The sequence below is a fragment of the Erythrolamprus reginae genome, chromosome 2 (assembly GCF_031021105.1).
Source record: "Erythrolamprus reginae isolate rEryReg1 chromosome 2, rEryReg1.hap1, whole genome shotgun sequence".
Classification (NCBI taxonomy): Eukaryota; Metazoa; Chordata; class Lepidosauria; order Squamata; family Dipsadidae; genus Erythrolamprus; species Erythrolamprus reginae.
This window is the reverse complement of record NC_091951.1, coordinates 212,512,718-212,624,096: the sequence shown is the minus strand read 5'-3', so window position 1 is coordinate 212,624,096 and position 111,379 is coordinate 212,512,718. Positions and strand designations below refer to the sequence as shown.

General features: G+C 41.2%; 1 protein-coding gene across 4 annotated transcripts; it reads right to left on the bottom strand.

Moving 5' to 3' along the window:
• Positions 1-490: 490 nt before the first annotated feature.
• MCOLN1 (mucolipin TRP cation channel 1) lies at positions 491-110,697 on the bottom strand. Of its 4 annotated transcripts, XM_070741747.1 has the most exons (15): positions 110,582-110,697; positions 78,636-78,686; positions 76,418-76,635; positions 75,947-76,114; positions 75,698-75,854; positions 74,001-74,115; positions 57,609-57,705; positions 57,388-57,487; positions 16,022-16,128; positions 6,220-6,369; positions 6,005-6,106; positions 5,616-5,738; positions 5,013-5,219; positions 2,401-2,531; positions 491-2,169 (listed from the first exon to the last, which is right to left on the bottom strand). In XM_070741747.1, exons 2-15 carry the CDS (start codon positions 78,640-78,642, stop codon positions 2,133-2,135), a joined length of 1,719 nt encoding a protein of 572 aa, XP_070597848.1. In that variant the 5' UTR covers positions 78,643-78,686; positions 110,582-110,697; the 3' UTR covers positions 491-2,132. The 4 variants fall into 4 exon arrangements, with proteins under 4 accessions (XP_070597848.1, XP_070597847.1, XP_070597851.1 ...); XM_070741746.1 differs by lacking the exon at positions 78,636-78,686 and having other exon boundaries at positions 110,582-110,682; XM_070741750.1 differs by lacking the exon at positions 5,013-5,219 and having other exon boundaries at positions 110,582-110,676.
• Between the last annotated feature and the right edge of the window lie 682 nt (positions 110,698-111,379).

Below are 111,379 nucleotides of genomic sequence, written 5' to 3'. Positions count from 1 at the left end.
CAACTATATGCAATATATATAGAACCTCCCCAAATGCATCCTAGGGAAAGTATGTTGTGCATAGAAACAAAACCTATGCAAAATTCTAGATAAAAACAAACCATTTCTCACATACATTATCCAAGTGTGTGACACATACTTCTTATTGTGAATCAAACAATAGAAGCTGTAAGCATCTAATACTTGCATTTTTAACTTCAAAGAATAGTTACCAAACTTTCAACCTCAAAGAATTGAGTTACCAAATTAAAAAGGCTAGTAAGGATTCTTCTACAGAAACCCTGCCCAAATACATTCATTCACCATTTTCAAGATAGACTCAGAATAGAGTTCAGGATAAGATAAAGAATAGATGAACATTGTAAAACCAACTGGTCTTTTGCCATTGTTAGGTTTTTTCCTATTAAATATAAAGATTACAGTACTGCAGTATTGATGATACCCATAGTATTCAGGATGAAAAACCAAAACAAATGGCTTTCCTTCTTCATGTTTTTCTCATAATTATTTATTAAAATAATACTGGTAGCTATAAATAATTGATTTTTAAAGTCAGAATTGTTCTTCATAAATTATAATAACAGGAGAAAATTGAATTCATATTGTATTCTTCATTACAGTTGTATTAAATTACTGCTTTAAAACAACTGGCTCTTATTTAGCATTATTTGGGTCATTTGATTTTTTAAAACTCACTTGTTATTTAACAGACAAGAACATACAGTGGTGTGAGGATGTAATTAACCTCTCCCTGTAATAAAAGTCCAATAGGACAATTTCTAAATTTCTGTTTCTGAAGTAAAAAATTCCCCAGTGCTTTTCATCTTTTGGATCATGAGCTATTTATAAAGTTGAAGATGAAATGGTAAAATGAAATGGTACATCTGTAAGATTATCTGCTCAAAGCAACTTTATCAGGCGAGACAAGTCTTCAGTGTCACCAGAGGAAGGTACAGTACTAGACCAGAGAAAATTCCAAGGGATGATGTGCACTGGAGTACTTAAGTCATTACGGTGAGAAGAGTTTTCAGTTCAAATTCTGATACCTATAAGGAGCAGGATCAGTCTCTCATTCAAATAATGTCATGGATATTGCCTCTTCATTGCCAAATTGCAAAATATCTGCGTTTTGGCATTTTGTACAAAAATGACCAAATGGTTGACAGAGGTTTTCCATGCCAGGCTGTCAATCTTGAGCTACCACCATCCTCTTATGAATAATACAAGATGTTCTACTACAAAGTACTAGAAACCAAGTATTCCATTTCTAGCCAAACTTTATATTCCTGTTCAAGTACAATATTCTCAATTTGATAAGTGAGCATGATCTATTTTTCATACAAAGAAATTGCAACCTAGAGGAACTGATTGACTAGAATGTCACAGTAAACAAGCAATGCTCACTACAGATGACATACCTGGAAATGTTAGAGAGACCAGCAGAATACTGCTAAGATGGAAATACATGTGTCTTGAACAGGAAAAGATATGAGAAGTCTTGCTCGTATATTTAAGCAGCTGTATTTGCCCCTTCCAGCCCCACTCATTAATTTCAGTTAATTCTATAGCATTCTGAACCTGTCAGGTACCAATCAGATGAGTATTTTATGTTAAAGAGGCATTTACTCCTTTGGATGTTGCTTGAAGAATAATTCCATTGGGTAGGTCCTTTCTGAGGCCACCAAAATACTAAGCTGAAGGAACTCAGAGGTAACACAAGGGTTTTGTCTTGATTATTACTGCCATGTCCTTTTGCTATTCCCTTTTCTTCTTCTAAAATATATTTTTTAAAGTTGTTCCTTTCTCGTGGTAATACTTTGCAAACCTTCTAGTTTTATCCAATTTAAGAAAGGTGGGATCTACTGTAGGGATTTCAATGAAGTCTAATGCAGCCCTACTAAGGTAATTTTAAAAGCTCCTCCTTCCCAGGAACCTTGTTAGCCAGAGGACTATTGAAAATACTCTGTAGGGAACAGACATAGGGCTCACACTGCAAGCTGCTACCTCTCATATCCCAAACCCTGCTATTAAAGACCACTGTTCGCTTATTTGTAGTCCACTTCCAGGCACTTTGTCTTCCAGACAGTCCATCAGGAAGCAGCAAAACAGTTCCCTTTGTTCCCATGAGGCTCTCAGTTCACCACCAACACATTCTCCTGCATCGGGCTTCTGTGAATGAAACAAGACAGCTATTAAACTCTATTCTCCTTCCAGTAAAGAACACAACATTCATCCAGATCCCCAGCATTGTTTGTACTTCAGGGTTCTAAGGTGAATTACTACATGGCTTGAAAGAATGTTGTATTTGTTGGGAAAAGCACAGTGCATTGCAACCCAAATTACCCAGCCCTCAATTGATAGGAACAAAGGCAGACACAGTACCTATCTTACAGACCCTACCGTTCACAGCAGCAGAAAATAGAACACGAAGAGCTGTTCTCCTTGCGAAACATGCCAGATTCGGGGCTGTCTTTGCATTCAGCTATATAGGCATGGAGCGGAGTGACAGATGCTTCCCCCTCACACTGATGCTGAAAAGAGAAACAAGTTATTGTCACTGGGGGGCTAAGCTGTGGCCTTGTGAGTTAGTACAGATAAGAAACAAAATAATGGATACGAGCTCTATATGGTAAGGTCTGAAAGCACTGTACCCTTTAAGCTGCGCATCTGCGCGGGCGTGCACCCCCAAACAACTTCCCGTGTAGCCCTTTCTAAGGCTGCGCAATGGGAGGCACCGCTCGCCCCCACCCACCGCGGAGGTGCCAGTGCCAGTGCCGAGCCTCCCTGCCCTCCCTGCAGCTCTTCCTCTTGTCTCTCAAAATCATCCACACATACCATGATAGGCTGTCTTCCTAGGCATCACCTTATTAATGCAGTTAGGACATTTCTATAGGTATTCATACCATCCCTCTCATTGAGGTAGTAAAGTTAGAAAAGGAATAAAATGTATTTGGCTTACTTATTTGTGATAAAAGAAGCCTACAAGATGCCTTTGGAGAATTCAGAGCAAAGCTGTTTAATTCCATCTTGTATATAGGACTAGCAAAGTGTGCAATGTCTCAGAAGTTATAGACTCTAAGATTGTCAGCTGGAAAGCTGATGGCCCAGGTTTGAGACCCAAGCATCACACATGGGGTAAGCTCCCATTACTTGCCAGAGCCTACCCAGTAATTTTATTTTACATACTTTTTTTTATTTTTTTTCTCCAGAATAAAATAAAAAACAATACATAATTTTCAACACAAAATCAAACTTATTATCAAATATATACAAATTTTTTCTTTTACTTTTAGTCAAAAGAACTCTACAAACATATAATATCTTACTATCATAAATAACATAAACCTCTTAAAACATAGCTTTTCTCCATCCAATATTAAAACATTACAATAACCTATACATTAATTGCTGTTCATGAAATTCACATTATATTTTGATCTTACAAATCTATTGAGCTAATTGTTCCAAAAAACCAATTGTCTAATACCTAGTAGCTGAATAAGTTATATGTAAAATAAATCTTCATATTACAACAAAAAATCTAGAAAGCCATAATCCTACATGTCTAATAAACTGATTGTTCTAATAACCAATTATATATTATGTAATAATAAAAATAGATTATATATAAAATAAATTTGCATATTGCAACTAAAAAACTAAGTAATTTTTAAAAATAATTTGAATATGTTTAAGCTAATTTATTCCAGAAATAATGTTATATGTTATATCAATACATAGTACTACCACCATTGCTCATCTTCTCCATCTGGGTTATAATATTTAAAACTCAATCCTCTTATCTCAATTTTACCAACAATGCCTTATTATTAAAGCATCAAAACTTCAATGACTCTCTATCCATTCATAAAATTTTCCCCAAATTCTATAGTAATCAGAGTCTTGTTTATCTTTGAGTTTCAGAGTCAATCTATTCAACTCTGCACATTCCATAATTTTCCTCAAAACTTACCTTTCAGTTGGAATTCTATTCAATTTCCAATTTTGTGCATGAGCAATCCTCACAGCTGTTACTATATGTATAATTAAATATATTTCTTCTTTATTAAAACCTTCCGGTAAAATACCCAAAAAGTATATTTCTGGTTTTAATTCAATAGTCTTTCTCAGAATTTTCTGTATCCAGTGTTGAATCTGTGTCCAATATTTTCGAGCTTCTGAGCAAGTCTACCACATATGATTGAAGGAGCTACATTCCCACCATTTCATCAACAAACCTTTAAGAATTTTAGTTAACCTCTCTGGTGACATATGCGATCTATAAAACATCTTATATATATATTATTTAAATGCAGTTGACATTGTCATTTTATAATTCCACTCCCATAATTGCTGCTAACTATCTATATCAATTGTAGCCTATATTTTTCATCCATTTTATTTATTTTATTTATTTATTTATTGGATTTGTATGCCGCCCCTCCCCTTATCATCGTGTCCTTCACCTGTTCAAAGTCTAATGCAATAGATAAGAAATACTTATAATTTTTTTTAATCAAAGTGTCCTCTTGGCCAAAAATGATCTGGTCTAACTCAGTTTTTTAAGATCTTTATCTACCTTTGAAGGTTGAAGGTATATAAACCAGTCTATTTTTATACCTTGCTTTTCTATCTCTTGAAACGACTGTAACTTCAATTACTGTGTCAATATACCAGTCTAGTCTGTTGGGGTGTATAAAAACTTATATTGTTGAAATCCAAAATGGAACTTTTGAATAACATTTCTCTTTCAACTTTTCTAAGAGAAAGAGCCTGCCTAGCAATATAACAGCATGAAAATGTGAGTAGATAAATAGGTACCACTTTGGTAGGAAAATATTCTGTGCACCATGGTGTATAGTCATGCTGGCCATGACTATGGAAATGAGAACACTGGCTCACTTGGCTAGGAAATGGAGATGAGCACCATTCCCTAGAGCTGGACATGACTGGATAGAGAAAATCTTTACCTTTTCTTTTATATAGGATTGACAACTTCTAACAAAACTAACCTTGATGGTCTCATAGGACCCAGTGATAAGAGCAATGAAGAGGCTGAGCACCATATAGATGAAAAGGCTGATGAAGGTGTACAGGTACAATTGGCTGAAAAGCCATACTAAGTAGCTGCTCTGCTGCATGCTGGCAAATGTCACAAACATGTCATCCCCATTGATGAGAGAGAACAGACATTCAGACACCATTGAGAGAGAGCGGAACTAAAACCAAAAGAATAGACAAAGATCTATAAGGGACACCCAAAATCTGGACACCACAATCCAGCAAAAGCAAAACAAGCACATAAAAGCGATGCCTGCAATTGTGATATGTTACAGGCAGAATAACATCTGCCCGCAAAAATTTCCTTCTCTTTTTACTCCTGTGAAGCTGCCAAAACTGCTTTGGGAAATGCACTGGGGTAGAAGGGGGAGGAACACATTAAAGATCCATCTGTAGCTCAAAGGCTTCAGAAACGTTGATCCTTTTATAGCTTCTGTCTTCAAAATAAAAACTTCTAAGGAACATACATGTCATTGTTTGATTTGCATCACAAAAGCACTTTAATCAATGGTTCACATCTGTCTCTTCTGTTGGTACTTGGTATTTCCTCCTACCTTGACGTGATAGGGACCTAGGACTATCCATCCACAGAAGCAGTAGCCCAGGTAGATCACTGCCACACAGCAACAGAAGCGGATGACATTGGGAAAAGCAACTCTCATGGTAACAATAAGAATCTAGAAGACATGAAAAAAAAGCAGTCTAAGATTAGGTTTTGGAACTTTTAATCAAGTCAGATGTGACAAAAACTGAGGCTGTAACAGCCCTAGAAACATGGCTGAGGCAGGATTTGATCCTAGGAGCAGATTTTATACTTTGAGGAGCCCAACATTATTTTTTTAAGGAACTCTGGGATTTGCTTCTTATGTTCTTTGCTGGCTCTTTCTTTGCCACTACTAATCTGGGGGATGCATTGGAAAAAAGAAAAATATGTTCCACTTACATTGTATTTTTGAAAGAAACTCAGGTATCGCATGACCCCAACCCAGACCAAGAGTGTGGAGGTACCCAGAAGGATGCCACAGACATCATAGTCAGCAAAGTTCTGCAAGCAAAGAACAGTTTATGCAGAGATACTCTACCAGTAGTAATCAGAGCAGGCTATTCACAGCTCCAAATCTGAAATGTTCTAAGCACTGAAGGCCATAACCTGCTTACCTTGGACTCTATTCCAATTTTCATTATTGTGCCAGACACTGTAAGGATATCGCTCACCACTAGCAAAATGTACCAGCCATTAAGAAACTCCATGCGATCAGAGAGACAGATATTTTGGCTATAGCGTTGCTTAAAGAACCGGCTGAACTCCTGTATGAAGGAAAGAACCATTATGAACAGGTAGCCTATCCTCAAACAAAAAATCTGACTGCCTGTAATCCTGCCTTTCTGCACTGCTCTATCTCCTTCTCCTATATCAAGGCAAGAGGGCAAGGTGAATACAATTAAGTTTGAAAGATGATTAGCTTAGTTTCAAAGACTTGGGACTTGTCAAATTATTCATCTCCCTTAAGCAAGGACCAGAAGAAAGACTAATTCATTATTTGAACAATTTTCTTTCAAATTTTCTTATGCTAATCACTCAGTAACCTATAAAGCCCTACATGGCATAGGACCAGATTATCTCCGAGACCGCCTTCTGCTGCACGAATCCCAGCGACCGGTGAGGTCCCACAGAGTTGGTCTCCTTAGGGTCCCGTTGACCAAACAATGTTGGCTGGCGGGACCTAGTGGAAGTGCCTTCTCTGTGGGGGGCCCGGCCCTCTGGAATCAGTTCCCCCCAGAGATTTGTACTGCCCCCACCCTCCTTGCCTTCCAAAAAAGTCTTCGGAGAGGGGCGGCATACAAATCCAAATAATAAATAATAAATAAATAAATAAATAAACTCAACTTTGCTGCCAGGCCTGGGGTTCCTTAGACCTTCCCCCCTGACCGCTGAATGCTTAGTTTGACTGCTGAATGAATGATATTGATAGTTTTTAATTAGAATTTTAAGATTGTTTTTAAGGTATAATTGGATTGTTATTATTGTTTCCTGTTTTTTCTGTACATGCTGTGAGCCGCCCCGAGTCCTCGGAGAGGGGCGGCATATAAATCCACTTCAGATCACAGAGAAGGAGAGGAAGGTAGTGCTGTTTACTTTTTGCATTTGCATTTTTTGAATTCAAGGAAAAGGGGCATTTATAACTGGCTGTTACAGACAATTTTATTAGCAGTTTGTTTTCAAACACAGACCAATCAGATTAGGCTGGGGCAGGATTAGACTGGGAAGTATAAAAGGCAGGAAAAAGCCATTTTAATTTGCACTTCAGATCACAGAGAAGGAGAGGAAGGTAGTGCTGTTTACTTTTTGCATTTGCATTTTTTGAATTCAAGGAGAAGGGGCATTTATAACTGGCTGTTACAGACAATTTTATTAGCAGTTTGTTTTCAAACACAGACCAATCAGATTAGGCTGGGGCAGGATTAGACTGGGAAGTATAAAAGGCAGGAAAAAGCCATTTTAATTTGCACTTCAGATCACAAAGAAGGAGAGGAAGGTAGTGCTGTTTACTTTTTGCATTTGCATTTTTTGAATTCAAGGAGAAGGGGCATTTATAACTGGCTGTTACAGACAATTTTATTAGCAGTTTGTTTTCAAACACAGACCAATCAGATTAGGCTGGGGCAGGATTAGACTGGGAAGTATAAAAGGCAGGAAAAAGCCATTTTAATTTGCACTTCAGATCACAAAGAAGGAGAGGAAGGTAGTGCTGTTTACTTTTTGCATTTGCATTTTTTGAATTCAAGGAGAAGGGGCATTTATAACTGGCTGTTACAGACAATTTTATTAGCAGTTTGTTTTCAAACTACCCCCCTGACTGATTTGTTTAACCAATCGTTGTTAACAGGAGAAGTTCCTGAGGATTGGAGAATGGCCAGTGTTGTGCCTATTCACAAGAAGGGCAGTAGAGAAGAAGCTGGTAACTACAGGCCAGTTAGCTTGACATCAGTTGTAGTTAAAATGATGGAGACTCTACTCAAAAAGAGGATAAATCAGCACCTAAAAAACAATAACTTATTGGACCCAAATCAGCATGGCTTTACTGAAGGCAAATCATGTCAGACTAATCTCATTGATTTCTTTGACTATGTCACAAAGGTGTTGGGTGAAGGTGGTGCCGTGGATATTGCCTACCTGGACTTCAGCAAAGCCTTTGATACGGTTCCACATAAAGAGCTGATAGATAAATTAGTGAAGATTGGACTTAATCCCTGGATAGTTCAATGGATTTGCAGCTGGTTGAAGCGTAGACATCAGAGAGTTATTGTTAATGGCGAGTATTCTGAGCAGAGTCAGGTTACAAGCGGTGTGCCACAAGGGTCTGTTCTGGGTCCTATCCTTTTTAATATATTTGTGAGTGACATAGAGAAAGGTTTGGTAGGGAAGGTTTGCCTATTTGCCGATGACTCTAAAGTGTGCAATAGGGTTGATATTCCTGGAGGCGTCTGTAATATGGTAAATGATTTAGCTTTACTAGATAAATGGTCTAAGCAATGGAAACTGCAGTTTAATGTTTCCAAATGTAAAATAATGCACTTGGGGAAAAGGAATCCTCAATCTGAGTATTGTATTGGCAGTTCTGTGTTGGCAAATACTTCAAAAGAAAAGGATTTAGGGGTAGTGATTTCTGACAGTCTCAAAATGGGTGAACAGTGCAGTCAGGCGGTAGGGAAAGCAAGTAGGATGCTTGGCTGCATAGCTAGAGGTATAACAAGCAGGAAGAGGGAGATTATGATCCCACTATATAGAATGCTGGTGAGACCACATTTGGAATACTGTGTTCAGTTCTGGAGACCTCACCTACAAAAAGATATTGACAAAATTGAACGGGTCCAAAGACGGGCTACAAGAATGGTGGAAGGTCTTAAGCATAAAACATATCAGGAAAGACTTAATGAACTCAATCTGTATAGTCTGGAGGACAGAAGGAAAAGGGGGGACATGATCGAAACATTTAAATATATTAAAGGGTTAAATAAGGTCCAGGAGGGAAGTGTTTTTAATAGGAAAGTGAACACAAGAACAAGGGGACACAATCTGAAGTTAGTTGGGGGAAAGACCAAAAGCAACATGAGAAAATATTATTTTACTGAAAGAGTAGTAGATCCTTGGAACAAACTTCCAGCAGACGTGGTAGATAAATCCACAGTAACTGAATTTAAACATGCCTGGGATAAACATATATCCATCCTAAGATAAAATACAGAAAATAGTATAAGGGCAGACTAGATGGACCATGAGGTCTTTTTCTGCCGTCAGACTTCTATGTTTCTATGTTTCTATGTAAATCTAAATCCAAATCTAACACCTAGGGGAAAAAATAGTCAACCAAAAATATTCCTGGAAAAAATTAAAGATGACAGTGAAAACTCAATGTTGAAGAAAGGAGTGCACAAAACAAGATGTTTCAGTTTCACTTGAAGTATTCCAGTACTGATTTGGACTTATAAGAAATGTCTGAGCCTGAAATAGTTCAAATTCAAATACAATATTTTTCGGACTATGACATGCACCAGGGTATAAGATGCACCAAGATTTTGAAGAGGAAAACAAGAAAAAAATAGGATTTGTCCTCCTTGCATCTGTTTATTGCCATCCCCAGTTCCCAGGAGCACTCTGCAAGCCTCCCAAACCCTCTGCACATCCCGTTTTTGCCAAATACGGGCCCATTTTTGCCTTCCTGAACCCTCCATGCGTCCTGTTTTTGCCCTCCCCAGCTCCCAGGAGCACTCTGCAGGCCTCCTAAGCCCTCTGCATGTCCACTGTTGTAAATTTGGTTATCCATATGATTGAATCAATTTTACCATCTTTTTGTGGCAATTGTTAAGTGATTATTAATGAATCAATTGTTTGCTATGGGCCAGTTTTGCTGAAAACTGGAAGTAAATGCTGTTTTAAAGGGATGCTGCAAAGATCCATAAATGAGGACTGGTTGCGAGAGCCCAATTAGCAGTCATGAGACTGTGGAGATAGCCATCATAACTTTGAATCCAGGGATAGTAAGTGATCAGTCATAAATCAAGGACTAATATGGGCAAACCTTTTATCTTCTACTTTGAAAATCTTTTCCCTCTTTTGCAAATAACTTCTCCTTCCTAAATTACGTTCATTTCTGGCTGGATCTGGTCACTTTGTAAATGTTAATGTAATTCTCAAATTCTATTTCTGCATTTCAAAAATTAAGGGCGGGAGCAGAGGAAGAAGAGGAAATGCTGAAGTGATGTACCTCTTGAAAAAGCACACCAGGGACAAACGAGATCAGAAAGAACCACAACCAGGACACTAGACTCTAGTTATATGTTGAGTATTTATAGGAAACATTTCAAAATATACAAGCAATTTCATTGTGTATTATTGTGTATTGGAATAAATAAATAAATAACTACATAAATAACTACATAAATAACTACATTAATAAATAAATAAATTAATTAATTAATTAAAAATTATATATATATACTTTAGGAAAAGTGTCAGCTCCTCCTCCCATCTTTATGGAAATTTTGAATTTTTGCATCTGTTCAGCACAAAAAGGGTCCTGCTCAAGGGTGGGTTCCAATTTTTTTTTTACTACCACTCTGTAGGCATACTTATTTTGTGGACATGGCTTGATGGTCGTGTGACAGTCGGTGTGGATTCATAGTCATGTAATTGGGTAGAAGTGGTTTGGCAGTCATGTGACCGGGTAGGAGTGGCTTTGCGGTCATATGACTGGGTGGGTGGGTGTTGCTAGGTGATCATGTGACTGGGTGGGTGTCACTCACATAAAGAGTTAGGGTTAGGGTGCCTGGCCTCCTTGTTTCAAATGCCTGAATGAGATACAATTTCACTGTCTTTTAACTACTACTGAACATCCAAAATATACTATTTAATCCTATGTATATATGCCATATATGTACATACATATTACACACAGGCACACAGAAAGATACATTATCTATGATATATATTGTATGTGTATGTACAGAGAGAGAGAGAGAGAGATCGAGAGATCGCTCTTCTAAAACTATACACATTCAATCTCACTTACTGCATTTAGAAAAACTCATCCAGTCACTTTCTGCCACACATTTAACCATAACGTCTGTACATTAGAACAATCCGCATTCCTTCAGATGTTCTTCCCTAGCTTTCATATGATTGCTAGAGCCAGGAAATGTCATGGATTGAGTAAAATGTGGTGAAACTCACTTAACAATGCTCTTGCTTAGCGATCAAAATTTTGGGCTCAATTGTGGTCATGTCAAGGATTATCTCTGCCTTCCTCTGCATAGCAGCCTTGCCCTAGTAATTTTGTCTGGCAATTTTCCTCTCAGTTAGAGGCAGCAAAATAATCCAGACAATGTAAAATTTTCTGCTGCAACACGGGATTGGACTAGGTTATCACCAAGATATCATACAGCTGTAAATTGCTGTGGTGTTTCAAAGTGTCTTCTGAAGCCATGTCTAGTGACAGGGTTTATCTATTTATTTATTCGATTTTTATGCCACCCTTCTCCTTAGACTCAGGGCGGCTTGCAACATATTAGCAGTAGCACTTTTTAACAGAGCCAGCCTATTGCCCCCACAATCCGGGTCCTCATTTTACCCACCTCGGAAGGATGGAAGGCTGAGTTAACCTTGAGCCAGTGGTGAGATTTGAACCACTAACCTGCAGATCTAGTCAGCTTCAGTGACCTGCAGTATAGCACTCTACCTGCTGTGCCACCTTCCTCTTCTTCCTTTCTCTGTCTCTCTCTCTGTCTCTGTCTCTCTCTTTCTCTCCTCTCCCTTCCTTCCTTTTTTCTTTCTTTCTCTTTCTTTCTTGTCTCTCTCTTTCCCTCCCTCTTTCTTTCTCTCTTTTTCTTCTCTCCCTGTCTCTCTCTCACACACACATACTTCCTCTTCCTTCCTTCCTTTCTCTCTCTCTCTCACACACATACACACCTCTCTTCCCCACTTCCCTCCCTCTGTGTGTGTGTGTTTCCATTCATTCCACAAAGGACTGTTCTTGAGCAAAAAACAGTAAGACAACTCCACCAGCATTCTCTGCCCCATCCCAAGCCATCCCCTGCATTTTCCTGCAGCAAATTAGAGTCTGGAGCAGGTCTCTCCAAAATCTCTCTAGCTCTCTGGTCAGGTGAGGTGGGGAGGGAAGGGAAGGGGAAAGAGGTGTTTTGACCAGATCTGGAATGGAGTCCCGTTCTCTCTCTCTCTCTCTCCACCGCCCTCTCCTTGCAGAAAAGGAAAAGTTTGAAAATGAGCTAAAAGAAAGTGAAAAGTATCTCCTTCTCTAGTCAAGGCAAGGCTGGAGGTTGCTTTAGCTATGCTGGAGAATTCTGGAAGTTAAAATCCACAAGCCTTAAAGTTGCCAAGTTTGAAGACCTCTGCTTTAGTATGATCTGCCACTGAGACAGGAGTCCTGATCGCTTTAATACTGGAGAGATTGCTGGAAGAAAGAACGTTGAGCTTCTGTGCACCAACTGTGTCTCTTTTCATTCTGCCTTGGGCAGCCAGAGACGTGGGCAGGGGTGTTAGTCGGTGATAGAAACAAAGAGGGAAGAGCTTGAAATTTGTGCTAGCTACAGTAGAAATCTGTGCTAACTACCATGCTCAGAAGCATGGAGCAATTTTGCATATTGTTACAAATCTTTCTCCGTTCTTTCCTCTTTCTTTCTCTTCTCTCTCTCACCTTCCTTCCCTCTTTCTTTCTTTCTCAGTCTCTTTTTCTGTCCTTTTTTTCTTCTCTCACACACACTCTCTCACTTCCCCCCTCTCTCACACACACACACAAATGGCAGAGACCGGCACTCAGGCCATGCAGAGCTGTTGTTCCAGGGGAGCAGCTTCTCCTGTCCTTCCCAGAGAGCGCTTCTGCTGATGGGCTGCTCCCCTACAAAGCCTTTCAGTGAGGCTCAGTGTTTGGCTTTTGAGGCTGGCCTGGCTTCCTTCGCCACCTCGGGGCTGCTTCCCCCCTCCCCTATGTTACTGTCCTAAGAGGCTGATCGGAGCATGCTGTCCTCCGTCCCAGGCACTGGAAACAGAGCCCTTGCCATCTCTCCAAGCCAGAAGAAGCAGTTAAGGGCAGAGACCACTACCTCCCCAGCACAAGCAAGAAAATAAAGCTCCTTTCCTCAAGCAGTATGGGGTGGAGTTTAAAGCTAACCCAGAAGAGGAGGTGGCCTGATGCTTGCTGCTGTCGCTGGTTGGGGAGAAGCAGCTTGGTGGAGCATCCGGGCTCTGTCTCTCCTTCCTTAGAACAGCGTTTCCCAACCGGTGTGCCGCGGCACACTAGTGTGCCGCGAGACATCGTCAGGTGTGCCGCGGCGAGAGGCGGCGGAGGAGAGTGGGCGGATCGGGCGGGCAATGGGGCAGGGCGGAGAAGCCAGGGGCGAGTTTGGCCGGAGGCACCTACTGCCGCACCTCCCTGCCCCTGCCTCCCCACGGTGCCTCTGGCCAAACGCGCCCCTGGCTTCTCCGCCCTGCCCCATTGCCCGCCGGATCCGCCCACTCTCCTCCGCCGCCGCCTCCTGCCTTGGGGCGAGCAATCCGGGAGTCCGGGACTGTGTGGCTTTGCGCCATGAAGAGAAAACGGCCGACTTTTCCCTGCTGCCGTTTTCTCTTCATGGCGCAAAGCCACACAGTCCCAGACTCCCGGATCGCTCGCTTCTCCGGTCAGCAAAGCCATCTGCCCAGGAAAGCGCCGCGCTGGCCGGAGAAGCGAGCGATCCGGGAGTCCGGGACTGTGTGGCTTTGCGCCATGAAGAGAAAACGGCAGCAGGGAAAAGTCGGCCGTTTTCTCTTCATGGCGCAAAGCCACACAGTCCCGGACTCCCGGATCGCTCGCTTCTCCGGCCAGCGCGGCACTTTCCTGGGCAGATGGCTTTGCTGACCGGAGAAGCGAGCGATCCGGGAGTCCGGGACTGTGTGGCTTTGCGCCATGAAGAGAAAACGGCCGGCTTTTCCCTGCTGCCGTTTTCTCTTCATAGCGCAAAGCCACACAGTCCCGGACTCCCGGATCGCTCGCTTCTCCGGTCAGCAAAACCATCTGGCCAGGAAAGCGCCGCGCTGGCCGGAGAAGCAAGCGATCCGGGAGTCCGGGACTGTGTGGCTTTCGGCCGGGCTAACGGGAGGCGGTGTGAGGCCGGGCGCTGGGGACGTCTGGGAGGGCGAGGAGGCTGATGGCTGCTGCGCACTCCACTCTCTCTCCGGCTCTCTCTCGCTCTTTCTTTTTCTCTCTGTTGCTGGCGTGGTGAACGAGAGAGAAAGAGAGAGAGAGAAAAAGGAGGGGAGAGAGAATGAGAGAAAGAAAGCAAGAGAAAGAGAGGGAAAGAAAGCAAGAGAGAGAGAGAAAGAAAGGGGGGAAGGAGGGAGAGGGAAAGACATAGAGGGAGGGAAGGAGGGAGAGAGAAAGAGAGCAAAAAAGAGAGGAAGAAAGAAAGAGGGATGGAGAGAAAGAAGGGAAGGAAGGAAGAGAGAGAAAGAGGGAGGGAGAAATAGAGTGAAATGGAGGAAGAGAATTTTTTTTTGTCCAAACTTTTCTTTAGCCCCCCCGCCCCCCCCCCTTCAGTGTTCCCCAGAATTTTGAAAACATGAATAATGTGCCGCGGCTCAAAAAAGGTTGGGAAACACTGCCTTAGAAGGATCTGGTGAGAGGAGTGGGTTTCCTTGGTGGGCTTCTTTGCCAGGCTTGAGGAAGGGAGGAGGCGGAGATGTTGCCTGAGAGTGGAGAGCCACCTTGAGAGCATCCTTCTCCAGGCAAGGGTGAAGAAGAGCTGCCGCCCTTCTATTCCTGTGGCTCCTCTCTCTTTTCTCTCCCCTTCACCTCACTCATGATCAGTTTCCGGTCACAATTCAAAGTGTTGGTTATGACCTATAAAGCCCTTCATGGCACCGGACCAGAATATCTGCGAAACCGCCTTCTGCCGCACGAATCCCAGCGGCCAGTTAGGTCCTACAGAGTTGGCCTTCTCTGGGTCCCGTCGACTAAACAATGTCAGCTGGCGGGACCCAGGGGAAGAGCCTTCTCTGTGGCAGCCCCGACCCTCGGGAACCAGCTCCCCCCAGAGATTAGGATTGCCCCCACCCTCCTTGTCTTTCATAAACTTCTTAAAACCCATCTCTGCCATCAGGCATGGGGGAACTGAGACATCTCTCCTTGCCTATGTAGTTTTATGTATGGTATGTTTGTGTGTATGTTTTTAAATAATTGGGTTTTTAGGCTTTTAATGTTAAATTGTTATTTTAGACTTTTAATATTAGATTTGTTATTGTATATTGTTTTATCACTATTGTGATCCGTCCCGAGTCTGTGGAGAGGGGCGGCACACAAATCTTATTATTATTATTATTATTATTATTATTATTATTATTATTATTAATAATAATAATAATAATACACTTGTTTACCAGTCCCAGAGAGCTCCTTGCCTCAGTGGTTCCTTTTCTTACCTCTGGGTACATATGCTGACTTTGTCCTTAAAGGATGCTCTATGCCTTTTGATCTTTCTCGTGCGTGGAGAAAAGCGACTGTGTGAAGGGACCAAGCTTGCTGCTGAACTTTGAAGCTTAGAGGCTTCTTTTCCACCCAGCCGCTGTCTCAGGGTGCCCAAAACCTGGCTTCTGCACATGTGCAGAAGGAAAGAAAATGGAAAAAATTGCCCCCCATTTATTTTTTAACTAACTAACTAACTAACTAACTAACTAACTAACTAACTAACTAACTAACAAAGAAAGAAAGAAAGAAAGAAAGAAAGAAAGAAAGAAAGAAAGATGGCAGTGCCCATGGACTGACACTGATCAATCTGCTTTGATGACGTCATCAGCAGGTCGCTACCAGTTTTTGGCTCAAACCGAGAGGAACCCACCCCTGATTCTGCTTAAAAAAATACAAAGGAATCCATTAAGAAAAGGGATACCCCTTTTTTTAGCAATGCTCACATGCTGTAGTCGAAGCCCCCTGATAATTGAGCGGGAACACAATATGAAAGATAGGACACAGATAAGTATCACCACCACATCAAAGAACATCCGGAAACGGTTGTCTCCTGCAAAAAAAAACACATGGCAAAGTTAGGTATCTGCAATGAAACAAGAAGCTACAGAGAACATAAAGTTAACCCTTCTTCTTACAGAAATGCCATCTATATAGACTTGACAGAAGTGGGCAGGAAAGAGCAAACATATAGCATCAGTGATACCAAAACGGCAGGTGGAACAAACCACACAAGATTTTAAGGTTTTTTAAATTTTAAACCAAAAGATGCAATTGGTTAACCAAAAGAGAGCCTGGATAAAAGTGGAAATGTGCATGAAAGAGAAAACAGTCTTTCCCAACTGATTAGACTAGCAAAATTGACTAAAGCCATTAAGAAATATTTTGTTCTCCAAAAATGGATACTACTGGGTTGCAGCCATAAAAAGGTCTGATTCAGTATAATGCCCACTGGCAGAGGGATGTGTTCCTTCAAGCCATGAAGCAATAAGACTTTATCTAAAAAAAATCTCTACCTCAACTTAGGAAATCTACTCAATTATATCATAGACTCAGATTTCCATTTCAATCAGGCTTTCATACAAGATATGGAACTGAAACAGCTGTGGATAACTTAGTGTGTGAGTTTACACCATCAATTAAATGTAGAGAGGACAGCTTCTTAGCAGCTTTCAAATTTTATCAATTATAGTACTCTTCCAGATTGCCAGAAGGATCTAATCCAAAAGGGAACTGGTTGATTGTGGTTCTGCATGCTAGACTATTAAGGCTAGACTACTGTTCAAGACTTAATCATTGTCTGTCCCAGAGGATTCCATTTTATCCCCATTTTATTCTACTCAACATCTGCCTGAAGCTGCATGGAGAGGTCATCTGGGATGACATTAGTATGCTGATCACAAAAAACAAGATCAGAGACTGAGATTCAACCATTTTGTTGATTGATTTCCCCCCTGAAAGCACATGTTCAGTTTGCAAATGCTTTTTGATCTCAGCAATCATTAATAATCATGACAAGGTCAGCCTTTGATTCTACACCATATCAAAATGTTATGGCAACAATTATCTATGTTAACAATCCAGAAAATAGAAACAAAATTGATCTACGAAAAGCAAAAATATTTTGAGTTTGCAAATAAACCAGGTAGATGCTTGGCCTATAAATTAAGAAAATAAATACTTTCCACCAAGTCTGCAACCTACAGGCTCGGTTCCGTTCCCTTTGCCATATATTTCATTAAATGGTGAGTCCTGCCTTCCTGTTGGGTCCTGATGTAAATGTGAAAAACAGCCCCCCCCCAAAAAACCCCCCACAGTTCTGAATAGAATAGAATAGAATGTAATGGAATGGAATGTAATTGAATGGAATGTAATTGAATGGAATGGAATGGAATGCAATAGAATTTTAGTGGAATTGCCGAACTTCCGGGTTCGGGGTTTGGGAGGCCGCTGGGAAGCCTCGCCGCCCAGCTGTCGTCTTTTAAAACAGCCAGGGGGCTTCTCGGCGGCCTCCCAAACGCCGAACCCGGAAGTTCAGGTTTGGCGTTCTGGTTCAGGAGGACACTGGGAAGCCCCCCGGCTGTTTTAAAAGGTGACAGCCGGGTGGCGGGGCTTCCCAGTGGCCTCCCGAACCCGAACTTTTGCCGAACTTCCGGGTTCGGGGTTCAGGAGGCCGCCGGGAAGCCCCACCTCCTGGCTGTCACCTTTTAAAACAGCCGGGGGGCTTCTCGGCGGCCTCCCGAACGCCGAACCCGGAAGTTCGGGTTTGGCGTTCGGGTTCAGGAGGACGCTGGGAAGCCCCCCGGCTGTTTCAAAAGGTGACAGCCAGGCGGTGGCGGATTTTTGCGGGGGGGGGTGTTCGTTGCACGGATTAATTGATTTTACATTGTTTCCTATGGGAAACAATATTTCGTCTTACGAACCTCTCCCTGGAACTAATTACGTTCGTTAGACGAGGTATTACTCTATTTGTTTAGTAGAGTGATGGTGTTCGGGGAAAATGTTCTTGTGTCTAGTTGTCTTGGTGTGCAGAGGGTAGGAGTTGAAACAGTTTATGTCCAGGATGCGAGGGGTCAGTAAATATTTTCCCTGCCCTCTTTTTGACTCATGCAGTATACAGGTCCTCAATGGAAAACAGGTTGGCAGCAATTGTTTTTTCTGCAGTTCTGATTATCCTGTGAAGTCTGTGTCGGTCCTGTTGGGTTGCAGCACCAAACCAGACAGTTATAGAGGTGCAGATGACAGACTCAATGATTCTTCTGTAGAACTGTATCAACAGCTCCTTGGGCAGTTTAAGCTTCCTGAGCTGGTGCAGAAAGAACATTTTTTGTTGTGCTTTTTTGATGATGTTTTTTGATGTTAGGTGACCATTTTAGGTCTTGAAATATGATAGAACCTAGAAATTTGAAGGTCTCTACTGATGATACTGTGTTGTCTAGTATTGTGAGAGAGGGAAAGGTGGAAAGGTTTCTCCTAAAATCTACCACCATTTCTACATTTTTGAGTGTGTTCAGTTCTAGATGGTTCTGGTCACACCACAAGGATAGTTGTTCAACTTCCCTTCTGTATGCGGATTTAGCTGATTTAGTTTGGTTAAGAGAATGTCCGGTATGATGGTATTGAATGCTGAACTGAAGTCTACAAAGAGGACCCTAGCGTAGGTCATTGGAGATTCAAGATGTTGAAGGATGTAGTGTAGAGCCATATTAACAGCATCATCTGTTGATCTATTTGCTCAGTATGCAAATTGCAGAGGATCTAACAGTGGATCCGTGATGGTTTTCAAGTAGAACATCACTAGCCTTTCAAAAGTTTTCATAACTACAGATGTTAGAGTAACTGGTCTGCAGTCATTCAGTTCCTTGATGGAGGGCTTCTTCAGCAGTGGAATGATAGTCAAGCATTTGAAGCAGGAAGGAACATAGCACAACTCTAGTGATTTGTTGAAGATTTGGGTGAAGATGGGGGCCAATTGGTCAGCACAGACTTTTAAGCAAGAAGGAGTTATCTTGTCTGGGCCTGGTGCTTTTCCAGGCTTCTGTCTGTGAAATAGATTTTTCACTTCCTTTTCTGTGATCACTAGGGGTTGTAAACCCAATGGGATGGATTCAATTGTAGAAGATTTGGCTGTTGTTGGTGTGTCTGGGATGGAGGTTGTGCAGTAGAACACATTCAGGTCATCTGCCAATTGCTGATCTCCTTCAGCTTGCGAAGGTAGTTCGCTGTAACCGGTGATGTTTTTGAGAGTTTTCCACATGTTTGCTGGTTCATTTGTTGAGAATTGATTCTTTAGCTTTTCTGAGTAGTTCCTTTTTGCAGCTCTGATCTCTCTTGTTAATATATTTGTGGCCTGATTGTACAGCATTCTATCACCTTTTCTGTAGGCTTCCTCTTTGGAATGATGTAACTGCTTGAGTTTGGCTGTGAACCAAAGTTTATTGTTACTGTATATTTGCAAGTTCCTGGTTGGTACACATAGGTCTTCACAGAAGCTGACATATGATGTTACAGTATCTATGAGTTCATCTAGGTCTGCAGAGGTGTCTTTAATTAAGTATTTTTAATCTACCTCACAAACATCAGCACGAAATGACATCCATCAACAGGAAATTCCTTCCAAGGTGGGTAAAATGAGGACCCGGATTGTGGGGGCAATATGCTGGTTCTGTTAAAAAATGCTATTGCTAACATGTTGTAGGCCACCCTGAGTCTAAGGAGAAGGGCAGCATAAAAATCGAATAAATACATAAATAAATTCAAAGGACTATCAGTCCAGTAATTGTTCCACTGTTTTAAACTGTTCCTTAGCACCACCCACCCAGCCACTTATGCACTCAGCCCACCCTCTATTCTTCCCTAAGCTGAATTAGTAGACATTCAGCAGGGAGGCCAGCAGAGTTCCATTGTCAGGCACATTCAGTGAACATGTGCACAAGCATCCATTTTAGTTTCACCTGCCCATCAGCTGTTCAGTGTTGATGCCAGCAGTGGTGACAGGTCTGGTGTGGGCTCTGTGGTTTGGTGAGTTTAGTGTCACGATGGCTGTGTCGTTTTTAGGTCCCCGTGTAAAAAGCAGTCCTGGCTTCTCAGTTCCCCGCTGAAATGGCAGCCCCGGGCTGCCAGGCACGCCAAGGCTGCCAGCTGCTTTAATATTTTTAAATCTGGGAGGAGAGTTCATGGTCAACATCCCAGCACTAAGGGTGTCTCATGCACCCACAGGAACTCCAAATTCCAGCTGTTTGGAGATCTGGAACCAGATTGGAACCAGGTCAGATATGCCCTGAAGTGGCATTGAAGAAGAAAGGCACCAGTGGGTAGTCGGGGTGCAATGGAGAGATCGTGGATTGCCTAGGTGATAAGATCTAAGCATTTGTGCTGGAGATAGGCAAAGAAGTGCTGAAGCTGGGTGGGTGCTTGACCGATTTAATGACAAAAGAAATTTAAATTCAAAAGGAGACAAAAGAGACTTTAAAATGAAGTAAGCAACTATCTAGTAATAATTGGCAATACCATAAAGAGAATTAAAGGAACCAAGTTTAAAAGCCCAAATTAGAGGATGTCTCAATACCCTATTAAAATAGTATATTATTGAACAAATAGACACATATAGAAAACCTGAAAGGGGTTAAAGTATTGGGTGGTAATTTGAAGCAAGATTTATAAAATATTAGAGAAACCAAACAAAATCCTAAAAAAATGGCAAGTAGTCATCCCTTTTGCGGGTCCGACTTTCACGGAACGGCTATACCACAGGTTTTAAAAAAGTATTAATGGAAAAAATAGTCCGCCTTATTTTTGAACACCACGGGTTTTCCTGCGGCCGCCCGATGTACTGTGCGTTTTAACTCTCCTCCTCTCCCCACACCCCAGCCGTCCTGCTTCTTTAACCTCCCGATCCCTCCCCTTTAATTCTCAGAGCATTGGTACACTCCACTTGAAGCCGAGCCTTGCGGGCAAACAAGACCACCCTAACTTGCCCGAGGGGGAGGAGCTGAGGGCATTGTTGGGTCAGGGGGCCGCGCACTAATCGAGGGGATGGCTTGTGGTGGGCTCATCATAACCCTCCAGTAGCCTCCGCCCGCAACTCAGGGTCAAGCCCCAAAAGGCGCGGCTGCCTCTTTTTCCACCGCCATCACTTACTGCTGCCTACTGCCGCCTCTTCTTCCTCCACCCACCTAAGCCGTCTCCCTTAGTGGTAGCGTCCGACCTTCCAGCTGACCGGCCTAGAATCCCGGCTTCAAGGCTTGGCCTGGATCCCTCTTGCCTTGAGCTTCCCCTTCCCCTGCCCTGACCCTGAGCACCAGTGCTGCCGCTGCCACCATGGGAGACACCGGCAGCGAGTGCAGCAAAGCTGCCAGGTTGTCGTCCCGTTGCCCCTGCAGGTTCTGGGGATAAGTAAAACCCGTAATGGAGAAGGGAGGGGGAGTAAGGAAGGAAGAAAGCAAGGAAGCATCTCCACTTCGTGGAAATTTGACTTTCACGGGTGGTCTTGGAACGTACCCCTTGCGAAAGTCAAGGGAACACTGTACTACAACAACAATGACGTTAAGGGTGGGAAGAATCAATACCTACTATCGTGGCTGGGGTAGCTTCTCAATGTTTGATTGACAAAATGCTGACTACTGAGAAGTCAGTTGGCACATCAATAATCCAAAATATGAACGCCATCTTTACCATTATGCAGGAGACAATGCTTAAACCAAAAAAAGCAATCTCCCCAAACCATGCCAATTTAAAGATAGATATCTTAAAATTAGATAATAAAATGTTCTGTGCATGGCCCTCGGATTGAAACCCCCGACTCAAATGAATAAATAAAACTTTTTATTGAGATAAGCACACATAATGCAGATTTTAGGACTTCTGGGGTGGTGCCAAGCCAAAGCGATGTGCAGACTAGAAGCTCCTGGTCTACATTAGATTTTTCGCTGAAAAACTGTATAATCGGGGACAGTTCTCCCTGGAGAGGAGAGCTAGAGTAAGGGGAAGTCTCGAGCAGTGGGTGGGGTGCAAACCCCCATTGTGGGTGACGAAATCCCCTTATTTGGGCAAAAAAAAGAACCAAGGTTTATCCTCGGCCCGAAGGTTTGGCGTACTGAGTTGACAACTGAGAAGCAAAAAAAGGAGTGGCGACATCAGCGGACTTTACTAATTTATATAATCTACTTACCCGTAAGAATTTCAGAGGCAAAAGGAGTTTAAAAAAAAAGAGAGAGAGAGTCTCCCATTTCTTAATTAGCGACGATCAAAGATAGCGGAGCAGTCCAAAAGCGCTAAAGAAGGTGAAAGGAAGTTGTTGATGGTGGGCAGAAGTGAATGGTGGATGGTGGATGGTTTGTGAGAAGACAGATTAGAACTACATTGGTGCAGTATCTTAGGACGGTGGCCAACGTCGTACGTGTGTTAGTGGGAAAAACCGGAGATAGATCAGAGATCGGTTCGGAGGTCTGTCTTTACTGTTTTAATGGTTTTACATATTAAGGGGAAAAAGTTAAGGTCTGTTACAATTTAATATCTGTTTTAACTCTAACCAAATTAAGGGAGACTTAGGGAGGGGAGTATGGGGTTTTATTTCCAACTTTAAAAGGGTGTTTGGGGGGGGCACTAGCTTCGGTGGAACCATGCCCCTTACGGTGCCTAGCCAAAGCAGTGGATTTTCCCCCGCTCTTCTCTCTTTGTGAGAGAAATTCGGGGGGAGGCACCTGGGTGGGGGGAACTGAAAAAATTAACAGAACTCTGGGTTGCAAGAGGGAAAAAGGTTAAATGGAAATATTATGGGTGATCGAACACTTACAGCATTGAATATAAATGGTTTAGCATCACCTGTGAAAAGGTATAGATTATTGAAATTAGCGAAAGAAAACTATGTGGACTTCTTATTTCTTACTGAAACTCATAAGGGAAGGAAAAAAACGGATAAATTGATTGAGAGTAAAGAATGGAAATATATTTTTGAGTGTAGAGGAGAAACAAACAATAAAGGAGTGGCCATATTAATAAATCAAAGAAATGTTTTTCAGGTGATACAAACAAAAGGGGATAAAGAAGGAAGATTATTATTTGTAAAAGGAAAAATGAATCAAAAGATGATAACATTAGCGGTAATATACGCTCCAAATGTAAATGCTAAACAATTTATTATGAATGCAAAACGTAAACTGGATTTATTTTCAGAGGGGATGGTGATATTTGCTGGGGATTTCAATGTAGAAATAACAGCTAAGCAATTAAATTTGAATAAGTTAAATATGATAAATGTACACGCTGATAATTCAAACAGAGGAACATATTATTCAGCAAGACACAGTAAGTTTAGTTGTATAGATTATATATTCATGAACAAAACAGGAAAAATTCAAGTTAAAAAGGCAGAAATTAAAAGTAATTGGATATCTGATCACGCAGCCATAATGGCAGTTATAAAAATAGACCCTACTGGTAGACAAAGAATTTGGAGATATAATACAATTGTCTCAGTAAGTGAAGAAAATAAGGAAAAAATTCAGAGGGATATTCAGGAATTTTATGAAATAAATCAAAATGACGGAATGAGACAATCAGTTATCTGGAACACGAAGAAGGCAGTTATTAGGGGTAATCTAATTAGTATGGAGTCTTATATCAGAAAAAGTTGGGGGATGGAAAGGGAAAAAAGAATAAGGGAAATAGAATCAATAAGAGAAAACTTGAGAATAACCAGAAATAAAGAATGGAATGACTTGTTAAAACTTAAACAAAGACAATTAAAGGACATAGAGGAAGAAAATTGGAATAATATGAGAATAGCAGTGAAACAGAGAATTGAAATATGGGGGGGGGGGTCAGCATTACAAATGGCAAACTACCTTAAAAAAAGAAAAGAAAAATTAATAATAAATGGCCTGAAGGATAAGGATGGAGTAATGAGATATGGTAACAGAGAATTAGAAAATGTAATAAGAGAATTTTATGCAAAACTATATGAAAAAGAACATGTTATGTTACAAGAAATAGAGGTTAAAGAAAGGCTGAATGAGGAAGAAAGACAAATGTTAAATGCAAATATAACAAGGGATGAAATAATTAAAGTGGTAAAAGGGCTAAAACCCGGTAAAGCACCAGGCCCCGATGGATTTACAGGTGAATATTATAAAACGTATATAGAAATTCTGTTACCGCATGTGGAGAAACTGTATAATATCCTCATAACACTAGATGTTCCACAAACATGGAAGGTGTCTGAAATTGTAACAATTCCTAAACCAGGTTGAGACTTAAAAGAACCAGGTTCCTACCGCCCAATTAGTCTGCTAAATCAAGATTATAAAATTTTTATGAAAATTTTAGCAAATAGGTTGGAAAATATATTGCCAAGGATAATTGGGAAAGACCAGTATGGTTTTATAAAAGGAAGAAGAATATATGAGCCAATTAGAAATATAGTGAATGTGCTGCACCATGCTACCAAAACTAAAAAGAAAATGGGATTACTAAAGTTAGATGTTTAGAAAGCTTTTGACAAAATAAATCATGAGTATTTGTTCCAATTATGCAATAGTTTGAATATGGGGAAAGGGTTTTGTCAAATAATAAAAGAAATATATAAGGACAATACAGCCTACGTCAGAGTGAACGGAAATAGAACAGAGAAGATAGAAATAAATAATGGGACTAAGCAGGGATGTCCCCTATCCCCGATGCTTTTTGCAATGGCAATTGAAACGTTAGCTAATAAAATTAGAAAAGATATTCAATGGAATGGATATCAAATAGGAAGTATGGAATTAAAATTAAATTTATTTACAGACGATGCCATAATAGTTACAGAAACACCAATAGATATGATTAAAATAATGAGGAGTTTAAAAACCAATCAAGGTTAAGAGTGAATATGGAAAAATCAGAAATCATTTGTTTAAATACAGGGCCTAAAGAACAAATTGAAATACGGAAGGTATCGGGTTTAAAACTGGGTAGCAAGAAAATGAAATATTTAGGAGTATGGTTATTAAAGAATCCGGAAAAAATGGTGGAATTTAATTATAATTTAATATGGAAAAAAATTCAGAAACCAATTAAGAACTGGAAAAATAAAAATTTGAGAAGATTGGCTAAAGTAAGAGCTTTAAAGATGATGATTATCCCAAAAATGTTATATATTTTACAGGTAATGCATGGAACCTTCCCAATAAGAAAGATAAGAGAATGGGACACCAAATTAAATGTGTGGATAGAAGGTAACAAAAGACCAAGAATTTTTAAAAAATGGCTGATAGCAACGGAGGACGAAGGAGGCTGGGGAAATCCAAGCTTGGAGTATTATAGGGACGCATATCATATTGATAGGCTAATGGAATTACAATTATCAGAGGAAAAACCATGGGTAGAATTAGAGAAAGAAATTAATGATATTAAGAATCAGGAATTATTATTTAGGAAATGGAATAAGGTAGAAATAAATAGACTATTAGACCCTACTAAAGCGACAATAGAGAGTTGGATGAAATGGCAAGATAAATTGAAAATGACAAACTCTAAAGTAGCAACACTGCATGTGATAAATACAAAGAAAGAAAGTAACCTCACAAAGATAATATGGGAACTAAGGACGAAAAGTATACAGAGAATAGAACAGTTATATGAAAGGGACAGAAGAATTAATAGAAATGAAATAGAGATGTGCCTGGGACAACAAAACTGGTTACAAATCAACGCGATAAGCACATATTTAAGTAAAAGGGAAAATAAAGAAATATTCATGAGACAAGAAATAAATTTAGAAAAGATACTTAGGGAAAAGTGTAAGAATATAAAAGCACAAACAGGTAACATATATAGAGAATTATTACAAGCAAAAGAACAAGTAGTAAAAGGACTGACAAGATATTGGCAGGACGAATTAGAAATTGGTGAATGGGATATGGAAGGTATAATTGAAAATATTAAAAGAATTAAAAACACAAGAATAAGAGAGATGAGAAGAAAAATATTACATAAATGGTATTATACACCAGTACAATTAGCACCGTTTCAAACAACGAAGAAAGGAAATTGTTGGCATGGGTGTAAGGAAAAAGGAGTATTTATGCATATGTTTTGGGAATGTAATAAAGTTCAAAAATTTTGGAAACAAATACAAATGGAAGTGAATAAAATTATGAATGGTAATTGGAAAATAACTAAGGAAGCAGCCTTATTGATAAAAAATAGTGAGGTAAAAGAATATGAAGAAATCAAAATTGCAGCGATAGAAAGTGCCCAGGCTGCTATAGTGCTTGGGTGGAAAGATGACAATAAATGGACGATAAAAAATTGCTGCAAATACATGGCGGATCACATTCACTATGAAATTATGGAAATTAGACTACATAATTATAATGAAGAGAAATTAGCAGCAACAATGAGGCGGTGGGAGAAGGTTAAAAATTATATTTTAACAACATCAGTAAGCGATGCAAATGTAAGAAATAAAATTCAATCACTCTATAAAGAATGAACAATGTAACCTAGAGACAAAGCAAATGAAGGATACAAAATTGAATCTTCCCTGGTGAAGGGATTTTTTTCTGTTTGGTGATGATACACTTTATGCTTTTTGTTTTGTTTTTTGTAAAATTTTCAAAAAAATCAAAAAAATTATATTATATATATATAAAAAAGTAGGAATGTGTTTTCTAAGAATGCTAGAAAGGGACTGAAGCACGATGGCACAGTTAGGAAAAATAGCAAATCTCCAAGAGCTATTTAGGTAGCTATAGCACTTTAACTATAAATGAAAGTGAAGAACATCATCTAAAATCCAGATGATAGCCTTTGGAAAGGAGATAGCACAGGATGAATAATATATACCAGAAATAACTGGATAAATAATTAGAAAAATTTGAATAATTTGACTAATAATTTGGCATTTGATATTGTATTATATTTTAAACTGAGGTATGTAAACTACTCAAGACTCACTTATACCGCCAGGCATGGGGGAGTTGAGACACCTTTCCCCCATGGTCTTTTATACTTTGTTTTATGTTTGGTATGAATGTGTTGTTTGGTTTTTTAAATAATGATAGTGTTTTATGTTTTTTAATATTGGATTTGTTCTACTATAATATTGTTTTTATTATTGTTGTGAGCCACCCCGAGTCTTCGGAGAGGGGCGGCATACAAATCTAATAAATTATTATTATTATTATTATTATTATTATTATTATTATTATTATTATTATTATTATTATTGTTAAATTGGAATCTCTGTAAGGTGTGAAAAATAATTTAAAAAATTATACCCAGGAAAGGTTATATATTTCATCTCTTACAGATCTTTTTGTAAAGCCAACATGAATTTCCCTTGGGAGTCTATTTCTTCAGGCAAAGCCCGTACTAACTCTGTACGTCTCATCTATGACTTCTGATACTTCCTGCACTGTTCTCTCTGTTATGGTTGCTAATAAATCAAAAATAATCTGGGGTAGATTTTCATCTCTTGACTGCTCAACATTTTGAAATCTTAAGAAGAAAGCTGCCTTGTTAAGTTCCAGGTTTATAATTGCCTCTTCTAGGGTTTTACATATTCAGTTCTACTTTCTGTAAATTGCAGCCTTCTCTCTATTCTTTCATTGTATTTTTTGCTTATTATCTCCAATCGTGTCTTGAATAGCTTTCATCCTAGCATCTAGCTGACCTACCCTTTCATCAATTTTTAAAAATTTCTTCCTTAGTTGCTGACAAAGTTTCATAATTTCGGTCTATCAACACTTGCATACTGATCATCATTTCTTGTATTGCTGTCAAAGTTGAAAGAGTCTGTGCATCCTGCTGTCCTGCTGTCTTATTAATGGGAGTTTGAGGGGTTAATGGAGGTGCAGATGTTTTCTTCTATTGCTTACTTATCACTGAAGGAATGTTTGTTGACATTTTCAAAAGATTTCTAAAGTTTTCTAAAATTACCATACACAAAAGCACATTTAACAGGTTTCAATCTAAGCACTTTTACAGCTTCTATTAATCGTACTTTAAATCTTAAGGCAAAAGTTATGAAAGGAAAGAAAGAAAAGGAAAAGAAAAGGAGAAAGGAGAGAAATCTTAGAGTCACAGAGAGAGAAATCAAAGAAACTTTACCCAGACAAATTATAAAGGACTCTGGTCAATTAATAACTTACTTATAATAATATTTAGGGTAGATTTAATCAAATTTTATACTAATTTGTAGTAAGACTAGCCTGTTAGTTGATAAAAATACCCAAGTAGTTAATAGTAATTAGTATAATTATTGGTTTTCACATTTAACGAAATGAATAATAATTTAGCAAATTAAACAATGTATCACTTAATCAATCAATCAATCTTGAGTTGAAATTTGAAGTTTAAAGTCCAAAGTCCAAAACAAAATATTCTTTAAACACTTTCTGGGTTCCAAGTTCCAAATTCTTCCAGTTTCTTCTGTTGAATAAAACAAACCATACATTTGCAGTTCACAGTTTATAGATAAAATTCTCAATTGACAGTATACAATATAAGCCAGTTTAAATCAGGACTATTATTTCTATATTCTTCTTACCAGGCTATTTCAGTCAATGGGAAAAGGTTCAAAAAAGGGAGTTCAAAAAAGTTCAAAAATAATTCAAAATTGGGTTCATTTATATAGTCTTGTCAACAGTCAAGAATAAAATACCAATGAAAGAGGAGAATAAGAAAAAAAAGGTAAAGACAAAAATAGAAAGTGTGTGTGGGGGGTAGTCTTCAGGTTTGGCACAGGAAATATCATTAACTCTAAGCGTGCTGTCTTTCTTCAACTTTCCTTTAACTACATTCACATGCAATCTAGAACATTCTAAAAAGAAACTTTGTTACCCTTCCTGCCCTCTTTTAAATTTACTTTCCACACTTTTGTAACTTTGTAAAGGGTCACAATGGGGCCAGTGTGTTTGATTTCTTGCTGGATTGAGCTGTCTTTTAAAAAAAATATACTTTATTAATTTATTAAAAATGGGAAGGGGGGATGGGAATACAAAAAGAGAAGTAGGGTTGGGATGGGATAAACAATATTTTTATACAGTAGCTTATATATATTGTTGTATATACATTCCAAATATTTGTCTATAGGTAATTATTTTGTATTCAATATTCTTATTTGGATAATCTTATATCTATAGAATATAGTAATTCAGGGGTGACATAGAAAGGAAAGGTAGTTTGGAGGTGGGATAGAAAAGAAAAGAAAGAGAAAAAGAGAAAAAAAAAAGAAAAGAAAGAGAAGGGGGGGCAGTACCTGCAAACTAGCAGGAATATGCATTGTGACGACTTAGTTTGATTATGTTTGTTATTTTTATGAGTGAGAGGTATTTGTAGGTTATGATATTGGTAAGTTGTTAGCAGTTATCGAGTGGATTGAATTCAGACAGGGATTGTACTGATTTTGGTCCGAATTTCTATTGTGTATATCTTTATTTTAATTTATGTTAAGAGATTTTGATTGGTTTTTGTTTTATTGTTTTTAAAGTTAGATAACCATCTGAACCATTTCTCCCAGGCCTTGCAAAACTCTGAATCGTTTTTGTTTTGTATTTCCATTGGTATTTTTGATAGTTCAGCACATTCCATGATTTTACTAATAATGATTAAGTTTGTCGAGGTGTCTTCTTTTTTCCAATGTTGTGCGTATGTTAGTCTAGCGGCCGTTAGTATTTGAATAATAAGGTATCTGTCTTCTTTGTTTAATTTCTGTCTAAAAATGCCTAGAAGGAACAATGTGACAGCCGGGCGGTGGGACTTCTCAGCGGCCTCCCAAACCCGAACTTTTGCCAAACTTACGGGTTTGGGGTTCGGGTGGCCGCCGAGAAGCCCCGCCGCCCAGCTGTCACCTTTTAAAAAAGCCAGGGGGGCTTCTTGGCAGCCTCCCGAACGCCGAACCCGGAAGTTTGGGTTTGGCGTTCGGGTTCAGGAGGATTCTGAGAAGCCCCCCGGCTGTTTTAAAAGGTGACAGCCGGGCGGCGGGGCTTCTCAGCGGCCTCTCGAACCCGAACTTTTGCCGAACTTCCGTGTTTGGCATTCGAGAGGCCGCCGAGAAGCCCCGCCGCATGGCTGTCACCTTTTGAAACAGTCAGGGGGCTTCTTGACGGCCTCCCGAACGCCGAACCCGGAAGTTCGGGTTTGGCGTTCGGGAGGCCGCCGAGAAGCCCCCCGGCTGTTTCAAAAGGTGACAGCCAGGCGGCGGGGCTTTTTTGTGGGTTTTTTGTTGTTGCACAGATTAATTGAGTTTACATTGTTTCCTATGGGAAACAATGTTTCGTCTTACGAACTTTTCATCTTACGAACCTCCCCCGGGAACCAATTAGGTTCGTAAGACGAGGTATTACTGTATATTACTACAAGATTGTATGTTTCTAAGTCCTTTACTATGTTAATTTAAGTTATTTAAGTGCAAAAAAAGATGCTAAGTAAATACAATTTTTATTTTAAATACGAGTAAACTATTATTATAATTGATTTTATAATTAATTTAACAAACAGTTAGTGAGGTCATTTTCTTATCTTTTTCAACGAAGTCTCTTCAGTATGTTTAATATGAAGTATAAAATGTTCCATGGGTATTCCACAGAGATGCTCCACAGGTATTCAAGTAAATTTGAAGTTGAGGGGTAGTTTGAAAATGAAATAATTTATTAATTCAGTTTATTCCAATTTATCGATCTGTATAGTGTCCCTCAGTCAATTAATTAGTCCATCAGTCCATCAGTTGATTAGTCCATCAGTCTATCAGTCCATCAATTAATCAGTTTATTTTATTTATTATTTATTAGTTAGATTTGTATGCCGCCCCTCTCCATAGACTCGGGGTGGCTCACAGCCAAGTGAGAAAACAATTTAAACAAATCTAAATTTCTATTTAAATTTTTTTTAAAAACCCCATTTTCTAAACAAACATACAAACAGACATACCATTCATAAATTGTAATGCCCGGGGGAAATGTCTCAGTTCCCCCATGCCTGACGACAAAGGTGGGTCTTAAGGAGCTTACGAAAGGCAGGGAGGGTAGGGGCAGTTCTAATCTCTGGGGAGAGTTGGTTCCAGAGGGCCGGGGCTGCCACAGAGAAGGCTCTTCCTCTGGGGCCCGCCAACCGACATTGTTTGGTTGACGGGACCCGGAGAAGACCCACTCTGTGGGACCTAATCGGTCGCTGGGATTCGTGCGGCAGCAGGCGGTCTCGGAGATATTCTGGTCCAATGCCATGAAGGGCTTTAAAGATCATAACCAACACTTTGAATTGTGACCGGAAATTGATCGGCAACCAATGCAGACGGCAGAGTGATGGTGAAACATGGGCATACCTAGGTAAGCCCATGACTGCTCTCGCAGCTGCATTCTGCACGATCTGAAGTTTCCGAACACTTTTCAAAGGTAGCCCCATGTAGAGAGCATTACAGTAGTCGAACCTCGAGGTGATGAGGGCATGAGTGACTGTGAGCAGTGAGTCCCGGTCCAAATAGGGCCGCAACTGGTGCACCAGGCGAACCTGGGCAAACGCCCCCCTCGCCACAGCTGAAAGATGGTTCTCTAATGTGAGCTGTGGATCGAGGACGCCCAAGTTGCGGACCCTCTCCGAGGGGGTCAGAGATTCCCCCCCCCCCAGGGTAATGGAAGGACAGATGGGATTGTCCTTGGGAGGCAAAACCCACAGCCACTCCGTCTTATCCGGGTTGAGTTTGAGTCTGTTGACACCCATCCAGGCCCCAACAGCCTCCAGGCACCGGCACATCACTTCCACTGCTTCGTTGACTGGACATGGGGTGGAGATGTAAAGCTGAGTATCATCAGCGTACTGATGATACCTCACCCCATGCCCTTGAATGATCTCACCCAGCGGTTTCATGTAGATATTGAATAGCAGGGGGGAGAAGACCGACCCCTGAGGCACCCCACAAGGGAGAGACCTCGAGGTCGACCTCTGACCCCCCACTAACACCGACTGCGACTGACCGGAGAGGTAGGAGGAGAACCATTGGAGAACAGTGCCTCCCACCCCCAACCCCTCCAGCCGGTGCAGAAGGATACCATGGTCGATGGTATCGAAAGCCGCTGAGAGGTCAAGAAGCACCAGGACAGAGGATAAACCCCTGTCCCGGGCCCGCCAGAGATCATCCATCAACGCGACCAAAGCAGTTTCCGTGCTGTAACCGGGCCTGAAACCCGACTGCTGGGGACCTAGATAATCGGCTTCTTCCAAAGACCGTTGGAGCTGGAGTGCCACCACCTTCTCGACAACCTTCCCCATGAAGGGAAGGTTGGAGACTGGACGGTAGTTATTGAGTACGGTTGGGTCCAGGGAGGGCTTCTTGAGGAGGGGGCGCACGAGCGCCTCTTTATAGGATGATGGAAAAAATCCCCTCCCCAAGGAAGCGTTGACAATCTCCTGGACCCAGCTCCATGTCACCTCCCTGCTGGCCGAGACCAGCCAGGAGGGACACGGGTCCAGTAAGCAGGTGGCGGAACTCACAGCTCCAATGGCCTTGTCCACTTCATCAGGTGTCACCAGATCAAACTCTTCCCAGACAGGTGGACAAGTACGTGCCCCAGTCACCTCGACTGACTTGTTGTCAGCCGACTCTGTGTTCCAATTGGAGTCGAGATCAGCCCGGATCTGAGCGATTTTATCAGCGAAAAACGTGTTAAAATCCTCGGCACTACTCTGTAAGGGCTCCCCAACTCCCCCCTGGTTAAGAAGAGAGCGGGTCACCCTAAAGAGAGCGGCCGGATGGGATTCCGCTGATGCAATCAAGGCGGCATGATACGCGCATCTTGCCGCCTTGAGCGCCACTTTGTAAGTCTTAATAAAAGCTCTTACAAGTGTTCGATCGGATTCAGACTTACTCTTCCTCCATCGCTTCTCTAGATGCCTCTTCTGGCGTTTCAACTCCCGGATCTCCTCGTTGAACCATGGAGCTCTACGGGGTCTAGCGCCTCGGAGAGGTCACAAAGGTGCAATCCGATCAAGAGCCTTCGCTGCAGCCTTGTTCCAGGCTTCTGCAAGAGACTCTGCCGAATTGTGGATGAGTGCATCTGGAATAACCCCAAGCGCCGTCTGAAAGCCCTCTGGGTCCATCAGGCGCCTGGGGCGGAACATCTTAATTGGTTCCGCCTCCCTGCGGGGAAGGACTGGAGCCAGGAAGTCAAGCCGAAGTAGAAAATGGTCTGACCATGACAAAGGCAATACTTCTAAGCCCCTTAGTCTCAGACCATTGCTCAATTGCTCAGAGAGGAATACCATGTTGGGTGCGTGCCCTCCCTCGTGAGTCGGACCCTGTATTACTTGAGTCAGGTCCATGGCTGTCATGGTGGCCATGAACTCCTGTGCCAATCCAGAGGTTTCACCGAGTGACGGCAGATTGAAGTCCCCCAAGACAATAAGTCTGGGAAACTCCACCGCCAACCCGGCTACCTCCTCGAGCAGCACAGGCAGTTAGTCTCTAGTCTAAAGTTGTTATAGTTAATACAGTCCAAATAGGCTCGAAGTAAAGGAAGAGAGTAAATATCCAGTTATAATAGTTATATCCAGTTATAATAGGGAATCCAAATATCTTGATAGCTGTTCTTTTGGGAACAAAATAATTAGAAGTAAAGTTTGGGTTGAAGTGTGGAGGGTAGAAAAGAGAAAAGTCAGTGGGGAAATCAATAGGGAGAGAGTCAAAAGAACGTGGAGACAAAAAAGGAGAGGAAGTATATTCCGGTTGTTAGTCTTCAGTACCTCTGACTCAGATCACTTTCAGTTCACTTTTCTTTTGTAGTGGCTTAGCAAATTTGATCCAACAGTTTTCTCTATCCTTCTTCACTTTCAAAAATCCTTCCACTCTTTCAGATAGACCAGCAAGATCTTAACACTTAACAGAAGGTGCGGAATCCCAATAGGGAATACCATAGGCGGAGCATTGACGTCACGAAGACGTCCGACCCGAACTATCAGGTTCGGGTTTGGGAGAACGCCAAGAAGTCCCCCGGCTGTTTTAAAAGGTGACAGCCAGGCAGCACCACCCAGCGGAGTGCCATTTTGCAATCTGCGGTGGGTTCGTAAGCCGAAAAATGTTCGTAAGAAGAGGCAAAAAATTTCCGAACCCCGGGTTCATATCACGAGGGGTTCGTATCATGTGTTCAATTTTTTGAATTCAAGGAGGTGGGGGAGATATTACTGTCTGTAAGGGACAATTTTATTGGCAGTTTGTGTTCAAGCTGTAAGGGACAATTTTATTGGCAGTTTGTGTTCAAGCTGTAAGGGACAATTTTATTGGCAGTTTGTGTTCAAGCACAGACCACTCAGATTAGGCTGGAGTGGGGCTAGACTGGGAAGTATAAAAAGGAGGGTAAAGCCATTTTAAATTGCACTTTCAGATCAGAGATACAGGACAGAAAGGTAGTGGCCAGCGAGCCTGACGGCGCGCGAATCATATAACTATAAACCAAAATCAGCAAAGTTTGGTAGCAATAGGGGGTGTTGATTTTCTTGCTAAGTACTTGTATTTCAATATATTGTTAAGATGACTGGCTTGGTGCAGTGTAACACTTGTTTGGCTGTTGTGTTCCGTAGTTTCTTGTGGAACTTGGGGTGCTGCCCTCTTTGCATAAGGACATCTAGTTTATATGGCGAGATCTCTAGATTGCAGTCCTTAGTTTGTAGCTTGCAGGCAGAAGTGGAAAGATTGTTCCAGCCACGTGCTGTAATGCAGCCATGTGTGCAGCCTCCACTTCCACAGCGCCGCCTGAGGACGAGGGCTGTGTGGACAACTGTCGGTTCCGGAAGATTACGTGCAGTGGAGTAAAAACATAGCAATTTTGGTCTCTCTGTATCAAATTCCTATAATGTTCTTGCAGATTTAAATAGTAAGGATGTTGTAGGTATTAGCAAGGCCCCTCAGGCGGAGGATGAGGGGATGTTCAAAGGAGAAGTTGTTGTAAATGAGGTGCATAGTGTCACCAATCCATCAAGTGCAGTTAGTAGAAATAAAAAGAGGACACATTTTCTTGTGGGTGACTCGACTCCGAGAGGTGTTGATTTGGGACTGAGTAAGGATGTGGTGAAGCTGATGAGGTGTCTACCAGGGGCCACTGCCAGCAGGGACAGGAGGCGGATTACAAACATTGTCAAGGCTGTGAGTAAAGGTAATAATGTTGATGTGGTGGTGCATCTTGGCACAAATGATTTGTGCCAGAGAAATGTTAATGTAGTAAAAAGAGATTTTCAATGTCTAAGTGTGGAGCTGGGTAAAATAACTGACTTTCTCAGAGGTGTTACCGGTTTGTGGCCAGGAGGATAAAACAACTTGTATCAGAGAGTTTAATGTGTGGTTAAGGCAGTGGTGTAAAGCTGAAGGTTTTGGCTATGTAAGTCATGATGTCAGTAGGTGGTCTAATAGGGAGTTGTTTAAGAGGGATGGTTTGCATCCATCATACAGAGGTACCCAGGTGCTCGGTGAGGAATTCAGAACTTTTTGGGACAGACATGTAAACTAGGTAAAGGGGACAGAGATGTAACTGATGTGGATGATTTCTGTCCCCGACCAATGAGGATAAATCAGTTTCTGGAAGCTTATGAAAAGGGAGCTGTAAATAGAATAGATGTAGTTGTTGATGATAAGGGGCAAATTAATAATGAAAATAATGTTCTTCGGATAATGTGCACAAATGCTCAAAGCTTGAGCAACAAGCTCTGTGAGTTAATGGCCATAATATCTAGAGATAATTTGGATCTGGTTGCCATAACTGAGACATGGTTTAAGGATATACACTGTATAGGAAGGATAGAATAGAGAGAAGGGGAGGTGGAGTAGCCATTTATGTTAAAGAAAGTCTAAAAACAACACTAATTCAAAATATGTGTAAAGATCTGGAGACTCTCTGGATTTGCATGCAAAATAAAGACAGTTCTGTCATTAGAATTGGGGTGATCTATAGGCCTCCAGGGCAATCTGAGGATTATGACAACAAGATGGTGGATGAAATTACCCAAATGGCAGTAAAGGGAGATATTGTGGTTATGGGTGATTTCAACATGCCTGATGGTGACTGGAATATCCCCAGTGCCCTTACATGCAAAAGTAAGAATATAGTAGAGGCCTTTACAGGAGTAGCTCTGTCATTGCTACCCCCCTGACTGATTTGTTTAACCAATCCCTGTTAACAGGAGATGTTCCTGAGGATTGGAGAACGGCCAGTGTTGTGCCTATCCATAAGAAGGGCAGTAGAGAAGAAGCTGGTAACTACAGACCAGTTAGCTTGACATCAGTTATAGTTAAAATGAAGGAGACTCTACTCAAAAAGAGGATAAATCAGCACCTAAAAAACAATAACTTATTGGACCCAAATCAGCATGGCTTTACTGAAGGCAAATCATGTCAGACTAATCTCATTGATTTCTTTGACTATGTCACAAAGGTGTTGAATCAAGGTGGTGCCATGGATATTGCCTATCTGGACTTCAGCAAAGCCTTTGATACGGTTCCACATAAAGAGCTGATAGATAAATGAGTGAAGATTGGACTTAATCCCTGGATAGTTCAGTGGATTTCAAGCTGGCTGAAGCATAGATATCAGAGAGTTATTCTGAGCAGAGAGAGGTTACAAGTGGTGTGCCAAAAGGGTCTGTTCTGGGTCCTATTCTTTTTAATATGTTTGTGAGTGACATAGGGGAAGGTTTGGTAGGGAAGGTTTGCTTATTTGCCGATGACTCTAAAGTGTGCAATAGGGTTGATATTCCTGGAGGAGTCTGTAATATGGTAAATGATTTAGCTTTACTAGATAAATGGTCAAAGCAATGGAAACTGCAGTTTAATGTTTCCAAATGTAAAATAATGCACTTGGGGAAAAGGAATCCTCAGTGAGTATTGCATTGGTAGTTCTGTGTTAGCAAATACTTCAGAAGAGAAGGATTTAGGGGTAGTGATTTCTGACAGTCTCAAAATGGGTGAGCAGTGTGGTCGGGCAGTAGGAAAAGCAAGTAGGATGCTTGGCTGCATAGCTAGAGGTATAACAAGCAGGAAGAGGGAGATTGTGATCCCCTTATATAGAGCGCTGGTGAGACCACATTTGGAATACTGTGTCCAGTTCTGGAGACCTCACCTACAAAAAGATATTGACAAAATTGAACGGGTCCAAAGATGGGCTACAAGAATGGTGGAAGGTCTTAAGCATAAAACATTTGGAATACTGTGTCCAGTTTTGGAGACCTCACCTACAAAAATGGTAGGTATCAGGAAAGACTTAATGAATTCAATCTGTATAGTCTGGAGGACAGAAGGAAAAGGGGGGACATGATTGAAACATTTAAATATGGTAAAGGGTTAAATAAGGTTCAGGAGGGAAGTGTTTTTAATAGAAAAGTGAACACAAGAACAAGGGGACACAATCTGAAGTTAGTTGGGGGAAAGATCAAAAGCAATGTGAGAAAATATTATTTCAGTGAAAGAGTAGTAGATCCTTGGAACAAACTTCCAGCAGACGTGGTTGGTAAATCTACAGTAACTGAATTTAAACATGCCTGGGATAAACATATATCCATTGTAAGATAAAATACAGGAAATAGTATAAAGGCAGACTAGATGGACTATGAGGTCTTTTTCTGCCGTCAATCTTCTATGTTTCTATGTTTCTATGAGATACCACTGTATATGGTAAAATTAGAATAAAAAAGAAAGTTCAAGAGACAATTAGGACGAGGACGCAAGATTTGACAACAGGAAAAAGCAATGTATAAGTTACATAAATTTAATAATGATGTATACCGTATTTTTCACAGTATAAGACACATCTTTTTCCACCCTAAAAGAGGGTGGAAATGTCAGTGAGTCTTATACACCAAATGCAGCCATTTTTGCCATCCCAAAGCCCTGCCCTCTGCTTGCAGAGAGCTCTATATCAGAATCACAATTCAAAGTGTTGGTAATAACCTATAAAGCCCTACATGGCATCGGACTAGAATACCTACGAGACCACCTTCTGCCGTACGAATCCCAGCAGCCGATTAGGTGCCACAGAGTTGGCCTTCTCCGGGTCCCATCGACTAAACAATGTCATTTGGCGAGGCACAGGGCAAGAGCCTTCTCTCTGGCAGCCCCGGCCTTCTGGAATCAACTCCCTCCAGAGATTCAAACAGCCCCCACCCTCCTCGCCTTCTGTAAAATTTTGAAGACTTACCTCTGTCGACAGGCGTGGGTATGATTACCTCCCCCCTTCATTGTTTTTTCTGACCTCTGTAGTATGATTAATTGGGTTGAGTGTGTACGAGTGTGTAGTTGTGATTTTATGATATTGATTATGTTATATCAAATGTTTTTTAATTGACTTTTTAAATTTTAATATTAGATTTGTAATGTATTGTACTATTGCTATGTTGTGAGCCGCCCCGAGTCTTTGGAGAGGGGCGGCATACAAATCTAATAAATTACTATTATTATTATTATTATTATTATTATTATTATTATTATTATTATTCTTGCTGTGCCAGGGAATGGCAAAAAAACCCTATATAGAATGATTGGAAGAGGAATTCTGGGAATTGAAGTCCACAAGTCTTAAAGCTGTCAAGTTTGAAGTTGTAAAAAGTGTACATGGTTGAAAAAGTATATATATTTGTAAAAGGCATTCTGCTATACTGGCATTTTTTTAAATAAATAATGTATATTATTACACCATTTGGTTCAGAATACTTATTTCCTTGTTTTCCACCTCTAAAATCTAGGTGGGTCTTATACTCCGAAAAATATGGTATATGGGTGTAGATGTTTAAAATGGAAAAACAATTTAAAAAATTAAAAAATAATTAATTGTTAATCACTGGAATTTACAGTGATAAGGAAAAAGTAAGAGCAGAGCACTGGTATCAGAAGAAGCAAATAAAAAATAGGGTGGGAGGTGTAGTACGGAGAAGAGATTAGGAGGAATTGAGAGTAGATTTATAGAAATAGACATAAAATGAAGGAAAGGAATTTTGAAAAAAAATAAGTTATTGCGATAAAAAAAAGAAAAAATTAAGAGAAGGGATTGGAAGGAGAAAACCTATAAAAAATGGAATTTTTGACAGACAGAAAGAGAATGCATGAAAAGGGGAAGATCAATAGAAAGGAATATTAAACACAATTGAATATTGTGATATACAGATTGGGAAACAAGCAGCTCTGGTTTTTGTGGAGTTAATTGGAGATATTTTATCCTGCAATTTCAAAAAATGAATTTTGGCAATCAATTAGTAGGTCTAATTAATACAATATACACCCAACAAAAAGCAAAAGTGATAATTAACAAAGATATGACCGAGGAAATAGAAATTAGAAAGGGCGTAAGGCAAGGATGCCCATTGGCACCATTAATTTTTATAACAGCATTAGAAGCATTATTGATTAAAATAAGAAATAACTCGAATATAAAAGGATTAAAAACTAAAAATGAACAATTCAAACTTCAAGCCTACGCGGACGACATGGTATTTATATTAGAGGACCCATTAATATCGGGCAAATATTTACTAAAAGAAATAGAAGACTTTGGAGCAGTAGCAGGATTAAAAATAAATAAAAATAAGACTAAAATGATAGCTAAAAATATGACTTTAAAACAAAAACTAGAACTAGAAAATGAATTAGGTCTTAAAACAGCTCCAAAAGTACGGTACCTAGGAATAATTCTCTCGGCCAAGTATAGTACTATATTCAAAGATAATTATGAAATTTTTTGCAAACAACGAAAACAAATCTAGATAAATGGGCTAAACTCCAGCTTTCATTTTTGGGTAAAATTGCAGTGATAAAAATGAATGTGCTTCCTAAGATCCTTTTTCTTTATCAAACAATACCAATAAAACTACCTAGGAAATTTTTTGATTCTTTAAAGAAACTGACTCACCAATTCATCTGGAGCAAAAAGAAAGCCAGATTAAAATATAAACATCTACAAGATCATAGGATTAGAGGAGGGATGGGAGTTCCGGATTGGAAACTATATTACAGAGCCGCATCACTGAATTGGATAAGAGAATGGATTACCCTCAGGGATAAAAGAATATTAGCTTTAGAAGGCTTCAACCTAGAATTCAGATGGCATTCATATTTATTTGGGAAAAAGAGCAAATCATTTACATATTTTAAGCAACATTTCATCAGAAAGAGCCTTATAGAAACGTGGCGAACAGTGCAGAAATCCCAATACCTGCAGATTCCAAGATGGATCTCGCCAAACGAGGCCATAACATACCCCAAAATAATGATTCTTAAAAATAAGATAACGTATGATCAATTACTAGATGAAAATAATATACTAATTTCTAAATCGGACCTGTAGGATAAAGGGATTAAAATCAACTGGATTCAATATTACCAAATTAGATCTAAATATAAAGAGGATAGAGAAAGACAAGGATTCCAAAAAACTGGTACATTTGACAAAATTCTATTGGGCCTTGATGAGAAACAAATCACTAAAATATACAAATATTTACTCTACCAAGAATTAGCGGAGGAGGAAGTAAAAGGAAGTATGATAGCCTGAGGGCAAAACTTCGGATATACGATAAATTTACCAGAATGGGAAAACATATGGGTAGTCAATTATAAAACAACGCTTTCAATCCCATACAAAGAGAATATTTATTTATTATTTATTTATTACTTAGATTTGTATGCCGCCCCTCTCCGAAGACTCGGGGCGGCTCACAACATGTGGAAACAAATCATAAATAATCTGACAAATTTAAAATATTTAAAGATTTTAAAAAGACCCCATATACTAACAGACGTACACACAAGCATACCATATATAAATTAAACATGCCCAGGGGGAGATGTTTCAGTTCCCCCATGCCTGACGGCAAAGGTGGGTTTTAAGGAGTTTACGGAAGGCAGGAAGAGTAGGGGCAGTTCTAATCTCCGGGGGGAGTTGGTTCCAGAGGGCCGGTGCCGCCACAGAGAAGGCTCTTCCCCTGGGGCCCGCCAACCGACATTGTTTAGTTGACGGGACCCGGAGAAGGCCCACTCTGTGGGACCTAATCGGTCGCTGGGATTCGTGCGGCAGAAGGCGGTCTCGGAGATATTCTGGTCCAATGCCATGAAGGGCTTTAAAGGTCATAACCAACACTTTGAATTGTGACTGGAAACTGATCGGCAGCCAATGCAGACTGCGGAGTGATGGTGAAACATGGGCATACCTAGGTAAGCCCATGACTGCTCTTGCAGCTGCATTCTGCACGATCTGAAGTTTCCGAACACTTTTCAGAGGTAGCCCCATGTAGAGAGCATTACAGTAGTCGAACCTCGAGGTGATGAGTGCATGAGTGACTGTGAGCAATGAGTCCCGGTCCAAATAGGGCCGCAACTGGTGCACCAGGCGAACCTGGGCAAATGCCCCCCTCGCCACAGCTGAGAGATGGTTTTCTAATGTGAGCTGTGGATCGAGGAGGACGCCCAAGTTGCGGACCCTCTCTGAGGGGGGCAATGATTCCCCCCCCAGGGTGATGGACGGACAGATGGGATTGTCCTTGGGAGGCAGAACCCACAGCCACTACGTCTTATCCGGGTTGAGTTTGAGTCTGTTGACACCCATCCAGGCCCCAACAGCCTCCAGGCACCGGCACATCACTTCCACCGCTTCGTTGACTGGGCATGGGGTGGAGATGTAAAGCTGGGTATCATCGGCATATTGATGATACCTCACCCCATGTCCTTGGATGATCTCACCCAGCGGTTTCATGTAGATGTTGAATAGCAGGGGGGAGAGGACCGACCCGAGGTACCCCACAAGGGAGCGACCTCGGAGCCGACCTCTGACCCCCCACTAACACCGACTGCGACCGGACAGAGAGGTAGGAGGAGAACCACTGAAGAACAGTGCCTCCCACTCCCAACCCCTCCAGCCGGCGCAGAAGGATACCATGGTCGATGGTATCGAAAGCCGCTGAGAGGTCAAGAAGCACCAGGACAGAGGATAAACCCCTGTCCCGGGCCCGCCAGAGAGCATCCATCAACGCGACCAAAGCGGTTTCCGTGCTGTAACCGGGCCTGAAGCCTGACTGCTGGGGACCTAGATAATCGGCTTCTTCCAAGGACCGCTGGAGCTGGAGTGCCACCACCTTCTCAACAACCTTCCCCATAAAGGGAAGGTTGGAGACTGGTCAATAGTTGTTAAGTACAGCTGGGTCCAGGGAGGGCTTCTTGAGGAGGGGGCGCACGAGCGCTTCTTTATAGAGAGTTGGAAAGACTCCCCTCCCCAAGGAAGCGTTGGTAATCTCCTGGGCCCAGCTCCGTGTCACCTCCCTGCTGGCCAAAACCAACCAGGAGGGACACGGATCCAGTAAGCAGGTGGTGGAACTCACAGCTCCAATGGCCTTGTCCACTTCATCAGGTGTCACCAGATCAAACTCCTCCCAGACAGGTGGACAAGTACGTGCCCCAGTCACCTCGATTGACTCGTTGTCAGTCGACTTTGTATTACAATTGGAGTCGAGATCAGCCCGGATCTGAGCGACTTTATCAGCGAAAAACGTGTTAACATCCTACAAGATGTTCTACAGATGGCATCTTCCTCCAGCCCGTCTGTCCAAAATGTACCCTAAACTCTCCCCCATATGTTGGAAGTGCCGGGAAAAACCAGGCACTTACTATCACATGTGGTGGACATGTCCATCAGTTAAACAATTCTGGGGGAAAATTAGAAATATGATCGAAGGAATTATAAGCAAGGAAGTATCTATAAGACCAGAACTGTTTTTACTGGGAATATTTAGGCAACATTTTACGAAGTATGATAGACATGTAATACTGCACATTACAACAGCGGCCAGAATCACATACGCTCAATGTTGGAAAGAGGAACTTTCGCCAACAATATACAATGTGATATCCAAAATATACCAGGTAGTTGAAATGACAAAATTAACCTATGAACTGCAAGGCAAGAATATGGAAGACTTCTACAAAAGCTGGGATAGATGGTATATCTGGGTTGCCAAAAATAAATTAAATTGAAATAAAAACAAAATTAAATAAAGTAAAATGAAGAGAAATTAGGAACCCCAATCTCAAATTTAGAAGCAATAAACTTAAATATTACCAACAAATTTGAATTAATCATAGCACTATTATACCATTGAAACAAGAAGGATATATGACTGATAAAACGATATGAAGATCACAAAATGTACCCATGTAATAAATGTATAATAATATATCAAAAGGAAGATTTTCCTTTGCAAATCAGACATAAGCTGCATATAAAATACACTACTCCTTGAGTAGTTCTAATTGTAAATAATGATATCAAATATGTAATATATAAAGCAGAATGCTTTATTTCTCTTTTTTACTTTCTTATTTTCTTTCTTTCTCTCTATCATATATCTTTTCTTCTTCAATCTTTTTGTGTATATACCTTTGTTTTTTGTTGTGTAATTTTAATGTAAATACTCAATAAAATTTTTTTCCAAAAAAAAGGAAACATTTCTTAGAATTATTATTTTACATTTAATTGCATCAACACTATTAGTTGTATATAAGTGCATATAATTAATTAGCATATGTTGTGGTTAGCTCTGGCCCAGCTCCTGCCCCAAGGAATGTGGCGGTGGATGGGGGGAGACATCCATATGCTGCAGGCCTGTTTTGCTCCCAGTAGAATCTGCCGACGAAGTCTCCTCTGACCAAGGAAGCGCGAGTGACAGGAAAGAGGGGAGTTTGGCAGACAGCCCAGGAGGAGATCAGTCATCTGTATCATCCCTGGATTCTGAACAAGAATTAATGACACATCCATGCATGCGTAGAGTGATGCATAGGAGACAACAACTGAAGGATTATTACAAGAGAAAATGAGGCCAACTGTGGTTGGGTGGGGGCTGCTGTAATTAGTGCTAGAGATAAAAGTCCGAGTCTACGGACAGGGGCAGCATACAAATCTAATAAATGAATGAATGAATGAATGAATGAATGAATGAATGAATGAATGAATGAATAAATAAATAAATAAATAAATGTGCAGCCTGGTGTTTTAGCCTCATGGCAGTTTATCCGATTCATTGTTTCATCAAGATCATGGTTTTTGCTGTTCAGGATTGTGTGTGTGAACTCTCTGCACTTTAGAATTGGACTCAATTTTCCAGTTATTGGGTGAGCAATTGGACTGCATTTAACCTGTGCCTTGTGTGTACCAGAAAATCCCTTTGACATTTAAAAAGGGAGCTGTTTCTGTTTTTCTGTTTATAAAAACTTTTGTGTTTTCCTTTTATCGTGTGATGTGTGTCTTCCTGGACTAATTACCCTCTAATTACGGGCGGTTGAGAGACGCCGGCAGAACAGAATAATTATCTTGTTAAAAGGTTTTTCTATAAGTTAAATTTTATATGATTGGTACATGATGGTTTGAATTAAATTTTGATGATGAAAGGGAAAAAAGAATAAAGAAAAGAAGGGAAATAAATTATACTATAGTAGGTCAATTGTTGGAAAGTTATAAAATTTGAATAATTACTATTTTCTTTATAAGACTTGCTTTTATAAAAGATTTGTATAACTTAAAAAATTGATTTAATGTTGAAAAGGATTTAGATCCCTGATTCCCAACATAGGGCCCCCGCCCCACAGGGGGGCAATTTGATTTTTAATAGGGGCAATTGGAACCTTGTTTAAACCAAGTTAATGGCTTTTTTAGGCTTCCTCCACATGAGTAGAAGTTCATTTTTTGAATAGTAAGACTTATATCTCACGTGTGTGTGCAATGTTCACTCTAATTTTTTTTCGGTGTGGGCAGAAAAATATAGTATCTGAGCGGCAGTCTCTTCGAGACTGGGCGGCATAGAAGTCAAAAAAATAATAATAAAATAAAAATAAAATAAAATAAAAAAATAAAATAAAATAAATAAATATATGTTAAATTTATGGTTTTATTTTCTTTCTCTTTTTCTCTCTTCCTTACTCCAATTATTTTTCTTTCTTTCCTTTCTTTCTCTTTTTTCCTTCCTCTCTCTTTTTTCTATCTCTCTTCCTCTCTTGCTCCCTCCCTCTTCCCCCCGTCTTTTTATCTTTCCCTCCCTCCTTCTCTCTCACTCTTTCCCTCTCTTTCTCTTCCTCCTTTCCTTTATATTTCTCTCTCTTTCCCTTTCTTTCTTTGTGTTAAATCAGAGGCTGGAGGCTCGGGAAGGTTAACAGCTCTTTATTTGCATTCAGGAACAGTTGAAGTGACTAGCTCGCTGGTAGAAAGTGACTTGAGAACAAGTGGCAAAACCCGCACCTTATATACATTGTTACTAGCACAGGGATTGGTGACAATGTTTCAAGACTTCGCGCTGGAGCTTCCTATTGACTGAGCCCGGAGGCTCCTCATTGGTCGCGCCCAGGCTTCCCATTGGTTGTGCTAGCAGGCTGCTTATTGGGCGCCCTGCTCCAATCAGCTCTCACCTTTATTATACAGCTTGCAAACATAACACCATTTTAAAGTACAAACATAACACCCCTCCCCCCATAGGTTGAACAAAATGTCAATCATTTAAGTATGTGACGTAGTCCTGTAATCTGGTTGGTGGTTTGCTGACTCGCCCAGACCTGCGCAGTTCAGTTTGCAGGGAGTTGTCCTCCTGGTCGGCTGGCTCCTGTGCCGCTCCGTCCTGGTAAAGGTTGCCTTGGCGTATGGATGTTGAGGCGGCGGTATCGACGCCAGCCGCCAGGGCTCCAGGACAGCCGCCACTGGATGCCTGAAGAGGACACGGTGAGTCGTCTGGTTGGTCTGTGCGTTTGATCTACAGGAAAAATGTTATTGCTACTTTGTGTTAACTCACGTGGATATCGTTTTCTGATTTGGTCTATGTGTCTCCGCCAGATTTTTCTGTTGGCTAGTTGGATTATGTAAGATTTGGGGCCGGTTTTAGATTTAACTGTCCCCTCTCTCCAGCGGAGGTTTGAGTCAAAGTCTTTTGCATAGACTGGGTCGCCTGTTTTAAAAGTCCGTTCTGGTTCTTTTGTAGGCTTGTTTTTCCTTTCGGCATCCTCTGGGTAAATTCTGTCCAGCTGGGAACGGAGTTTCCACCCCATAAGAAGTTCTGCTGGACTTTTGTTTGTGCTGGCCGACGGGGTGATGTGCTGGTGTAACAGGAATTCGTCCAGATGTTGTTGCCAGTCTCCTGGTGTTGCCCGGTGCAAAGCTTCTTTTGTAAACCTCACCATGCGTTCCGTTCGGCCATTAGCGGCCAGAAAGTGAGGTGATGTCAATGCATGTCGGATGCCTCTTTTGGCCAGAAAGACCTCCATTTGTCTGGAGGTTAGTTGTGGACCGTTGTCCGAGACAAGCACGTCTGGTAGTCCATGTATTGTAAAAAGTCTCTGCAGCGCCTTTATTGTAGCTGCTGTTGTAGTTGAGGTCATTAAAACAACCTCCAGCCATTTAGAGTATGCATCGACCACAATGAGGAATGATTGTCCTGCTAGAGGTCCTGCAAAGTCTATATGTATGCAGGACCACGGTCCTTTTGCAGTCTCCCACTCCGTTGGTTTCGTCTTTGGTGGGTCTGGGCGAGTTTGTTGACACGGGTGGCATGTGGCTACCCAAGTTTCTATGTCCTGGTCTAAACCTGGCCACCAAAGGTGGCTCCTGGCCAGGCTTTTCATCTTTAGCATGCCTGGGTGACTCTGGTGTAACAATTTTAGTGCTTTTTTTTGTAGTTGTTTTAGGAATTACCACCCTGTCACCCCACAAAATGCAATCCCTTAATACATTCAATTCGTTTTGTCTATTTTTAAATATCTGGCATGTTTCTTTTGGGATTTCTCCAGGCCACCCTTTAAGTACCCATTGTCTGACTCGGGATAGTACGGGGTCTATTTCCGTCTCTCTGGCTATTTCCTTTGCCGTTATTAATGGGTTTTCTTGCAATTCAATCAGCAACATGTTGGATGCCGGGGCTGGGTCATTTACTAGTTCTGCCTGAGGGCACCTACTTAATGCATCTGCGTGTCCGATTTCCTTTCCCCCTCTATGCTTAAGTACATAATTATAAGCGGCTAGGAAGATTGTCCAACGGGTCATTCTCAGGGACAGAAATGTAGGGGTTTGTTTATCGCCTGCTAAAATGCCTAACAAGGGCTTGTGGTCCGTAATCAGTGTAAAAGAGCGGCCAAATAAATACCCATGGAAACGTTTAACACCTGCAACTAAGGCTAATGCTTCCTTATCTAATTGTGAGTAGTTTCTTTCCGCCGGTGACAGGGTTTTAGAATAAAATGCAATTGGGGCATCTGTCCCGTCTGGGAATGTGTGGCTGAGGACCGCTCCTATACCGAAGGGGGAGGCATCGCAGGTCAAGGTTACAGGCATGGTTATGTTATATTGAACGAGGACACTGTAGGAAGTTAATAATTTTTTAATACTTTGAAAGGCGTTGTGTTCGATGTGTCCCCACGTCCAGGCTGTGCCCTGCTTAAGAAGCCGGTGGAGAGGTTCTGCTACCATGACCTTCTGTTTAAGAAATATGGAGTAAAAATTTAGTAAACAAAGAAATGCCTGGAGTTCTGTTTTGTTTGTCAGTACTGGGGCATTCTTAATGGCCTGAACCTTCTCTTCTGTGGGGTGAATGCCGTGCTTATCTATAGTAAACCCTAGGAATTCAACGCTGGGAACTGCCCACGAGCATTTGTCCGCTTTTATGCGGAGGCCCGCTTCCTGAAATTTATTTAACACTGCTCGGATTCTTTCCCACAATTGGGGCCCCGATTGAGCCGAAATAAGCACGTCGTCGAAGTATGGCACCACCCCGGGAATTTTGTTCAATAAGTGCTCCATTAAGCTTTGAAAAATGCCGGGGGCAATTGCGACCCCGAATTGTAAGCGGGTACATTAGAATGCCCCCCCGGTGCGTTACTATTGTCTGTGCCTCTGCTGTTTCTTCTGACATGGTTAACTGTTGATATGCCTGAGCCAAATCGATTTTAGCAAAAATGGATCCGTTCCCTAACGTGTGCAACAAATGTTGCACTACCGGTATTGGATAGGCATTATGTTGCAGCGCTCTGTTAATTGTAGCTTTGTAGTCAGCGCATATTCTAACTGACCCGTCTGGCTTCAGAGGGAGGACAATTGGGGTTTCCCATTTGGCATGGTCTACTGGAATTAAAATCCCTTGGGCTATTAGTTTATCTTTCCCTGGGCTGACGAAGAGTTATAATTAATAGTTAGTGGAGAGTTACCTTTGCGGAATCCTGGGTGGAAACCGGTTGTTTGTTTGAAGTTTCTACAGTTGTAGGATGTGTTGGCGTTTGTGGCTTGCTGCGGCTGGCATTGCCAGGGTTGGGAAAAGTCCCCGAGGAGAGATGTTCTGCAGACGTCCGCGATGTGGCCTTTCCTTTGGCAGCGTCGGCAGATGGCGTCTCTGAAGGGGCATCTTGAGCATGCATGAGAACCGTTGCAGCCAAAACATGGTGTAAAAGATCGTCGGGAAGACCTCCCCTCCCCTCACCGCAATCTGGGACGGTGTGGCTTTGCACGCCTTCAACAAATTAGTGCATGGGGGGGTCTTGAAATGCCCGCACAGTTTAAAGGAAACATTGGGTGTGTGATGAGGATTTTAGAGATGATTAGGTGGGGCATGGGCAAGAAAAGTTGGGAAATACAGCTTTAAATAATTATTGAAATTTTGGAATGTTATAAGAGCTGTATAATTATCATTGTTAAAGGTCCTTATATAAGACTATATAATTTATAAATTGGATTTTTTTGTTGTAGAGATTTTAGATAATTAGGGGTTCTTTTTTCTTCTTTATTGAATATTGGAAAGTTGGTAATGTTATTAACCAATAGATGGAAGTGTAGTGATGAGATTAGAATTTGTTTAAATATGGAAAATGAGTTTAAAATTGAGTAATATAGTTGAAAGAGAGATATGATATGGGAAAAGAGGTTGAAAATTTAGGGCATTTAGAAATGACAGAATACAAAAAGGACGAGTAAAGATATAAATTGAGGTAAGAGAGGAGCACAGCCTAAAATTACGAGAGATAAGCTATAGAGATTGATTTGGAAGAAAATTGAAAATTAAAGGTGGTAGACCCAGGTGACAAAAATGGGAGGAAAGGAGGCATCACTAGAATAACAGTAGATATACCGAGAAGAATGTGTGTGTGTGCGTGTTTGTGTGTGTGTGTGTGTTCTGTCAAATCACCCAGGTATATCCAAATATGGGAGGAGCTTAATGCTTCCTTTTGCCTTAGATACTGTAGCCTAGAGGTTAATTCTCTGCCTTAAAAGGCAAAGGCTGCAAGTTCAAATCCCAGAGGGTATGGCTAGCTAATGAGGCCACAACAAGGCTGAAATAGATCTATACTAGTCTCCCTTCCTTTTCAAATTCAGCAAAAATACGTTACACATATAATATAGTTTTTCGGCTATTAAAAAAAATAATTAACTGCCTTGGAAATGGCCTTGGGTTGAGCCGAGAGGCAAAAGGAAGCATTAAGCTCCTCCAATATTTGGATATACCAGGGTGATTCGACAGAAAAAACATATAACACTTCCCTGGTACAAAGCTGAGGGGATTAAATACTATACTATACTAATCTCCCTTCATTTTCAAATTCAGCAAAAACATGTTACACACACACACACACACACACATGGATAAGGGAAAAGATATAATTTTAAGAATAGCATCGATGTTTGTATGAAGTTTGGGTTGATTGATCTGAATTGATCATCTGTTATCTATAAAATGAATTAGAGGTACTCAGGGAAGGATAAGAGGGAGGAAGAGGAAGTAGAAAGGGAGAGAGGGAAGTAGGAAAGAGGGAGAGAGGGAGAAAGAAGGTAGAGAGAAGAGAGGGAGATAGAGGAAGGGGAGTAGTATGAAATATAAAAGGAAAACAGATGAGAGATAAAAATGCATTTTGGATAGAAATGTATAAATATGTATGTTTTGATACTATGTATGTCTATGTAAAGATGGTGAAAAAAAATCTTATATGCATATATGTATAATGTATATGTATACATAGTGTGTGTGTGTGTAAGTTTTGGTGTGTTCGGGTCTTTTCCCATGTAAGATCTAGAGTGTCTTTGCAACATTTCGACGAGATTACACTCGTCATCTTCAGGCTGGTGTTTTGGGCTTTGCGCTGCTTCAAATAAAGCGCAGATGGAGCTGCCATTTTTCTATAAATAGTGGTGGGGTGGTGCAAGAGGGTTGGATGGCTGTGTTGTAACATTTGATTGGTTGATGGAGTCAATTTTAGTTCATTGATTGACTTGATGGAGTTGTGGTTGTGATTCATTTGTTGACTATGGCTAGTTTCCAGATGTCTGGTAGGCAGGAAGTATCATCCCATTTGTTCATGTTAAGGGGGTATTTCTCTATTTTGATGGCTTTCATAATTATTTTGTATAAGTGTTCAGTTTTGGAGATTAATTTAGTTCTTTCAAAATCAATTTCAATTTCATGTCCTGTTGTTTTAATGTGCTGGAAAAGGGAGGAATATTTTTCTTCTTTTCTGACTGCATTTTTGTGTTCTGAGATGCAAGCATTTATTCTCCTATTAGTTTGTCCAATGAATGTGTTTGTCACCCAAGCAAGTGAGATGGGCACAGTACTATAGGTGGTTCAACTTTAAACTGTAGCACATCCCTGCGGGGAAAAACCTATTGGTGACATGTTGTCCAGGAAACCGCAGTATGATAGCCAAAAAAGAGTTCCACTCCATGAGTCCCACCTCATCACAAGAAGCAGCAGGAACTCCCCCCACTCAAAAGGGGAACTGGTATCCCCTGTCCTCACTAGAGGCCAGGCCCGACGGTCAAGAGGCTGAGGCTAGGGAGAATGGACTGAGAAATTTAAAGCAGCTCTGCCTAAAGATCCCCAGTTTAATGATAACAAGGACATCCTAACCATGAGAGAAGGGTTGGCATAGAAGAGGTCCAAGTTATATGTGTCTGCCAGCCTCAGATTGCAAGTGTTCAAGCAGATCCACGACACCAAACTGGGAGGACGCTTTGGGTTTCTGAAAATGCTTCACTTGACCTGGAGATAATTTTGGTGGTCAAAAATGAAATCAGAGGTGGAGGACTACATGAGGAGCTGTGCTACCTGCACCACCAAGAAACACCCGCCAGGAAAGCCACCCGGACTCCTACAGCAGGTGGCTGATCCTAGTAAACCCTGGGAAGAGATCACGATAGATGTCATAGTGGAACTCCTGACAGCAAGGGCAAAACTGTGATCTGGACGGTCATTGACTTGTTCTCCAACAAGACCATTTTGTTGCTTGCTCTGGACTGCCATCTGCGAGGTACTTAGCAAAGTTGTTCATCAAGCACATCTACTGCTTGCATGGGGTGCCCAAGAGGATCATATCCAATAGAGGTGCAGAGTTTATCTGCCAGGTTTTGGAGAGAGTTCATACGCGTGATGGTATCCACTCAAGGACTTAGCTCAGCTTTCAATCTGAGTACCAACAATGCAGCGGAATGAGCCAACGCGATAGTGGAGCAGTACCTCTGTTGTTATGTTGCTTACCAACAAGATGACTGGGTGGAGCTGCTGCCATTTGCATAAGTAGTGTATAACAACTCTGTTCATAGCAGCACCGGGTTAACCCCTTTTCAAGTCACTAGTGACCAAGAGTTCATTCCCATGCTGGAACTACCCACAGAAGCACCCATTTCCATGTTCCTGGCTGAATGGATGAAAACCTTAAAGAAAGGATGGGAAAACACCAAAAGACTGATGCTGCCAAAGCCTACAAGAAGCAAGGTGACAAGCATCGATTGCTCCAACCCACTTTTTGAGTGGGAGATAAAGTTTTCCTATCCACAAAATATCTCCAATTGAGATTGCCCAGCAAAAAGCTAGGGCCAAAATTCTTAGGGCTCTTCCCTATAGTCAAAATAATAAACCCGGTCACTATACAGCTTGCATTGCCCAGAATATTGGTGAAAATCCACCCAGTATTCCATTGCAGCTTACTAAAACCAGTGACAAGACCTGAATTAAGGCCACAAACCCTACCACCACCTCCCCTCCCCTTGTAATATAAGGAGATTATAACATTATGATGTGAAAAAATTATTAGGCCCCCAAGTATTTAAAGGCCAGTTACAATATCTCATTCATTGGAAGGGGTACCCTTTGTCTGAATCCACATAAGTAAAAAATTGGAAAGTAAAAGCGGACAAATTAGTTAAACAATTCCATGACAAATACCCAGATAAGCCCAAGGGTCCCTCTGGGGGAGGGAAGGGTGGGTAAACCAGTCAACCCCTTGTGATCTCTCTCTTTCCACCACAGGATACATTTTTTCCACCGCAGGATACATTTTTTTTCTTCAGGGGAGGCCGCATGCAAGCTGGTGCAGACTGCTTGCCACACTATCTGTAGAAGTCCTGATATCTATGAGAACTTGGGAGGGGTGATTTCATGAGGGAGTAGATGCAGCCACAAAGCATTCTTTTGAGAAGTTCAAGGCCATCACATGTCCACCACCTGGGCAGAAGCAGGAGGAGTTGCCACACTGGCACAACCTGAGTGGGCAACGTGACAAGTTGTGGGTGGGGGGCAAGGCATGTGAACTTTCAACTGGGTGGGAAGCTCAGATTTGGATTCCCCAGTGTAGGTGCCAGGGTGGCTCTGGAAATAAATTAGAACTTTGAGGAATGCCTTGACTTGAACTCTGATTTAAATATGGATGTTACCTGGAACTTTGACAGTGAGTGAGTGTGTGTGTGTATTACAAAAGCTTTTGACCTAGTTAGCAGGGATGGCCTTTATAAAATCCTTCCCAACATCAGCTCCTCAACATCATCAGGTCATCTCATAAGGAAATGAAGAGCACAGTTGTTTTTGATGGCTTAACATCAGTGTCAGGCTGAAGCCAGAATGCTTGGAAGTTTTGGCCTGCCACATTATGCTATATTCTTTTGGAATGCTTCTGCTGTGGAAAGAGGGGAGGAACAGTTGCATAAGGAGTTAGAGGTAGACAAAATAATTTTGTTTTAGTTTCAAGGTCATCTTTTGGCAGCACCGGATCGGAAGGAGATGGACATGTATGGAACTGGTGGCAGAAGATTAGTGGTCCATGTGATGAACTTGTGGGTGTGGGACAGGGGAATGAACTGTAACCTGGAAGTAGAAATCCTGGGGAAATCAGATCCGGGTTTCCCCAGAGGCATACCAATATGGCTCTAAGAATAAATTGGTACTTTGAGGAAGTATTTGTCTTGAACTCTGATTTAAATTTAAATGTTTGTTGGAATGCTGACAATCACATTCCTTTGACATTCGAGGTGGAATAAAACAGGGCTGTGTCCTTGCGCCAACTCTATTAGGGATCTTTTTTGCTATCATGTTGAAGCATGCTTTTGGAACTGTAACAGAAGGAGTCTACCCCCGGACCAGATCAGAAGGAGTCTACCCCCGGACCAGATCAGACGGAAAACTCTTTAACCTCTCTAGATTGAGAGAAAAGTCTAAAGTCCAGCTAAAATACTTACGGGATTTCCTCTTTGCTGCCGATGCTGCTGTTACTGCTCATTCTGCTGAAAACCTTCAATGATTCATTGACTGTTTTAGCAAGGCCTGCCAAGGTAATCCAAGATTTTGGATTAACAATCAGCCTGAAAAAAACGCAAGTCATTGGTCAGGAGGTGGATTCACCTCCCCATATTACAATCTTTGCACAAGAATTGGAGGTTGTCCATGACTTTGTGTATCTTGCCTCAATCATTGCTGACATTCTCTCTCTAGATGCTGAGCTGAATAAACGTATTGGTAAAACAGCCACCACATTCTTTAGATTCACAAAGAGAGTATGGCTTAATAAGAAGCTGACAGTACATACAAAAATCCAGGTTTATAGAGCCTGTGTCCTGAGCACACTCTTTTATTGCAGTGAGTCTTGGACCCTTTACGCACGGCAAAAGAGAAATTTGAAAGTTCCATATGCTTTCCTTAAGCTGTTCCGAGGTTTTGGAGAAAGGCGGCATACAAATTTAATAAATAATAATAATAATACGCACTGTCTCCGTAGTATCCTTGGCATCACCTGGCATGACAAAGTTCCAAATAGCAGAGTCTTGAAATGTGCTGGAATTTCTAGCATGTATACACTATTGAAAAAGCGATGTCTTCACTGGATTGGTCATGTTGTGAAAATGGATGATAGGCGGATTCCGAAAGATCTCCTGTATGGTGAATTAATGCAGGGAAAGCACCCCAGAGGGAGACCACATCTGCAATATAAGGATATCTGTAAGAGGGATTTGATTATGTTCATCCATTGTGTTCAAAGAGGACCTTGACATCTAATGGGTTGTGGGCTGTACGCAATGTATCTGCAGGTGACTGGTTAGAACTATATGGGCACAAAATGTTCTGCCACATGTTGGGCAGACATGTGTGGGCACCACTGTCGCAACTTTTGCAGATCTGGCTTTGCGGGGTGCTCGCTTCTCTTCTGTTATGTCTGCCAGCCTTGGTGGATCAGCATGCACCATGTTGGTCGATCTTGTGCCAGGGTTTCCTAGGAGGTGGTGTTGATATCAAGGGAGTTGAAGGAGGCTTTCAACGTATCTTTATATTGCTTCCTTTGTCCCCCATGCATTCGCTTTCCTTTAGACAGCTCACCATAGAGGAGCTGTTTAGGGATGCGATGGTCTGGCATTCTAAACAACATGGCCTGTCCAGTGTATCTGGGCTTTGATCAGCAGGGTGGGAATTGATGGCAGGCCTGCTCTGGAGACGACCTCAGTGTCAGGCACCTTATCTTGCCACTGGATCCTCAGAATTCTATGGAGGCAGGTCATGTGGAAGTGGTTCAATTGCCTAGCATGTCTCCTGTATACAGGTCCAAGTCTCATTGGCATACAGCAGGATAGTTAGCACTAATGCTCAGTAGACTTTGAGTTTTGTAGCAAGGCTTATTCCATGTCGGTTCCACATGTTGGTCATTAGTCTGCCAAATGCAGAGTTTGCCTTGGTGATTCTGCAATATAAGGAAATATGTAGGAGGTATTTAGAGGCCTTGGGAATGGACATTAACAGCTGGGAAACCTTGACTTCTAATCATTCAGCTTGAAGGCTAAAGACGAAGCATGGCCTTCTCCATTTCGATGAGACACTTGTACGGCAGGCCGAGGCAAAGTGGTAATCCCAGAACCAGTGAAATCGGCCCTCAATGTGGGAAGGATTGCCATATTTGGATTGGCCTTTTTAGCCACATTAGGAACTGTTTCTAGGAACTCTTTCCAGACCACAATACCATAGTCTTTCGACATTGAAGGTTTCCACTGATGATGATGTGTTTGTGTTTGTGTGTGTGTGTGTATGTGTGTGTACATTACACATATATATTATAGTTTATCAGCTATAAGTTTAACTGCCTTGGATATGGCCCCTTAGAGAGGCAGAGAGGCAAAAAGGAAGCTGTATGCTCTTCCCATATTTGGGTATATCATGGCGATTCGACAGAAAAAAGAAAAACAAAAAGAAAAAGATATAACTCTTCCCTGATACAAAGCTAAGAGGAGCAAAGCCTGTGGTCTAGAGCAGTGATTCTCAACCTTTTATGAGCCGCGACACATTTTTTACATTTAGAAAATCCTGGGGCACACCACCAACCAAAATGACACAGAATGACACTCTAAGACACTCTCATCTCCTTTTCCATCCCTGTCCTCCCCACCTTGTGTGTGTGTGTGTATACACTCCTAAACAATTTCCAAAAACAAGTGAGGGCTGGGGATTTTCTCTCTCTTATTATTTCCAAAGACAGGTGAGGGCTGGGTTTTTTTCTCTCTTATTCTTTCGGTGCTTTTTATCATGTGCTTTAAATCAAGAGTCACTTCTCTCTCTCTCTTTTGTTTCTCCCTCTTTCCTCTCATTCTCTGTCTCAGTCATTTTCTCATTTCTCTTTTTTTCTCCCCTTTTTTCTCTCATTTCTCTCTCTCTCTCCCTTCCTCTCCTTTTCCCTCTCTCTTGCTTTCTTTCGCTTTCTCTCTCTCTGTTTCTCTCTCTCTCTTGCTTTCTTTCTCTCTCCCCCTCTCTTTTTTCTCTTTCTCTTGCTCTCTCTCTCTCTTGCTATCTCTCTCTTCCGCTCTAATTGACTTATACAGCCATTAGAAACATCAAAGGGCCTGTTTCCTCTATCATCCAACAATACTGACAAAATCCCCACTTTTTTGGACCCTTATTTGAAACCTGGCCTCACTCTTCCATTTCCTAACAAACATTCCTGTTTTTTAATATTTTTGAACACAGTCTTATAACATCTTGTGTTATTTTTAAAAAAATGCTACTTATCGAAAAAAGAATCACTTTTACTGAACTTGTATCAAGGGTGCAGTTCAGAAATCACAGGCTGCCCGCAAACAGTTGAGGAGATATTTTCAATTCTTATATGAAGAGACACCAAAAGTAAAACAATATATTCTTAAAGAAGAGAATCTGCTCTTTCTAATGGTGCTAACTGGAAGAGGATTGAAGCTATCCCACAGGATCAAACAGGGCTAACTGGAAGAGGATTTTCTTCTTCTCAGATAGCCAAAAAAAACTACAGATAGTCAAAATTTGGCAAAAACCTATTAAGTATCAACTTTGAACTCTTATATTTTTTCAACAACTTGAAGGAAAGTGCTGCAAATTGGCAGTCCTCATTGCAGCTGTCTACTGAGTACACCTGTCAAAAATCAACCTGAAAGGCCAAGTAGTTTTTCAGGATTTTTTTGCAAAGTTTGAGCCTGAACCATGGAAAAAGTAAGAGGACTAGGTACATGGGGTTTTGCCAGTTTATAAATATAAAGCCTTACAATGTGTGCAGGTTCTTCAAATATCTCCAACATACTATTGAATCCGCCGCGTTTACAGCTTCTAGAAGTATGTCCAAAATGTCATTTTTGCCGACTCAGCATTTTGCAAACTTTATTTGAGGTCTCCTAGAACTCCCAATTTTTAGTCTTTTGAACTAAAATTTTGCACAGCATAGTTTTATAACATAAAGAAACTATGTGCTAAATGTCATCTAAATCTGAGATGGTAAGGTGGGGCTGATCTTTAAAATTGGTCCACTTCACACGGGATGACTCTGTAATATGAGCCACAATTCAATGAATAAGTGACAGTCCTAATCATTGGCATCAATGGGGGGATATAATGTACTGAGCAAGTAACCACAAATATGTTTAATAATTTCCTTTTTGAAAGAAAAGCATCAACAGGGATGTCCAGAAATGAAGCACTTCTAAATTATATAGTTTTATATTCATTACCCAAGTATGCTGTTGAGTACAATGCCCCTTATGAAATATGCTTATACTTGTGCCAAGTTCCTCCCCCTGTAACTCACTGATACCTTTGCCAGAGATACTTGGATTTTTGCATTCTTGAATGTCGACTTTGTTATCCAAACTAATCTTCACTCTGCCACTGTGTGCTTTATTGTCAAATATAATCTGGGGGAAAATGAAGAGAAGAAAAGAATAAAAACAACATCTTCAACTCTACTACTGTAAGTGAATGGGGAATTTGTGAACATGAATTGAGCAGCAAAGATAGGAGCACTAGGCTACTCACTGTTATAGAAAAAGTGTAGCAGTCTGGAATTTCATTGTTGATTATTGTTTGGATGTTGATGGCTTTTAGCTTGAAGTCAATTGTGACATTAATGAGCCTGCCAGAAACAATATGTGGAGAGTTAACTATATCACAATCTCCCACAATATTTCACAAGTACACAAATATAACAGAATGAGAAAAATTACTAGATCTCAACAATTGAAATTGTACAAAATATGAGACAATACTTGCGTCTAAATATGACAGACAGACAGACAAATATCTACAGTGGTGAAATAGAAAGCACATCTTTGAGTTCTATATTTTTACGTATCAGGACATAATCTGATATTCTTGTTTTGGTTTTCTTATTGTAAAGTAAATAATGTTATGGTGCAATATGTCATTTGTTGTTGTTCGTCTGAGGTTGTAGTTACCTTTTAACAACTGCAAAGGACCAGATTATTTTTACTACGTCCTAATACATAAAACTATTGAACTCAAAGAGGGTTGTTCTATCCCAGGTTTTTCAGATTGAAACAAATGGCTAAACCCCACAATTTAAGCTTTGAATTACACTCTTTATTTGAAAAAGCAACATTTACAAGCAGAATTCAGTCTTTAAAAGTTCATGAAATAGATTTCTCTGCTGCGAAGTTATCAGATAAGCTTCCGGGGAAGGTGCCAGCTTCAGGGCTAATGGCATTCCAGCAAGATAAAGCAGGAAATGAGTCATAGGTAGTGTTGGGCGAACCGAACTTGCATAGTTCGGGTTCGTACCGAATTTTACGGGTTTGGCATGCCGAACCCAAACCCAAACTTTTTAAAAAGTCTGTGTTCAGGTTTGGCGTTCAAATGAACTCCGCGATGCCCCAATCAACAGCCTTGTTGTAAGCAGGAAATGCAGGAACTGGCTGTGATTGGCCATGTGTCCTGCTGACCAGTGATTGGCCAGCTGGACGCATGGCTGAGATTGGTCCGGAGGGACACCTGACCTGCCTGTATAAAAGGCAGGACCATGCGGTCCATCGTCATTAAAAGAGCTATTAGTTAGTTAGGGACAGTGCTGTTGCTGCTGCTGACAGGGAGAGATAGGTTGGGGAGAGTTTTAAGACCACTTAGGCTGCATCTGGTGGCTGCTCCCACTGAAAGGGAGATTTCTCAACTGTGCAATTGTCTTCAAAAGGTCAGTTCAGCTAGGCATCCAAGGTAAAGAAAGAACAATACTTCTGTGGGCAGGGGGCAGTTCTTCTGTGCCCAAGTTGCAGTTCTCAAGTTTGCCAATTTGTTCCTGTGGGCACATACAGCTGACCATCCAGCCAAGGCAAAAAAAACCCCAATACTTGTGTGGGCAGGGGGCAGTTCTTCTGTGCCCAAGGGGCAGTTCTCAAGTGTGCCAATTTGTTCCTGTGGGCATAGCCACCTAGTCATCCACCCAAGGCAAAGAAAGAAAAAGACTTTTTTTTTTGCAGTTTCCCTGAATCTTGGGGTTTCTGCATTTCTCAAGTGTGCCATTTTATTCCTGTGGGCATAGCAGCCTAATCATCCATCCAAAGCAAAGAAAGAAAAAGACTTTTTGAGGTCCTGTTTCGCTGCATCTGTTGGCTGCCACTGAAAGGGGAACCCAATTTGCATAGTTCTGGTTCGGAATTTTATTTGAAAAAAAAATCGTGGGGAAAGTTCACGTCGCTGTGATAGATCTAGGCAGTCCAGAGTTTAAAAGGGGCTGGTCAGTCTTGCATTGCTGCTACTGACCTCTGGGTCAACGATAGACTTGTCCTACGTGGAGATTTGGTTGAAAAAGTTATTGTAGAAGTGATAAATCAAGGCTTTCCAGTAATTTAAACGGGGTGGTCAGTCTTGTATTGCTGCTACTGACCTATGGCACTTGTAATTTTGGGCCACTTTCTTTCTCTGCATTTCCTTTTTCTATCTAATAAAAAGCCACTAGTGCTCTCTGTCAATTTAATTTTGGGTCAAATTCTGGGAGTTGAAGTCCATTCATCTTAAATATGTAATGGTTGAGAAACATGAGACTACATTAATGAATCTACTTGTTAAACCTAATGTGATTTCAAAGCAGTAGCACCTTGTTTTGAGCTCTGGGATATTGGTAGATTTCTCAATGATAGACTTGTCCTACGTGCAGATTGGGTGGAAAAAGTTAATGTAGAAGTGATAAATCAGAGCTTTCCAGTAATTAAATTGAGGCGGTCAGTCTTGCATTGCTGCTACTGACCTCTGGGCCAACGATAGACTTGTCCTATGTGCAGATTGGGTTTGAAAAGTTCATGTATAAGTAACAAATCAAGCCATTCCAGTAATTAAAATGGGGTGGTGGTGGTGGTGTCAGTCTTATATTGCTGCTACTGACCTCTGGCACTTGTAATTTTGGGTCAACCACAGGGCCACTTTCTTTCTCTGCATTTCCTTTTTCTATCCAATAAAAAGCCACTAGTGATCTCTATCAATTTAATTTTGGGTCAAAGATGAGGCTACTTCCTTTCTCTGCATTTCCTTTTTCTATCTAATGAAAAGCCATTAGTGCTCTCTGTCAATTTAATTTTGGGTCAAAGACGGGGCTACTTACTTTCTCTGCATCTCCTTGGCCGTGGTGCTGGTGGTGGTGGTGGTGGAGCTGGTGCTGCAGGGGCAGGGAGAGGGTGTATAACATCTGCACCTCAAATCCCTATCTGTGGTGCAAGCAGGTGCCTGGGCTTGAGGCCTATATTGGCAGGCCCCAAAACTGCTTCCAGAGTGGTGAGGCAAGAAGTTGGAGATAATATGGCACGCAGCGCTACCAGTTCCAAGGTATTGCCTTCTACACATTCCACCTCAGCTGCGAGTTCAGAGCCCTCATCATCATCCCCCTTCAAAGCAGCAAGGCCATCTCAGCCAGAAGCAGTGGGATCTTTAATGCTCTTTTTTGACACTTCTAACTGGGATGCCATGGGCCATCCACCTGCCCCATCCCCAGTTGCTGACCTTGGGCTTCCGGATGCCTAACAGCTTCTGCTGGAGAATGAGGAGGTGTCCAGGGCATCATCGGGGAAGACCACAATGGAGGATGATGAGATCCAGATCCCCGCTTCTGCAGCTTACTGCAATGTTGAGGCTGAGAGGGAGGCTAGCGGGGAGGAGTGGGTGGAAGAAGATGCCAGGGGTGATGACGAGGTGCTAGATCCCACGTGGACTGAAGGCCGGCAGAGTTCAGAGGAGGAAGAGGCTGTGGTGGTCCCACAGTCCCAGGCAGCCAGCAGAAGAGGGAGAAGAGTGCAAACCCTCAGCATTCAGTCTGTTGGTACTACTGCCCACCGTGGCCAGGGACTGAGCGCACTACATGTGCCACAAAGAATCTCACCTGCATGGCACATTTTACTGTTTACAGATGACAAGACAAAGGTCATTTGCACACTCTGCCATCAGTCCCTGAAGCGAGGGAGGGGTGTTAATAATCTCAGCACCACCTGCATGACCAGGCACCTGAATACAAAACATGAGCTTCGTTGGCAGCAATACCTTCAAAGTATTCAAACGCCTGGGTCTTCCTCTTCTGCCCAGGCTGCCTCGGCCCCTGCCACCGCCTCCACAACAGCAAGGCCACCTGTCTCTCCCCAAAGGGACAATGTAGGATCACCACCAACACCACCTCCACCAAGAACAGCAGCAGCACCAGCACCAGCAGCAGTACCAGCACCCCCACCATCACCAAGCCTTTCTATACCGTCCCAGGGAAGCTTTCAGCTGTCCATCCCTCAAACTTTGGAGAGAAACCGGACGTTCGGCTCATCTCACCCACGAGCCCAGGCCCTGAATGCCAGCATTTCAAAGCTGCTGGCATTTGAAATGCTTCCCTACCGCCTGGTGGAGATGGAAAGTTTCAAAAATTTTATGGAAGTGGCTGTCCTACCATACGTCATTCCCAGCCACTACTACTTTTCACGCCAGGTCATCCCTGCCCTGCACCAACATGTATTGGAGAAAGTTAGGTGTGCACTGCAGAATGCTGTCAGTTCCCGCCTCCACATCACCACCGATACATGGAGTAGTAAACATGCCAGGGCCGGTACATCTCCCTCACTGCCCACTGGGTGAATGTAGTAGCGGCTAGGAATGATGCTGGAAGCAATTTAGCGCATATCCTTCCACCACCCAGGATTGCTGGACATCAGTCGGTGTCTCCTGTTGCTTCTTACTATTACTCAGCTTCCTCCTCTTCACCCTCCACATCCAGTAAGCGCAGCGCAGCAACCTCCCACTTGAGCATGGCCATGGGGAAATGGCAGCAGGCGGTGCTAAAACTCATCTGCTTGGGCGAGAGACCACACACTACCCAGGAGCTGAGTGGTTGCTGCCGCTGCACCTGAAGCCTGGGAAGATGGTGTGTGACAATGGGCGGAACCTTGTGGCAGCTTGGGCCGAGCGGGGTTGACACACATCCCTTGCCTGCCACATGTGCTCAGCTTGGTGGTGCAGAGGTTCCTGGCCCATTATCCATGCTGCTGAATAAAGTGCGTGCGGTGTGCGTGCACTTTCACTGTTCCCACCCTGCTGCTCCTCACCTATCTTCCCTGCAGAGAAACTTTGGCCTTCCCACCCACCGCCTCATCTGCGATTTGCCAACCAGGTAGAATTCCATGCTGCATATGCTTGAAAGGGTGTGTGAGCAGCAGCAGGCAATAGTGGAGTTCCAGCTTCAAAACATCCGGGTGAGTAGAATTGCAGACCAACAGCACTTTATCACCAATGACTGGGCCTCCATGAGGGACATTTGTGCCATGCTGCAGTGCTTCCAGTATGCCACTGATATGGTCAGCACTGATAATGCCATCATCAGTGCTACCATCCCCATCCTTTGCCTACTGGAAAAACCCCTTCAGGCCGTGACGGAGGATGTGGCACAGGAGGAAGCAGAGGAGGAGGAGGAAGGCCCATTTTCCCAGGCAGCAGGAGGGCGCATCCATGGCTCGCAGGGTGGGTGGCTGGGCCAACAGCAGCCAGGTACTCCGCTGTCCAGCCAGCGTAGAGTTTTGGGGGAGGAGGAGGAGGAGGAGGACTTGCAGCAGGGCGGCCCCCAGTGCAGATCACGGGCATCAATGGAGTATAGCTGGACGGAGGAGCAGGAGGAAGAGGAGGAGGAGGAGAGACATGTCACTGACAACCTGTGAGCCCAATCATGGGTACTGGTGGTGAGTGTAACTCTGGCCCTGGGCTCAGGTTGCTGCTGCTGAATGCCAGGTCGGTAGTAAATAAAGCTCTCCTCATCCGGGATTTGATCCTGGATGAGGAGGCCGACCTGGCATGTATTACTGAAACCTGGCTGGGCCCAGAGGGAGGTGTTCCTCTCTCTGAAATTTGCCCAGCTGTGTTTCAGATATGGCATCAACCTCGACCCCAGGGAAGGGGGGGAGAAGTGGCTATTGTAGCCAGGGAGAGCCTTTGCCTGCGTAGACTCATTGCTCCGGAAATTGCGGGTTGCGAGTCTCTCTTGATGAAGTTGGACTTAGGGATTCAGGTGGGCTTATTTCTCACGTACCTGCCTCCCAGCTGCGTGTCAAAAGCCCTGCCTGTGCTACTCGAGGAGGTAGCCGGGTTGGCGGTGGAGTTTCCCAGACTCATCGTCCTGGGGGACTTCAACCTGCCGTCACTCGGCGAAACCTCTGGGTTGGCACAGAAGTTCATGGCCACCATGACAGCCGTGGACCTGACTCAAGTAGTACAGGGTCCGACTCACGAGGGAGGGCACGCACATGACATGGTATTCCTTTCCGAGCAATTGAGTAATGGTCTGAGACTAAGGGGCTTAGAAGTATTGCCTTTGTCATGGTCAGACCATTTTCTACTATGGCTTGACTTCCTGGCTCCAATCCTCCCCCGCAGGGAGGCGGAACCAATGAAGATGTTCCGCCCCAGACGCCTGATGGACCCAGAGGGCTTTCAGACGGCGCTTGGGGTTATTCCAGAGGCACTCGTCCACAGTTCGGCGGAGTCTCTCGCAGAGGCCTGGAACAGGGCTGCGGCGGAGGCTCTTGACCGGATTGCGCCTTTGCGACCTCTCCGTGGCGTTATACCCCGTAGAGCCCCATGGTTCAACGAGGAGCTCCGGGACTTGAAACGCCAAAAGAGACGTCTAGAGAAGCGATGGAGGAAGAGTAGGTCTGAATCCGATTGAACACTTGTAAGAGCTTTTATTAAGACTTACAAAGTGGCGCTCAAGGCGGCAAGATGCGCGTATCATGCCGCCTTGATTGCATCAGCGGAATCCCACCCGGCCGCTCTGTTTAGGGTGACCCGCTCCCTTCTTAACCAGGGGGGAGTTGGGGAGCCCTTGCAGAGTAGTGCCGAGGATTTTAACACATTTTTCGCTGATAAAGTCGCTCAGATCCGGGCCGACCTCGACTCCAATTGTAAAACAGAGTCGATTGACAATGAGTCAGTCGAGGTGACTGGGGCACGTATTTGTCCACCTGTCTGGGAAGAGTTTGATCTGGTGACACCTGATGAAGTGGACAAGGCCATTGGAGCTGTGAGTTCCGCCACCTGTTTACTGGACCGTGTCCCTCCTGGTTGGTTTCGGCCAGCAGGGAGGTGACACGGAGCTGGGCCCAGGAGATTACCAACGCTTCCTTGGGGAGGGGAGTTTTTCCATCACTCTATAAAGAAGCGCTCGTGCGCCCCCTCCTCAAGAAGCCCTCTCTGGACCCAGCCGTGCTTAATAACTATCGTCCAGTCTCCAACCTTCCCTTTATGGGGAAGGTTGTTGAGAAGGTGGTGGCACTCCAGCTCCAGCGATCCTTGGAAGAAGCCGATTATCTAGGTCCCCAGCAGTTGGGTTTCAGGCCCGGTTACAACACGGAAACCGCTTCGGTCGCGTTGATGATCTCTGGCGGGCCCGGGACAGGGGTTTATCCTCTGTCCTGGTGCTCCTTGACCTCTCAGCGGCTTTCGATACCATCGACCATGGTATCCTTCTGCACCGGCTGGAGGGGTTGGGGGTGGGAGGCACTGTTCTCCAGTGGTTCTCCTCCTACCTCTCTGGCTGGTCGCAGTCGGTGTTAGTGGGGGTTCAGAGGTTGACTCCTAGGTTTCTCCCTTGTGGGGTGCCTCAGGGGTCGGTCCTCTCCCCCCTGCTATTCAACATCTACATGAAACCGCTGGGCGAGATCATCCAAGGACATGGGGTGAGGTATCATCAATATGCGGATGATACCCAGCTTTACATCTCCACCCCATGCCCAGTCAACGAAGCGGTGGAAGTGATGTGCCGGTGCCTGGAGGCTGTTGGGGCCTGGATGGGTGTCAACAGACTCAAGCTCAACCCGGATAAGACGGAGTGGCTGTGGGTTTTGCCTCCCAAGGACAATCCCATCTGTCCGTCCATCACCCTGGGGGGGGGGGGAATTATTGACCTCCTCAGAGAGGGTCCGCAACTTGGGCGTCCTCCTCGATCCACAGCTCACATTAGAAAAACATCTCTCAGCTGTGGCGAGGGGGGCGTTTGCCCAGGTTCGCCTGGTGCACCAGTTGCGGCCCTATCTGGACCGGGACTCATTGCTCACAGTCACTCATGCCCTCATCACTTCGAGGTTCGACTACTGTAATGCTCTCTACATGGGGCTACCTTTGAAAAGTGTTTGGAAACTTCAGATCGTGCAGAATGCAGCTGCGAGAGCAGTCATGGGCTTACCTAGGTATGCCCATGTTTCACCATCACTCCGCAGCCTGCATTGGCTGCCGATCAGTTTCCGGTCACAATTCAAAGTGTTGGTTATGACCTTTAAAGCCCTTCATGGCATTGGACCAGAATATCTCCGAGACCGCCTCCTGCCGCACGAATCCCAGCGACCGATTAGGTCCCACAGAGTGGGCCTTCTCCGGGTCCCGTCAACTAAACAATGTTGGTTGGCGGGCCCCAGGGGAAGAGCCTTCTCTGTGGCGGCACCGGCCCTCTGGAACCAACTCCCCCCGGAGATTAGAACTGCCCCTACTCTTCCTGCCTTCCGTAAACTCCTTAAAACCCACCTTTGTCGTCAGGCATGGGGGAACTGAAACATCTCCCCCTGGGCATGTTTAATTTATATATGGTATGCTTGTCTGTATGTCTGTTAGTATATGGGGTCTTTTTAAAATCTTTAAATATTTTAAATTTGTCAGATTATTTATGATTTGTTCCACGTGTTGTGAGCCGCCCCGAGTCTTCGGAGAGGGGCGGCATACAAATCTAAGTAATAAATAAATAAATAAATAAAACCCTCTCCTTGATTCAGGGCAGCCTGGCTCACATGAGCCACTACATGCTCCAGAGCCTGCGCAATGACCCCAGGGTAGCCCGCATCATCACCTCTGCCAGTTACTGGGTGGCCACCCTGCTGGATCCCCGTTATAAGGACAACATCACCTCCTTGATCCTAGCACTCAAGCGGGAGCGCAAAATGAGAGAGTACAAGTGTGCGCTCGTGGACGCACTATGACAGAGTTCTCACAGGAATTGGAGGACTCAGTGGTGGCATGCGGAGTAGGAGTAGGACGCAGTCGCCAACGCAGCAGGGACACTGGCAGCACCTCACAGGGGAGGGTGAACATGGCCACAATGTTGGAAAACCTATTCCATTGTCCCACACAAACCCCACCATCGGATGTGATGGCCCATAATACCAGAAGGCAGAACGTGACACGCATAGTGGATGACTACCTGTCCACGCGTCTCATGGTACTTAGTGATGACTCCACCCCCGTCAATTTTTGGGTAGGTAAATTGGACATGTGGCCAGAGCTTGCCCTCTATGCCCTGGAAGTGCTGGCCTGCCCTGTGGCAAGTGTCCTGTCCAAGCATGTGTTCAGCAACGCAGGAGGGGTCATCACTGACAAAAGGATCCGCCTATCCACAGACAACGTGGACATATTTACATTCCTTAAAATGAACTAGGCGTGGATCCCACGCGACTTGGCTGTGCCACCACCTGAGTGAGTGGTTAGAGTGTTTGCTACCACCACCACCACCACCTTGCCTCCCCCGAGGTTTAAAATTCATGTATGTATGTATGTATGTATGTATGTATGTATGTATGTATGTATATATATATATATATATACATTCAGGTTCATTTTTATGAAAATATTTGTGTGTGTTCAGTGTTCAAATCCTGTCAATGGTATAACTGTACAGCTGGCGACGAAAACAATTATTTTTGGCACATATGGTTTCTGAGAGCCTAAATGCATGTTTCTTCTAAGGGGTGTCACTTTGGGAAAAGCTGAGATATCCAGGTTTAGTTTTATGGAGATATTTGTGTGTGTTCTGTTTTCGAATTCTGTCAATGGTATAACTGCGCAGCTGGCCACGAAAACACTTATTTTTGGCACATATGGTTTCTGAGAGACTAAATGCATGTTTCTTCCAAGTGGTGTCACCTTGGGAAAAGCTGAGATATCCAGGTTTATTTTTATGGAGATATTTGTGTGTGTTCCGTGTTCGAATCCTGTCAATGGTATAACTGCGCAGCTGGCCACGAAAGAACCGTTGTACCTACCTGAACGGTCTTCTCAGTGCTCTGGAAGGAGAGTCCATTATGGGTTGTTAACCAATCCTATTGGTAGAGACTGAGTTAATTTAAATAATTAATTAACTGGCACCGCCCCCTTAGCAGCCCCCATGAGCCAGTTTTAAAAACGAAGACAATGTAAAAATCAGAAAATTTTATTAACTTCATAACCAAATATAAACTTTAACAGTCCCAGCACTCCGGCGACCTGGCCAAACACCATGCCGGGTGGGTATGGACTCTCCTTCCAGAGCACTGAGAAGACCGTTCAGGTAGGTACAACGGTTCTTCTCCATTGACTCTGGAAGGAGAGTCCATCATGGGATATACCACAGATCAAATCCCCTGGGAGGGAAAAGGCTGGGCCAAGGTCGTTGGAGTGACACACACTCGTTGCAAGACACGCCTGCCAAATGAAGCCTCTGCCGAAGCCAATGAGTCCAATCTGTAATGGCGTATAAAGGTAGACGATGAGGCCCAAGTAGCGGCACGACAGATATCCTCTAAGGAAGCTTGCGTTGACCAAGCCGTCGAAGTAGCCGCACTTCTGGTGGAATGGGCCACGACTCCAGTGGGAGGAGATTGAGATCTCGATGTATAAGCCTCCGCAATGCAATCTTTAATCCATCGACTAAGGGATTGCGAAGAAACTCCAAGACCCATCGTGGCCTGAGCAAACGAAATAAAGAGTCTTTCAGTTTTTCGAAAAGATGCCGTCCTCCTGATATAGAGCTTCAAAGCCCTTCGGACATCAATCTTGTGCCAACGAAGTTCAGAAGGATGTTGACCATGTGTGCAGAAGTCCGGTAAAACCAGTTCTTGCCTTCTGTGAAAATCTGTATTCACCTTCGGGATAAACGAAGGGTCCAACCACAGCACCACTCTGTCCGGATGGAACACACATAACTCCGGCCTGACAGACAGCGTTGACAACTCAGAGACTCTGCGGGCAGATGTAATCGCCACCAAAAACAATGTCTTTATTGATAAGAGTCTATATGAAATCGACCTCATGGGCTCAAAGGGAGGTCCCGTGAGGGCACGTAATACTAGGGTGAGATCCCATGTCGGGAATCTCTTCACCGGAGGAGCGTGCTTGTTAATAGCTCCTTTGATGAAATCTCTCACCCATGGATGTTGAGCCAAAGATCTAAAGTCTGACACTCGGACTATAGTTGACAGGGCCGCCACCTGCCTTTTTAAGGTGTTGGGGGCTAAACCCCGCCCAATGCCAGATTGGAGAAATTCAAGGATTGCAATTAGCGAGGCTTGCTTTGGATCACAATGACGGGCCGAACAAAATCTGCAGAAGGCTGCCCATGTTGCCTGGTATATCCGCACTGTCGATGGTCGACGAGCTGCCTGCATAGTCGCAATGACCGTGTCCGGTAGATGATGTTGCGTTAGTCGCTCCCGCTCACACGCCAAGCGGCTAATTGGAACCATTGAGGCTCCGGGTGACAAATGGAGCCCTGAGTGAGAGAGACCAGGCGATCCGGAATCCTCCAAGGAGGGGAGACTGAGAGAGCTACCAGGTCCGCGAACCACGGCCGGCGGGGCCAATATGGCGCCACTATGATGACCTCGGCCCTCTCCCGGATTATTTTGTCCAGCACCCGTTGTAGTAGACACGTTGGGGGGAATGCATACAGCAGACCCTTGGGCCATGGAGACAAGAGGGCGTTGACTTTTTCTGCCCTCGGCGTTGGAAACCGGGAATAAAACCTCAATAACTGTGTGTTGTCCTGAGATGCAAACAGGTCCACCAGAGGAGTCCCGAAACGTTGACTTAGCAGATGAAATACTCCGGGATCCAGTCTCCACTCTCCGGGGTCCAGGGTAGACCTGCTCAGCCAGTCCGCCTGAACATTACTGGTCCCGGCTATATGCTCCGCCGACAGTGAGGCTAGACGGGTTTCCGCCCAGTTGAACAGGGCCGCCGATTCGCCCATCAAGCGAAGAGACTTCGTTCCCCCTTGATGATTCAAGTGGGCCCTGGTAGCGACATTGTCGGTTAAGACCAACACATGTTTGCCCAGAACCCAAGGGAGGAAGGCCTGAAGAGCCAGAAAGACATCCCTGTGCTCCAAATAGTTGATGTTGATTGGGCTCAGATCTTCCGGAGACCAAAGGCCCTGGGCCATGTGTAGCCCCATGTGGGCCCCCCAACCGGACAGACTGGCATCCGTTGTGAGGATTAGGCGGTCCCGGTTGCAGAAGAGAGACCCGTTGCCCAAGGCAGGGGAAATAGATCACCTCAAAGAGACCTTGACCGAAGAAGGGAGTCGGACTAATCTTTGTGAGTGACTCAGTTTGGCCTTCTGCCATGGCAAAAGGAACCATTGAAGGACCCTGAGATGATGACGGGCCCAAGGCAGAATTCCGATAGTTGAAACAAGTGTGCCCAGGAGCTTGGACAGGAATGCGAGAGACACACGTTGCTGGTGTCGAAGATGCAAGATCAACTGTTGGATGTTTGCCATCCTTTCCGGAGATAAAGTCACAGTGCCTGTCGAGGTGTCTATCACGGAACCCAGGTGTAACAGCCTGGCTGTTGGAAGAAGATGACTTTTTTCCTCGTTGATCGTGAACCCATGGGATTCCAACGTCTGTCTGGTGACCGCCAAATCTGCCCGCGCCCTCTGAGAGGATCTGGACAGGATAATGAGATCGTCCAGGTAGGCTAGCACCCGAATTCCCTGGGATCTGACATGTGCCGTCAATACGTCGAGCAGCTTTGTAAAAGTGCGAGGGGCCGAAGACAGGCCGAACGGCATTGCCCTGTACTGGTAGTGTGAGCCTTCCAGGGTGAACCGGAGAAATCTCCGATGAGACTGCAGGATTGGCACATGCAAGTAGGCCTCTTTTAAGTCTATAGATGTTAATAGATCCTGCTTTCGGATTGCAGCCAAGATGGTTTGGAGCGAATGCATTCGGAATCGCCGATATTTGATGTAAGTATTGAGGTGCTTTAAATTGAGGATCATGCGCACCCCTCCCAATGTTTTTGGTACAAGGAAGACCCTTGAATAAAAGCCGGTACCTATTTCGTGCTTGGGCACTTCCTCTATTGCCCGTATCTCCAAGAGGTGGGAAACCTCCTGCTGAAGCTGTGACCTCTTCAGGGGGTCCCGCTGAACTGGGCAGTGAACATAATGGTATGGTGGGGGCTGGAGGAACTCCAAGCGCAAGCCCTGGGAGACAGTTGCTAACGCCCACCTGTCGGAAGATGTAGTCCGCCATGCGGCCTCGAAAAAGCGAAGTTTTCCTCCCAGGGGCTGTTGAAAGGAGTCACTTAGGGCGCTTGAAGCCCCTTTGGTTGCCACGAAAGGGACGCCTCGACTGTTGATACCCTCTCTGGCGATCCTGGAAGGGCGCTCTATCTCCTCGGAACGAGTTGGAGGTATACTGGGCCTGAGAATAGGGTCTGGTATTTTGACCCGCTGGAGCAGAAGAGTCCCACCGAAAGGACGGCCTGTGTTGGTAGGGAGTAAAGCGACGCTCCTGGCGCCTGTAGGCCCTGGGGAGGGACTTCCTCTTATCCTTGTCTTCCACAAGGACAGGATCTAACGCTTCCCCAAACAGCTTTTCCCCTTGAAAGGGGGCCGAGGCTAGGTTCCATTTGGACTTTAGGTCCGCTGGCCAGCTTCGCAGCCAGAGCAGGCGCCTTGATGACAGAGTGGCCGCCATACTCCTGGCCGAAAATTTGGCCGCATGCAGAGTGGCGTCTGCTGAAAACTCTGCTGCTGCCAACAGCTTCCCAAGATCCTGTCGCAAGCGACCCTCATCTGGTCCAAGCCTGGCCTGCATCTCTTGCAGCCATACGATAGATGATCTCGTGAAAAAGGAAGCAGCCGCCGCTGCTCGAAATCCCCAGCTCGCCATCTGGTGGGTTTTTCGGATCAACACCTCCGCCTTTCTGTCCTCAGGCTTTAAGCTATCGCCTGTCTCAGATGGAACTAAGGACTTGGAGATCAGCTGCATGACAGGCTGATCTATAGGAGGGAACTCCAGTAATTTTTCTACCTCCTCATCAAACGTATAGAATCTGCGCTCCACTGCAGAGGGTCCCTGAGCGGCAGCAGGATGTTGCCAGGGTCTTTTTATACTCTGTTGGATAATATCAGAGGATGGAATGTGCTCTGACTCAGGCTGGGGCTCTTTAAAAAGGACTGTAGCCGGTTTGGTCCCATCAGTGGTGTCTGTTGATTTTCCAGGACCTGGCAAGTCTACAGTCTGTTTGGCCTTATGAAGCAATACCCTGAAAGTTGAGGCTTTAAAAAGGCCAGCCGCCACAGGCTGCTCTGGTGGTGTCTCGTCATCAGACAGCTCATAATCTTTTTCAGTTTCCTCTAAAGGGTTTGCTTCCTCAGCCCAAGACCCCAATCCTGAGGGGGGCGGTGCGCACCACAGATTTTTTGATTGCACCTGGCGAGGCTGCTGTGTAACTTGTTGCACCCCCGCCGCCATCCCCTGAGTGTAGGCATTATTAATTAAATCCTGAACCGAAGGGGACATCTGAGGCCAAGTCTCTGGTTGAGGCCTAATCCCTGCAGAAGGCCAAGTCTCAGGTGGACCACGAAGCCCCGCTGCTGTTGGCGTGAAGGTGGCTGAGGGTCCCTGGCCGCTCCGTAGAGACTGACTTGCTGACCCTGGCCTAGGCTGGATAGGACCAGGAGAAGGGAGCACCTGAGGCATAGTTGGCATCTGTCTGTCTGGAGACCAATCGTGGTCTGACAGCACCTCTGCTGGTCTTATAGCAGGATTAATAGTAGAAGTGTCCCTGGCCAGGGGCAAATACTGCGCAGACAGAGGAGAGATGGTCAAGGGGGTGTGAAGGGCCGCCTCTAGCCTCTTTTCCAAGGCCTGAATCCGCTTTTCAGCCTCCTTAAGTGAGGAAGAGGAGTGCTGGGCTTTGGCCTTATCTTTGGACCTAGCTTTGGCCTTGGGAGCCGTGCTGGGAGAGGGCAGCTTCACTGGAAGTGATTGATCTTCCATTGTACTCACGGATTAGAAATTGCTGACAGCTTTCTTCACCAAAACCGAGCACAAAATGGCGATCCGACACCCCTGGGCCTTGCGCGTGCGCAGAACAGCCCAGCTCCTGTTGTTCGCGCCCAGCAACGGAGCGGAGAGCAACTTTTTCCCGCCTTGGCCACAAAATGGCGGGCGCGAGAGCCGCTTCAGAAGGCACTTGCACTTTTAGTGCTGCTGGCTCCTCGCCTCACCCTTATGGGGAGGGGGCAACCCCCCCCCAGGGATACCAGCCTCTTCTCAGCTAGCCCCGCACTTCTAACAGCTTCTTTTTACTCTTCGCCGAATCGGCGATCCTGGAAGCGGCGGCGGCGGCGGTGGCTTCGGCGGCGGCTTTTTTTCGAGCCGCCGAACAGCTGAGAGGCGCTGGCACCCAGCCAGCTTTCCAAAAGCGCAGTTTCTGGGGAATCGGAACTTCCCCCAAGCCTCCCAGTGGGGGGGGCGGACCCCCCCACGTTCGGCTCGCAGCCGGGTCTGGCCTCGGAGGCCAGGGACCCCAGGCTGTGTCGCTCCTCGCTTGGGGTGGTACCCGCTGAGGGAAGGGGCCCCCGAGGAGAAAAACGGTGGGGGAGTGCCCACGGAGGGCAGAGACCCCTTACAGGAACCTTTGATGTCACCTGTAGAAACAGAAGAAAAAACATTAAAACGGTAAAAAATAATTTTTTTAATAATTAATTAAATAATCTAATCAAATTTAATCAATTTTAATTAAACCATATATGTCAAACAACATGAGGTAACTCAGAAGAAAAAACTCAAACGTCTCTACACTTAGACTGAGTTTTTAAAACTGGCTCATGGGGGCTACTAAGGGGGCGGTGCCAGTTAATTAATTATTTAAATTAACTCAGTCTCTACCAATAGGATTGGTTAACAACCCATGATGGACTCACCTTCCAGAGTCAATGGAGAAACACTTATTTTTGGCACATATGGTTTCTGAGAGCCTAAATGCATGTTCCTTCCAAGGGATGTCACCTTGGAAAAAGCTGAAATACCAGGCAAATCGGGTTCGAGTTTGGGTTCGGCGAACTTACCCATACTCCGCCGCCAAATTCGGCCGAACCCGCCGAACCCGAACTTTGTTGGGTTCGCCCAACACTAGTCATAGGGTATACAAATCCGTTCACCACATTTCGAGGCAAGCAGCTTCTAGCAGAGGACTTTTGCAGAGCAAAATTCAGGTATTTAGGGGAGCATTTTCTGGAAGCCCAGATCTAACACAATGTCCATGAAATCAACGTTGAAACTCCACATAGAATTACCCAAGATTCTTCCCTTTAATACCTGCTGGGAGTGGTCAGAAAACCCCCTAGAGTTACCATACAAGTGTTGTTGTCTGCTTTGTAACTTTCTGAATCTAGCATCTAAGAGTGACTCATCCACTCTAAGGTCCCCTTTGTCCTCTGACTCGGACCAATCCCCCATCTGCCACCTCTGGTGGTTCCTCAGGTTCATCCAGGTCTATTTCTCCATCAAACTCATTCTCTGCATCAGTTGGCAACCCCACTGTCCCAGGGTATCCAGAGGGGCCTGGTTCACTCTCCTCAGAATCTATCATTACCAGAGGTGGGCGAGGAGCACTCACAATAAGGGTGTATTTTCTTTTTCACATGACTGCAAATATAAAGTTATAGGAATCAAATTATTTTGGTTCAAAGCAGTAATGAATTTAAAAAGGAATACCTGCACCATATGCACAGAAAGATTGAGATGGAATCTTCAGATTTGCAAAGTTCAGTGCAATATTCCCCCAAAAGAACAGCATGTAAACATAAGAGGCTTGTCAATCCTAATGTGCTGCTACAAATATCAATAAAATATAACTATTTACTTGTAAAACTTAAGAGTAAAGTTTTTGTAGCTGCGGTCCAATGCAAAATCTGGACGATCCCTTCCAAGTTCAGATGGAGGAGGGATCTTCTCTGGGGGATCCACACCAAGGCATTCTGTATAAAAAGGAGACATTGTCTTGTGATTTAGATCCTTCCACATTTGGATGAAAATGGGGGGGGGGAGCGAGTAGTGTCAGTTGCATTTCTGTGCATCAAATTGGATTTGTGCCATGAAACTGCTATTTATTCTTCATTTAATAATAAAAAGCAAACTACATAGAAAACATATCTATAAAAATGGCAAGACAAAAGATAACTTTTTTAAAAAAATTATTATTATTTGGATTTGTATGCCGCCCCTCTCCGAAAACTCGGGGCGGCTCACAACAAGTGAAACAAATCATGAATAATCCAATTAATTAAAATATTTAAAGATTTAAAAAACCCCATATACTAACAGACACACACACACAAGCATACCATGTATAAATTAAACATGCCCAGGGGGAGATGTTTCAATTCCCCCATACCTGATGGCAAAGGTGGGTTTTAAGGAGTTTACGGAAGGCAGGAAGAGTAGGGGCAGTTCTAATCTCCGGGGGGAGTTGGTTCCAGAGAGCCGGTGCCGCCACAGAGAAGGCTCTTCCCCTGGGGCCCGCCAACCGACATTGTTTAGTTGACGGGACCCAGAGAAGGCCCACTCTGTGGGACCTAATCGTTCGCTGGGATTCGTGCGGCAGGAGGCGGTCTCGGAGATATTCTGGTCCAATGCCATGAACTTCCCTTATTTTCTACCAGAAACCAACATGAGTAAAGATGTTGAGAAACCTGAGACATAGGTAGAACCCAGAAAAGTAAAGGCTGTTTGAGAAGCTTCCTGATTCTACAGAGAACTTGCATATTATAGCATAATAAAATATTGTTTTAAGGGCCCATAAACAAGAAGGAAAACCATTTATTTTACATTATTCATCTAATTTGCACCTCATTTGCACCACAGAATTGGCCTTCTCCGGGTCCTGTCAACAAAACAATTCCGTCTGGCAGGCCCCAGGGGAAGAGCCTTCTCTGTGGTGGCCCCGGCCCTCTGGAATCAACTCCCCCCGGAGATTAGAACTGCCCCCACCCTCCTTGCCTTTGTAAGCTATTAAAGACCCACCTATGTCATCAGGTATGGGGAAGCTGAGCCCCTGGGTTATATTATTTATGTATGGTATGAGTGTGTTGTATGGTTTTTAAATTCTTTTAATGTATTAGATTTGTTACATTGTTGTTATTGTTGTGACCCGCCCCGAGTCTTCAGAGAGGGGCGGCATACAAATCTAATAAATAGCAATAACAACAACAACAACAACAATAATAATAATCTTTTTATTTAGTTTAGCATTTATTTTGTCTAACAAAATTATAAAAATATAAAAGATTAGCAATATGAAAATTAACACTGAAATCAATTTTCAATGAAACATTAAATGAAAAGGAGAGGAGCCAAACATCTTTTCTAAAAGTATGTTCCACAGTCTAGATGCAATGCAAGAAAAGATCCTCTCTTGCTTATTAGATAGAAAATGTCTAATAGAAAGAACATCTTCAGAATGATTTCACCTGAAGATCGCAAGAGCTGGAAAAGTTAGCAAGGCCATTTCCATATCCAAGATTGAAGAGTGGATACAAGAGATAAGGTTCATTTGCTTACCTGTGATGACCTTGGGATCAATGTTGAAAGTATCATTGGCTGGGTCAATTCTTCCCTTGCGGTAATATTGCTGGCAGAGCATGAGAGCTGATTGGTTAGAATTAGCTGGATGAACATAGGCATAGCGTCCAATTGTCTCACTTGGAATGGCCAAATACTGTAGGGGAAAATTACCATCACCAAAATTAGGCATATTAATTCTAGATCATCCATATGCCCTGTCCCCCTTCTACTGCATTTGAACCTTACATTTTCCACTGCATGAAAGATATGGTCATAGACATCTGCTTGTGTGTAAACTGCATGGATATCATCTGACCCATCTGCATAGTTCTTTAGGAAGAGATGCTTAAATGTAATAGTGTTCTCCTCTTTGAATGTTACCACCATCTGATTGCTGAGCCCAAAGAGAATGAGCTGTAGAAGAGAAGGCGAACCAAGCTGAAGCATTTTAAAAAAAAGCAATTTTTAAAAAAATCACAAAACCTTAAAAATTGCCAAAAATGTGATCCCTCTGGTAAGTTAGTTCATAGCATCATCAGCCATGTCATCTGCACCCTTAGAAGGCAAGGTCCCGTCTTTGGCTGCAGGAAAGATGCCTTTTCCTCTTAAGGAAAAGTAAAACTATTCAGGTTAAACTGTGATAGATTTATTTTATAAAAAAAGATTAGACCCAAAGCCATTTGGGACTTTGCTCCACCTTTGCATTTTCCTACACACCTGAATGGTGACTATTAAGATCTTGATCACTTGAAGCACCAATTTAAATGGTTTCCGACCTTTGGCACGAAACTTGTCACAGGGGCTCATAAAGTAATATTTGAGACACCTTCGGAATTCTTCCTCTTCTGGGTGAAAGGCAGTATATCCTAAGATTGGCCTCAAATCACTACCATGAGATCCATAATTATTCACTGGGGTCAGCAGCTTTTCTGTCTCTGCAAAAAAGAGAACATAGCTTCATAGAATCATAGGGCTAGAAGGGGTCTTCTAATCCAGCGCATTAATCACTCATCATATGATTTCGCCTCCTGACCCTTTATCATCTTTGTTGCTCTCCTATGCACACTTACAGAGTCTCAACATTATTTTTGTATAATTGTAATAAAAATGTATTCCAAGTGTGGCCTCACCAGTGTGGAATAATATGATACTATCATTTCTTCTGATCTTAATGCTATCCTTCTGTTGATGCAACCCAGGCTCAATTGGCTTTTTTGGCAGCTACAGCACATTGCTACTTTATACTTAAGCAGTGATCCACTAGGACACCTAGATCCCTCTCAAAATTATTACTGTAGAGCCAGGTAGAACTTATTCTGCATGTATGTATGTATGGTTTTTGCTGCCTAAGTTCAGGGCTTTATTTTTCTCGCCATTGAATTTTTAGATAGGTCACAATGTTCAAATCTATTGTCAAGGTTATGACAGATTAAATCATGAGTCTTGAGCCTTCCAGATTTTGAGTTTATATTCCAAAATGCTGGCTGTTCCCTCCAGCTTGATGTCATTGGTAAGTTTGACGAGTTCCCCTTCTATCCCCTCATCTAAACTATTTATGAAGATACTGAAGACTATTGGTATAAAACAGAACCTTGGAGTATTTCATTGCACATTTCCCTCCATGTATATGTAATTCCATTGAGGATTACATATTGAGTATGGTTTGTCAGCCAGTTACAAATCCATAAAGTGATAGAACTGACTTTACTGCATTTTTCTGTCTTATCAAGAAGTAGGCTGTATTCTACTTTATCAAATGCCTTACTGAAATCCAATTACACTATGTCTACCACAGAAGCAGAAGCAAGGAGGAGAGGCGTGTGCCCTCCTCCTCCTTCTCCTATTGATCCCATTCCCCACGGAACAAACAAGAGGCCAAAAAAGGTGAAAAGGCTTCTTGATCAGCAGGAGGGAGCGCAGCTGCCGGGGATGAAGGCACATGTGAGTGGGCGGGGAGAAGAAGGAGGAGGCAGAATGAACACTGGCAGCCAGGAGTATGGCGCTGTCCCCTAGACCCAATTCTGCAGGGCGAATTGGGTCTTCCCCTTCCTAACTGCCTGGCTGAGAGCAGAAAAGAGAGCTGAGTTCTGTGACCTCCCCTTCCTAACTGCATCTATTTCTCCCCCTCTTCCCTCAGTTTCAGGGGCACCCTCCTCCTCCTCTGCCCGGCGCTACTCATCCCACCCCACGGGGCATCCTTCTAGTGCCTCACATGGGCCAGGAACACTCCGAGCTCTGGTCCCGTGCCGAACGCAGCTGCTGGTGGGGTTTCCCCTCAGCCTGGCTTCCACACAGGCTGGGTGGGAGGGACTGCACAGCTATTTGGGGAAGAAGCCATTAAAGTGCCTCCTAAGCCAAGGGAGGGGGAAGAGACCAACCCAGGCAGTTAGGGGAGAAAAAGGATGAGGAGGCAGAATGAACGCCGGCAGCCAGGACCACAGCACTGTCCCCCAGAAACAATTCTGCAGCAGGACCTCCCCTTCCTAACTGTCTGGGCGGGTCTCTTCCTCCCCCCCCCGGCCTAAAGAGGCACTTTAATGGCTTCTTCCCCAAATGGCTGTGCAGTCCCTCACACCCGGCCTATGTGGAAGCCAGGCTGAGGGGTCAGCAAACAAAGGGGAATCCTGGTGGCAGGGCAATAAGAGAGCATATGCGCAGTAAGAGAGCGCACCCACCCGAGCTCGGGTTCATAAGGTGAAAATGGTTCAGAAGTAGAGGCAAAAAAATCTTAAACACGGGGTTCATATCTCCAAAAGTTTGTCCATAGAGGCGTTCGGAAGTAGAGTTATCACTGCAGTAACCAGGTTAAAAGTGTTAAACATCCAAACGTGACTATTATCTCTGCTATCCAAATAATTCCATCATAGTCTGGATAAGTCTGGATTAGTCTGGATAAGAGTTTTGAAACATGCCCTATAACTTCTTTCCTCCTTACCCATCATGAAGTTCTTGTTTCCTGCGAGGCATGCAATTTTTCAGTAGTGACCTAAAAACAAACATAATACAAGACCAATACTTATTTTGAGAGACCATGGTAAATTATATATGTCATTGCCCAAACCATCAGCTCTAAAATGCTTAGGCAAACAAAGTCTATCACAAAACTATTTATTTTACTGCTGATATCACATGTAGGAAGCCCAATTCAGCAATTGTCTAGCTCCTTTGATCTAGGGAGAATCAATATAATGAATCAGCAGCAAAGAGAAGATAAACCATTTCCAATGAGTTGTATTTTTTTTCAAATGCAAAAAGAACATTCCACACAGAATGGCAAATTTCTCTGTATCTTGAACAAATGAACAACAGTACTGCATGCCTATAACAGCAGATATACCCATGTTAACCCATGAAAAGTTCTGCAAGACAAAAAGAACTTAAGCCCAAACAAAAATGTAGAAAATATTTTAGAATATAGCTTTGGCAAACTACATCTTTATTACCAAGGAAAATATATATGGCTATAGTATCTATATATTCTCCAGGAATTAAGCTCAACTCAAGGAAGCCTTTATTTACCTTTAAGCTCTTAAGGCAATATACACAATCCTTCTCCATCCTGCTTATCTTTACAACCCTGGGAGAAATATTAGACTGAACCTGTAGCCATTTAGGGATTTAGTCCATCACCATTCAATAACTTTTATGTCCAAGTGGAGTTTTAAGCATTCATCTTGCTTGTCTTCAAACTATACTTTACTCAGTCTCAAACAATGATATATCTCTTTCTCCCAACCTGCATTTCTAGCAGAGAGGTCAAAAGATCTGCTATTTTTGTTCTGTAGACTACCTATTGTTAGAGGGTTGAATAATTTTAATTATCTATGGATTGTTGTCTACTCCATCACTATTCTGAAGCGGGGGGGGGGGAATCTTCATGGGTTGAATCTTCTGTATGCTTTCAGTTTTGATGTAATTGCTTGTTTGGGCTGTTTTTTTATTTTTTTCACCAACTTCAGCTGGAATGAGCTCTGTTCTTTAAGGCTGCTCAATTTTCGTGATCTGGGGACCCTTCGAGGCATGAGAATCTAAAGGACAAAGTGGAAAAAGAGGGGCATCCCAGGCAATAGCGGGGTGAATGTGTTCGCCTGCTTGGGTGGAGGGCTCTCTCTCTATACAGCCAAAAACAAATGCCTGAGTTAACATGGCAGACCTGAAGCCGCGGGGATCCGCAAAATAAGGAAGCTTTCATTGATCATGATGGATCACATCCAAGGCTAAAATAGACTCATGGAAGGGAGAAAAACTAGCAATTGAATCATCCGACTGCAACAATGGAAGAAGTGCTCCAAAAACTGTAAAGTAGCGGTGAATGGGAGATGAGATCATGTGCTAAAAATAAACTGAGAATGGGAGGTGAGAGGAAGCCGAGATCGGAGAGGAACTTGGCGGCTTAGCCGAAAGAAACTGGTATATGTTGTACATACTCCTGGTCAGTTGGAGGATGATGAAGAGCTTGAGGACTCTGATACAGATAGTGTTTATGAATTAGTGGTAGGCCCTGGGTTACAGGTATTAGAACAGGTGGGAGGCCAGCCACACGATGTTGCTATGAGTCCAGAATCTAGCGAGGAAGAGACAGACATTCGCTGGGTTAATCCTCAATTCAGAAGGGTCCAAAAACGCAAGGAACAGGTGTTAGGAAAATGATATTAAGGGAAGGAATGGGATAAATACTGGAGAGATGTATTTGGCACGTCAGGGGGCCAGTGGGGAAGAAGGGCGGAGTTTCAATGTTGTAGTTCTACAATGAAAATTGTTTCAGTTTGGCTCCGGAGTGAGTAAGTTTGTTCTGTGTTATTTTGCAGTCATTCCTGCTTATTTTGAATCATGCTGTAAGTACATAAATCTTGGGAGACGGAGGAGGCTTGGGAATGCATGGGGAATGTAATTAAGAGAGATAACGGGAGAAAGGAATGTGCCAGTCTGTATTGCATTTTGAATATGGAAGTGAAGAGAATAAAAATGGAGTTTCTTTGTTTATGAAATACTGCATTCAGTAAGCGTTATTTTTTAATAACTAAAGTTCTACCAGAAACCAGAACAGTATACGCAGGAGATTTAGTTGTTGCAGAGATCCAAAAACTTGTCTACATTGAAAAAGATTGAAAAAGACTTTGCCACTTGAGAGATCAAAATGGATTACAAAAAAATGGTTATTCGAATAAACGGGGCGAGGAGTGATCTGACAGGAAGACAGCAACTGACACTGGCAGACCGATCAGAGTGAACTGTTAATAACAACAAAAGAAAGTTCAAGAGATTGCTCTCAATCAGTGTGAAAGTGCCGGGGAGATTACAACATTTCTAAATACATCAGACGTCATCTATATTTTTATATATTCAATATTTAACACTACCTTTAAGAGACAGTCAAGAGGAAACTTTCCCTAGACTTAGGATACAAAACAAACACTCATCCCCTCCTCTTTGCTGTCTTCACCGTCTTTTTCTTCTGACTTTGGACAACTTGATTTCTCAGAACTGTTCTTGATTTGTGTCAAATTGTAAACATTTAGTTGACTATTTAAAGATTTAAAACATCTGATATTAATTCTGTTCAATCTTATTGGTAAAGCTTTTATTTTCTTAAGGTAAAGTAATCCATGTTAACATACTATTTATATTTATATTCCTAATATTTTTATAGTTTTTAATAGTTTTTATAGTTTTTTATATATAGTGCGCTTTACTTAAATAAATATCTACTTAGTGAAGCCTATAGCCTATAGCTTATAGCTTATAGTTTATTTTTAATATTGTATAGATTATAAGATACTATTTATCTATTACTTAGTATTTACATTTGATATCTAATTGAATTTAACTGAAATTTAAATTACTGTTATCACTGTTATAAAGAATTGATTAACTTTCATTCAATTCCACTTGATTTGATTTAGAAATAGACTTAAAGGCTATAGAACTATAATATTTATAAGAGTTTTATATACAATAGTAGCTATTTAGGAATCCACATTATTTATTGAAATATCAAGTATCTACTTATTTATTTACTTATTAATTCTTATAAAGAAATACAATCACTGCGTAATATTATAATTTATTCTGTAAGAAGGAAGAATTGTATTTAAACAATAGAGAGAGACCTGAATGGTGATTTGGAAATATCAACCACTACAACAACAATAATGATAAAGGGAGGTAAAAAGCAACCCTTTACAGCGGCAGCTGGGGCTGCTTCTCCAGCAACCCAGCGCCCTATTGATGAAATATTTACCTATGAGAAATCAGGAAATACAATTTTACTGCAAAATATGAATGCAACATTAAATATGGTTCAGGAAACTGTTGCAGTTGCAGTATAGCATAAAATGTTAGAATAGGGAATATATCATATTATATATATCTGGACCTCTAGCATAAAAATGCTCTGCTTACCCTGATTCTATTATAGCCAGTATAGGATGGTACTAACTTGCTTAAGTCTGCACTTCCGGTGAATTTGCAACAGGAAGACAACTAACCATAAAAGGGTTCAATAAACATCTCACTGATAAACAAGTTTACATCACTCCAGACAGGACGCTATATGATCAAAGGGGGAAATTTACATTGCCTGAAGGAGACTGTGATAAAGGAGATTGGTTTTGATAAGGCAGAAGGCTTCAGAGAAATTAGGCGTGAGAAACATTTGCTCAAAGGAAAAGTTTCAAGGAAATTGGTTTGTGATATCTGGGGGAAAGGAAGGACTCAAAGATATGTCATGTTTTAAGTTATGTTATTGGATGTTTGTGTATCACTTGACATGTATGTGTAATTATCCCCATCTGTTTATGCTCCCAAATAAAAAGAGGTACACAACTCCATACTGTGTCACTTCACCCAGAGAGAAAATGTGTCCAAGTCTTCTTTCTAGGATTTGCGTTCATGAGTGACCCCCCTGGGCTGGGTTGCTCTTAGCCCCTATGAAGACATTGTCTTGATCAGGGACTTTGCAGCACCTCAGGAAACTCTGGTAAAGTTGCAGGAAGTTTTAGTGCAAAACCATGCCGAATTGAAATTTCACATTTCAAGGTTAAACAGTAATATGGAAATGATGCAGGGAGATATTAAAAAACAAGAAGAGCAAATCAAAGTAATAGAGAACTAGTCAGAACGAAATGAAAAAAAGATAGAAAAAACAGACCAAAAAGATCCACAAAGAATTAGAACACCAACTGGTAAATCAGGAAATGGACAAATCATCCTATTTTTTGAGATTTCAGAATAGCAAAGAGATTAAAGAAGAGGCTATAGAAGACAGAATGGCAGAATTGATAGAAGAGATACTTCAAAAGGACAAAAATGAAATTAAAAGAGAAATTGATGAAGTTTACTGTTACAGACCAATTATTCCAAATGCCACCACCTGCCTAGGGAAATCCATGTGAGGTTCGCAAAGAGAAAACTAAGTGACAGTGTTTATATGGCCACGAGAGGACAGACCTGGACTTATAAAGGAAAAGAAATCAATATCTTAAAACAAATACCCAGAAGAGTGAGGAAACAGAGAAGTGACTACAAATTCTTAGCCTCTACCCTAAATAAAAAACACATGATAATAACGTGGGAGGGCAGGAAAATTAAGGATGATAATATCAAGAGACCACAAGAAATAAATGAACAACTTCTGGGAATAGAGGAAATAACAGAAACAGAAAGGGGAGATAGATTGGAGGGAGTAAGCCAGGAAGAAAGATAGGAAGAAGGGGAAGGAGAAGAGAAGGAAAAATCTAAGGAAACAGAAGACCAAATTCAGAAAGAGGAAGGGGTGAGGACAGAAACTCTGTTAGAGTTTCCGTCCTCACCCCTTCCTCTTTCTGAATTCCCTTGTTTTCTACTTATTGGCCTTTGCTACTGTTAGTAGCAAAGGCCAATAAGTAGAAAACAAGGGAAGGAATAAATGCATAAGGAAATTAAACTAATTTCATTAAATATTAGACTAAATAGTCCTGAAAAAAGAAGTAGAACATTCACAAAATTAATTAAAGAAAAAGCAGACATCATATGTTTACAAGAGACACACATAAAGCAAACAGAAAGAAAATACTTAGAAAATCCAAAATTGGGGATTCTTTTTTTTTAATATATAAATGAAGTTTATTGAGTTTAAATAGTTAAAAAAGGTGGGGGGAAAAGGGAAAGGGGGAAAAGAGGCATTACATAGTAATAAAACAGGTCATAAGCTATATGGAAAGTATTCATATCGCTATGTTATGACCACAATTACAGTACGTAACAAAAGATATAAAGTACATGTACATAATATGAAATAGAGTAGTAAATCTATAGAATAGAAAAAGAAATAGACGAAAAGAGGGAAATGGAGGAAGAAAAAGAAAAAAATAAGAAAAAGAAGGAAGAGGAAGAGATATTAATGGAGGGAGATTGGGGATAGGGAGATGGATGGGAGGAGTCTGCCGAGTAGCAGACATTTTCAGGATATGCGACATTGGGGTATGATAAGATACCGGATGTATATGTTAAAAAGTAAAGTGATCGAGTGTAAAGTTGAGTCCATGGGTCAAATTTATCGTGTGAGGTTGTAGATCAATTGATGTTTCAAAATGATTAAAGAAGAAATAAAAAAAATATGTTGCAAGAGTGTCTTCAAAATCAAGTTAATTGTACTCAGTGTTTGGTCGTGTTCGTGTCTGTGATTTCATTTAGAACGGTAGAAGAGGGGGAAATTTATTGTTTTTTGGCAATAATTGATAGGATTTTTTGCTGCTATCCATTGGTACCATTTCTCCCATATCTTGTAGAAATCTGATTCTTTTTTATTTTAAATTTCCATAGTTATTTTAGTCACCTCCGCACATCCCATAGTTTTAGAGATAGTTGTTAAAATAGAAGGGTTTTTTTCCTGCTTCCATGTCTGGGCATATGTAATTCTAGCTGCCGTTAAAATCTGTAAGGTAAGATATCTTTCCTCTCGTGTAAATTTCTGTCTGAATATGCCTAAAAGAAACAGTTCTGGTTTGAATATTACATTATTCGTTATGACTTGGTCTAGGAGATTTTTTATTTCTTTCCAGAATTTTTTGGCACAGGTACAAGTCCACCATAGATGATAGTAGTTTACAGGTTTAGCTTTACATTTCCAACATACTGGAGATAAGTTGGAATACATTCTAGACAGTCTAGCTGGGGGTAGGTGCCATCGGTAGAACATTTTGATTTGATTCTCTTTATAAGATGTTGCTAGAGTCATCTTGTAATTTACTGTCCAAATTTTTCCCATTCTATTAGATTAATCGTATAGCCGAAATTCTGGGCCCAGGCAATCATGCATCCTTTGACTTGTTCCTTGATATTGTCTTGCAATAATAAATAATTATAAAGTTTGGAAATCATTTTTGAACTTGGGCCAAAAAGAATTAAGTCTATTGGATTAATTTTTTGAAAGCCAAATTTATTTTTTTGTTCATTATAATTAGAATTAATTTGTATATATGTTAGCCAATCCAAATTTATCCCTATATCTTGAAGGTGTTGTTTTGTCAGCAGATTATCATTTTCATCTAATTGTTGGTATGTTCATATTTTTGAAGGAGACAAAAGATTGGGGTAGGTAATTAATTCGTTTGGAGATATCCATTTTGGTAGAGTGGCAATGGTTTCTTTTTATGTGTTGCCATGTTGTTATTAGAGTTTTTCTTAAATAGTGATGTTTAAAGTAATTAGGTATTTTATAAGTGTCCATCACTAAAAAGAATGCCATCCTGATTGTAAGTCAAAACCCTCAAGGGTTAGTAATCTTGTATTCTTCAGCGTTACCCAGTCTCTTAACATGGATAATATTGCAGCTTGATGATATATTTGGAAATTGGTTCTATGGCCTTGGAGATTTTTTTATTTTATCTTAGCCTTCTTTTTGGACCAAATAAATTTCCGGATTTTCATATGTAAATTATTAAAGAAAGTTTTGTTCAGATTTATTGGGGCGATTTGAAAGAGGTACAAGAATCTTGGTAAAATATTAGATTTTATTGTGTATATTTTCCCCATCAGGGAAAGTTTCAGATTGGACCATTTTAGTAGGTCTTTTTGGATATCTTTAAGTAGTTTATCGAAGTTATCTTTTTTTATGGTACTGTAATTTGAGGTCATCCATAAGCCCAAATATTTATTTTTTTGACTATTTTTAAGTTAACCAATTCTTCCAATAGGATATTTTGTTTTTGAGTCATGTTTTTGCTTAAAATTTTAGTTTTTTCCTTGTTAATTTTTAGGCCTGTTACTTCTCCAAATTTGTGAATTTCTTGTAGTAAAATCGGTGCAGTTTCTATGGGATCCTGTACAATAAAAACGATGTCATCTGCAAATGCTTGTAGTTTAAATATTTTTAACACCCTGAATTTGCTTGTTATTTCTTATGTTATTCAGTAGTGTTTCAATAGCCAAAATAAAAATCAGAGGGGCTAACGAGCATCCTTGATGTACACCTTTTGTTATTCGTATTTTCTCAGTACTATCATTGTTAAACAGAATTTTAGCAGATTGTTGGGAGTAGATAACTTTGATTAAATTAAGAAAATTATCCCCGAATTTCATATGATCAATTTGACTTATAAAGTATTGCCATTGCAAACTATCAAAGGCTTTCCTTAAAATCCATAAATATTAGGGCTACTGGTTTATCGCTGTGTTTGTCATAATATTCAAGAGTGTTTAATATTATTCTTGTATTAGTGGCTATATTTCTTGAAGGTAAGAATGCATTTTGATCTGGGTGGATTATGGTATTTTTTTAGGCGGTCTGCAATTATTGAAGTAAAATTTTTATAGTCGGTATTGAATAGTGATATGAGTCTGTAGTTTTCAAGATATTCTCTGTTTTGATTATTTTTGGGGATTAATGTTATATAAGCGTCCAACCAAGTGTTAGGAAGTTTACCATGTAGTAGGACATCATTGTACATTATAATTGCATTATAGGTTCCAGTATGTCTTGGTGGTGTTTATAAAATTCAACGGGAATTCCATCCGGGCCTGGAGTTTTATTGTTTTTTTGCTTTGCAATTGCAGATTTTAATTCTGTTATAGTAATTGTATTATTTAACATGTATCTTTCTTCCTCGTTTATTAATGTTTTTTTCATTTTGATCTAAGTATTTTATTCATTCATTCATTCATTCATTCATTCATTCATTCATTTATGGTATTTGTATGCCGCCCCTCTCCGGAGACTCGGGGTGGCTAACAGCAACAATAAAACAGTGTACAATAGTAATTTGGTATTAGAAATGATTAAAAATCCATTAATATAAAAACCAAACATACATACATACATACATACCATGCATAGAATTGTAAAGGCCTAGGGGGAAAGAGGATCTCAAATCCCCCATGCCTGGCGGCAGAGGTGGGTTTTAAGTTGTTTACGAAAGGCAAGGAGGGTGGGGGCAGTTCTAATCTCTGGGGGGAGTTGGTTCCAGAGGGCCAGGGCCGCCACAGAGAAGGCTCTTCCCCTGGGTCCCGCCAGGCGCATTGCTTAGTTGACGGGACCTGGAGAAGATCCACTCTGTGGGACCTAACTGGTCGCTGAGATTTGTGCAGCAGAAGGCGGTCCCTGAGGTAATCTGGTCCGGTGCCATGAAGGGCTTTATAGGTCATAACCAACATTTTGAATTGTGACAGGAAACTGATCGGCAACCAATGCAGACTGCGGAGTGTTGGTGTAACATGGGCATATTTGGGAAAGCCCATGATTGCTCTTGCAGCTGCATTCTGCACGATCTGAAGTTTCCGAACATTTTTCAAAGGTAGCCCCATGTAGAGAGCGTTACAGTAGTCAAGCCTCGAGGTGATGAGGGCATGAGTGACCGTGAGCAGTGACTCCCGGTCCAAGTAGGGTCGCAACTGGTGCACACCACAGCTGAAAAATGTTTCTCTAATGTGAGCTGTGGATCGAGGAGGACGCCCAAGTTGCGAACCTTCTCTGAGGGGGCCAGTGATTCTCCCCCCCAGGGTAATGGACGGACAGATGGAGTTGTCCTTGGGAGGTAAGATCCACAGCCATTCCATCTTGTCTGGATTGAGTTTGAGCTTGTTGACACTCATCCAGGCCCTAACATTCTCCAGGCACTGGCACATAACTTCCACTGCTTCGTTGGCTGGACGTGGGGTGGAGATGTATAACTGGGTATCATCGGCGTATTGATGATACCTCACCCCATGCCCTTGGATGATCTCACCTAGCGGTTTCATGTAGATATTAAATAGCAGGGGGGGAGAGGACCGACCCCTGAGGCACCCCACAAGGGAGAGATCTAGAGGTCGACCTCTGACCCCCTACTAACACCGACTGCAACCAGCCACAGAGGTATGAGGAGAACCACTGAAGAACAGTGCCTCCCACTCCCAAACCCTCTAGCCGGTGGGAAGGATACCATGGTTGATGGTATCGAAAGCCGCCGAGAGGTCAAGAAGCACCAGGACAGTAGACAAGCCCCTGTCCTGGGCCCGCCAGAGATCATCCATCAACGTGACCAAAGCAGTTTCCGTGCTGGGCCTGAATCCAGACTGCTGAGGACCTAGATAACTGGCTTCTTCCAATTTTAGTGTAAGTTCCTCATTCATTGTTTCTGTATTGTATAATTCCTGATTATTTGTTTCTTGCTGTTGGTATTTGATTTTAAATGTCCAAAATTGTCATATAACACCTCAATGTTTTTATCTAATTTTTGATGAGCCAATTTAAAGGCCAGCCATTGACCTGGTTTATTAATGGATTCAAAGTGTGATTATTTTGCCATTTTCAATTTGTGTGAGAGTTGTTTTTGGATTATTAAATTTATTTCATGGTTAATGGCTTTTATTTCGGCAAAGATCGAAGTATTGTTGGGGTTGATTTGTAAAGTTTTTTCTGCATGTTGTAAGGATGTATTTAATTTATGTAATTTCTCTTATTTTTCTTTTCTATTTTTGGCAGAGTAGGATATGTAAATTCCTCGGATGTAGGCTTTAGTAGTAGCCAAACAATTGAGTTCAAAGAAGATAGGTAAATCATGTTGTATTATATCCTGAAATTGTTGTTCAGTGATAATTGTCTGGTACATGGACCATCTTTGGAATTGTTTGTTATTTGGATCTCTAAATGTTAATGACAAAGGATTGTGGTCTCCCCAGGTGCCAGTTTGTATTTGGATATCTGTAATTTCATTTATTATTTCTGAACTAGACCAAGCCATATCAGTACGTGACCAGGATTTGTGGGGGGGGGGGGAGTATACTGTTTGGAGTTGGGGTGGTAAAATCTCCAGATATCTTTTAAAGCAAATGCATGTACTAATTGGTCAAATGTGGTTGGAAGTAGTTTTCTTGAACTGTATTTGGAGCTGCCTTTGTAATCATTTGTTTTGTCTGTAATAGCATTGAAATCTCAAATTATAATAAAATTTGTTAGATCCAATTTTAGTATTTTTTCATGTAGAATCTTAAACAATGTAAGTTGCTTAACAGAAGGGGCATATATTGCTATAATTGTTACCTATTTATATCCTAAAGTTACTTGGACTATCAATATCTGACCATTTGAGTTGGCAATAAATAAGCTTTGTTTTTGACATATATAGCTATGCCTCTTTTTTTAACCATTGCTGATGCAGTGAAGAGTTCTCCAAGATTGGGAGAATGTAATAAATTAACCTCATCATTTGAAACATGAGTCTCTTGCAAACATATTATGTTGTAGTTGTAGTTGGTTAGTTTATGAAAAAAAAATTATTCTCTTGTTATTTGAATTTAAGCCATTGATGTTGGATGAAAATATTGTAATCCCATTATGTCGAGAGTTGGGGTATGAGTTCTCTTGCCTTCTCCTTTCGCGTCTCGGTTTTTGCTCGTGTAATTTCAGTGTCTTTGTCTAATAGGTTGTCCTCCGAACTAAGTTCTTCGGTGCAAACCTTGTCTCTACTGTCATCTTCTCTTGTCCTTGTGTCTTCAACTGGCTTAAGAATTTGGTTGTAGAAATCTTTTGCTTCATCTGGTGAAGTAATTTTTTATCAATTAATGTGACCAGGATACCCTTGGGGGTCAACCATCTGAAGGGAATTCTGTTCTTGTTTAGTTTATTGGTTATCATTTGGTAAGGTTTTCTTTCATCTCTCACTCATCTTGGAATTTGATATAGCACAGTAATTTCTCTACCTTTGTAGGATACAGTGTTTTCCATTCGACATGTTATATACCTCGTCTCTAATGGTTCTTCTGATAAATCGAATATGGACTTCTCTTGGAAGTCTATGACATCTTGCGTAGGATGTTGAGATTCTGTATATTTCATCAGTGTATTGAAGCATTTCTTGTGGGGTCTTGCCGGTTATATTTGCAAGTATCTCTGCCATTATATGTGGTAAGTCTTGGTGTTCAGATTCAGTAATGTTTTGGAAACGCAATAACAACACTGATTTTTCTAGCTTGAGATTAATTATTGCTTCCTCTAAGTTTTTGTTAATATATTCAGTCCTCGCTTCAACAAATTGTAGGCGTGTATCCATCCTTTCATTTATCTCTTCTATGGTTTTTAATTTTTGGACGTTATTTGTTAGGATACTGTGGACATCCTCCATTCATTCATCCAGTTTTTCCATCCACTCGTCCAGATGTCCTATGTGGTCTTCTATTTTTTTAATGTCTTCTCTCATTGTTCTCATGGTTCCTGTTAAAACATCGTAATTCCAGTCAATCGATTCCTGCATTTTAGTCATCATGTCAAAAAAGTGAAATTAGTGTAATTGTCATTGTTGGTTGGGAAGGTTGTGACGATGGTGTTTTTTCAGTAGAGGCCATTTCTGTTGTACGTTGCAGGGCTGGTGTTGATGGTTGTGTAGTAATCTTCTTCCAAGATTTCGTAATTGTAGGTTGACTTCAAGAGGACATTTTAAATAGGCTCCAAATAGAATCTAATTTACTCATACACTTTTAATTAGTGTATGTTAGGATGGTACAATTGTAGGGTCTAGTTAATGTTAAATATTCTGTAGGTTAAGAACAGTTTAAAAAAGGTATAATGAGATGAGTTATAGTAAATAGCGGGATGATAGTATCAAAGAGGAAAAGATATTACGATTTGCAATATATAATATATAGTTCAAATAAGCAGTTAATATATATACAATCAATCTTTCTAAATGTTGAAATGTAAAAAATTCATACAATTATGACAATAACACTATATATAGCCAGTTAATCAAAAGGTTCAGTTTTAAATATTAAATTAAAGTTATAAATATATGTAAGTAAACACAAATTTATTAAATATAAAGTTAATTTATCAAATGGTAAATCAAGTATCTATAGATTTGTAAATTACTATTTAAGTATAATAAAATGGAGAAAAATTTGTTAATAGCAAAACAAAAGAATAGAAAAGTCAGGAGAGTATGTAAACTGGAATTAATTCTAAAGGTTGATTCAAGTAGGAAAAAGGAAAAGAGCGTAAAAGCAATTTCACAGTTTTGCAATTCAAAATCAAAGATACAAATAGGGATATATAAATACATCAGCAGTTGAATAAAAACTATGTAAAGCGGAAATACTTATGAAATGATTGAGTTTGGTATAAATTTGAAAGGTAATATAGTAATTTAGTAAATATCTAAATATCTAAGCATAAGAAAAATAATAAAGGCAAGGTATCATTAGATTCCCCTTTTTATACTTATAAAGTTCACTCAGTTCGAATAGGTCCAGTAGATGTAGTAAGTCCAATAATTCAAATAGTGTAAGTCCATTTTGTCTGTAAAGGATGTGCAATGCCTTAATAGTCGTATCTTGAACAGTCAAATATATAAAGAGTTGAAGGAAATTAATTAATCAGTTATTCAATCAGTTAGTTCAATTTAAATGTTGTTGGTGATATTATTGGGTATATATTGGGTACTTCAAGTCCAAGGGATGATTGAACTGATATAGTCAATAGGGTCTGAGTGTCCAAGCAAATAAATCTACGAGGTAATTCAGTCAACAACACGGGAGGGGAGAGATCTGCAAATCCACAGGTTCCAACGTTAAAGAACGTATTATAAGGGACAAAGGTTGAAAGGTTGAAAGTCAAGGGATCAGAAAATGGGAGTCCAGGGATGAGAGAAAACAAGAGAAAACAAAACAAACAGAAGAGGGGAGTTCCAGTTTTTATCAGTTCAGCGGTGCCTAATTCATTCCATTTAGTCAAATCCAAGTTGTAATCAAAGTGACGACAGCAATCTCAAACTCCTTTCTCATACCTTCAACACGTTCTAAAATCTTTCACCCTTTGTAGTCAGTGTCCAGTATTAGTCCTTCTTTCTGTTGTTATAAGTTCTAAGGCCAGAATTCAGCAAGAACTGAGCTATAAGCCTATTCCGGCTAATTATGGCATAGTCACTGCCGCCATATTTATCCGAAAAAAAGATTGCAGTCACCGTCTCCTAGTAAGTTCCAATTCAAGGAGGAAATGCCAAGCTCAGACTACAAAGGGAATACTTTCCATTGCTTTCAATACCAAATACCCAAATCACTCACAATCTTTCAAATTCTCAATCCCAAAGCGCTCCATCGCTACAAATCCTGATTCATTTGAACAAATCCTGATTCATTTGTCAAAATTGGGGATTCTATATACTTCACTAGGGAATAAAAAGAAAAAAGGAGTAGCAACTTATATTAGAAAGGGAATAGAAGCAAAAGAGGTATATACAGACCCAAAAGGAAGATGTTTAATTAGAGATTAAAATAAGCGAGAGGAAAGTACACTTGATTAACATTTATGCCCCCAATACAAAACAAAAAGAATTTTATAAGAAAATGCATGAAAAATTACTGACACTGGAATACAAAAATATTTGTATACAGTGTTCCCTCGATTTTCGCGGGTTCGAACTTCACGAAACATCTATACCTCGGTTTTTCAAAAATATTAATTAAAAAATACTTTGCGGTTTTTCCCCCTATACCATGGTTTTTCCCGCCCGATGACGTCATATGTCATTGCCAAACTTTCGTCTGCCTTTAAAAAACATTTTTAAAAATAAACTTTAATAAATAAACATGGTGAGTAATAATCTAAATGGTTGCTAAGGGAATGGGAAATTGTAATTTAGGGGTTTAAAGTGTTAAGGGAAGGCTTGGGATACTGTTCATAGCCAAAAATGGTGTATTTACTTCCGCATCTCTACTTCGCGGAAATTCAACTTTCGCGGGCGGTCTCAGAACGCATCCCCCGCGGAAATCGAGGGAACACTGTAATAGGGGATTATAATGGGGTTGCAGATAAAAACAAAGACTATATCTCAGGCAAAAGTAAAGATATTAAAAGAAGCCCATTGCTTCTTTTTAAAGATATGGTGGAGGAATTAAAATTGATAGACCTATGGAGGACTTTGCACCCAAAAGAGAAACAGTACACATTGTATTTAACACTTCATAAATCATGCTCTCATCACCTCAAGATTTGACTACTGTAATGCTCTCTACATGGGACTACCATTGAAAAGTGTTCAGAAACTTCAGATCATGCAGAATGCAGCTGCGAGAGCAATCATGGGCTTCCCAAGGTATGCTCATGTTAAACCAACACTCCGCAGTCTGCATCGGTTGCCGATCAATTTCCGGTCACAATTCAAAGTGTTGGTTATGACCTATAAAGCCCTTCATAGCATCGGACCAGAATATCTCCAGGACCGCCTTCTGCCGCACGAATCCCAGCGACCGATTAGGTCCCACAGAGTTGGCCTTCTCCGGGTCCCGTCGACTAAACAATGTTGTTTGGCGGGTCCCAGGGGAAGAGCCTTCTCTGTGGCAGCCCCGACCCTCTGGAACCAGCTCCTGCCTGAGATTAGAACTGCCCCCATCTTCCTTGCCTTTCGTAAACTCCTTAAAACCCACCTCTGCCGTCAGGCATGGGGGAATTGAGACATCTCCCCCAGGCCTATACAATTTATGTATGGTATGTTTGTGTGTATGCCTGCTTTAATAACGGTTTTTTAAAATGTTTTTAAATTATTAGATTTGTCTTGAATTGTTTTATTGTTGTTGTGAGCCACCCCGAGTCTATGGAGAGGGGTGGCATACAAATCTAATAAATAAATAAAATAAATAAATATTCAAGAATCGATATGATTTGGACTAATAACGAAATGTCACAGAGTACATAATTAGTAGAGATAGCCACTAATACTTGAATGGATCACAACCCTTTGGTTGTGATCTGGAAAGGAATAAAAACTAAAAACAGAAGGTGGAAATTAAATCCATATACACTACAAGAAGAAGAATATATAGAAAGAACTACAAAACAAATTAAACCATTTATAGAAGAAAATTAGAAGCAACCCACGACACTGCAAAATTTATGGGATACTCTTAAAGCCTTTATTAGAGACCTACCATTGCTTATACAATTGGGGAAAATTTAAAAAAGGCAGAGATACAATGAACTATTAGAATTAGAAAACCAGCTTTAAAAATTTCCAGGGTAGGGGAAAATATAAGAATCTTTAATCAAATGTAAACATGAGTTTGATTTATTGGACCAACAAGAATATTGCCAGAATATCAAATTGACTAAACAGACATTCTTTGAGAATGCAAACTGTTCTGCTGGCGTGTCCAAACCGCCTGTAATTACAGGGTAATTGGTCCAAAAAGACACACACCACACGATAGAAGGAAAACCAATAGTCTTTATCAACAGAAAAGCAGAAAAAACTCCCTTTTTAAATGTTAAAGGGATTTTCTGGTACACACAAGGCACAGGTTAAATGCAATCCAATTTCTCACCCAGTAACTGAGAAATTGAGTCCAATTCCAAAGTCCAGAAAGTCCACACACAATCTTGAACTGGGAAACAGCGAAAACCACGATCTTTAGGAAACTATGAATCAGATAAACATCCATGAGGCTAAATCAGCATGCTGCTCTTTTTATCTGTAGCACTAATTACAACAGCCCCACCCAACCACAGGTGGCCTCACTTATCTCCTGTAATAATCCTTCAGTTGTTCTCTCCTATGCATCATTATATGCATGCATGGATCTGTCATAAGTTCTTGTTCAGAATCCAGGGATGATAAGGATGATTGATATCCTCCTGGGCTGTCTGCCAAACTCCCCTCTTCCCTGCTACTCACGCTTCCTTCATCAGAGGAGCCTTCGTCGGGAGATTCTATCGGGAGCAAAACAGGCCTGTGGCATGTGGATGTTTCCCCTACATCCACCTCCACATTCCTTGGGGCAGGAGCTGGGCCAGAGCCAACCACAACACAAACAAACCGGGTAGGTGGTTGACATATGAAATCAAAAAAGAAAAGGAGAATAAAGTGATGCACCAATTAATAGTCTTGGAACGCCTCCCCCGCGAAAAATGAGGGATCATTGTACATGATAAAATTAATTCAAAAAATGAGATTCGGCAAGAAATTTGAACAATTAGTGGAAAATATATATACTTCCCAGGAAGCTAGGGCAATTGTCAACAGTGAAATGACTAAACTATTCCAAATAAATAAAGGCGTCAGACAGGGGTGTCCAATGTCACCTCTGCTCTTCGTCCTAACACTTGAAATCTTGTTATGGAGAGGGGCGGCATACAAATCCAATCAATCGATCGATCAATCAATCAATCAATAAAAAAATTCGTAAAGATAGTAATATTAAGGTGTTAGTACAGGGTACATGGTTGTTAGGGATTCCCATTGTAAACTGCATATTGTAAATTGTACCAAACTTGTAGTTAAAGAGTTAATGTGCACTCAAAGAGTTAACTTGTACTTGAAGAGTTAATATTCAAGGCTGTTTCGTCACTTCCTCATTGAAGCTATAAAAGCTCATTATTTTTCTCAGTCACTTCCTTTACTTTTGCCTGAGAGAAAGGTTAAAAAAAGAGTTTAAAGTACACGCCTTTGCAGATGATTTAGTGGGGGATTTTTTAGAAGATCTACTAGAAACAGGACAACCATTGATTAGAAAAATAGAAGAATATGGGGAGTCTGCAGGGCTGAAAATCAACAAAAAAATAAATAAATTTCTAACTAAGGATATGACAAAAAAACAAAAAGAAGAATTGGAAATTAAATTGGGATTTAAAAACACAAAGAGAGTTATATACTTAGGGATAAATTTAACTAACAGATGTTCATCAATAAAAGAAGATAACTATTGGTAAATCAAATAAAAATAGATCTGGAAAAATGGGGCAAATTACAACTGTCATTGATAGGAAGAATATTAATTATTAAGATGAGCATACTCCCCAAATTTATTTTCTTATTTCAAACTGTTCCCATAAAATTAGACTCTAAATTTTTTCTGAGTTAAACAAAATGTCATCCAAATTTATATGGCAAGGGAAGAAACCGAGGATTAAAATATCTGATTTACAGGACATTAAGAGCAGAGGCGGCCTTGGATTACCGGATTGGAAGACATATTACAAGGCGGCCTCTTTCAGGTAGATAAAATAATGGATTAATCTGAACAATAAATGTATTTTACAATTAGAGGGACAAGATTTGGAGAAAGGCTAGTATGCCTACCTCTGGGACATTGGCGATAAAATACAGAAATATTTTAACAGACATTTAATTAGAGACTCTTGATTAAAAACATGGAAAGAAATTAGATGAAAACATTATTTGAACATTCCAAATTGGCTGTCAACTATGGAGGCTTTGGTCTATCCAAATACAATTGAAACAACTAAAACAATTAAGTAAACAGCGATTTTAGAACCATCTGGCAAACTAAAAAGCAGAGAAGAATTGGCAACACCAAATATAAATATAGACTGGTGGATCTATTTCCAAATTCAAGCGAGATATAAAAAGGATATAGAAGAGACAGGTATTGACAGCCAAACCCAACCGCTAGACAAATTATTAATAGGCCCAGAGGAGAAAATAATATCAAACATTTATAAATATTTGATGGAGTATGAAAATCCTGAGGAGATAATCAAGGGTTTGATGATCGCTTGGGCGAAAAACTTTGGCCACAATATATACCTGGCAGAATGGGAACAAATTTGGAAGAGAAATGTTAAATTGACTAAATCTACAGCTTATAAAGAAAACCAATATAAAATGCTATATTGATGGCATTTACCATCAAAATGATAGGCTAAGATATATCAAAATAATAATTCGGCATGTTGGAAATGTAAAGAAAAGCAGGGCACCATCTTCCACTTATGGTGGCTGTGTCCTGAAGCGAAAAAATACTGGAGGAAATTAAGAAATTGGCTACAACAAATAACAGATACAGCAATTGAATTCATGCCAGAATTTTTTAATTAGGTATTAGAGGATCATATGTTAAAAGTGTAAGATACTTAATACTACACATTGTAACGGCTGCAAGAATTGTGTACGTGCAAAAATGGAAGAACTCACAGATACCCGACGATAAGGAAGTAATAAAAAAATATATGAATGCGCAGAAATGGACAGATTAATTATGGAATTAAATGATCAAAAAGACTCTGATTATTATTCAATCTGGACAAAGTGGTACATATGAATACAAAAAAGGAATGTGAATTTATAATAAGAGATTGAATAGTATATCATGTGCACAAATCATCCGGATTTTAGATATTGTTCTTCACCTTTATTTGCATTCAAAGTGCTATAGCTATCTAAATTTCTCTTGGCAATTTGCTGTTTTTCATAACTATGCCATCGTGCTTCCGTCCATTTCTTGCATTCTTATTTAACTCATTCCTGATTTTATTTAAAAACCCTCTTTTTATTGTAGCTGCCCTTAACAAAAGAAATATCCAAATTTACTTCTCTTTAAGTCCCAGGAAGGAAAGGAAAAAAAGAAAAAAAAAACACTTCCATATCATGTCTCAGTCTAATTTAACAATGTCAATATACATAGGAGAAAGGGTTGCTATTAGAAATTTAAAATACATTTCTTACTCACTTCATTTCTTTCATTATACCAATATATCATTTCTATTTTAACAAATCAAAATCAATATATAATAATAATAATAATAATAATAATAATAATAATAATAATTTATTGGATTTGTATGCCGCCCCTCTCCGTAGACTCGGGGCGGCTAACACCAATGATAAAAACAGCATGTAACAATCCAATAATAAAATAACTAAAAACCCTTATTATAAAACCAAACATACATACAAACATACCATGCATAACTTGTAATGGCCTAGGGGGAAGGAATATCTCAACTCCCCCATGCCTGGCGATTTAAGTGAGTCTTGAGTAGTTTACAAAAGACAGGGAGGGTGGGGGCAGTTCTAATCTCTGGGGGGAGTTGGTTCCAGAGGGCCAGGGCCGCCACAGAGAAGGCTCTTCCCCGGGGGCCTGCAAAACAACATTGTTTAGTCGACGGGACCTGGAGAAGGCCAACTCTGTGGGACCTTATCAGTCGCTGGGATTCGTGCGGTAGCAGCGGTTCCGGAGGTAATCTAGTCCAATGCTATGTAGGGCTTTAAAGGTCATGATCAACACTTTGAATTGTGACCGGAAACTGATCGGCAGCCAATGCAAGCCGATGCAAGTGTTGAAGAAACGTGGGCTAATCTTGGAAGCCCCACGATGGCTATCGCGGCTGTGTTCTGCACGATCTGAAGTTTCTGAACACTTTTCAAAGGTAGCCCCATGTGGAGAGCGTTGCAGTAATCGAACCTCGAGGTGATGAGCGCATGAGTGACACCCTCCTCGCCACAGATGAAAGATGATGTTCCAATGTCACCTGTGGATCGAGGAGGATGCCCAAGTTGCGAACCCTCTTTGAGTGGGTCAGGAGTTCACCCCCTAGGTTAATGGACGGACAGATGGAATTTTCCTTGGTAGGCAAGACCCATAGCCACTCCGTCTTGTCTGGGTTGAGTTTGAGTTTGTTGACACCCATCCAGGCCCCACCGGCACATCACTTCCACTGCTTCGTTGACTGGACATGGGGTGGAGATGTATAACTGGGTATCATCAGCGTATTGATGATACCTCACCCCATGCCCTTGGATGATTTCATCCAGCGGTTTCATGTAGATAACATATAGTTCCATTATTTTTCATGAAAAGTATCTTCCATTAGAAAACCCTATTTCTTCCCTAATCTACATGTTTTCCCACTGCCGTTCTTAGTGTAATTATCTTCCCTAATCTATAAATTCCACTGCCCATCCCAGTGTAATTATCTTCCCTAATCTATGTGTTACTGCCATATCAGTGCAATAATCTTCCCTATTCTAATTACTTTCACTGCTAATTGCAATGTAATAATCTTCCCTAATCTATATATTTTCCCTAATTCTATATATCTTCCAGTATCGAATTTAGTGTGATAATCTTCCCTAATCTATTCAATTTAACTTTCCCTTACTCCATCTGTCTTTCACTATAATGCCCAACATAATCAATACTAATTATTATCCCATATTAGTCCTCCTCCTGATATTATATCCCTCTTCCCTTTTCGTTCCCCCCTCCTCCTATTTTATTAATCACTATAAATCAGATAATCAATTTATAATTCAATCAATCAGAAGAAAAAGAAAGGAAAAATATAGAGAATAATAATCATCCAGAAATAATCATAACCATTTTCAATTATTTCATCCATAATAACCACAATAATCCATCATTTCCTTTTATAATTTATAACTTTGTGAGAAAAAACCAATCCTTTTTTTTTATAGTGCTGTTAACTTTTATTATCTTCTGGATTTTCTTAAAAATGTTTAATTTCAAATTATATTGGCCAATGTGTTTTCAGACAAATCAAGCAGTCCAATCAATTGATTTTTAATCATCAATACCAAATTACTATTGTACACTGTTTTATTGTCGCTGTTAGCCGCCCCGAGTCTCTGGAGAGGGGCGGCATACAAATCCAATAAATAAATAAATAAATAAATAAATAAATAAATAAATAAATAAATAAATAAATAAATAAATAAATAAATAAATAAATAAATCAGTTCAAATCAGTTCAGTCAATTCCATCTTGAATATTTTCTTCCTTCCATGCCATAGCTGATCCTCCTTCTCGTAGCCAGTCAGTGTGAAATCCAAACAGATGTGTAGAAATCAAACAGAGTATACAGTAATACTTCATCTTACGAACTTAATTGGTTCAGGGAGGAGGTTCGTAAGGTGGAACAATGTTTCCCATAGGAATCAATGGAAAAGCCAATAATGCGTGCAAGACCATTAGGAAAATCCAAAACATTAAGGCTTTTTTAAAAAATAGTGGGGTGGGGGCAGACTAAGCTGAGGCAAACGGAGTGGGGGGAGGGACAGCAAGAGGTGGCAAGAGGTGGCAGTCCCAACGAAGCAAGGCGAAAAGAGCCTCTCTTGAGCTCCATGGGTCTTTCTCTCCTGTTTTTGCCCACCCCGTTCTGCTCGTTTCCCCCACACCTTTGTCCTCTCTTGAGCTCCATGGGTCCCTCCCATTTTTGCCCACCCTGTCCTGCTCATTTTCCCCATTCCTTTCTCCTCTTGAGCTCCATGGGTCCCTCCCATTTTTGCCCACCCCATTCTGCTCATTTCTCCCACACGTTTCTCCTCTCTTGAGCTCCATGAGTCTTTTCCCCATGCATTTTGGAAGGGGGAGTTTGTCGCTGGGATTCAAAGCAGCTGGCAAAAATGAAGGGAATCGAGGAGCCTCAGGGAAATCCTGGTGGCTGATTGGGTTCGTAAGGTGAAAATAGTTCGGAATAAGAGGCAAGAAAATCTTAAACACTGGGTTCGTATCATGAAAAGTTCGTATGAAGAGGGGTTCGTAAGAGGTATCACTGTATTTATAAACTGCAATATCAAAGTCCTTAAACAAATAACAAGCTGAAATATTTCCTCCGGCCACATGATGGCGCTAGAGGACAAATTTTCCAGCTCTTTCCTAGCTCTTTCCAGTTTTTAGTATCCTCTTCCGGTATTTAACGTTCCTCTTTGTTTATAAATAAAAAGAAGAATATAGCTTCCACAACAAGAATTTAAGGTTCCCGATTCAAAAGGGCAAGTTTAAAAAAAACAATTAGATAACTTAAAAATCCGATTTTGGGCAATTTGATACTTTCTGAAGCTTTCGCTGAACGCTGCTTTCTTCAATATCTGGCTGTTTTAGTTCCGTCCACAATCCAATCAAAAAACAAAAGTCCAAAATCCCTTTCAGGCACTCTCAACTTACCACCATCGGCTGTAGATCCCTTCTTTTCTTTGTAAGTAACTCCTCCAGCTCTTTCCGGATATTACCATTTGGCTTCCATCCCGGCGTCGCATTGTCTCCACAGCTTTATCGGCTTAGGCATGGCTGCCTGGCCGGCTTCATGACAGCCAGTGCAAGACCAAGCCAGTTCGCCTGGTGGGGCATGCCAGTCCCTACCAGGCTTCTGGCAGCATCCCCTGCATCACCTTCCCTGCAGGAAGGATCCAGTCTGGTCCAAAAGGACCAGAACCCCCGGGCAGTGGGAATTTGGGGCCATTCCAAGAGAGAGGAAAGGCTCCCGCTGCTGCGGCCATCAGACCCCGCCCCTCTTCCCATGCCAAATATCTTCTAATTCCAGTACAATAAAATGCAATATTTTGTTAGTAATTCTTATATAATCCCACAGAATTCATAATTCTACATATAACCTTTATCCCTCTTTATAAAATTGACAAAAACAACAGGCGCTGATAAAGGCGAGGTTGAGGGCCTGATGAACCCTTTGACAAGATTTTTGTCTATGCAGTCTTTGAGGGCCACTAATTCGAGTTCAGACATAGAATATAAGCAATCCAGTCCTTTACCCATGTCATTGCCGCAGCTTGGTAATAGAGCTCCCAATGTCCTCCTCTTTCTCTCGTATCTTGTAAATTTTTTTAACTGATTCCTGGTCTTTTCCCTTGCCATATAAATTTTGTTGTCATTTTATTTAGCTCATTGAAATAAAGTCTTTTCAAGTTTAATTGGAATAGTGGAAAATAAGAACAATAATCTTGGTAAAATATTCATCTTAATTAGAACGATTCTGCCCAATAGAGATGTCTGAAGATTGAAGGTCTTTCTCTATCTGCTTTTTAAGCTTTACATAATTATTTTCTTTGAGTGATGAACATCTAGCTGTTAAATGGATTCCCAAATACTTTACTTCTTTCACCATTTGAACATCCATACATCTTTTAAGCTGTAATTTCTGCTTTTCGGTCATATTCTTTGTGATTAATTTTGTTTTGTCTTTATTGATCTTTAGTCCTGCTACCTCTCCATATCTTTCAATTTGTGATAAGAGTTTTGGGCCTGAAGTTATTGGATTTTCAAGTACAAAAACTAAATCATCAGCAAAAGCCTATAACTTATATTCTTGGTCTCTAATCTTTAATCCTGGGATCTGAGAGTCAGATCTAATATTTCTGTTTAAAACTTCCAGTAACAAAATAAATAACGATGGAGACAAGGGACATCCTTACCTTGTACCTTTAAAAATTTCAATCTTTTGTGTCATTTCTCCATTAATCAGTATCTTAGCTGATTGTTTTTTATATATTGCCTCGATGACATGAAGAAATCTTGCACCAAAGTTCATATATTGTAGTTGTCTGTTCATGAATTGCCAATTTACATTATCAAATGCTTTTTGCACATCTAAAAACATCAGTGCCATTTGTTTTTCAGGATGTTGTTCATAATATTCAATAATATTTAAAATTATACGCATGTTATCTTTTATTTGTCTTTTAGGAAGAAATCCATTCTGATCTGTATGTATAAATTCATTTAAGAATCTTTTGAGCCTGTTTGCTATTATAGATGCAAATATTTTGTAATCCACATTTAAAAGTGATATGGGTCTGTAGTTTTTCGCGTTCAAAGTATCAGCTCCCTCTTTCGGTCTCAGTGAGATATAAGCCTCTGTCCAACAGTCTGCTATTTTAGCATCCCCCATAACTTCATTGAATATGTCCAACATTAGAAGCCCAAAGACTTCCTCAAAGGTTTTATAAACTTCTGCTGGTAGCCCATCTGGACCCGGGGCTTTTTCGTTCTTTTGTTTCTTTATAGCTTCCGATAATTCCATCATAGTTATTCTAGCGTCAAGATTTTCCCTGAATGTTTCTGGTATTTTAGGTAGATTTGCTTCTTCCAAATATTAACAATTTTTTTTGTCATCTATAAATTCTTGTTTATATAAGTCTCTATAATAGTTCCAGACAATTTGTTTTTTCTCCTCCTCTCTATAGCGCAATTCACCTTTCTCGTCTTGCAATTGTTTTATCCATCTTTGTTCTTTATCTTTCCTTATTTTATAAGCCAACCATCTTCCAGACTTATTTGCCTGTTCAAAGAAATTTTGTTTTGCTAATTTCATCCTTCTGGCTACTTCTTCATCCTCTATTAAATTTAATTTGTGTTTAGTTAAACGCAACATCCCTTGAGTTTTTAGATCCTGAGGGTTTATCTGTAACTGATGTTCCAATTTTCTATGTTTTACTTCAAGCTCTTTCTTATATAAAAATTTTGCTCTATTCCTCTAAAATAAGCTTTGGATGTATCCCAAAGTATTTGCAAGGAAGTATGTTCTCTTTTGTTTTCTTGGAAGAAGAAGGCCATTTCTCTTTTAATAAATAGTTTGAACTCTTTCTCTTGTAATATTTCTCATCTTATTGTCCACCTAGGTTTTTTACTTTTGCCCTTCCATTTCATCACAATAGGATTATGATCTGCCCAAACACAAGGTTCAATATCAACTTTTTGCACAGAATTAAGCAGATCAAATGTAGTCCATACCATATCAATTCTTGTCCATGAAGCATGTCTCGCAGAGTAAAAAGTGTATTGTTTTTCTTGCAGGTGTCTATTTCTCCAGACATCCACCATATTCCGTTCATCTACCACCTCAAAAAAAAGTTTTTGGCAAAGTTCTCTTTTTAAGTTTGTTGCTCTTATTTGTTTTGTAGTCCAGATCTGGTTGTACTATTGCATTGAAGTCACCCAATACACAAATATTCTCATAGTTTAATTCATTAATTTTCTTGTGTAACTTTAAGTAAAAGGCTTCTTGATTATCATTTGGGGCATATATTGCTACCAGCAGTATTTTTTTGTTATTAAGTTTTAAATCAACCATCAGTATTCTGCTTTCTTCATCCAAGTAAATATGACTGGAGTCAATTTTCTTCTGTATATACAAAGCAACTCCTCTTTTAGCCTGATCTATTAATGAAGTATAGAGTTCTCCAAATGACTTATTTTCTAAAAATTTCTTACGTTGATTTTTAATATGAACTTCCTGAAGACAAATTATATCCAAATTTAGTTTTTTAAGTTTGTTAAAAATTCTATTTCTCTTATTTGATGAATTAAGTCCATTAACATTTATTGAAATCCATTTAAGCTCTTCATCCATTTTAAATTTGTATTTGTTTTCCTATATTAAGGCTTTTGCCTCTCCTTTGCTGCTCTCGTCATCACCCTTTCTCTTTGTTCCTTGCTATCAATCAGAAAAAGTTGTTCTATACTTGTTGTTTCTTGATCTTGAGGTAAGATATCTATTCCTCCCCCTCCCACATCTAGTAAGTATTTTTCACTTAAGACTTTTAGTCCCTCTTCTATGTGTTGTGATTAGCTCTGACCCAGCTCCTGCCCCAAGGACTGTGGATGTGGGGGAGACATCCACATGTTGCAGGCCTATTTTGCACCCGGTGGAATCTGCTGATGAAGGCTCCTCTGACCAAGAAGACATGAGTGACAGGGAGGAGGAGAGTGTGGCAGACAGCTCAGAAGGAGATCAATTATCTAGCTCCTCCTTGGATTCAGAACAAGAGTTAATGATACAGCCACGCATGCGGAAAGCGATGCATAGACAGCAAAAACTGAGAGATTATTATCAAAGAAAATGAGGCCACCTGTGGTTGGGTGGGGCTGTGGTAATTAGTGAGGCTACTATAAATAGCAGCCTGTGGGTTTGGCCATTGTGGAGAATTATCTGATCGTTGTGTTTCGTGCCTGCTTTGCTGACTTTGACCTTTTGTGTGCTGATTTTTCCCCGCTTTGAAACTAAAACAGAGCAAAGTGTGTTTCACTTTGTGAAAGAAGGACTGTGAATTGCTTCACAGCTGCAAGCTAAGTATCACAGAACTGATAAGGGACTTGTACAAATTACCAGTTTGTTTGGAGACAAGTGCTCTTTGCTATTCAAAAAGAGGGCTTAGTTTAAGTGAATTTTCATTATAAAGAACATTGTTTTGAATTTTCAAACGTGTGTGTGTCTGAAATTTGTACCTGTGAATTTTTGGGAGGAGTCTACCAGAGAGTCTGACAGAACACTATGGGAGCTGATTCTTTTGCCCTCACAACTACTTGCATCTCCTTCGCTCCTTTCTCGGTCTGTTCAAACTTCTGATGGAAAAACAATTCAGCTTTTTTAACTGAATCCAGTCTATATCTTTGACCTTGCCATACCAGGAATATGCCCTCTTGGATCAGCCATCTTGATTCCTCTTTTGTGAAGCTTTCTTGTTAAAAATTGGTATTCTCTTCGTAGATCTCTTATCTTCCTTGGGACCTGCTTTAAGACTATAATTCCCTTCTCTCTGTACTTCATAGTTGCAGTTCTCAGCTTTTGAAGTATTTGTGTTCTACACCGCTTTTTAGTAAATCTAGTGTGAACTTCTCTTGGTAAATTATGTCTGGCCACATACCTAATGCTCATTCTGAAAGCTTCATCAATATTCATCATTATTTTTTCTTTGTCTTCTTCCATTGTTTCTGCCAAGATATCACCTAAAATCTCTTGAAGATTCTCACCTTTATCTTCCAGAATGTTCTGAAAACGCAGATAAAATTCTGCGTGGTCTGCCTCAAAAGTTAGTGAAATTCTTCCTTTTTTTCCTCTTCTGTCATCAATTCCTCTATCTTTGTATCATGGGTCTGCACCTTTTCTTTGATCTTTTGTATTTGTTGCTCATTTTTAGCAATAATTTCCTGCATTCCTTTCATTTCAATATGAACAAAATTTAAAATTTTAATCACTTGGTTCAGATTTTCTTTAACTGCATTGAATTCTTGATTAGCACTTACTCTACTCAATTTTACTTCTTCTCTTAAAGCTTGAATTGCGCTCTTAATTTCAGCAAATTCCAATTTCTTGTGATGCTTAATGACTGTGGAGGAGTGCTTGTAGCATGGGATGGTTTGTTTGCTGCCATTTTATAATCCAATTAGGCTGGAGTATTCCAATCAGATAATAATCCAAAGGGTGGGTATACAAACCCAATGTTAAAAACACCTGATAAAATCAAAAAGTAGTTTTTAAAAAAATCCAAAAAAATCAAATATAATCCAATGCATAGGTGGAAAAATCCATTAATAAAAAAAAACACAATGTAATTATCCAAAGGGTGGGTATACAAACCCGGGGTTAAAGACACCTGATAAAATCAAAAATTCATTTAAAAAAATTTAAAAATAATCCAAAAAATCAAATATAATCCAATGAAAACGAAAAAAAACAAAGTAGTAATCCAGAGGGTGGGTATTCAAACCCGGTGTTAAAAACACTCGATAGAATAAAGATCCAAAAAAAATCAAATATAATCCAATGAGTGGAAAAATCCAGTGACCGAACCCCCCCCAAAAAAGTAACTAGTCAGACCCAACACTTAAATTAGGGTCTGATAAAAAAAAGTAATATAAAAGCCAATTCTCCGGAAGAAGCTATCAAAATCAAAATCTAGTAAAAATAATAAGATAATAAAGAATGAAAAAAGTGAATTATAATAAAGGCCTAAAAAAAATTAAAATAAGGATTTAAAGATTTAAAAATTAAAAAATTAAAAATAAAATATAAACATTAATTATTTTTTTAAAAAAAATAAACTTGAATTATGGTTAAAATAAAATCACGGTTTAAATCGAAAAAGTAGCTGGGTATAAAAATTGTAGTGTCTAAAATATATATACACTATGTTTATTGATTATAGGATTATAAGTATAACCCTTAAAGGGTCTTTTAGCTGAATTATCATACAGAAGCCTCAAACCAAGAAGCAGAGTTATTGTACTTTTCAAAAGAGAAGAAAAAAAACCTGTTTATCACTTTGTAGGAATAACACACTGAGTCAGCAAGCTGCACCTGGCTTTGTTATTAAATATAGTGAAGTATCAAGGCCACTTTCCCACGATGCAGCCTTTACATTTTCCTTTAACTTCTTGCCACTAGATGGCAGTATAAGCCTTTTAAGGCAAAAAAATCTTTTAAGGCGAAAAAATCTTAGGAAGTATTTTAAATATCTTAAAACGTGAAAATATGAAAGAAAAACAGTAAAAGCTTGTAGCTTTTTATTAATATTGTTTCCTCATTGCTTATTTGACCTCTATGACAGTCACTAAGTGATTCTTGACAAATGTATCTTTTTCTTTTATACAGTGGTACCTCGAGATACGAGTTTAATTCGTTCCGGACCTGGGCTCTTAAGTCGAGCAGCTCTTATCTCGAACGACTTTTCCCCATAGGAATTAATGTAAATAATTTTAATTGGTTCCAGCCCTCAAAAAACTCACAAAGTTAGTCTAAATTATGCAGAAAGACATGTTTTTAATGAAGAAATGTACATGTACATATAAATGAATAATGAAGTTTCTTTCACTTAACTTGTAAACTTTCTTAAACTTTTAAATTTACATATGTTCAACTTCTCTGCCACCCAATCCTGTAGGACAGAGGTCCCCAACCCTTTTTGCACCAGGGACCGGCTTTAAGCGATCAAGAGAGGAATGGGTGAATGAATGGACGGAGGGTGGGAAGGAAGGAAGGAAAGAGGGAAGGGACAGGAACAGAGGAAGGAAGCAAGGAAACTTATGAAAGGGGAGAGTAAGAGAGGAATGAGTGAAGGGAGGGAGGGAAGAAGGTGGGAAGGAGAAAGAAAAGAAGAAATAGAGGAATGGAAGGTAAAAGAGAGAAAGAAAAAGAGCAAGAAAGAAAGAAAGAAAGAAAGAAAGAAAGAAAGGGGGAAGGGACAGGAACAGAGGAAGGAAGCAAGGAAACTTATGAAAGGGGAGAGTAAGAGAGGAATGAGTGAAGGGAGGGAGGGAGGGAAGAAGGTGGGAAGGAGAAAGAAAAGAAGAAATAGAGGAAGGGAAGGTAAAAGAGAGAAAGAAAAAGAGCAAGAAAGAAAGCTGCAAGCACCCCCCCGAGCCCCCCAGGCCGGCTGCAACCTTTTAAAACACGCGCGCCGCTTCGCAGCTGTCTCCTGAAGCCGAACGCGGAAGTTAGCGTTTGGCTTCAGGAGACAGCTCCTTGGCGCTTGTATCCCGAATTTGGGCTTGTAAGTAGAACAAAAATATCTCTCCCCTCCCAGCTCTTATCTCGAGTTGCTCTTAAGTAGAGCAGCTCTTATGTCGGGGTTCCACTGTATACACTTGAGTACATACGCACCAAAGACAAATTTATTTATTTATTTATTTATTGGATTTGTATGCCGCCCCTCTCCAGAGACTCGGGGCGGCTAACAGCGACAATAAAACAGTGTACAATAGTAATTTGGTATTGATGATTAAAAATCAATTAATATAAAAACCAAACATACATACATACATACCATGCATAGAATTGTAAAGGCCTAGGGGGAAAGAGGATCTCAATTCCCCCATGCCTGGCGGCAGAGCATCCTTGAGTATGCAATCACACTTGGCCCATAAAGTATTGTGTGGTGTGGTGTTGTACTGTACTGTACTCCATTCCATTCCATTCTATTCTATCCCAGTGATTTATATTCATTCTCTTGCTTATTTTAATATTTAATGTTTATTTCTAATCTACAGGGGGTGGACAAAAAAATGGAAATACTTAACTTTTTGGCATCATAATGTTTGAACATGTTCAAATCAATCAAAACTTGACATATTTTAATGTTTTTTTAAAATTCTGTTATTTGATATGTTTTTCTAAACTACCTTTTTTTACTGAAATTTAAGGAAATTGGTTATAAATTTCTACAATTGGCAGACCTCTCAGACTTTCAAAGAGGCCAAATTGTTGGTGCTCAAATGGCAGGCCCTAGTGTAACAGAAAGTGCCCGAATGTTTGGCGTTTCAAGAGGTAATGTCTCAAAATGACTGCTTTTGAAAGAGAAGGTAAAACGTCCTCAGCCAAGCACAGGTCTGGTCAAAAGTCGAAGTTGTCTAAGACTCTAAAGCTGTCAGACTCTAAAGTTGTCAGACTCTAAAGCGAATTGTCACAAGACCACAGCTCCTAAAATCACAGCAGAGCTCAATAGACACGTACAGAACCCAGTTTCCACAAAAACTGTCCGCTTCACAAATCTGGATTCCACGGAAGAGCTGCAATTAGAAAACCTCTGCTGTCAAAGACAAATGTTTCAAAGCATTTAGAGTGGTGTAGAAACAACCAGAAATGATCCCTCGAGCAGTGGCAAAATATTATTTTCTCTGACGAATCATCGTTTACCATTTTTCCGAACTCTAGCCCTGTTTACTCTGGCCCTTTGGTTAGGAGACAACCAAAAGAATCCTTTCATCCAGACTGCCTTCTCCCAACCGTCAAACATGGCAGGGGTTCAATGATGATCTGGGGTGCTATTTCTTGAAAATCAGCCGGGCCAATGATTTCCTTCATGGAAGAATTAACAGCCATCACTATTTAGGAATTTTGGCTGACCAAAATCATCCTATGGTTCAAGAACTGTTTTCAGAGGGGGATGCCATCTTTCAAGATGATAATGCACCAATCCATAGAGCAAGAATTTTTTTTTATTTTGTCCAATACACAATGAGGGTTTTAGTGGGTATACACATAGTAAAATACATAATGAAGGTTATAGAGGATATACTCATAGTAAAATATATCTAAGAAAGAATATAAGAGAAGATATAGGAATAAAACATATCAATGAAAGTTGATTTCCACCACCATCGTCTCTAAAAGAACTGGAGGGTGCTTTAACTGAAGAATGGGCTAAAATTCCTTTGGAAACAATTCACAATTTGTATGAATCAATACCTCGGAGAATTGAGGCTGTATTTGCCGCAAAAGTTGGACCAACACCATATTAAAAGATATTTGATGATTTTTCAAGGTGTTTCCATTTCTTTGTCCACCCCCTATATCTTTTACAGTTATGTTTTTGGTAGGTTGGGCTAAGTAGGTTTCTTTTTGCATGACCAATGCAAAGAAAGAGTTGCTATAGTTTCTTTTTGCATGACCAATACAAAGAGAGTTATATAGCTCTGCTTTCCTTCTATTGCTTGTTATTTCCTTGTCATCTTCTCTCTTTAGTCTGTTTTCAGCAAGGAGGGAGGGAAGGAAGCAAAAACATGAAGCCCCAAAGTTCATTTGAAGTCCCAAATTGCATTTGATCTGACTCTTAAGTAAATGCTTCACTAAATAATAAAGAGTAGCATGCCACAGAATCCACCTTTCAATATTTTAATATGGCTTTCACAATTGCATCCCCAACTTTGTTTTACATTGTCCTACCTTTCCAAACCGCTTACCCATACATGTAGGGATGGTGATTGCTGTAGTCCTATACATTTTTAGGATATGAATCTTTGCAAGGCTTCGTTGCTGAAAATACACGCTCTTTTTAAATGTACAGTAGTATCAGATCCGGAAACGTATCTAAAACAGCGTATTTAACGTATTTAAAAACAGCATGATCGTTCTCTTACTGCCCCGCAAACTTTTTAGATTTATGATAGGTAGAGTGGGAAACCTATTTTCTCATTATCCTCTCCATATATAACTATCTATACTCTCTATATACTCTACACTCTATCAAAGAGATATGGGCTACTTCTGAGTTTGAGGCATCAAATAAATGTCATTTTTGAAGAAAACAATAACAATGGATTGTCTCTATCCCTTTAAAACAGACGGATCCTAGAAGTCAGGCAGAATAACCAAAGGGACTCCTTACCAATTTTCTGTCGCAGATCTTGCATGCGGCGAAACCCATATGGAAGGGAGCTACCAACTCCCCACTGCCGGCGACTCGAAAGTACAGTACTGTATAAACAGTAACGCCAAACATCCGGTCATGAGGCCAGTGCTGGCAGTGGCAGGGCTGCCGCCAGCTTCGTCACGCACCAAAGGAAAGAGAACATAGAGATAGAAAAAGACTTAGAATGACAGCGCGAGAGCAACTTGCTAGTCAGTTGTGGCGCGGTGCTGAATTCTTCTTGTGGCCAGGCTTGCCTTTAAAGTTTTATTCTGCCTCAGCTCGGAGGGGAATTAACTTTATTATGGACAAAAGATCGCAGTAAGAAATTAAAACAAAGCCACTACAATGTATCAACATTGTTATCCGGAAGGGACATTACCCACCAGTAGATTAGTAAAGGTGTTAGCTCATGTCAGGCTTGAGGTACTCCAGGTCAGAATTTGATTACACCCTGTATAACATTTCAAGTCCTATCAGATAGGACAATAGAAGGGAGATACATTGGTAACTTTAACAAGATGCATATTTTGATAACCAAATGAAATATGCTCATCTCAGATGTTCATATAAAATGTGTAGTGTTTCTAAACCTCAACTTTTAAGATGTATGAATTTTAACATCCAAGGTTCTCCAGCCAGCTATGACTAGTTGTTTTACCTGCTCTTTACCGCAAGAGCACATCTGTATCTTATAAGAATCTTATTAAACTTGACCTGTGAACTTTGGAGAAGTCTGCATTTTCTAGAGCAGGGGTCCCCAAACTTTTTACACAG

Bases quoted from the DNA above. Each gene is read 5' to 3' on its own strand.
- MCOLN1 (XM_070741746.1), bottom strand. From the start codon at position 110,606: ATGCAAGATCTGCGACAGAAAATTG. The intron at 74,116-75,697 runs GTAAGCAAATGA...CTTTTTATACAG, and splicing joins TGATCCCAAGGTCATCACAG to AATGCCTTGGTGTGGATCCC. The intron at 2,532-5,012 runs GTTAGTTTTGTT...TTCTCTTTTCAG, and splicing joins GGTCCTATGAGACCATCAAG to CATCAGTGTGAGGGGGAAGC.